Source organism: Scleropages formosus, chromosome 4, assembly GCF_900964775.1.
Source record: "Scleropages formosus chromosome 4, fSclFor1.1, whole genome shotgun sequence".
Taxonomy (NCBI): Eukaryota; Metazoa; Chordata; class Actinopteri; order Osteoglossiformes; family Osteoglossidae; genus Scleropages; species Scleropages formosus.
Window position 1 is genome coordinate 32,212,943 of NC_041809.1, and position 121,896 is coordinate 32,334,838.

The 121,896-nt window shown below is 42.8% G+C and overlaps 6 protein-coding genes across 10 annotated transcripts in view; 5 read left to right on the plus strand and 1 right to left on the minus strand.

Moving 5' to 3' along the window:
* LOC108934460 (PDZ and LIM domain protein 4-like) overlaps positions 1–24,504 on the minus strand; it is a 26,512-nt gene extending 2,008 nt beyond the window's left edge. The window contains exons 1-5 of the mRNA XM_018752322.2: positions 24,259–24,504; positions 17,542–17,693; positions 11,701–11,785; positions 3,684–3,871; positions 2,826–2,983 (exon numbers count right to left, since the gene is read on the minus strand). Of these exons, the coding sequence (XP_018607838.1) occupies positions 2,826–2,983; positions 3,684–3,871; positions 11,701–11,785; positions 17,542–17,693; positions 24,259–24,351 (676 nt within the window). The 5' untranslated portion in view covers positions 24,352–24,504. The remainder of the gene's footprint in view (positions 1–2,825; positions 2,984–3,683; positions 3,872–11,700; positions 11,786–17,541; positions 17,694–24,258) is intronic.
* A 20,231-nt stretch (positions 24,505–44,735) lies between these two features.
* Positions 44,736–55,380, plus strand: LOC108934421 (prolyl 4-hydroxylase subunit alpha-2-like). Of its 3 annotated transcripts, XM_018752223.2 has the most exons (15): positions 44,736–45,142; positions 46,655–46,751; positions 47,197–47,348; positions 47,878–48,015; positions 48,900–49,139; positions 49,877–50,076; positions 50,869–51,045; positions 51,196–51,266; positions 51,370–51,469; positions 51,631–51,684; positions 52,874–52,933; positions 53,007–53,072; positions 54,092–54,160; positions 54,402–54,498; positions 54,916–55,380. In XM_018752223.2, exons 1-15 carry the CDS (start codon positions 45,052–45,054, stop codon positions 54,984–54,986), a joined length of 1,683 nt encoding a protein of 560 aa, XP_018607739.1. In that variant the 5' UTR covers positions 44,736–45,051; the 3' UTR covers positions 54,987–55,380. The 3 variants fall into 3 exon arrangements, with proteins under 3 accessions (XP_018607739.1, XP_018607737.1, XP_018607736.1); XM_018752221.2 differs by lacking the exon at positions 53,007–53,072; XM_018752220.2 differs by lacking the exon at positions 52,874–52,933.
* Positions 55,381–60,401: 5,021 nt separating this feature from the next.
* LOC108934166 (prolyl 4-hydroxylase subunit alpha-1-like) lies at positions 60,402–63,331 on the plus strand. The gene is made up of 8 exons (XM_018751697.2): positions 60,402–60,632; positions 61,003–61,067; positions 61,893–61,992; positions 62,146–62,196; positions 62,289–62,330; positions 62,429–62,497; positions 62,869–62,965; positions 63,134–63,331. The coding sequence occupies exons 1-8, from the start codon at positions 60,402–60,404 to the stop codon at positions 63,202–63,204; spliced, it is 726 nt and encodes a 241-aa protein (XP_018607213.2). The 3' UTR covers positions 63,205–63,331.
* A 2,218-nt stretch (positions 63,332–65,549) lies between these two features.
* LOC108934273 (prolyl 4-hydroxylase subunit alpha-2-like) lies at positions 65,550–72,952 on the plus strand. 2 transcript variants are annotated; one of them, XM_018751857.1, is made up of 14 exons: positions 65,550–65,900; positions 66,423–66,519; positions 66,623–66,774; positions 68,039–68,176; positions 68,594–68,833; positions 69,279–69,451; positions 69,550–69,726; positions 70,394–70,464; positions 71,196–71,295; positions 71,419–71,469; positions 71,891–71,950; positions 72,063–72,131; positions 72,244–72,340; positions 72,806–72,952. In XM_018751857.1, the coding sequence occupies exons 1-14, from the start codon at positions 65,819–65,821 to the stop codon at positions 72,874–72,876; spliced, it is 1,578 nt and encodes a 525-aa protein (XP_018607373.1). In that variant the 5' UTR covers positions 65,550–65,818; the 3' UTR covers positions 72,877–72,952. The 2 variants fall into 2 exon arrangements, with proteins under 2 accessions (XP_018607373.1, XP_018607374.1); XM_018751858.1 differs by lacking the exon at positions 71,419–71,469.
* A 4,761-nt stretch (positions 72,953–77,713) lies between these two features.
* Positions 77,714–85,988, plus strand: LOC108934205 (sideroflexin-1). 2 transcript variants are annotated; one of them, XM_018751762.2, is made up of 11 exons: positions 77,714–77,791; positions 79,352–79,522; positions 79,684–79,854; positions 81,424–81,522; positions 81,633–81,708; positions 82,033–82,118; positions 82,287–82,414; positions 83,155–83,204; positions 83,590–83,639; positions 84,513–84,560; positions 85,824–85,988. In XM_018751762.2, exons 2-11 carry the CDS (start codon positions 79,359–79,361, stop codon positions 85,918–85,920), a joined length of 969 nt encoding a protein of 322 aa, XP_018607278.1. In that variant the 5' UTR covers positions 77,714–77,791; positions 79,352–79,358; the 3' UTR covers positions 85,921–85,988. The 2 variants fall into 2 exon arrangements, with proteins under 2 accessions (XP_018607278.1, XP_018607277.2); XM_018751761.2 differs by lacking the exon at positions 85,824–85,988 and having other exon boundaries at positions 84,513–84,945.
* Positions 85,989–88,003: 2,015 nt separating this feature from the next.
* Positions 88,004–121,680, plus strand: jakmip2 (janus kinase and microtubule interacting protein 2). Its single transcript, XM_018751552.2, has 22 exons — positions 88,004–90,193; positions 100,110–100,364; positions 101,422–101,919; positions 104,219–104,431; positions 104,846–104,944; positions 107,015–107,161; positions 107,794–107,934; positions 108,239–108,295; positions 108,602–108,724; positions 108,820–108,948; positions 109,395–109,478; positions 109,718–109,780; positions 109,871–109,969; positions 111,158–111,256; positions 113,043–113,096; positions 113,735–113,800; positions 114,042–114,110; positions 114,995–115,072; positions 116,608–116,811; positions 118,755–118,820; positions 120,117–120,198; positions 120,780–121,680. Exons 2-21 carry the CDS (start codon positions 100,236–100,238, stop codon positions 120,165–120,167), a joined length of 2,469 nt encoding a protein of 822 aa, XP_018607068.2. The 5' UTR covers positions 88,004–90,193; positions 100,110–100,235; the 3' UTR covers positions 120,168–120,198; positions 120,780–121,680.
* Positions 121,681–121,896: the final 216 nt, after the last annotated feature.

Sequence of the window (121,896 nt, forward strand, 5' to 3'; positions counted from 1 at the left end):
AGCGCCTGTTCACAGAGACATCCCTGGACATTGCGGGTGTGTGATAGTCTTGTCACAGGGCCAGAACATTTCTTCATTCGCATGTTAAAATGTTGCAGGCTTGCCAGCTCCAGCTCAGTGGGGGCTCATCAATTAAGGGTATAAACACAGCTTTTGGCAGCAAGAACATTCCACATAAAAGCCCAAACACTCACATATAAGTGATATGATTGTGTTCTTACCCATTGCTGTGCCAGTCGGCACAATTAACTCACTGTTTCAGCCTTCTAAAAGGACATTTCAAGTGGGAAGGGGTGTGCGAAGCTATGCAATACAATGCACCTGCACCCCCTCCCTCTTCCTTTAAAAAAAGGAACACACACACACACACACACACACACACACACACACACACACACACACACACACACACCTCTCTTTTTCAAGCTCCTTTTGTTTCCTAATCCTCCCTGTCTTTCTGCAGTCCCTGGCTGGTTGGAAGGTGAACGTTAATTTTACTGCCGGTGTCCTAAAATGGGAGGAATGCTTAAAGCAGGCTCGTAAATCCTATTTAAGGCATGCAGTATCCCCCCCCCCTCCCCAAAAACAGTCTGGGGACAAGAACTGGCCCCAGGGATTCTCCACTACTATAAAGTTCAGACCTGCAGCTAACAGTGAGCTTTAACAGAGGGTTCAATACGTGCAATTTGGTGGAATGTGTGTAGAATAAGATACTCAAGGTTTGTGTCCCCCTTTAATTACGTGCATCGTGTGTCCTGTTAACTCGTTAATTTAGAAGACTAACACACATCCATGCTATTTCAGTGTTCTACTACATGAGACCAATATCTCAATGGCCTTGCTTCTGCAGTCAGCATATACATAAAGTTTTTCTGGCATCGAACAAGAAAGGGTAAATTAAATGTTACTGAACTCTGTCCATACAAGCCAGCAGTATCATCTGGCTGCCTGTTTGTCCTCTTCAGAAGGAGCCAGAAGTCAATCATTCTCAGTCTTGGCCCTGATCTGGTGAAATGAACTCCCTCTATCCCTCACAACTGCTGAATCGCATCCAGCATTCACAAAGGGTCTCAAAGCTCATTTATTTTAGACATATTCCCTTCCCGAGCTCCAAAACAATTTGAAAGATAGTCCTTCACTGCCTGTTGAGTTTTAAATGTACCCATTTTCTTAATCATATGTCCCTTCAATAGATAACCATTGGAACATGTGTTCTATGACACCAGAGGTATTGCACAAGCCACGTTTCAATAATTGTGTGCATCAAAGCCCTGCGTGTTCTCGAACAAACTTGTTTACTCAGTTTTAAAATCCTTTGGAGAAAAGAATCTCCCAAATGCATACAAGCAAATGTACATCTTCCATCTCAGCCCATTTTAGCCTTTTGCAAAGCACTTATTCCCCCCCCATACTAACATCAGCTGGACAGAATGTTGGCAAGTTAAACAAGACCCACATACTAAACAGGCAGGCAGCTGAGAGTATAGTGGTTAAAGTGGTTGCCTTTGGACCCAAGGGCTGTAGGTCTGAATCCCACCTTTGGCTGTAGTACCCTTGAGCCAGGAACTTACCCTAAATTGCACCAGTAAAATTGTCTGCCTGTGTAAATGGCTAAATAATTCTAGGTACATTAACACTATGAGTTGCTTTGGAGAAAAGTGTCTGCTAATTGCCTAAATGTAAATAAAACTGTATTCCAGTCTCCAGTGACTTCTTTCATGCTGTTTTCATAAGAAACAGATGCTCATTACTCAACTTCATGATACTGGAAAAACACAAATATTCTGCAGTCCACTGGCCACAACTTTAGCAGAAATCACTTTCAAACCAGCATGGAACGACAAACTATTCTGTTAAATTGATGTTGTGGCTCAGCTACAACCAGTGCTTGAAAACACAAAGCGTTGTGCACGGCAAATGACATTTCTCCTCCAACTCTCAGCTTAATACACAAGAAAACATTTCCCAATATACATCTTTTCATGCGAAGTTCACCAGTGCCACTTGGTGTTATCTTTTAAGGAGGCTCACTTGCCGTTTCTTCTGTCCAAAATATGACATCACACATTGGGGGGGGGGGGGGCTGGAGTGTGGCATTAATGCACCCCCTCTAATTGCTGTGCCGACAGGTCGATAAGGTCCTGTTAAAAGCCGCTGTGACTTGACACCATTAATCTGTCTTAATGCCCGTTACCGTTTAACGTTAAATTCAAAGAATTACATGGACTGGAAAGACAGTTTGGACAGAGTCCAAATTTTGCTCAAGCACCTCAGACAATGCGTCTCATTTGTGGATTAATTTGTTTGCATTGTCATTCACATATAAGAAATACTATTAATAATTAGCAGGTAGGATGGTGTACAGCTCTCCATTCAAAGTATGTGCTAAATATAAAAGGACTGTTTCAGTGCACTATTAGAAGCTAAAAAAAAAAAAACCCACACGGTTCTTACAATTAAACCACAGTCCATTTGTTCTGAAACTGAGCTAAACAGACACTACAATACAATACTACTAATCAGCTCTAAATCCAACTAAATTAATATCATCTTAGCTAGAATATCACACTTATACAGGTAATGGACATCACTGAACTGTAGCACAAAGAAGGGACTTGGACCAGTTGCCGTTACACCACAATTGTGCATCATTTTGGTACCTTCTGCTCTCTCACACACACACACACACACACACACACACACACACACACACACACACACACACACACACACACAGTCATAACAGCAGATAAAAGCATTCTCACCTTTTCAGATGCACGATGCACATTGCATGAGCATGATGAAACGAGAGCTTATACCCTTACCTCCATCTTCAGCTTCCAGGATGCCCTGGAGATACCGGAAAGAGCCAGACTGCTTTGGGGCAGAGACTGGCTCCCCAGGGTCCTGCAGCATCTTGTAAACATCTGATTCCATGTCGAACCCATTTCGGCTGCTTGGGGAGTATACCGGTGGCTCTGGGCTGAAAACAGTGTCCCTTCTTAGATGCAACAAAAACACCGGGGTACTGTACAAATTTTAACACCCTGGGATTTTACTAGGGGGCTTTTATAATTGTTTGCCCTCAGTAATTCACACAGCATTTGTCCTAAACCAAAAGCTCAGAAAGTATTCACAACTCCCAGCATATCAGCTACATCCATTAAAGTCTGAAATTTCTTCACATGCAAAAAATTACTCGAAATACACACACACACACACACACACACACACACACACACACACACACACTTTTCATTCTGTAAATGCTGTACCCAAGCTTAGTAAAAATGTTTGCACTCAGAACTGGTTCTCACTTTCAGAAAGCAATGTTGATAGCACACAGTGCCAATATTTGGCTGTTTATGGCATGAAGGAAAATAGCACAAAATTTCCTACAATTTGTATGGGGGGGGGTGGTGATTACAGCAGTTAACATTTGTTTTGCGAGGCAAAAAATTAAAATATCCAAAACCCAGACATTTGCTGATCAGGGAAGGTCTGTATGCCATTTGACAAAACACCTGAGAGGGTGTGTCACTGGGTGCAGTGAGCAAGGGCAAACTCAGTGCTTGCTGAGCCATACAGCCTGAGCCCTGGGCGTGTGCACACACATTTATTAGGGACCTCCAGGAAGGGGCTAAACAATAAGCAGCTTTTCTGTGGCCCCCAGCTCTGTTTACCTGGGGGAGCCAAGGCTCAGGGCGCCCAGTTGCCTCGGCAAGGCCCGCTCGCCATTGTTGCTGCTCGCATAGAGCCCTGCTGGGGTATTATACTGTGGGTTGGGCCTCGGGCCGCCGTTCTTCAGGGGTACGTCGGGGGTGTGCTGCACTGGCTTTCCTCTGTAGCTGTTTCCGACGGTGTGGAAATCCTAGAATAAAAGGATGGGGCAGTGAAAGCCTTCTCTGGTTCATTCCCTGTATTCATGGAAATAGTCACCTGTGTTGCAGGTTTTCCCCCCCGAAAGGCATTAAATGACTTCATACTGCTCATAAATCAAATTCCATATTCAGTGTTGGTGCATGTACCAGGATGATCAGTGAGACTCAAAAGGCATCTCTCCCCCCCCCCCCCAAAAAACACCATCTGCTGTTATGGTCCCCTTTCCAAAAAGGGGAAGAAACGTGACCTTAAAATACTTAATCTGATAAGTTACACTGTCTGAAGAGATGAACAGCTAGACACTGTTTAAGTTGCAGATTTTTACCGGGCATATACCATACAGAATACTGTAGGATTTATTTAAAGTATGAGCAGGAAAGGCACCCGATGACCAACCCGACATGTGAAATATTTGCTTCTGTTAAAGGGTTAATGTTACATCTTCATTTTCTTGTAATACTTTAACAAAAAAAAAAAAAACCCCAACATGTCTAACTGAAAGATAATGAGTGGTGATCATTTATGATAAAAGGAAGAAGAAACAAAAGTACACACATGTGGAATTTTGACCCAAACACACTTTAGACCTTTAAAGAGCCAAGAAATTTAAGCTGCTAGATGAACTGAAAATGAGTTCAAGAGCCTACAGATTCTCTCTTTCACAGGTTCATTTCCCCAGCTGGTAACTGGATACATTTTAAAATACTGCTGTAAGGGCATATTTGTAAGAGACCTGGTACAAATCCCAAATTGCACATTTGGGCTCTACAGTAAATATTCTGTCCAGAATGGAATGACTCAGTGCAGTAAGACCTGTGTAGTTATGAAAGTCTTCCTCTGAGAGAATGAAGGATGAGCTACTACAAGCAACAAAGGTTCACAAGATCTCTACAGGACTTCAGTCACTGGCCTCCTCTGGACCTGCAGATGTGTTTCTTGCCCGTGACTCCAGGACCACACATGCTGCAGCCCCCCACCCCACCCCACCCACGTTCTTGCACTAAGCAGTCACAGTGGACCCCCTGTGCACTCCACTCCACCGCCAAGCCGGAGCCACTGGGTCTCAGACGGTGTGAGCAGACCAAACGCAACCACAAAGGACTTATTCTGCCTTACTCCTACCTTTTCACCCTGTTTACTACCAGTGACTGGATCAAGCATGTCTTTTCAGGTTTCAACATCTAGAGCATCACAAAGAAAGGTGGGGGTGGACCTCAATATTGTATTACTCTGTTCATGTCCCAGCATCTTTTCTCTTCCATAGATTCTTTTATCAATGCAAACTGAATTTGTGCATGGAATCTAACAAATAAAAAACATAATTTGTAAACTGATAGTGTTCCGCAGTTCAAGTTTCAACATCCATAAGTGATAAGCATTTAAAATTCCTCTATTCAGCTTTGATATGACTTTGAGGTACAGTACTTTCAAAAAAACATTTATATTAAAATTCATTCATACAGAACAGCATCATGCGCTCGTTTAAAATAAAAAGTAAACCATGAAACTATAGATACTTTAACAGTGAAAATGTGAGTCCACCTGCAAGAAACTAGTTTTTTTTTTTTTTTTTTTTAATATAAAAAAATAAATGAGCCATTCAGTTTACAAATGTGAGCAGAAAACAACCCGATGCATCTTGCCAACTCCTCTGCAGGAATTCCGGCGATGTTGCACACCTGCGCAATGCTTTGCTTTCATTCCTCCATCCAGTTCATTCCACATGTACGCAAACCTTTCGCTAGTACGGTATATATCAGCATTTGGTTTATTTTAAATCCCAAAACCCACATTGGGCCAAAAACAACAAAATCTGAGCTTGGCTGAACTCTACGACACCCTGTAAGACAATGCCAATTTTAAGGTCCATGTTCTGGAAACGGAGGGAACTAGTTCACAGCAGTAGTATTTATAATTTGTACTTCAGTGGTCTCATGTGCTCTCAACATAGATATTTTTTTACTGCACACAAGATTTACACGTTCAGAACATCTGGTATGCAGCTAATAAAAGTGTCAGTTTAGAAGTGCTCCCACCCCACCCCCCTTTTCTAATGTTCAAACTGTAGGCATTGCTTTCATTAAATTAATGGAGTTAATTTGGGAGTCTTACTGATTTATCGCTTCTGTTTTGTATGAAGCCAGCATATGGATAAAAGAGTTTAGTGTTCAGAAGCATGATCCACATTTAATATGCACCACTTTTATCTAGGTGAACAGCGTTAATCACCTGGCAACCTTATCTTGTTATTTTGTCAATACTCTTCAAATAGTCACTGTTGCTAGGAACAGCCCGCGTCTGTGGAGTTTTCCCCTCTGTGGTTTTCACAGCTATTGTATCGGTGGGAAAGGAAGAATTTAACAGCACTGGCATTGAATACAGATACATACATTTTTAGTATTCGTAGACTTTTCACATACCTAATTTGTTTCTGCTTTTTTTTGAGCAGAAACAGAAAGGTGGATTGTATTTACATTAAGGGGTTCCTTTGGCTTATGAATTAAGAGTCTTGGATTTCACCAACCTGTTTTACAATGGCAGTCAAGTACTACCTTTTAGTTCTGTGTGGCTGGAAGCAATGACTGCACCATTTGAGATCGTCATGGTGCTGCTAACAACTTTTGGGAGTGTAGACCCTTCTAGCCAAAGTGAAAACCACTTATCCCTTTATTTATATAAAAAAAAAAAAAAAAAAAAAAAGCCTCATTTACAGCCATTGCCTTAGCAAGTATGTATAACCATCCCCCCCATCAAAAGTAGCATAAAGGCAAACTCAAAATCCTCTTTCCCCCATATACCTGTCAATACACCTCCACTTCTGTGGAGTCTCCCCATTTTTCACAGCTGGATCTGGGAAACCAATCCTTTTACACTGTACTCAGTTACAGATGAAATACCACTACTGTAACTGCCATTGGCATTACTGGTCACACACCACAGCACAGGAAAACGAAGCAAAAGTTAAGAGTAAATGGAGATGCATCCTGTTTTCCCTACATTTTCCACAAAGAATTTTCCCCTCGCTCCAACACATACCAAGCAGGAAATTTTTCCAGAATGAATGCTTGATTAATAATCACTTTTGCTTATTACTAGCTCTTGTGGGGAATCAAAAAGCCGAGTAAACGGGGGTCATGAGTTTGTGACCCGAAGCAGCCTACGATTATGGTATCTTCAGATTGACCTCTGTAATACTGTGATGATTAACCATGTTGAGCAAGAGAGGGGAGGCAGAACTGAAACTCACCCGGAGAAGCCTCATAACACTGAGCCACATAACACTTAAACATACATGCCAGACTCAAAGTTTGTTAAATAAGATTGGTCAAAACCAGAATGATACGAAACATAACACTGAACGACAGATACTGTCTTGCCCGGACTTTGAGAAGTAACGAGAATCCCGAGTGATGAAAAAATTACGGTCTGAAGTCATGTATTGACCCCAACTGTCGGAACTGATAAATGCTTACTGAACAAATTCCACCAGCTCTGCCAGGCTTGGCTGAAGGTTGGAGAATACGGTCGCAGCGAAAGCTTTTGTGGCTTTCAAATTTTTGAGCACTGCACTTTCTGAGGCCACTGTAATTCCACCAAGGAGTTTCCATCTAGCATCAATAAAATCTCAACTGACCAAAACTGATTTAAATCGCATCCTGTTGGCAGATGCTGTAGCATATGATATTGCTTTCTGCCCATCAGGTACATCACAGTATTAAACAGACTAGGAGGAGGGGGCTGTCATTAAAAATGTACTGTCTTGAGAAAAGGTTTAAGCCATTGTCCAAGTTTATAGAAACACTTAAATGAGTAAGGCACTTTATTTATGGTAATCTGTTGTGTGTATAACACACACACACACACACACACACACACACACACACCATCAGAAGGTGGCCATTGATGTGGAAGACAGGTGTAATTGACTAATGGCAGTATACCACAGGAACTAATATACCAATGTGATTTTTAAACCTAGTAATGTTTCTAGCAACAATATTTCAAATGAACCTACCCCCTTGTTGTTCCGTCTTAGATCCTCTCACACACACACACACACACAGTCTGAAACCACTTGTCCCAAGCAGGGTGGCAGCAAACCAGAGCCTAACCCAGCAACACAGGGCACAAGGCTGGAAGGGGGGGGGGGACACCTTGGAAGGGACGCCAGTCTGCTTCAAGGCACCCCAAGCAGTACTTGAACCCCAGCCCCACCACACAGTGGGATGCGGCCAAACCTGCTGCGCCCCATTTGTTTTCATCCATTTTGAAATCAACACAGGTTGAATGAAAAGGGTCCGTGATGCCAAAATAAATAAATACTCACACCCCTGTTGGGAAGGAGAACACACTAGAGGTGGGTTACACTGACAAAATACCCAAAACACCTCTAAGTGTTTCCTGCCATCCTGTCCAGTTAGCTAGCTGGAATTTCCAAAACAGCTAATGTGATGGCGCTTCCTTTTTCCTCAACCTGAATAATAGTGCCAAAATGGATCCGAACTTAGCATTCCACCCTGAAACACTAATGAAAACTTACAATGGATACAAAAGCATTCCCTTGCATTTCACACATTTCACTTGAAATGTTGTACCACACTTTAAATAGCCAATGCCATTTTGAAATGGTAGCAACTCAGAATACTAATTAAATTTTAGTGCAATCCAGTCAACGTTATCATAAACGTGCCACAATGGGCAGTGTCTTAGCCTGGGGTACTTTGGGTAGGAAGGTCATGACATTGTATGGTACAGGGGTACCGTGTCAAAGTGTAGGCTGCCTTAATGCTCCAAGTATATTGGGACATGTCTCAAAGACCTGTCAATCTGACTGCCCTTCACATGAGGCTTCAGCTCTAAGGTTAAGGCAGTTTTGTCTCTACAGATTCATTGAGTAATGTCAAAAAAACCAGTACATGATCAAAAAAAAAAGTTAGCTGAACAAATAGCTATACATAGCATGAGGATGTTTGAACAAGTAATCATGGGCTTTTCGGAACATCTACATCAATGTTTACACAATAGCTCCTTTAAACATAATAAAAAGAATGACATAACTCATTCTTATGTTTGTATATGGATGGTTGGGTAGAATAATCAGACATTTAGAGCCCCCTGTGTATTTTACTGTCTTTTAATGGCCCAAAATGAATTGTTCTATATTGTTTCCTCCATCCACTTGACTCATGTCTTAATTACTAAATGCATTAGCAATGATGTTTGATCTCTCTGACCATCTACTTGGTCTATCAGATTTCAAGTAAGGTCAGGTATACTGTAAAACTAAGTGAAATCCAGTCATGTGGAATTCATTTGGCTTGATTGCTTGTACTGAAAGACAGCAAGCTGTACAGGTATTTTTATGAACACACAAAAAAGCCTCAGACCTTAAAGCTACATCTAAATTTGGGGCCAAATGGAGCTTTTTTTGTCAAAGTCACTTGTTTAAGGCCTGGACCATTTAAACAGTTGCAACACTGGCTTTCAAATAGAAGCATGAGGCTTTGATTAAAATTCAATGTATAATTCTCTAGCAAGCCTAGACCGAGATATTAAATAGAATAAGTTGTAACAATTCATGGTCTTTCATGAGAAAAGTATTTATGAAGCTGTGGATAATGACACTTTGTGGTCCTTAGGCAGTAAAAGTAATCACAGATGTGATGTTGCTAGACATCTTAGATGCATAACAGCAATGCTGTCATTGTATTTGGTTTCTCACACATTAGAACATTACACTATTAGCATACTTTTAATACATGTGTTTATGGTGGCAATGCAATGGTTACAACTAAACAGATAACTATCCCTTGTGGCTGTTTATCTGGAACAAATTTTTAAAAGATTACATTTCTTCAAACAACATGAATTCATAACTGAAACTATATTTAGGGCCATGTCATACTCTGGGACCTGAACATACAGGTTTAGAAGTGCTGACATTAAGAACAGTCAGACAAGGCTTCGGTTTATCAGGCAGTCGCACCCAGTTCTGGCCACAAGTGTTCAGGCCTTAACACGTATAACATTCATAAGACCGAGCCTTCCTGAGACTTTAATGGTAAAAGTTGATATCCATTCTAACTTTAACATGTTCTCAGTTAAATACGTTTTGATTCAAATTAGTTATCATGCATTATTCCACTTATTTCAGCTTTTGTACGACACGACCAAAAAAAAAAAAAGCAATGGTTAAAAAGACGTAAATGTTTAGAATTTCAGTATTGACTGTATAAGAGACTACATGGGTAAAGACTAAATTTCATAATGTAAGAGAAAAAAAATGAAGAGGGGGTCTTTTTTGGACTGTGGGAGTCATGACTATACAAATTCATTTGGCATTATACAAGGCATCACAAGATTTACAAACTCCATTTATCCAAAATATTGGCATAATGGCTTTTGATACTCAAGACAGAATTTATCCAAAGCCTGTCTAAAATAAGTCAAAAGTTGCATGTAATGTACTATAGTCAGCACCACATGTCTACTGAACATAAGGAAAATTTGTTTCTGAAACTTACACCCATTAACTACTTGATTCACTGTGATGATCATGAAATGGTTCACATGTCTGCATTTAGAGCTTTCCATCTACTGGTGTGTTAGGAATGTGAGAATGTTGCATTAGGGGAATTACAGGAAATTTCAAAGTAGTATCATATTGGGTATGTTATTTACATGTATTCATTTAAGTTGACCCTTTTACCCCAAACTTACAATGTTAAACTTCTTACAACTATTTACCCATTGATACAGGTGGGTCATTTTACTGGAGCAAATTAGGAAAAGTACCTTGCTCTTGCACACTACAAACTTAAGACATTAACTGGCAAGCTTTGGAGCCAAAGGCAGGAGCTGAAACCACTAGGGTAGAACCATTTAAGAGTGGACTTAGCTGGTGAATGTTTCTGTGAGGTGGACTAAAAAATAGCATCAACTGCCTTTTAATGGGATGATTGCAGAGACAGCAGCACTATTAGCAGGAAAAGTTGAGTTGGTGGGTTTTTTGATATATATGCAGTTTTACAAAGTTTTTCGAAATACATGTGACGTGTTTAGTGGATCCCTGCTTTATATTTCTCATCCTGTGGAGACGTGATCAATTCTTTCAACAGAAACCTCTGCTGGAGAGACAGAAAATTTCCCTGGGTTTTCCAACCATGGTCTAGAAACAGGGGAGAAAAGGGAACAGGTATAATGCAGTTTTGTATTCTTTTCTGAAATGTATGTTGCTTTGGAGAAAAGCATCCACTAAATTAAATGTAAATACAAGAAAACACTACTTGTTCCCAAAAATACTGTCTAGAAACATATCGATCAATAACCTCATTAAGGGCTTAATGACCATGAAGTGCTTCCTATCATGCTGAAATCATGATATGAAGCAATGAGGGGAACTGTAGCTCTCTCATAATGCAGTGCTGCCTCTGTGTATACATAGTTGAACAGGTAACCATTTCATGATGTTATGGGGAAGCTGTTGGCTTCAGTGTGGTTCTGTCTGTTCTAGAGTATTTGCTGGGGGTGTCTGCTTTTTCCATACTACCATTTAACGCTGTTGCAGGGACTGCCAATAGCAGTCAAGGTGGGTATTAGGGATTATACAGTGTGTTAGTGGTATTTGGGGAAATTGGGGTATTTTAATAGTCTGGGAATACATTATTCTCCCCCCCCACCCACATTTAAAATAATGGGAAATGCGCTCTTTGTATCCAACAAGTCAATATATATGCAACTTTTTGAAGCAGATTAGTTCTGTAAACCGAGGGATACCTGTATCTTATTTGCATGCACTACAGCCACTGTCACTCATACCTGAGATTCTTGCTCTGGAGTTGCTCTAAATGGGCTTGTTTTGCCATTATCTGAAACTGTTGGAGACAAGACCTTCCCGTCTGACCTGAAGAAAAAACAAAAAAAAAAAAAAAAAAACCCATCAAGAGTAGAAGTGAGAAAAATCTGCTGAATCAAGATTGTCACAGCAAGCCAATGTGAGATTTCTCATTGTGATGTCTGCCTGGTGTTTCTCCTCAAAAGTGCTGCAATTTCCTGGTCATACTATTATTAACTTCAGCAAATGATGTTATGGCTATAGTCTGTAGAATAGATAAACATTCAAAAAGTAAATAAATCCTTAGTACATATAGAGTGATATCAACTTGTACTGTTTAAAGCAAAACATCTTATAGAGCAGAGAGAAGTAATGAATTCAATCTGTGCAATGCATAAATAAATGGTCATCCAGAAGATTGGGAGACTCATTGAAATTCCTGGCAAGTTTATGAATCTTGTCAAAAAGCCTTTTGATAATCTGATGTTGCACAGATTGGCAGCTCTTGAAAGGTCAGTTCTATGACATCACCTCCCTCAAGCTGACCCGGTCAAAAAGCCACCGAGCAGTCCTTGAAGGCAGAACAGAGTTTTCCACAGCACCATCTGCCTCAGGCTGGTCCCCTACACCTACACAGTAGCCTGCATGTGGAGTTCCAGCATCAATGGGCCTTCTGTGATCACTCCATTGGTGGAAAATTCACATCTCTGATGAGCTCATCCCAGTTCAGCTGGTGAAACCACAGGATGGATGATGCAACAAAACAGAATTGAATGCAGGGGAATTCATGTCAAAGCCCCTGCATGTGCTTCAGCTTGCACGTTGATTCTGCCAACCTCCAAGACCAAATAATCTGTTCTGCATTCTCTTAACATAAATGTGACTTCACACCAAATGGGGAGTGGGGGGAAGATTCCAGTGCCTTGCATACATCTGTTATACACATTCTGGTGAACTTAAAATGGGGGGGAAGGGGGGGGAAAAAAAAGAAGAAAAAGAAAAAGAAAAAAAAAAGCACTAAATATATAGAAGAGTACAGGATGTAGAAAGCATGGAGGTATCTTCAGATATGTGCTACTGCCCTTGAACAACTTAATCCAAATTGCTTGCTTCCTAAATAGGAAGCACACTGTCAACCTGATAAAGCATGAAAAGGATTAAGTATAGAGTTCCACTCCAAAGCAGAGTATCTTCCACAACTGAGCCCAAGCCTGCAGCATTTGAAAGACTGAAATTCTAGAGAAACTGCAGAGAGCTTGAGGCAAATATTTTAACTGCTTTCAGTGCCATGGTTTCAATATGCAATGAGATTAGTAGAAAGGTATTTGCTGAAGCACAAATAGATAAAAGTGTGGGAAATGCTACGATTTATGTTATGTCACCTTTAATAAGAGGTGCCACTGAAACATGACTTACACAAACAATGCTTCAATGCAGTAGTTCTTGAAATCAGATCCACCACTACATTTTTAGAATCTTAATGTGTTGGCAATAGTTTTCTGACTTTTCCAAGATTATTTATCTTCTAATTCTGAAGCTGGGCTTAAGATCATATATAGTTTAATTTTGGCAGCACATGACTTCTTTGCATTAACTGCTTTTTCACTTAAAAAAAGGAAAAAAAAAAAAAAAAAAAACAAAACACCATTTTCATATGCAGGAGGCCCATTCATAAACCCATGCACTAACTCAATAGACTACTATATGGGCAGAGATGTCTGCTCATAGCCTCTGCAGAATATCTTCATGGTCCAAGTCTCATGACCCATTCAGCATGGACCTGCTGGCTCAGGAGAACCCTTTCTGGGAAAAACTGGCACAAATTAGCGGCTGTCATACATCTCTCAGCTCTATCCTAGCATGTACCAAGGGATATGTCAAACTTCATTTGTTTGCGATGACGTCTACTCCCGGTCACTCCTTGACCAGTTGTGGGTAGATCCAACAACAAAGGCAGGAGTTTACCAACTGAATCACTCAAGCCAGAGTCCCAGTTTTGCCAGATGGCCCATTTAAAATCAACTCCGCACTTCAGCTTTTCCCCTCCTACATGAGGTTGTGATGAAAACCTCAGTGCCTATGAAGGGAATCAGTTGAGAAAAGTCATTTCCTAGCAATTTGTCATTTGAATGTATTTAATCATTTCATTCACAGGCTCCACCATAGGAAACACTGCCTCTTTTAGGCCATTTGTTAAATAGCTGCACAATAAACCATCTGGTTTCTTTAGAGCTTCCTACTGTGAAAACATGAAACAATTCCCCTACTCATTCACACATTTTATCTCATACTTCACTCTTAAAACAGACTGAGTTGAAATATGATGCACATCATACATCTCCCTTTTCCCTCATTCCAACAGAAATACCCTCTCATGACTGAGGCAGCATGGATTCCAACAAAAATTCAAATCCAACAGCTACAGACCAACTAGTAGAGTTTTTTTTTTTGCAAAAGAACACCAGGCTCTTTCACCACAATGGGTGATTACATGACTTCCATTTTTTCAGGGGAGAGAAAAACATACCACACACACACACACACACACACACACACACACAAAAACTGCTAGCATTACTACAAATTTTGTTTTGTAAAAGCCACTGACATTGTTCACTTCTGTTCATGGTAGATGGGATTGCATGGATTTTACATTTATACAGCAACAGTAAATTACAGACCTCGATGTCTTTACTATTTAAGTCCCTTAACAATGTTATATAAGGATGACTACTGTAGGCCTGGAGTTCTCTACAGCAATGTTGCCTGTGTGTGTTCAGCTCGGTCTCCTTCTCCGTGCCTCTCCATATTGAATTAAAGGCCACTTGGAATAGTTGGATTATAATGTTTTCAGTAAACAGCACTCCCCTTCATCATCCTGACTTTAACAAGATATTTTATATTTAGTCCAAACCTCATTTTATAGTAACCGAATACAGAGCGCTATGGTCTTTCTGACGCTCACTCTGATTACATAGCTCCATTTCCTATGTGCCATCATACACCATAGTAATAAATCAAAGTGATGGTAATATACATAAAAGCAAACATAAGTGTCAAACTACCATCTGGGGGCGGGTGGAAATCCATGCAAATGCTAGCCTATATAACCATGCAATCACAAGTACAGCTACATTTAAGACAGCAAGCTTAAGACAGCAAACCACATATATTATTTTCTGCAGAAGCCTTTAGTAGTATGACTGCCTGTCCTTGGCTGCACCAGAGGCTGCTGTGCAGAGACCCAAGTACAGGGACCTTATGGCAACTTTACAGCAGACATTGCCTCCTCTCCTCCACCATTGCAAATGCCTGTAGTTACATTATCTCACTAAATCGTAAATATTGTCATCTTCCCTCTCTAGGTTTCCTGGCACCAGGGCTGATCCCAAACAGACCAGCAACATCAGATAATCTTCTTTCCTCTTCAGTCTATTCTCTTGTCTCCACTGATGACCTTTAGGACCATTTGCAGTCAGCTAAAACAGCTACATGCCTGCAGTATCAATTTCTGTCAACGTTCGTCCAAAGTATGTGTGCAGTTATCGATTTCTGTCCAAGTTTGTCTCCTCTTCACAACTCCACTCTTATCAGACTATAAAACGGCCACCCTTTCCTTAACAGCCCTCTTTTGATCTGTCATCCATACAGATGAACCATCCTCTTATTCTGCTCCTCTAATTATACATCTGGATTTCTCTGACTCTTTTGACATGACCCTCCACTGGCCTGTAGGAATATACTAAGCACAACTTCTGCTCCAGATCCACAGCACTCCTTAACACCAATATTTACACTAGTAAAACAAATTGATCTTTTTTCTTTGCAGATAGACAGGTCCCTTCAGCAATACCTAGAAGCTTGGCTAATAGCTCAAGAATGACTGCTCTTAAGTTTAGGCTTCATGTCAACTTAAACATGTTGGCAGTTCGAAGTTGAAGTCTATAATTTCAGAAATTCACCATTGTCTCAAGATTCACCTCATCTGCCAGATCCTGACATCCTCCATAGACAGAATCATTTCAAAATGCACAGCTGCTGGTATAGGGCATTATGCCCTTCTCTCTGAGCATTTCCTCATTCAACAAGAAATAATCTTTTCCTGCTGCTATCCAAACTCTTGGGGGGGGAGACTCAAAAGTTCACAACATAATCTCAGGTCACTCCCCCAACCTCTCAATGTCCTCAGGCTTTGCCCTGAAACAGTTTCTGCTTCCCTTAACCATGCAATGCTTTCACACCAAAACTTGTGTGTTCTGCCAGTTCACACAGATAAAGCATACCTTGTAAATAAAGGACTGATGACCTCTAATACACGAGCCAGAACCTGGCAACACCATTTGAAAGGATTTACACATTTTTCTGTAAATAGTAACATTCTAAATGCAAAACCCTGTTCTGTAATTAAAGGTCATCAAGTTTTTTTTAAAAAAAAAAAAAAAAAAAAACCCCACCATCTGTTCTGAAGTTGTGTCAGTCTGATGGCAATTATGTGTGGGCACTGACATAGGACAGCACAAAAGGTATAGTGAAAAACAGATGATTTTTCCTACTTATGGAAGTCTTACCCTTCCAAAGTTCCCAGCTGTACTTTCATTACTCTTAATCCTAATTTAAGAAAAAAAATTCAGAGCCATTATAGTTTTAATCAGTAAGAATTTATTTAGGACCTTGGTAAAAGTTGCAATAGGGAAAGGCTTGTGTATTAATGGCCATAAAAACAGGGTTTTCTTTCTGTGTCCATTTACATTAAATCCATTTCCAAATACATAATGCAGGTCATTTTTGGGACTAGTCAGATCAGACAGTAATTTAATTTTGTTTGTTTTTAGCCCAGTGCCTCCATACGGTATACTGGCCATCTTCAGCAGACTTGTTACATTCCCACCCATATTTGTCAAAAAGCAGAACTATTAATGCCAACACTTGCAGTCTCAAAACTGGCTAGCAAGTCGTTTTCTTTTTTCTTGTGGACTTCTGAAACCCACCATTACGGTAATTCAATCCCATGCTTTGCCTCCTGCCAAACCACCCCACATTCTGAGTAGTGATTAAGCAGATCATTTGTTTAGACTGGGCATGCCTGCTAGGCCACGGCATTCAAAGTTTTATCAAAGTATACTATGATAAATAATTATGGTCCTCCACCCAAGTGCCTAGCCACTATCAGGGGTGCTGTAGAACACCCAGCCCTGCACTGAAAGTGCAGAATACACAAGCCACTTCACTGCTTCAAATAAGCTGGTCAGCAATGAACCAGTGTGAACAATGTTCAACACCAATGAAAAGCACACCAGCATCAAAGGCTCTAAACATCAAGATCCAAATAAAAACTAATTCCTTCTGTCCAAACCAGGTAGCATAAGTGATTTATTCCAGTACAACTGTTAATATCACCATGGATGGCACAGCAAGTAGAGCTGCTGTCTTACAGCACCTGGATGGTGCAAAAGGATGTGGGTTCAATCCCCACTCAGTCTGGAGTTTGCATGTTCTCCCTGTGTCTATGTGGGTTTCCTCCCACAGTCCAAAGACATGCTGTTCAGGTTCCCCCATAGTGTGTGAGTGACAGAGAGTGTGTTCCACTGCTGTATGGATGAGTGACCCATAGTAAGCTGTGCATCTAACAGTGTAAGTCACCTTGGTGAAGGAGGTGTGTGGGCTGATAACACTACATAGAGTTCACTGGAAGTCACTTTGGGGGGGGAGAAGAAAAAAAAAAAAAAAAAGCATTTCCTAAATGAATAAATGTAAACATCAAAGAAGCCTGCTGTTATACCACACAGAAAAAGCAGAAATGACTGCTCTGTGGTCTGGCAGGATACCTGTTGATAGCCAGGATGAGCTGTTCAGTACAGGCCTTGATGCGGTTCTGCGCCTCCATGTGTGTCATACTCTCTGTCCTGTCTCCATTGATGGCCACAATGATGTCCCCAGGACACAGGTTACCCTGCTCCGCCTTGCTCCCTGGTGTTATCTAAAGCACAGCCAAAGGGAGAGAGACACAGAAAAGATGCTAGGTTAAGGAAAAGTAGTGCAATGGCGCATTGAGCAAGACTCACCACGTACTGAGCTTTGCTGCCTTGTTGTCTGAATGTGAGTGCTGGCAGCTGTCATTCCACTTCAAACACTCCGTGCTAAAGAAAAGCATTTAGTCGTTTAAAATTTTAACAGTTCAGAGTCATTGGCAAAATTAAATACGTGAAGTCAGAACCTGCACAATTCCTGTGCTCCATTCATCATAAGAAGCATATCATGTTCAGTTGCTTGAGATGATATTTTAGTAATCTAAACTTTATATGAGCAAAAAAGTTCAAAAGTCTGCCAACATTAAGGCTTTAAATTCAATTTGATTTATAATTATAAAATAACAGTGAATGTTATTCTAACAAAAACCAGCCTTAACCTAAACAAAGGAAATCTATCCTGCCAAATTTAGTACAGCCGAGTTATAAGCCTTAGAAAATCTAACACAAGAAAACACTTCATCCATTTCATTTGAAGCAACTGTTCACTTACTCTCCTCCACGCATGATTAGATTAGGATGACCACAGCTGTATAAACTGTACTCAAAAAATTAAATAGTATTAATCAGAACACACAGTAGGAAGACATATGGATAATTGCTTGCACATACCAATGCTTGTTTAGTGACTTTACTCTCTGGACTTAAAATTTTGTTTAAATATTGCACTACTTCTAGCAAATCACTCCAGATAGCAAAAACACAACAGGAATTAACCAGGTAAATCATGCAACTAAGAGACTACTAATCAATTTAACTGCAGTTTAGCAGCAATTTGTATTTCTGCAGACAAATCTGTGTCTTACTCACACAGAGAAACCCGGGTATATTTAAGGATGAAAAATTTAAAATTACCCGAAGTCCAATAAACATGTGTATCCCCAAAAAAATATATATATAAAAAAAATCCCACCTGTGTGCTTTTCAGTCCTCATGCGTTTTAGATTTTAGGAGGGAAGATTTGGAGCGAGGTAGTTCCCAGTGGAGGTGACACACCTTTAGGAACTGTGCTTGTGAACACATGAGAGCACTTTCCTGCTATTAACCTCCCAATCACCCAGGGGTCTCTACAGCAGGACACTTGGATGCTAAATGCATAAGGTTAAATAAAGCCACCAGCCTTCCCTTCTTCTGCCAGGTCTGTCAGTCTGCCCGTGTTTGCACTGTTACGCCTGCAAGAGACACTCTGTAGGACTGATATGAAACTGGAAACCCACCATACCGTCACTGCAGGAGGGAAGTGCATTGCTATAAAGCCTTCATTGTTGGAAAGAATGCATATTAACAAGTAAAATATTACCGATTTGAGACAAAATAAGGAATGCGGGCAGGAAACGGACTAATGCCCTAAAAGTGTTCAATCTCAGACTGAAGAAGGCTGAATCCTGAGCCTCTCTCACGAGCCGTTTTATCTCAGTACGCCTGGTAAGTGAAGTTGGACTGTCCCAGTAGACAGGCTGATGATTCATGATATTGGCAGACTAATGCACATGTAAACAAACTGATTGCCTTCAAAGAAATCTGCTCCACTCATAGCCACTGAGTTTCTAAAGTAAACACAGTTTTCAAATATATGTGCACACAGTTTCATTCAGTTCCATTTCGCTCAATTTCAAGCTATACTGTGTCAAAGCAGTTTAAGTGACAAATTCTCACCGAATTCCTACAAGTCCTTCCCTTGCGAATCGTTTCAAAATCCATCTGTTATCGATAGCCATTTCTCCAGTGCACGATCGAGGTGATCGAGTCTATGCCAAACGCAAAGAGCATGAGGCAGAGTCCAACCTGGATGGCACGCCAGTCCATCACAGGGGAAATCACTCCTAGACAATTCTATTCACAGAAAGATAAAGATCAACTTGGTACAAAAAGCTCTCATTTAGAGATTAAAACGGTACTGGAGCTTTAGCTAGCGAGGGAGAAGATGTGGATAAGTTTGGTGCTGTGTATGGAGCACACAGTGAGGTCTTCTGCTAATGGATATTATATTGTTGTGGGACACAGCACACCTCAGGAATAACAAGCCATCCATGACTCACTTTCCCAGCTGCCTCATAGAAAAGCCTTTAACAACAGGTACAAAATTCACATATGCAAACACATACCCCTGCAAAAGCATGCAGCCCTTGTATGGGTGGGGAGGTATTGAAGTTGATAAAATGGTTTTATGGCCTCTGCAGGACACATTATTGTACAACAAAAAGACCCATTTATGAGGAAAAATTCAAAAGTGATGAGTAACTTCAATCAAAACTCTGCACCTTCAGAACAACCAGTATGCAATTTGCGCACACACACACGCACTATAGTACTTGATTTGACATTCAAGTCTTTTAAATATGGGATATAAAAATACCATCTTAAACAGCAAATAATTGCATGACTATATAAAACACAAATCGGTGTCAGACATTTCTGGAATACCACAAGAAACTGAACCACAAAACCAAGAAGGCTGCCAGCCTGGTAACAAACACACACACACACACACACACACACACACACACACACACACACACTCTTTCGGAACCGCAGGGAACCAGAGCCCACCCGGCAACTCGGGGCGTAAGGCCGGAGGGGGAGGGGACACACCCAGGACGGGATGCCAGTCCGCTGCAAGGCACCCCAAGCGGGACTCGAACCCCAGACCCACCAGACAGGAGGACCCAGTCCAACCCACTGCGCCCCCAAGCAATAAACACTCGTCATCAAATCATGTGGGACAAGAAAAGTTTGGCCACGCGTGAAATTTCGCAGCGTCAAAGGATTTTGCTCAGCCACCACAGTACACAAAAGCTATTTGTTGGACAGTTTGCTTTGCAGTTCAGAGAGACCGCTGCATTGTTTGGATACTTATACTGAGCAGCAGAGAATAACGTTGACTATCCAGCAGTGCCGTTTGATAATGCTCCTTTTGTTTACTTTCTGAATGTCTGAAACTGGTTTTGGCTTCAAACCTTTTTTTGGACTAAACAGTCTTTCACTGACCTAATATTTAAACTGAACTGTAGATACCAACTCCAAAGCTCCAGAATATCACTAGGAATTATTACAATGGTAAACACTAGTCCTGGGAAAAGGAGGAAAGACATGATCAAAACAGCAGCAGACAAGAAGCCTACCACAAACAAGTGAGGCACTGCAAATGTGTTCTTTTCATATCTTGTATCATCTGAAACTGTTAAATCAGTTTTGGTGGGCTGAATGCCAAAGCTATGTCACCGGGTTAAAGTGTTTATAACAACTGGTAACATTTGGGGGGTGTTTCTGCAGTACAAGGAGTATAGACAATGGCCTTCTCTGTAGAGAGAGATGATCAGGTTATCCTTCACCACAAGACTTTACAGCAGATATGTGCATGTGTGACAACAGCAAAAGGCTGACATAACATAATGTCTAGCTCCATGATACCACGATATTCAGAAAATCTTTATGGAAGAAACACACCAGATCCCTGAAAAGTTCCAGGCCCCTTTCACACCATATTATATTTTTACCATGCAGGCTGCACATAGTGTTCCAAAACCCAAGTTTATATTTCCACATAACGTAAAATATAGTATTACGCTGAATATTTTACAACTATTACTTAATCTATTTCAGCCTTTAAAAAGAAATACTAGCCAAGGAATGTCACACAGAAACTGGTGAAACAGAGCATAAATTTGTAGTTGTTCAGCAGACACATAAGACATTACATTCATTATTTTAGGCAGTTTAGTCTGCTGAAATACAAAAATAGCTTTAAATACCATGTCCTGAACTATACTACATTACTTTAGATAGACTTTTAAAAATGAGGTTTAAACAATATACATACAGTACGGCAAAGCAGTGACAGAAGACACCATAGTTTTGTACTGACAGTTCAATACCACTAACAGTAAGAGGTCGGTACCCACCCAACAGTAGAAGGACTCAATGTAGAGCCTAACTGCTGCTGGCAGGGATGACCTCTTGCAGTGCTCCTTAGAACCATACAATTGAACCAGTCTGTTGCTAAAGGTGCTCTTCTGTGCAGACAGGGTGGCATGCAGAGGGTATGAGTCATATGCAAGACGGCTTGGAGTTTAAGTAATGGTTGATTTACGGTACACATTTCTAGAAAGAGCTCAGAGATCATTATTCCATACATCCACTGTCAACAACCGCTCGTTCCGAGCGGGGTCACGGCAAGCTGGAGCCTTACCTGGCGCCGCAGGGCGCAAGGAGGGGACACACCCAGGACGGGACGCCAGTCCACCACAAGGCACCCCAAGCAGGGCTCAAACCCCAGACCTTACACAGAGCAAGCACCACCATGCTCCTCTTCGAGATTATATATTGATTACAATAATTTTTTTTTTTTTTTTAAATAAGACTGAGCAGATGACTGTCACAATATCTGACATTTATTAACAATTTAACCAATACTGACCTCATGACTGCACATTTCTGCACAGCCCCACATTCTTTTACAATTAGATCATTACTTTTAACGGATCACCTCCCGACTCAAAAGTCAGGAAGTGAATTTGCCCAGACAATTGCTTATAAAGATGGTCTCTTTTTTTTTTGCAAAAAGCATTAAAGCCTTTGTTACAAACACCATTTTCCGGTACCTCCAAGGACTGCTAAATGTCTCTTGACTGAAAACGCAGGTGTTTTAGACCATTAGCTCAGAGAAATGCACTGGGAATCTCTTGGCCATGGAATAACATTGCTTAACATTTGGGGGGGGGGATACGGAAAATTCTCGCAGGCTTTCGCCATATAAATACGACTGGGATTGACTGCTCTGAATAGTCGAGGCTTCATTTGTTTATGAACTTCTGCATTACATCATGTGGCAGCGTCACATGCAGGCCCAACTCCTACGCGGCCCATCGAGAACACACTGTAGCAAACAATTGCATCGGCCGTGTTGAGGTAACCATCATGACCAAACCCTGTTTACATAAACAAGCCTATACCTGCACACACCTGTCCTTTCTGTCCTCGCCCCATTATCGCTGACATGAATTAATCATATCCATTACAGCTGCGCGATCTATCAGGTGAATCTTCAACACAATGACAGATTGTGTCTGACTTCTCTCCTTTTAATGCTGCAGGGAAATGTGTCAATGCCATTTCGACTACAGCAAGCTTTAAAAAAAAAAAAAAAACTGCAGGATGTTAAGAGATGGTGAATAACTAGGGGGGGGGAAGGCACTTCTGTTTGTCCAACTTTCCGAATATCGTCTCTCCACTTGCTTCCACGTAACTTTTCAAGCCTCTTTTCAGTTTCTCCTTACTTCCCCACCGTTTTTCACCCTTGACCGTTGTTTCTTTACAATAGCATGACACTGCCTCTTGCCTGATTAAGGTTAAGTTTTTTCAATTATTGTGTCTGATACAATCCGACATCGATTGATCTGTCTGATGCAACACCTGTCATCCTATGTTGTAATTACTACATTTATTCATCTAGCAGATGCTTTTCTCCAAAGTGATGTAATGCACTCTGTATTTTTCTGAGATGTACATGAACAGGAGGAGACGCTTGGCTGCAGACACGTGATTCTGAAGCAAACTGATTTGTCACAATGCGCATATGAACCAGTACATGATCACGCGAGTAGCTGCATAAAAGGTTTACCTTGTTTTACCTGGCTTGTTACGCTGTAACTACGTTTGCCTTGCACCAACTGAAGCAGTGCACGCCTCGGACAAGGACATGATGAGCGAAACGCAATTAACAGTAAAACGCGAGACAAAAAACTGTCGCGCCAGTGAGTCACGGAGCACGCGGACGGAGACGCGCGCGGCAGCAGCGAGATGATTCTGCTCGCGCAGGGGTGCATCATGCGAGTGGCTCGAGCGCAGCTGCCTGCACACCTGGACTCCGTCAACTGCACCGCAGCCTTTTTATTGCAAACAAAGTGTCAGCGGCGGTCGCGCCGCGAGCTGCGCCGGAGCGCGCGCCCCGCGCCAGCTCACGCCCCTGAACCTTTCGCCGCACTCACTGAGTAGCAGTTTAACGCAGCAAACTCGCTGAGGGGATTTTCGTGCGTCAGTATAATACATTTACCAATTTTAGGATGCCCGAAACTTTTTTTTTTTGCATTTTACTCTTGAACAACAACGCAAAAAAATTACTTCAAACTTCAAAGCGAAGAAAGGATGTAAACGTTTAAACTTTTCTCATATGAACATGTTCGAGAAACTTAGTTTGTTCACGAAAGGCAAAAAAGCAATGGAAACTACGAGCGCACGTCACTTAACTTCAAAACTCGGCTAAGCTCACACCAAGTCACATGTTGTGTATGGGCAATTATGGAGGAAAGTCGGAGAATGAAGTACGTGACGACCGTTAATTCATTCGCAGCAGTCCGCGCTCCCAGCGACATTTTCTCACGTTTGAAACGTGAAAGTGCTCACTATCAGCAACTACTAGTTTCTGCCCGTCGTTAGGAACAGGTTGCTGAGGAGTTTTTTTTTTTTTTTTTTTTTAATAAGAAAGTGTAAAATTGAGAAGGGGGGGCGTTCACGTACCCTGGAGATGGTTAGAGGTGTGCTGAAATCCCTTCCACCCACAAGTCGGAAGCCCCAGGGCGAGGGTCCGTTCAGAGTTACAATCTGGGCCATGATGATGATGTCTGCGCTGCGGAAGAACTCAGAATCCACAAAAAGAGGCGCTCGAGGCAAAGCGGTCCACTGACCACGAGCTGCTAAGCAACGCCGTCCCCTTCGAAAACTTTTACCCTCCCTGTGGTACAATGTTTAAATAATGAGAGCCGTCAGTGACGTGACAGAAGGGGTGTTGCCCCGGCGCGCGGCTCGCGCAGGACCGAACCGGTGGGGGGGGGAGGAGGAGGAGGAGGAGGAGGGGAACGCGCCAGAGCCATGGCAACGGACGGATCTCGTGGCGGAGGGTGGTAGCCGAACGCAGTGTAGCAAAGATCCTTTCACGCGCTGCATTTTTCCCGCACGTGTACTACAATTCCCAGGAAGCTGTGCGCGTCCACATGGCGTCTCCCAACGCTTCTGTCTTCCACATTAAGCTCTTAAATTCAGTAGTAATCCAGAGTTAAGTAGACTTTATAAAACAGTTCATCAGTGTGCGATGCTCTAATGTGGTTGGAATCATGGGTTGCGAATCCGGTGAATTGTGAATAGTCCTTGTGTCACAAAAAACCTGGTCTTTTTTTGACAAAACATAAGTAAAATACAGCTAATTTTCTTTTAAAAATTATTTGTCAGTGTTGTATTAATTGTTTTATTTAAATTTTTTTAAAAACTTTTCTTTAGGTGACACCTTGGTTCAGGGTATTGAACAATGTTAATAATCAAATCAATGACAATCAACTAATAAAAATTTACCCAAATTATGCTGCAGGCTGTTCTTACAGTATAAATTCATGGTAGGCAGCTTGACCAAAGGTACTACAGCAGTAGTGGCATTCAGGCTGTGAGAATGTAGTCCTAGCCACTATGCCACCTACTGTCCAATGTCTGAATACGCAGTAAATGTCACGCGGATTAATAATATGATCTACTCAGAGCTATGTTTCTTGACATTGAATTTGAACGTGTGCTGAATGCAATGAAATCAATCATAAACATAATTGTAAGTGTATTTTGTTCTCTGTATTTGCAAACTTGGAGGATCAGGTACATTTGAAGCATAACCCTTGTCAACAAGACACCTGCAATTTATATGATGTCTGCTTCATGGCTGAATGTACCAACAAACCAGAAGAGGTTTTATGTTAGCTTTTTATGTTTGTTTTCATTTTCAAGTTGAATTTTTGTTTTCTGTGCATGGCATTGTATGCTGACACCAGTATTAATACCATCAGCGTTGTGTATTGCCTGCAGATGTAAAAACGGGTAACTTTCAGTGCATAAATGGTGAGGCTGTATGGTTTGGCAGATGCCATGAGAGATTTATGGGCCTAAAAGAGCTGAAAATTATATGTCTTATCACTTATTGGAAACAGTGGTGGTACCGCAGGCTAAGGTCTCCTGAGAAAACAAAAACATTAATGAAAATTGTTTCCTTAGACGCATATGTTACAAGTACTGTACAAGAATAGTATATCAGTAGCAGATGTATCTGTAGAATGGAACCATTCTAAATGGAAACAGGTTATAAATTTAAGTTGCTCAAACTACTAAAGCACTCTCAAGAATTTTAAAATGTTTTGGTGACCTGTATGCGTACTTTTAAGAAAACAAAAATCTAGTGTCTTTATGTACACCAGGTGTTTTTAATTTAATATTTAACGATTACAAAGAAATATTTTAAACTTTAACAAAAACATGCATGTTCACAGTGCTGTCCGGTTTCACTTGTATTTGCGTAAAACTGCCTTGACAAGGTAATTTGATGATGATGTTTATCCACGGTCAACAGACCATTCATTCATCATTAGTTCAGTTAGTTTGTTCTCTAAGATATTGGGCTGTTTAAACTATTTTCTTGAGTTACACTCTAAGCTGTGGCAGAGCTTTGTTTCTCTTTCTTTTCAGGAAAACTGAAAAACACACACACACACACACACACACATTTTCAGAACCGCTTGTCCCATACGGGGTCACGGGGAACCGGAGCCAACCCGGTAACACAGGGCGTAAGGCCGGAGGGGGAGGGGACACACCCAGGACGGGACGCCAGTCCGTCGCAAGGCACCCCAAGCGGGACTCGAACCCCAGACCCACCGGAGAGCAGGACTGTGGTCCAACCCACTGCGCCACCGCACCCCCAAACTGAAAAACTAACTGAAAAATACTGTATGGTCTAACAATGATGGATTTATGAACAAAAGCAGACTGATCCTAGCTCAGAGAGTTGAATATCTAGGGTAGTAAAACTCATGAGGACAATAGTGCAACTGTGCCAAAAAACCTATGGAGTTCCAATTAAGAGAGAAACTCAAGCAGTGAAATAAACCCGTTGACACAGTCTAAATTTATGTCACCTTCCTTCACAGGGTTAGTGTCACAGAGCCTGCAGTTACCACTGTAGGCTTAAGAAGCAGCCAAGTAAAACTCTCAAGAATGACAAGGTGATCTGGCTTGATCTGCCACACTCCAGAATCTAGAGCATAACATTCTTGAAAAAACAAATAAAAAATAAATAGACAGCATATTCTCTCATTCATGATTCCAGTTATGGATGACATTAAACACTGGGAACAACATGTTGGACAGGACTGGACTGGACTGCAAGGGGTCCTTATCTCCCCGCAGAAGCCCAGAGATTAGCCTTAACCATGCCAGATCATCTCTGTCCTCCTCGGATGTGCTGTCCATATTGCGCAGCAGCAGGTGATTCCTCAGCCAATTACTTAAATATAGCACAGTTTGCTTTATTGCAGTTGTTTTTCTAAGATCTTTGTAGCACACACACATTGGCTGAAACCGCTTGTCCCAAGCGGGGTCGTAGCGAACCAGAGCTTAACCCGGCACCACAGGGCGCAAGGCTGGAGGGGGAGGGGACACACCCAGGACGGGACGCCAGTCCATTGCAAGACACCCCAAGCGGGGTTCGAACCCCAGACCTGCCAGAGAGCAGGACCCAGCCAGGCTTGCTACTCCATCACACTCCCCTCTATGTAGCCTATTGATTATTTTCATGTTAATTAATACACCAGCAGGGGGTGCGGTGGCGCAGTGGGTTGGACCGCAGTCCTGCTCTCCCGTGGGTCTGGGGTTCGAGTCCCGCTTGGGGTGCCTTGCGACGGACTGGCGTCCCGTCCTGGGTGTGTCCCCTTCCCCCTCCGGCCTTACGCCCTGTGTTGCCGGGTAGGCTCCGGTTCTCCGTGACCCCGTAAGGGACAAGCGGTTCTGAAAATGTGTGTGTGTGTGTGTGTTAATACACCATTAGCCAATTACTACCTAAGATGAGTACACACACACACACACACACACACACACACACACACACACACACACACACATTTTCAGAACCGCTTGTCCCATACGGGGTCGCGGGGAACCGGAGCCTACCCGGCAACACAGGGCGTAAGGCCGGAGGGGGAGGGGACACACCCAGGACGGGACGCCAGTCCGTCGCAAGGCACCCCAAGCGGGACTCGAACCCCAGACCCACGGGAGAGCAGGACTGCGGTCCAACCCACTGCGCCACCGCATCCCCCCCTAAGATGAGTATTAGGTAAAAATAGTAAAGATATTGTTCTTTATTTCAAAACAACAGTTAAGCAAAAAGAATGAATATTTGGGTTTGGCTGGGGCCTGCTCTGCGGTGAATCTTGGGTTTGAGCCCTGCTTGGGGTGTCCTGCGGTGGACCGGCATCCCATCCAGGGTGTTTCCGCTCCGCCGTCAGCCACGTGCCCTGCGTTGCCAGGTTAGGCTTCGGTTTGCCCCGACCCCGCTCGAGAAAAGTGGTTGTATGCATTGTGTGTGTGTCTGTGAATGAACATTTATCATATGCGTGCCAAGATTTAGAGTATCCAACTGTGGATACTGTACAAAAACAGATGGAGAAATTTGCATTGATGGTTACATTTTAAATTCCAGGGGCACTCACTCATTCACTTTGGTTAGCTGCTTATCCTTGTCAGGGTCACGGCAGTCCAGAGCCTATCCCAGAATCACTAGTCACCAGGCTAGGAGGGGTGTGCCCTGGACTGGACTCCAGTTCATCACAGGGTTGCCACACATATATTCAAACACCAGTGGCAGTTTAGCAATACTAATTCACTTGAAACACATGTGCCTGGACTCTGAGAGGAAACCAGAGCACCCAGAGGACACCCAAGTAGATCTCACACAGACTGAGGGGAATTCAAATGTGCACCTGAACAGCCCAGTAACTCTGAGACGGCAGCGTTACTTGCTGAGTTAAACAGTATAATTTTCTTTTTTATGCGGTGTGTAACATAATGGAAAAATGGAATCCTGCCTAACATACACATTTGTTATTTAATAAAAATACTTGGGTCATTTAATTGAAATCATTTGCATGTACAAATTAGTTTCAAATTTATCATGACAAATTTTCGGTAAGGATGGATAAAGTTTCTTCATTGCTAGGGCCGGCAGTTCGAGAAGCAGGGGGAGCCCTCTTGTTTAATTCTTCGCAAAGGTGCTGAACTGAAAAAGGCTTCACTACAGGTGAGCGTTGGCTCAGCAACAAAGTGTTTTGTGTGTCTCATCGCTCTGATCTTTATAAATAAGGTATGCCCACAAGCTGTCTGTTATGTATTTTCATAACTAGTTTTTAGCAATAAGAGTGGGAAAATTTTCCCAGCTGTGTCAGCATTTTGGAATGTGATTGCATGGTAACATTTGGTAGGAAACCTGAGCAAATTTTATAAATTAGCCCACTGGTCTGAATATACTCTTGTATGCCTTCCTCTTCCCTTCTTTTCTTTCCCTCTCTCTCTCCCCTCTCACACACACACACACACACACACACTTGCGAAGTACTCAGTGATTCTAGAGATACACTTAGCAATTTACAGCATTTTACTGACACATCACCATAAATACATCTGTTTAGGCCACCCCCGCACTACACTTGTAATTCACTTTTGGAAAATTTGAGGGCATTCTCCTGTGATGACGAACTGGACGTTTTGTGTAAACGCTTTGATTTCTGGTAATCTCATTTTCACTTTCATTTTTTTTCACTTATTTTCTGAGAATACGCTTCCAAGGTAGACTACTGTACTTTTTTAAAGGAATTGTCCTGTTGTACCAGTTAACATCGCTGAAATGTCAGTGCCTTTAGCCTCTCATGTAAATTGTATAGGGCTGTTACTGCTGATGATCCGCACCGAGAGGGCTTACCTGTACTCTCCAGGCTTCGTATTACCTTTGTGGAAATGCCATTTTGCTCGTATTTTTACTCACGTGTACGCTGGGAATGGGGTTCTGTTACTTTTGCTGTAAAAACAGAGTAAGTTTAAGAAAACCAAGTAAGCCTGTCATTGAAGCACATTTGTCATCATGAGTAGAAAACTAACTGTAGCAAAGTCCTTTGCCATTTGTCAGATTGCAGTAAGATGCCTACCGGTATTTGCATAACTACTTCCAGACTATTGTCTGTTTCACTCTCCTTTCACTGCATACCTCTAGAACATCAGACCTTCTTGTCTGGATATAAATCTCACTTCTGGATATAAACCTGTTCTTATCTGAAAATAAATAAACCAAAGTGAAATTGGATGGCTTGAAAAAACCTTTTGAGATATTTTTCCAACATGAGTGTAAAAGGTGGGGGGCGCAGTGGTTCAGTGGCGCTGTAGATTGGGGGTCTGGGGTTCAAGTTCTGCTGAGGGTGCCTTGTGACAGTCTGGTGTCTTGTCCTGGGTGTGTCCCCTCCCCCTCTGGCCCTAGGCCCTCTGTTGCCAGGTTAGGCTCCAGCTCCCTGTGACCCTGTATAGGACAAGTGGTTCAGACTGTATGTGTGTGTGTGTGTGTGTGTGTGTGTGTGTGTGTGTGTGTGTGTGTGTGTGTGTGTGTGATTGTAAAAGGTTGTTAAATATGGACAAATAAATAGTTTGTGTACACACACACAGTCTGAAACCACTTGTCCCAAGTGGGGTTGTGGTGATCTGGAGCCTAACCTGCCAACACATCGTGTAAAGCTGGAGGAGTGGGGACACACCCAGGATGGGATGCCAGTCCATCACAAGGCACTCCAAGCAGGAATTGAACTGCAGACCCACCCAAACCTGCTCTACCACCACGTCCCTCTCCAATTAATAGTGCTGTTAGAATTTTCTTTAATGACAGTAGTTTGCTTTGCTTTGCAAAACACCTGAACCCTGTGAAAACACCAACTGGACAACAAAATGATAGCTTGTAGATGTGTACTTTGTCCGGTTTATTGCAGAGATGTATGTGGAATATGTGACACAAACCTAAAATACACATTTATTTACCAATCTCTCCTGCAAATCTAATAATCACATCAATTTGCATATTGAAAGGTCCAGTGTCAATGATCCAAGATGACTTCAAGTTTTCTGTGGGTTTCTTTCAGCTAAAGGCTTGATGGACTTTTTATAAATGGCTGTTTTGGTTTTAAGCACTCAGTCATGATTTAGTGCAAAAAAAAGAGAGTAGATGTGGGGGTCAGAGATCTTTTTGAACGCTATACTTGTACTATTTCCATGCCAGAACTCCAGATTCCGCAAGAGGAAATATGTTCTCTTGTTGGACCCCATGGCATCGCAAGTAATTTTTTTTTCTCTCCAGAGTAGAGTAACTGATCTGTGTGGGATGACTTTGAACATCTAGAGCCAACTGTAAACCTAAACATTATAGGCAACATTTCTGCAGCAACATGATTGAAAACAGCGTTCCTGAATAAAACCTTCGCCCTACATCCTGAGCGGTAAGAAGTGGCTCAGTGAAACCTGTCAAGTATAATTTACAGTCTCCCTCAAGATTGTTTGCTTACATCTTTTTGGCAGCATCCATACAACATCACAAAGACCATCTCAGAGCGGTCTTATCTCTCTTTGAACTCTTCCAATGCGTTTCAGAAGAGCGGCGGCCACATGCTTTCGCTCGCCGAATCAAAGCCGCTCTCTCTCGATAAGAGCAAAACCACATCGAGTTGTCATATGAAATATTCTGATTTAGAACTCTTGCGGAAAAGATGTTGCTCAAAACAGACAACTTCTGCCAGCGGCACCAGATGTGGTGGCTCTTCAAGGAAATGTGACTGTGTAGGTGAAGGACTTCCTAAACCAACTTTCTTACATTGACCAGGCAAATGAGCCAAATGAGCAAAAGTAAATGGAGCAGTGGGCCACCGATCATTAGAAAAAGAGCGCAAATTCCACCTTGTCACTTTTTTCCCTGCAGGGCCTTGTCCTTGTTGACTGATGTTGTTTGAAACCCAGGACACCGTGCTGATGGATCACCTCCCCATGCAATACCTCGGAGGAAAGGAATTTTAATTCACTACCTATATCTCTCTGTTTTATTTATTCCTAGTCATGCCAAGAAGAAACAGTCAGAACTGAAAAAAAAAAAATCTACTTTTTTCCCCAAGTCTAGTTGAACAGATGAAAGAAAAACGACTAGTCCAAGTGCTGGCGTTTCGTACGACAGGATGCATGCGCGACCTTTCGCCCCACCAGAGCATGACTAACAAGGCAAACCCAAGAGCAGCGTAAACACGGGCGTCTGGAAAGGTTTCCACATCTGGAAAAACTTTTCCTAAATAAATGAGCGGGCTGCCAGCATGCTTGCTTTCGAGCAATTCTGGCACCGTTTTTAGAAAACACTGCTACCTGCAGTCACACAGCAATTCCCATCACTATCATTACAGCTTTGTCAAGATGAACTGCAGGCTGGGGTGACTGGTAGCGCCGTGGTTAAAGCTGCAGCCTTTGGACCTAAAGGTTGCAGATTGGAGTCTCCCCTCCAGCTGTAGTACCCCGGAGCAAGGTACTTACCCTAAATTGCTCTACTAAAAAAATGACTTAAATGGGTAAATAATTGTAAGTACTGTAACACACACACACACATTTTCTGAACCGCTTGTCCCATATGGGGTCACAGGGAACCGGAGCCTACCCGGCAACACAGGGCATAAGGCTGGAGGAGGAGGAGACACACCCAGGACGGGACGCCAGTCTGCCACAAGGCACCCCAAGTGGGACTTGAACCCCAGACCCACTGGAGAGCAGGACCCGGTCCAACCCACTGTGCCACCACGCCCCCCAGTACTGTAACACTTTGGAGAAAATTCTTAGCTAAATGAATAAATGTGATGCTGTGACACATGTTTAATGTATCTGACACATAAAGCAATTGCCCTGCTGCGGGGTATTTTGTATTCCAGGGTAGTATTCCTTATGTTACTCTATATAATACAAACATTTCGTATTATTGCAAAGCTCCTGCTGAATTTTAGATGCGGTCTCGGAGCCGTGCTGTTTCTCACAGCTACGGCAGAGAGCGGCCCCTTTTCCTGAGGATCGCATAACCGACTTGTGCGAAGACAAACAGTCGAAGAGTCAGAGCGTGGCAGCAGTGGGGAAGGTGAGAACACTCCCAGGCAGAATGACGTCCACGGGGCAAGAAGGCGCTGGATGGGACTCACACTGCGCATTCTGAAGTGTAAAAAAAAAACATTTGGCCATGCTCGAGACACTTGACACCTTTACAGACTTATGTATTTGGTCCTTAGCCTGGAAATGTTTGAAAAAAATGGCATGTCTGTTTATCACTCAGGGGGGCGTGGCGGCACTGCAGGTTCAGTCAGTGCCTGCTCCCTGGCGGGTCTGGGGTTTGAGTCCTGCTTGGGGTGCCTTGTGATGGACTGGCTTCCCGTCCTGGGTGTGTCCCCTCCCCCTTCGGCCTTGCACCCTGTGTTGCGGGGTTAGGCTCCGGCTCATCATGACCCCGCTCAGGACAAGCGGTTGTTGATGATGGATGGATCCACATTAGCTTTTAAATTACATATATTGTGTTAATAAAGGTGATACTAATGCTAATATTTTATTCTAATTCACACTTTACTCGGGGGTTGGTGATGCAGCGGATTTGGCTGGGTACTGCTCTCTGGTGGGTGTGGGGTTCGAGTCCCGCTTGGGGTGCCTTGCGATGGACTGGCATCCTCTCCTGGGTGTGTCCCCTCCCCCTCCAGCTCTTCTCCCTGTGTTGCTGGGTTAGGCTCTGGTTCACTGCGACCCCCACTTAGGACAAGCGGTTTCAGTCTGTGTGTGTGTGTGTGTTTGTGTGTGTATGTGTGTGTGCGCACTTTACTTTGGCTAAAACATAAGTAGGATAGTACAAGTGTGTTAATTTAAAGTTTAGCACCTTCCACAAACTAACAGATAAATCATTTATGCTTTTTTTCTAAAGCAACTTAGAACATTTTACCCATTGTTACAGTTGGGCAATTTTACCGGAGCAATTCAGGGTATGCACACTGCTCAGGATATTAGAGCTGGGATTCAAACTTGCAACCTTCAGATACAATAGCAGCATCTCTAACTACTACACTACCAGCTGCCCCTAAAAAGGAGTTATCGCTTGTTATTTTGCTGAGACATCTGTCCAAGTCAACTTACAGTGAAGTTTTATACAGCCGCAAGATCTTCACAATCATGTCCCCATTTACAGAGACAGTAAACCAGTCCACCATTTCATTTCTTAATGTGGTAGTTAGAAATGTAGTAGGTGTGTGAACACGAGAGGTATGTCACTGCATAATGTGAAGGTTTGGGTAAGTCACTAAGCAAATACCTACAGCATGTGGTCTTCCCATACAAACCTTTCTAGAATAAATGGGATCTACTCTTCATGATGCAGTTCGTTTAGTTCTTTTATTTGCAAGCAACCCTGGAGACATTCAGTTAATTCATACATATGCAAGACAAGGTACGACATATCACACCATTATTGTGATGCATTTTCAAAGCATGAAATGTAATGATGTCATTTAGGTGGTGGCACCTACAATTATTTACCCATTTATACAGCTGGGGAATTTTACAAGTGCAATTTAGGGTAAGTACCTTGCTCCAGGGTACTACATTTGGAAGTGGGATTCAAACCAACAACCTTTTGGGTGCAAAATCTGTAGCTCTAACTACTGAACTACCAGCTGCGGATGTTTTACTTTGTTTTCTATTTATATAGGTGCAGGGTAACATAGGGACTCAGCAGGTAGGGTTCTGCCTTCGGAGCTCCAGGTTTGCCTCGTGGCTTTGGTGGTATTTGTACTTTATTTCAATGTTTAAAAAGGATTTCCTCTAAATACGGTAGTTTTTAATAAACTTGTAACAAAATATACCCTATGTGGGTCTGAGAAAATTTTTGGAAAAACGAAACACAGGGTAAGAAAAGAGCATCACAACAAGTGAACTTTACAGTATAGGAAGGACAATTTACTACGAATTTTAACAAAATACTCATTATTCTTTCTAATACCTGTTAAGGATTCAAAGCATGATGCTAAATTATTGTTTAAAAGGTTCACTGGGATGGGGGTGCACTAATGTTTGTTTTACGCTGTCTTATGCTTCCATCTGGAGGAGAGAAGAAATGTCTGACTAATGGCCAGAAATGGGACAAGAAATGTCTATGGTGTCCTCTACTGGATAGTATGATATTTTATACAATTTTCCTCCACATTAGCTCTTAGGACTCGAAACTACATAACATGTTCTTATGCAACATTGTTCAAATAAAATACTAAAATAATGAGTACATGTATCTGTCTTCTGTATAAATTGTATATGAATTATAAAAATATTTATATACAGTCTTATATTGATTGTATATTTACACATACACATTGTCTGAACCGCTTGTCCCATACAGGGTCGTGGGGAGCTGGAGCTTAACCCAGCAACTCAGGGAGTATGGCTGGAGGAGGAGGGGACACATCCAGGACGGGACGCCAGTCCATCACAAGGCACCCCAAGCGGGACTCAAACCCTAGACCCACTGGAGAGCAGGACCTGGTCCAACCCACTGCGCCACTGCACCCCCACAAATTGTATATTTATTGTTTAATAAATATAGTTTGTATGTTTAGTAGTTTGATTGTATAATTGATCCTGTATAAATTGTTGTATAAATGAAAAGGAGGAAAAAAACATATATGGTTACATACAAGTATGACATTACTTGTTCAGGTGGAGCAAAAGAAAGATTTTGCCAGTTTATTGTTTATCATTTAAAATCGTCATGAGGTCTCTTAACGAATATTATTCATGCAAATTATTTCCCCGTCCTGGGTGTGTCCCCTCCCCCTCCGGCCTTACGCCCTGTGTTACCGGGTTAGGCTCCGGTTCCCCGTGACCCCGTATGGGACAAGCGGTTCTGAAAATGTGTGTGTGTGTGTGTATTTCAGTTATTTTAATGAAATGTTGGCGGTGATGATATTTACCTGTCACTGTAACCCATGGCAATACTTCCTATAGCTTCCCTTGAAGAATCCCAGCTGTGCAACATCGGTCCCTTTCCAGCAGAAACAGATGACTCAGCTAACCATTTATATCCCGCATCTCACGGTGCACTTGGACTCATCATCAGTGACATGACCTGAGGTCATGGGGTGTTTTGCGTTTTTCAGCATCAGACACTCTTGCTCAGATAAGCTGACCAGGGTAGATGAGACCCAAGCCTGTGTCCAGGTAGCGCTGCCTTGAACCCCTGGATTGCCTTTCCTATCTCCACCCCCCCTAGAGCTCTTTACCTCTTTCTTTGGACACCTGTGATACCCAACATACTGAAGGCCCTCTACAAAGTCTCCCACGGTGCCTCCCACCATGAAGGAACAAGGCCTAATTTTTCTGTGACACCTTCCCATCTTCTTGTCATCTCTTTTTTGCCACATGGCACCATATTTAAGAACATGTCATACAGTACCTGGTCATTTTTCTCATTTTACTAATTATTTCATCACAGTGTTCTCCTAAACATGATCCAACCACATCAATGAGCCATATTTGTATTGCAAAGGTTTCATGCTTCTTAAACTCCGGCAATTTTTTGTATTCCCCGAAATATTTAAACATATGTAAAAGCGTCACATGTTACTGCTTATTAGAGTTTTTAATTGACATCTGTGGTGTCTCCTCATTCCTCGTAGTGCCAGACTGGTCACATTAAACTCAACTGTCTCCTCCACTGAGATGACAAAAAATTTAAGCAAACCAGCTAATATGAAAAGTGCCACATCCTCTCGTCCTCCTCCTTCTCCTCATTCACCCTTGCATTCTAATGAGTTTAAGTCCTCGTTTGATCAAATCATAATTATTGAATGAAGATGCTGCTGTTTATTATTTATTAATGAAATTCCTCCATCTGCTGTCCTTTAGCCACATTCATACCTTTAACTCTTCACTCCTTTGCCTCATGAAGCTTTTTCATGGCCTGCAGGAAAGCCTGCGGTCTGGTTTCTCCTGGAAAAATTCCACCTCTGCCTGCTTGGTGGTCCCATGCACAAGAGTTCCAAAATAAAAAGCACAGAGGCTTTTGATTCTTGCTCCGATGTGCTGGAATGACCTCCCCCTCTCACTCAGAGCTGCTGAATCCCTCTCTACATTTAAGAAGGGTTTCAAAACTCAGCTCTTTCGGACTCACTTCTCCACTGGTCTTGTAAGTACATGATAAACGTGTACATGTTTTTTTAAAAATTTTTTAACAACAATCTAAAAAATAATTTTAAAAGCCTTAATATAGCTACTCGTGTCATGTACACTGGTTCATATAGCGGATTGTGACAAATTGACTGTACTCCAGAATCACGTGTCTACATCCAAATCTCTCTTTCTGTTTATTTAATACACTCATTGTATTTTTCTCTGAGATGTACATCACGTTGGAGAAAAGCATCTGCTAAATGAATAAATGTTCATGTGAAAACACCCAAAATGTCACCAGGTGTCTCTACTGACCCACTACATGTTTCTGGAGTTTATGCACCGCTGAATCCCAACTTAGGAATTTACATGAGCCTAAGAGTTGGTTCAGTTTCCTCTGAACCCTACTTTATAACCTAGTTGTTGCTAGTATGATAGTACAGTCATTGAGACTAAAAATGACATCTGCTCTGAATTTGCAACTATACTCACAGAGATGGTTATAAAACTGGGGCCATGTCCTTGGAACCTCTGTCACAGACTCTTTTTAATGTTAGGGGTTTAAAAAACCTTTTAATTAGAATGCTGAGTTCCCATGTGCAGCTACATCTGAAATTTAAGTTATGCTACAGGCTGTATTTGCTTTGTGTGTCATGTTGGGGGAATATTTCAGTACTTCACAAGAAAGTAGCAAATACACTATAAATTGTAGATGGAGCTTTAAATGTAACACAGTAAGCCTACTGCAATGCTTTTGTCCATTGATATTTTGTGAGTCATTTCTCAACATTTATGTCCGTATCATCATATGGCATATATTTCTATTATTTTGTGGAACATAGAGCCTTACAATACAAACATCTACATTATAAACATACACACACAGGAAGATTATATACACTCAGCCATCATATAACAGGGTCCAATACAATGAAAACCTGCAAAGGCTTATGGAAATGTACGTGTTTCCTTATTTAAGCAGCTTAATTTGTTCCTGACTATCCGCTCATTTAGTGAACTCTCTCTGAAAAAGGACCCTTTGTCACTACTGATTTAAGTGTTTGGTAAATATCCTTTTTATTTAGTGATCATTATTTCTATAAGAGGGGGTGTGGTGGCACAGTGGGTTGGACCGCAGTCCTGCTGTCCGGTGGGTCTGGGGTTCGAGTCCTGCTTGGGGTGCCTTGTGACGGACTGGCGTCCCGTCCTGGGTGTGTCCCCTTCCCCCTCCGGCCTTACGCCCTGTGCTGCCGGGTAGGCTCCGGTTCCCCGTGACCCCGTCTGGGACAAGCGGTTCTGAAAATGTGTGTGTGTGTGTGTGTGTGTGTGTGTGTATTTCTATAAGGAATAACTAATTCAACCCACTCGCAACAAAAATTTGCGAATGCGAGCGTAGGATTTCATTTTTTTATACAGTATAAACAGCACATTGAGCTGTGCTTGTCAAACAGGAGTCATTAGCATGCCACTTACACTGACTGTAGTCCTAGTTCTGGCCAAAAGTTGGCGTAGTGGTTAGAGCTGATGCAACTGAGGAACCAGGATTTGCTTCCCCACTTCTGCTGTGGTACCCAAAATACTTACATAACTTCATTTAGCTGATACTTTTCTCCAAAGCAACTTATAGTGCCAATCTACTTACAGTTAGTTAAGCATCGGGGGGGCGCGATGGCGTAGTGGGTTGGCCCTTGTCCTGCTTTCTGGTGGGTCTGGGGTTCAAGTCCCGCTTGGGGTGCCTTGCGACGGACTGGCATCCCATCCTGGGTGTGTCCCCTCCCCCTCCAGCCTGGTGCCCTGTGTTGCCGGATTAGGCTCCGGCTCCCCACGACCCTGTATGGAACAAGTGGTTCAGATGATGTGTGTGTAATCATCGATACATCTGGGTAATTTTTACTGGAGCGATTTTAGGACAGCTACTTTGATCAAGAGTATTACAGCAGGAAGTGAGACTTAAACCTACAACCCTTGAGTCCAAAGGCAGCAGGATTAACCACTACACTGCCAGCTGCCCCTGGTACTTACTCTGAACTGGTACCGTAAACAAAAAAGTAGTTTACGGTGTAAATGCCACATGGTTAAGACGATTTTGAGAAAAACAGCAGCTAAATAAACTTCAAATACACTGACAGATAAGTATTTTAATGTCAAAATATGGCTGTATGTATTACAAAAAGTTTTTAAAAGCAGCAGCACAGTTTGATATATCTCAACATATCCTGGCAAACATGTATGTACCCCAGGGACATGACATTTCAAGTTAAAGCAAGCTGAACTGAAGGCAGCCTTAACCCTTAGCTGACGCTTTTCTCCAAAGCAACTTACAATGTTAAGATACTTATGGTTATTTATGCATTTATATACCTCGGTAATTTTTACTGGAGTACCATGCTGAAGGGAAATACCTCTAGGGGGGGAATCAAACCTGTGACCATTGGATTCAAAGGCAGGCACTCCAACCACCACACTACTAGCTGCCCTCATCTTTTCCTCCTGTACCATAAATCCTCCATAAATCAAATCTCATCTTCTATAATATGGCCTTTACTTTATTTTACTTGTTTGGACTTCAACACTGATTAAATTGAATTCTTTGAAGTTATTAAAAGTTGTGGAGTCCCTTAACCAGTTAAACACTTGAGGTAACTATTAGTGTTATTCATTACAGGGAGTGAGGACCAATATGGGTATGGGTGTCTGCTTGCAGTGTGAAGGTCTCTGGTTCGAATCCCAATCCTGCCTTTGATCTAGGAACCCAGCTGACACCGACTCACAATGTTAGGCCATGAACCTCAAAATGATTTAGCCATTTTTACCTCAGGTTGTTCTTACCATGGCATATGATCATACAATGAGCCCATACACTGACTCACAATGTTAGGCCATGAACCTCAAAATGATTTAGGCATTTTTACCTCAGGTTGTTCTTACCATATGATCATACAATAAGCCCATACACTGACTCACAATATTAGGCCATTAACCTGAAAATGACCTAGCTATTTTTACCTCAGCCTCAACTTGTATGTTCTCAGACTCATCATCCCGTGTATCATGCAGTAAGAACAACCTCCTGAGGTAAAAATGGCTAAAATCATTTTGACGTTCATGACCTAACACTGCGAGTCACACCAGCAAAGGCGTCTGGTAAATAAAATGTTATTTATTTCATAAACATTATAGTTTTCGTTTTCTAACATTTGTTTGCCTACGACGTCTCTTTTTAATGTTCCCTTGAGGAACAAAATTACCGTAGGCGCTACGTGCACCGAGGCACTAGCGCAATGTCGCACGCCACGGGAGGCACGTCGCGTCAGAAGCTGCGCGTTTTGTCGGAGGTTTACGGCGCAGGCGTCACGTGACGGCCAGGATTGAGGGGCGGTTCTATACGTGGCAGCACTGAAATGTGTGCGAATCACGCTTCGCTGCGCTTAATCTGAGCTGCAGCGTCGGGGTGCTGTGTTTCCCGAGGAAAAGGAAAGGAAACGGGGGGAGGAAAGGTAAACCAAGCCTATTAACCGCATGTGAATCCATCTAACTCAGTACTGTACGGTCTCTGGCTTATCCATCAAGCACAGCCGACTTGTCTTGTGTTGAATAACTCAGTCTCAGAACTCAGTGTCACGCAAAAGAACCCTGCATGCTTGATGATGATGCTTAGTTTCTTTCTCCCTACTATTTATTTAATAAATTTTTATTTTTTAAAACGACTCACACTAGCATTTTTTATGAAGTGTTATTAAATAACGTATTAGGTTTGTTAAGCAGGCTTGCATGTTGTGAAAAAAAGCAAGTGTGGTAACTAACACAGAAGTAATTTACTAGTAAAGTTAAAAACATGAAATTAGAATTATTTATATATCGTGTTCGGCTACCCGTCAAGAAGACAAAGTTTCTGTATAATAATGTTTTTTCGTATTATTTATGTGTTTTAACAGTTTTTTAAAAAAAAAAACTGCTCATTTGTGTTGTGTAGAACAGTGGTTCTTCGCACCTCGGTCACCAGGCGTTGTGTCCAGTCCAGTCCGGTCTGGTCCGGTCCAATTGGGACGGTGAACATGATGATCATGGACACGGGTCGGACCCTGGCCTGAATCTCTCTGGTGGCAAACATGAGTCACGACAGGAAAACTGCCCGTTTTTCCTACTGCACAGCACTGCAGAAGATGTAGTCCGGTATTAGAACTTCTAAAAGAAGGTGACCGAGCAAAGAGTTGTCGTTTATCTCGAAGTTTCCTTCATCGTTCTGTACCGGTCAGACCACAGAAACGGGACTCCGGTGGGGCACTGGCCTGGGAGAAGCTCCGCGTTTTGTCACACGAGCCCTGTCTGATGATCGGAAGGCTGTCTGTTCGAATCCCACCTCTCCAGGCTGTTGCTGTTACTAATGCGGCAAAATAATATTCTTCTGTATGAATGGGTAAATCAGAGTAAACTTGTCATTGCAAGGAGACACTTTGGACAAAGCCGAAGGCTCATTATGATGATTACAAATATTGTTGGTCCTAGACAGGTAAAATGATGAGCAAATGATGTGAGATCCGAAGCAACGCTGCCAGTGGCTCCGAGAGAAGCACGTAGGCAAAAAAGTGGAAAAAGTGCACGTGCGCGTCGTACGGCTCTGGCGTTTGTCCAGGAGGGACGGGGGCGATGACGTCACACGCGTGTGAATCAGTGCAAAGACTGGGACTCTAGCAGTCGATCATGATATAATTTAAAAAAAAAAAAATTACAACAAAATTCCATCTTTACTATCAAATCACTGCGTGCCCCCCCCCCCCCCCCCCCCCCCCCCCAAAAAAAAAAAATCTAGCTTGTGGTTGATTGCAGCAATATCTGATGTTAGAATAAGGGTTTACTGTAAACTTGTTCCACTTTATTCCAAGTAATGTTGTGTGTAATATTGCAAGCGGTGCCTTTCCTCATCTGTTTGACGCTGAAGGCAGAGACTGACCCACAGCTGGTTTCGAGATATGTTGTGTTGAGGCTCTAAGCGATGTGTGTATATCAAGTTAGCGGTTTGGATATTTGTTTAGATCCACACATGGGTTACAGAAGGAAGCCAACATGCTGAGATCTGTAAACAAAGAGCCAAAGGAATGTACTTAGGCCTCACCAGTGAAGCCAGCTTTTGAAGCCTTTCGGTTAACGGCTTCTTAAGATGACACCTCTGTACTATTAAGCACATGAGGTGTTGAAATTAACTGCATATAATTTCCTCCTCCCTGCTGCATAGGCAAGGGAGGGTTGAATTCTGAAAAGACGTGTGTAAAAACAGACCCAAATCTCATGCTGTGCACTTTCATTATATGTATTTTATTAGTATCTCTTGGTCTGTTATTAACTTATCACAATTATTATTTTAGCTGTTTAGAGCCAACAGTATTATATAGTTTAGTTATCCAGAGCATTTTGTTTTCAAGGTTTTAAATTGTTGGATAATTAAAAAAAATATATAAATTTTCCCCCAGATGATTTTTACATACCCACTTAGGTTTTTTTTAATGTTAAGATTCTAATGCAGCAGTGTAATGCAGATGTCACCCAAGGCTGAGTGTGTATAGGTGTTTCAGCATCAACCACTATAGCTGATGTAAGCAAACTGTTTATTTGAAAAGCAGCTGAACTCAGTATTTCCAGCCTCACAGAAAGAGCTGAAGCCTTAGTTGAAAGAAAAGCACACGCATTGACTGAAACCGCTTGTCCCGAGCGGTGTCGCAGCGAGCCGGAGCCTAACCCGGCAACACAGGGCGGAGGGCTGGAGGGGGAGGGGACACACCCAGGATGGGATGCTAGTCTGCCACAAGGCACCCCAAGCAGGACTTCAGACCCACCAGAGAACAGGTACAGGCCAAACCTGCCGTGCCACCCCACCCCCGTGCCCCCAGAAGAAAAGCATTAACGTAGAAATAAGGAGTAGCGGTGAAAAGTTTGCGTGCGCTCAGGAACTACTACTTTGGGATGTGCTAGACAGAAGAGTTAAAGTAAAGTGATGCTCAGGTGTCCTACATTGCTGAGAGACGCTGCAGAGGAATTGGGAAACAATTCAGGTGATTTCTTGCTCAAACTTGTTAATCGAATGCATCATGGGGGGGGAAAAAAATTACAGCAAGGATAGTCAAATTTTTCATTGGTTCAATTTGAGTTTGTTAATTAAACAACTTGAAGTATGGATGTGTTGGTGGGAACAAGAAAAAAAAATAGCATCTTGGCAAATGTCTAGTAATGTTGATATAAAATATACATAACTTGGGCAGTTTCTCTCTTGGAGTCCTAGAAGAGGATTGGGGGAAGTGGACAGGAAGAGTTTACAATCATTTAACAAACTGGAAGAGTTTTAGATGATTGTCTTGTTGGCCGTTAGGTAAAACAAACTGAATTTACTTTTGTCAGATCACAAGAGCCACACAGCTGTGGCTCTGAATTATAGCAACACTGTCTGTGGGAATTCTTGGTTTGTATCCATTTGCTATAGTAGAAAATCAACTTCACTGTATATACTAAGTTGTCGAGATGTAAGTTTTAAAACATTTCCAACTGTGATATGAGTAGAGAGCAGCTCTGGGCTAATCTTTTACTGGACATTCTTTGTGCATGTGTAATGAGGCAGGGGGAGATTGACTTTTGTTCGCTGGAATCCAAATCCCTGCGATGCCGGCATTTGGACCAGTTGGCGGCAGGTGGGTGGGGCCTTTTTCAGCCGTAATGCCCCATGTAGGAGGCCTTGAAGTTTGTGAAATGTGTAATGAAGTATGGTTTCCTTTTTTTTGAAGACCTTTCCAAAATAAGCTTGTTTCCAGGGGCCCTTATTTCTCTCTCTCTCTCTCGCACACACACACAGCTGCTTAAGTGCAAAATGCAATGTAGGGCAAACAAGTGGTTTTAGCACCACCACCCCTGACATTGGCAGCTGCAGAATAACACTCGGTGTCTCACTTCGAGAGGTAGGCAATGGCAGTCATCTGAGAGGAATGCTGTGTATCAACTGGCTTCATTAACTCAGCAACTGCTTCGGTTGTTATACATTTATTCATTTAGCTGATGCTTTTCTCCAAATCACCTTACAATTATTTTTACCTGTTTATACAGCAAAGCAATTTTAGTACCTTGCTCAAGGGCACTGGAGCTGGAGGTGAGCTTCAAACTTGTGACCTTTGGGTCCAAAGGCAGCATCTCTAATGATATGCCTACCAGCTGCCTGCTTTGTAGAGTAAAATAAATGGTAAGTAAACGGCTCAAAAGGTGGTGTTTCAGTCCTAAGCCGGCACCCAGCCCGGTTGTTCATATTACCTGAACATCTCATCGAATTGAATGTATCCTGTGTTGGAAATGGAGTCAATCTGGGGAACGCATTAACTTGCAGGAAGAACAGGCTGTCTCGTTGCGGCCGGGTGCGTTTCCTTGGCGGGGAAAGCTATCTAGCACGATGACCTCAGCCGGAGTGTTTCCCCAGGCATGCGGTGGCTGGCTGTACACATGCCCGGAGGTCCGGGGCCCGATGTAGCTCTCGCGGCTTTTCCCCGGCCAAGGGAGCTCAGCTCAGCTGGAAATCGTGAACGAGGGCTGTTGCTGAACGGTTTGCATGTTAGCTAAAATTACAAATGTTTTTTTTTTTTCCCCTTCAAATATGGGTTTGTTTGTGGTTATTACCATTTTTTCCCTTTGCGTCAGTGTCGTGTCTGTTTTACACTACATTTACATTTATTTAGCAGATGCTTCTCTCCAAAGCGACATACATCTCAGAGAAAATACAATTTGTGCATTACATTAGGAGAAAGAGACTTAGTTACAGACATGTGATTCTTAAGTGAACTTAGTTTCTTTCCACTGCATGCACCAATGTTCATTGGACGAGTAGGTGCATAATTTTCAGAATAAACAACTCCTGATCACCTTTCCTACAAATTTTTTTTTTTTAATTTTTAATTAAAGGTACACAAACATTTATGTACAATACAGGAATAGCAGCTGTGTAAAGGCTCATCTGGGCATGATGAGAAAGTTATGCTGCATGAACATTTACACCTTATGTGAGCCTTAGAGATCATGGGCAAAGTGAGTCCATAAGAAATGAGTTTTCAGACCCTTTTTAAATGTGGACAGAGCTTCAGCAGTCCCGAGTGAGGGAGGAGGCCATTCCACCATAACAGAGCCAGTACTGACTTTTGTGGTGTGAGTTACAAATGTGTGTTGAGTTATATGAGCTGCAGAAGAATGTAACTTTTTTTTTTTAATTTAATTACAGGTTTTTCTACGCTTATGAGGATGATGAAGAGGAGGACTTTTTTGCTCATCTTTGGCCTGCTTTTGCTCATGTCCCCCTCGGAGGCAGAGGTGTTCACCTCAATTGGTAACGTTATCTCTCATAATGGAATGACTGAAACAACCTGATCATGTAAAAAGAAACATGCATTTCATACAAGCTTTTAAGAAGCTACCCAAAATACTATACTCCACAGTTAGACATAAGTCATACATTTAATACATTTTTCCTCAGTGTTTATGAAAACTTAGTTTCTTTTTTCTATGTGAAACCGTTGATTTGCCCTTTGGAGGCGAATTTCCCATGAAGACAAACTTGTCTGAAAGAGCAGTCTGTCAAGCCAGGTCTGCCCTTCCTGCTTGAGACAGCACAGCCCTTCTTTGAGAGAACCTCTGGAATGCTCACTGTGTGCCTTTAGAATGTGCCAGAAACATTGCAGCCAGTGGTCAAGCTGTTAGTGTTGCGCTTTCTTGAAGCAAATTGCACAGTAAGAGCATACAAACATCATTTAACTGCTCAGCAGTCTTCCTCTGTGCTCTTTCAAATAAACTCTTTACCAAATGTGTCACCTAGTAAATTCTTATTCTTGACTCTCTCATTCTGCTTTTTTTTTCTATATAATATAAATAAAAAAAAATTTTTGGCTATAATGACTTTCATAAAATGTATTCTTTCTCGTACTGTACGTTCAACTTGTTGTTGACTTACAGGAGGTTTTGCCAAGAAGTGAAGTGCATTCTTGGTGATGTATTGTTATGATTTATTGTGTTATGGTGTGTGTTAAAAGTTTTATTTGATTTTTGGAGGGACTCATTAAACTATGTCTTGTATAAAAGTTCTCTTTTTGGCATGGGGAAATCCTTCATTCCAGTCCATAGTTACAATTGCATTCTTTCCTGTTTCCTTTCTGTTTTCATTGCTCTTTACCTTCAGAGCTCATGGGTATTGTCAATAGCGGTGATGGCAGATTTAGTAGAAGATGGAGTGGACCACAACTCTTAATGTTCACTTTTACTGCATCACCGAGTCATGGATAAATTGAAATTTCCTCATGAAACACTGGAAACCAATGCATTTTTATTCTTGCACTAAAGTCTTAGATGGTAAATAAAAGATGGGAAATATTTTGTGTTTCATCTTGCCTGGCATTGTATAGTTGTTAAGCTACTTGTAACTGTGGGGACAGATGCTCACATAGTGGTTAGCGCTGTTGCCTTTGGACCCAAAGGTTCCAGGTTTGACTCCCATGTCTGGCTGTAGTACCCTTGAGCAAGGTACTTGCCCTGAAATTGCTCCACTAAAAAAAAAATTGCCCAGCTGTATAAATGGGTAAAAAATTGTTAGTAGGTTAACATTGCAAGTTGCTTTGGAGAAGAGCATCAGCTAAATGAATAATCTTGAGATTTTTACTTTTATTTATTTATTTATTTTAACTAGCCAACTCAAGTCGAACTCTATAAATGGGTGAAATTGTGGCTTTGGATAAAAGCATTGGATAATTAGTAATTTGTTACTCAAAGACCGAGAATCTGAAGACATCCCAATAAAACGACCGACATTTCCGTGATTCCCTGAGTAGCGTTATCTCTTTTATTTCAGGGCAAATGACGGACTTGATATACACCGAGAAGGAGCTGGTTCAGTCTCTCAAAGAGTATATCCAAGCAGAGGAGGCCAAGATAGCTGCGGTCAAAAGGTAGGTGTCATGTGTTCTCTTACATTCATAAAGCACATCTCAAGCTCTCGAACATGGGTTCAGTCGCCTTACGTGGGAGTCTGTACTGAAGTGGCCAGTTTCCATTGGAGCCGGAGATCATTAAGTCAGCCTCTGTGTCTTGGCTGACCGCTAGATCAGTCCCTCCAAGGAATGAGAAAATGTAAAAGTGTCATAAGAGGGGAGCCAAGGAGATGCAAAATGAGTGTAAGATATCGGAATGCTTTGTGAAGGAGTTTGATTTGAGGCCAGTGTGCTGTGTGCGTGTTTCAACCTGGCGTTTTTAAAGAAAACAAAAAAAACTTGTGTAGATTCCTTGCTGGAATGTTTTCCATGGATAAAGTCCAAGCTGAGAGAGTCTCTGCAGCTCCCGTCAAAGCGATTACCGTCACGGGTCGCTTCCTTGTCTCGCCCGTCTCTCGCTCAGCTGGGCAGACAAGCTGGACATGCTGACGCAAGCCTCCACGGCCGACCCCGAGGGCTACCTGGCCCACCCGGTCAACGCCTACAAGCTGGTCAAGCGCCTCAACACGGTCTGGTCCGAGTTGGAGAGTCTGGTGCTGCAGGACCCATCTGATGGTACTTTCTTTCTTTTTCTTCTTCGACGTGTCTCCTTGGTGGGAATGAGATGAGTCAGCAGCTGTTCAGTGTCCGAGGTCTGATGGTTTCAATCAGGCTGAAACTCTGAACAGCTAGTAACAGCTTTAGCTCATAGTTACTGGCTCCCTCTGGTCGTTGTGTGTGTGTGTGTGTGTGTGTGTGTGTGTTCCCTCAATTGTGTATTATCACTCAGCAGACTGGTCCACCTGGGCAGTACCTGCAATTTTATCTTCTGGTCTGGAGGGAGAAAAGAGTTTTTCTGCCTTCAAATCTGCTATTAGCGACCTTAGTATTTATTTTTCTCAGCTTCCAGTTATAAAGAAAGGCGTATCCACTAGTTTTACTACATTCAGTAAATGAAATGGATAAGATATATATGTATAAATACCTTATATGTAGGTATATGTAAATATATAAGGCCTAATTGAGTTTTTTTTTTTTTTTTTTTTTTTTTTTTTTTTTCTCCCCTCTTAATTTCAAAAACTCATGTTTCTCCTTTGTCCTACAGGGTTCATTTCCAACATCTCTGTTCACCGTCAGCATTTCCCCGATGAAGAAGATGAGAAGGGTGCAGCCAAGGCCCTGATGCGCCTGCAGGACACGTATAGACTGGACTCGGAGAGCTTCTCCAAGGGCAAACTGCCAGGTAGTTGCAAATTTGGAGGAGGGTGTGTGGTCTTGGCTTCAGCTGAGATGTGAAACAGGCTGTTCCACAGTTATCAACACTGATTTTCTGTAGTACTGTGGTTACAAAATTATGAACATGTAAAGTACACATAACTTTGTCTAAAAATGTGACACAATGTAACAATTTTATTTTGTTGATTTTAATAATAATAACAAAAGAATTAAAGATTTTTTTGCATTTTCCATTCAGTTTTGTTACTTCAAAGTTTTGCTCTTATTTAGTACTATATTTCACTTCTTAAAAAAAATATTCCACATTCTTGGAATTAGCAAATTTTGACACCGGGTCTCAAGCACTGAATATTCCAGTACCTTTTAGGATCTAAAGCTTTCTAGCTTTCTAGTTTTGGTACTGTACTAGAATGTTCTGCTGCCTTCTAGAATCTTCCAGTGGCTGTAAAGTATGAAACTAAAACTGAGTCTAGCGGTATTTTTGTCATCGTTGTCAACTTTAATCATAATCAGCGCAAAAATCAACAATACTAAGAACTTTGAAAAAATGTGTTGCATTGTGTAATAAGTATAAATGATTTTTTCTAAAATGGTAATTGGACCGTGCACTTCAGACTTCATGTTAAAGGGTGTCTGAGATTTGGATCGGAAAAGCGAACATGGGGTCCAGCATAAGAAATGTTTTTTTTTTTTTTTTTTTTTTTCTCCTTTAAATACAAAGTATAATCATTGTACTTAACTTTAACCCTGAGTTAACTCTTGAGTTGTAGGAGATCATTATACACGTTTAGGAAGTATAATAGTGCTGCCAGACTATTTCCAATGGGGTTAGTTACTGTAAGTGTAGTAACTCTAGGGCGTATGAGTAAAAGAGGTGCCTCGTCTCTACAGGTGTGCGGTACAGTGCCCTCCTGACTGTGGACGATTGCTTCGACATGGGTAAAACGGCGTACAATGACGCAGATTACTACCACGCGGTGCTGTGGATGCAGCAGGCCCTCCGGCAGCTGGACGCAGGCGAAGAGGCCATAGTCTCCAAGGTCGACTTGCTGGACTACCTCAGCTACTCCGTCTATCAGATGGGTGACCTTCCTCGAGCCATAGAACTCACAAGGCGCATGGTCGCCCTTGGTAAGGTGCTCATCAGACCTCCCGGTCTAGGGTTCGGGTGCAGTTGGTGGCTAAGTCACATCTTCTGTTACCTTCTGTGACCCTGTTCTGTTTTAGTAAGCCTTCATTGTCCTTCCACCGAAATGCATGCTCTGCCCTGTGAGTTATTCACTGTGGGTTTGCTGGGAAGCCATCAATTTACTTTTCCCGCACCATGTGTCCTCCGGTGTCTCTTTGACCCCTTGACTGTTTCCTGAGCTATAGGGCGTGTCCAGATGCTGCTGTAAATTTACAGCCTGCTGTTTTTAACACTCTTACACCAAGGGTGTAATCCTTGTTAGCAAGCAGGCTGCAATTACTGGGCTGCTATCTTTAAAATTTATTCTGAGGCTTTGCGCTATTGGTCGTTTTGAATGAGAATCGGGCAACTAAAACGGTGATCCCACAGTATGTCGGTTTTTGAATTTGTGTGCTCCGCGAAACTGCTGGAAGAGGCACGATTTACTTTAAAGCCATAAATTCTTGCTGCTTTTAAAGGAAACAAGGCGGAGTTGCATTCCATTGTAGCTGAATATTAAGGAAATGTCTGCACTAAAAATTGTCTCGTCTTTGGCTAAATTCCAACATTTTTGTACATCAAATGACCACAAGGGGATGCACTAACATTAGTTTAATTGTGAAGGTTTTCCCATCCTTTTAAGCTTGGATTCCTGCAGTTCACCTTCATGGTGATGGTTTATAAATGTGCGTTCGAATAGACCCAACCCATGAGAGGGCTGGAGGGAACCTGCGTTATTTCGAGAGGCTGCTGTCCAAAGAGCTGCGGGAGAGTGAGAAGAGCAAGCCTGAGCCGTCCATGGAGAAACCCATCGACTTGTCCACGTATGAGCGTCCGCGTGACTACCTGCCTGAGAGGGAGACCTACGAGGCCCTGTGTCGCGGAGAAGGAGTGAACCTGGTGAGTGTCCTGAACACCGGGTTCATGGGCTCCTCCTCTGCTTTGTGTTTGTAGTGATTTCTTAAACAGGTATTTCACACCCTGCTGTCCATAAACACGTTTGATTCACGGACTGCAAGAAAAAAAAGCCTCGTTCTTGAGTGTTCCTATGTTGTGCTTTTAGAGTACAAAATATTTATGAAATATTTTTTTAGTGCAGCCATGAGATGCCACTGTGTAGATTCTCGACACCTTTATTCACTTAGTGGACGATTCTCTCCAAACCTGTTTACAATTGCTTACCCCTTTATACGGCTGGGTAATTTTACTTGAGTAATTCAAGGTGGATGCCTTGCTCAAGGGTACTACAGCTTCAGGTGTGATTCAAACCTGCAACCTCTGGGTCCAAAGTGCTAACATTACGGTAGCAGTTGTCCCTTTCTGTAGACACGGAAATAGTCTTCCTTGAGCTCATCTGTAACGTCTAGTTTCCTCAGTAATGCTGTGGTTTCCTCCCACAGTCCAAAGAAATGCTGTTCAGGTGAACTGGTGACTCTAAGTCATCCATAGTGTGTGACACAGTGTGTTTTGCTTGTGTATGGATGAGTGACCCATTGTAAGTACTGCATCTAGCAGTAAGTCACCTTGGTGAATAAGGTGTGAGGGATGATAGAGTTCGTAGCAAGTCGCTTTGGGCAAAAGTGAAGTAACCTAAAGATACAATGAGACTGACTGTATGTAACAGAAGATTTGAAGGAAAAGTGAGTGAAGCTCTACACCAACTCCCCCCCCCCCACCTCTTTCCCACCACAGACCCCGAAGAGACGCAGCCGCCTCTTCTGCCGCTACCAGAATGGCAACAGGAATCCCCGGCTGCTCTTGGCGCCCATGATGGAGGAGGATGAGTGGGACAGCCCGCACATTGTCCGCTTCCTGGATGCCCTGTCTGATGCCGAGATGGAGAAGATCAAGGAGTTGGCAAAGCCTAGGGTGAGAAATGTGGCGGGGGCAGTGTGTCTTTTGTAGCCCAGACCAAAGTCCTCCTACGTTTTTATTCATTACATTTCACCTGTTAATATTTGACAAGCAACACTTTGACTTATTATGAATTTTTATTTGTTGACTCTTTCCTTTGTACAGCTGGCGAGGGCCACTGTGAGGGACCCAAAATCAGGTGTTTTGACTACAGCCAATTACAGAGTGTCTAAAAGGTAGGCAGTGACAGGCAGGTTACCGGTTTAGTTTTTTCTTTTTTTTTTTTTAAATATGGTTTACTGTTTTTCATTCGTTGGTTCATCTGCCTGTAACCCCCAGTGCCTGGCTGGAAGAGGACATCGACCCTGTTATCACTCGCGTCAGCCAGAGGATAGAGGATCTCACAGGCCTGACGGTGGACACAGCCGAGCTGCTCCAGGTGTCTGTCGGCAGTAACGTCAACTTGCAGAAGCAGCGGTGTCTAAGTTTCTGCTTGTCTGAGCTTTCATCACGTGGTACTATTATGTCATTCAACTAGATTGTACACAACTCAGTAGGGACCCAAAACTGCACATTCAGTATGTTCTTTCTGTCAAACAGGTTGCAAATTATGGTGTTGGAGGCCAATATGAACCACATTATGATTTTTCAAGGGTAAGCACATTGGATCTGAGACTTAGAGTACCCACAGTTGTGTTTGAAACAGACACAAGCTAATCAATATCCTATGTACTACTGGTATTTTTATGCTTGTTTTATAATCATGTTTGGGCATGAAATTAAGCCTTAACCATATATGGTTAAGTATATCATCCATATCCTGTGATGTCAGAAAAATTTAACTTTTGTTTTTACCAGCAGTCATGACCAGCAAGACCTACTTTGCTTAAACCTGACAGGTCTTGTTAGATTTGGAAGTCGCTTTCCAGATGAGTTTGCTGAAAATGCATTTTCACATACAACTTTGGGTACTCTTTAAATGTATTACGTTACATTTTGAATTGAACCGTAGTTCCCCCATTCCATAATGTATTCCGTAGCCTGTTCTTTTTAACTAGAATTTTACACCATCACATTTGTTAGTTAATAATGAAATGGCTTTGATTTTAGAAGTCAAGTGCTGCTTGGACATTATCGTAGTTGTTCCAATAAGCAGTTGTTCTGTGTTTCTCTTCCTTAGAAATCCCAAAAAAATGGGTTTTAGTCATAGTGAATATGTCCTGCTCATTATGTTGCTGAGTTGAGTACCCTTGCTGTTGCTTTTACTACTTTATATATAGCTGCTAACAACACAGATTTGTCAGTTTACCCCAGTGAGAGCACATGGACAATGACAACTGGAAATGTTATGTATCTCAGGTACAGAAGGCTGTTTTACATTTTTGATACCATGTAGGAAATAATGTCCATGTATATGGAACAGCTGGTAGTGTAGTGGTTAGAGCTGCCTTTGTACCCACAGGTCACAGGTTCAGATCTCACTTGGCTGTAGTACCCTTGAGCAAGGTACTTACCCTAAATTGGTCCAGTAAAATTATCCAGCTGTATAAATGGCTAAATAATTGTAAGTAGATTAACATTGTATGTTGCTTTAGGTAACGTGTGAAGTCCTCACACCACTACTACTCACATTACTTATTTATTTCCTGGCCAGTAACTAAAGCAGTGTGATAAAAGCTGCACATCTTGGATATGCACCTGCAAAATTTTCAGTTTTCCTCCAAACGAAACTGTCATTTTGCCCCAGTGTTCCTGTTCATTAAGTTACGCTCTTAGTCCCATGGTCCTAGTGCAGAACAGCCTACGGTCTGGTGTGGGATAAAGGTTTGATCATCTGTTGCAGCGTCCTTTTGACAGCAACCTCAAGACTGCTGGAAATAGGCTTGCCACTTATCTGAACTACGTAAGTACTCGCGTGCTCTCCAGCAACTGTCCTGGCGTCCTTTGGATTTATTCTCCAATTTTTATCTTCATAGAAAGATGAGCCTGATGCTTTCAAATCGTTAGGCACTGGAAATCGTGTGGCTACTTATTTAAACTACGTAAGTACTGTATGTCCACGGAAAGTGCTACAATGACTTGTCGTGGGAGGAAGCTGTATTTTCACAGCTCCTGCTCTTTTCAATATTGCACTTCAATTGACTGATCCCGTCCCGTGATTTTAATCACCTTATGACCAAAACTGTTATGGTAAATTTCAGTGGAACAAATATATCACAGCGACAGCACAGTATAAAGGGGGGGGGGGGAACTGTCCCAAAGTTCATCAGTCAATTTCAGTACATATTGAGATGTTTTGCCTAATGGTGTGCAACTTTAGCTCTTTTAATTTAATGACATCCATGCAATTTTTAAGAGTTTAAAAACACTGTGGAATTTTGCCCCAGTACAGAAAATGAACATTTTGGTAAAGGCTGTGCAGACAGAAATTTTAAGAAACCTTATGCCGAATTGTTCATTAGAAGAGCTGTTAAATTTTAAATACATCAAAAAATGAATTTGTGATCGTTCTTATATTTCTTGAAAATATTTCAGAACTCAAGAACCAAGAAGCCACAGAGCTGGATGTGCTTGCGTTATTGTGGCTAGCAATACTGAAAAAAATGTTTTAGTTTCAAAATAGAGACACTCCTTTTTATAGAACGTACACCAGGTTTTGGCAACTTTTCACTGTTTTTAAAACTGGCTTTTTTTTTTTTTTTACACCATCTCCTGTAATCTTTCCTTTGCTTATAGTAGATGTTGACAGTACATTTCGTGCTCATGTTCTTTGTCTTTGTCATTCAAATGGACTGCTAACCTTACACTAGTGAATTCTGTTTTCTAATAGTTTTTTTCTACTTGAATAAAAAATTATTAAATGTGTTAGCGTGCTCATTGTGAAATCTTTCCGGAATGAATTTTCAAGAAAGTGGGTGTTTGCCCGAAGACATTCTGTAGGAAATAAAATACTTATTTCCTTGAACATAAGCACATAGTTTTTCTTTCTAGAAAATTGTGACGACAAAATGTATTTATTTCTGATAAAGCAAAAAAACAGTAAGGTGGTGTTCCGTTGCAGATGAGTGATGTAGAAGCAGGAGGGGCGACGGTTTTCCCAGACTTTGGTGCTGCCATCTGGCCCAGAAAGGTGAGTTTGCGCATCGTTCGGATAATCGCCGCTTCAGTCACACAGCTGTCAGTGTAACAGTTCTCTTCCTTTCCCGAAAGTCTGTCCAGCCACCTTGTTCCTCCTCTTGTTTAATAGCACCATTTTTCTTACCCTGTTCTACTACAACAGCACTGCTCTGCCGCCGTGGTGCTTTGGAGGAGTACTGCACCAGACCAAAGGAGATGAGAGTTCACTTCCCCTCTTTGTCTTATGTCTGTAGGGAACAGCAGTCTTCTGGTACAACCTGTTCAGAAGTGGCGAGGGAGACTACAGGACGAGGCACGCAGCTTGTCCTGTACTTGTAGGGAGCAAATGGGGTATGTGAACTATGTTTCCCAAGCGCCTCATCAGAATTCTTCTTCCTCCGCCACTCCTTGTTGGTTTTTGTTTGCTTTCCCTTTTTTTTTTTTTTTTTTTGCACTGCGAGTTGGTAGATTAAATTCAGCCTTGGATTCATACACTTCTCTGATGCTCGGTTGCGGTGGTCTGGAGCAGGAGGCTGGGTGCACCTCAGAAAATTTCAGTAGAACAAAATGGACCTGTTCAAGCAGGAGAGTCCTGCTGTTGTACTGCTGTACCTGAACTGCTCCAGTATAACATCCAGTTGTAGAAATGGGTAAAAGTAGATGGCTTTCGACAAACTAAACAAAACCAAGATGGAATCGAAGAAAAGAAAACTCGCTGAGAAAAATTTAACTTTTTTATATATTTATTTATTTATCCATCCCCCCCAGTGGCAAACAAATGGATCCATGAGCGTGGACAGGAGTTCCGGAGACCGTGTGGTTTGACGGAGGTGGACTGAGCTTTACCTGTACGTGGCCACAGTCCATATCGTGTGCTCCTTCTGCATCGGACCGTGAGCTTTATGGCTGTACCCACCCATATTCCCCTTGAACTAGGGTGATGAACCGACGATTGAACCAGCAGAGCCAGAAGATTGAAATAAAGTCTTACCATCTTATTGTCTGATTTTGTCTTAACACTGGTGCTCCTATGATGGTACATTTTAAACATAAATCATGCCCATGAAAGTCAAATTAGATGCTTTTACATCTGGTTTTCCAGATGCTGTCAGAAAAGGTGCTCATTCCACTACCCATTGAGTTTTATTTATAACCAGTGTAAATTACTGTACAAATGTTTGTCGCAGTGTTGAAATGTTTAAAGGTAAATTTTAATAAATGTGTTTTGATACAATGCATTACGGTTATTTGTCATGTATTACTTTGTATATTTGAAGAATGTCGCTGATATTACACATCGGTGGGAGGTAATCAGGCAGTGGATTATATGTATTTATATCAATGTCTTTAGAGCATAAATGCTGTGACACTGTATATCCTTAGGACTGTTAAATCGCTCAACTTCCTTCACTGAATCTGATTATACCGAACGTGTCTGTCACCACCTTATATAAAGTCTATATAATTACTGCTTTAGGCTGATGTTTTTGCTGGAAAGCAGTTAAGATTTTTGAAAGGTTCAGTTGTTTTGAACAATCAACAGGAAGTGATGAATGCAAAACTCACCTGACACTAGCGTGCACCGGGTATAAAGAGTGGCCAGGCATGGTGCATTCAGACATGTACTTCCAGTTCCTTTCATTAACAGTTACCATACTTGCACCTCAGATGCAGAAAATTTTGAATCAAATAGACCAAACCAGAAAGGAGCTGCTTCTCAGCCTCAGTAGAAGAGGGGAAAAAAACTGAATCATAATTCAGATCTGCTTTGTTACTAATAATGTTGTACATTCAAACCAGCAAAAACCAACCACACAGCTATTTTAGCACTCTCTTCCTCCTGATGTCCAATTCAAAACATAAATAGCTTTCAAGGTTCTAACTAATACTTGAGTAAATTTCTGCACCTGGTGCTTGTCCCGCCAACATGCTGTCTATCTTGGGGACTGGGCATAACCAAGATAAAATAAATGTTAAAGTGAATTATCAATCATGAGAGAACAAAATTTCTCTAATCACCAAAACACGGCATGTTTTTAACAACTGGGTCGCAGCATAGAGAGCTGCAGTACAGTGAGAAAATTTAAATAAACACTAAGAAAACAACATTACAGGCAAGAGGTTAAGATATCGCGAGGGATAATCATGTAGCGCCGTCTTAAGTTCTGAAAGGGAACAAAATCTTCTGGAACTCATTAGAGTTATGAGGTTGCTCGACTATCACGGATGTAGCATAGTGCTTAGAGTCACTTGCCTTGGGATCCAGAGGTCACAGGTTTGCTTTCTACCTCCAGCTGTAATACCCTTGAGCAAGGTACTTACCCTAAATCACTGTGGTAAAAGATGTATAAATGAGTGAATAATTGTAAGTCACTTTGGAGAAAAGCATCAGGTAGATGAATGCAGACATTAAATTTTGAAATGTGAGTCAACTGTATATTTGAAGGTCTGGATGAGTGCAAATAATCTGTCCCTCAGTGCTGAGAAAACAGTGATTTTTCCTCTGGGACACAACATTCCAAATACTAGACCTTTATTCCAGAAGGGCAGAAGAAGAAATATTCCTATTCAAGAGACTGTAAATAAAAGTTGAAATAAATCATGTGATATTGTAGCTCATATTTCGTCAGGGCCTAAATTAGTTTGTAACGTCTGATAGAAATCTTGCTGCTACTTTTGACTCATTTCTATCTTTTAGACATCCTAACTGTGTCCCTAAACTCCACACAACCGATCCAAACCTATTCCCAATGAGACCAGGTGCTGTGACAGCAACGCTGCCCACCGTACCATCAAGTTCCTCATTTTCTTTTCGTATAATCAGCAGTAACAAGGGATATTATTGTCTAACTAGTTATATCACATCACAATGATCACACTGACAGTTCTGCTCTGGTATGGCTGTTATTTGAATATCGCTGCTCTATAAAGGTAAAACATGGTTTCACTTTCTCATTTTAAAGTGTGTTTAGACTTACACCAGCAACAGGTTGAGTTGAGCGCTCAAAGGACGCGAAAAAATACTTCAAGCTGATTTTGAAGGTTCTTAATATACAGTACTTGTTTTCCACGGGACGGAGACTTTGTTGCTAAGCAATGGGACAAAAGCACCTTTCAGTTTTATTTTTCTTTGTCACAGTAAACCTCTGTACTGAGAAACAAGAATATTATTCCTCCACAGGTAATGTGTGAAAATGACCTTTCATTAGTAATAAATAATTTGTCGCTTGGGAAATTTTGAATGTTTTATTTCACTGCTATTGTGATTGTTTTAGAACTGCAAAGGAGCACAAATTAATACCAGAAGCAGGAGTCGAGGTTTTACAGTCCTCGACCTTTGTTCCAGAAAGTCAGAAGAAGAAACATATGAATTTAAGATACCGAAAATAAAAGTTGGAATCATCTGATGATCTAGCTCATCTTCTGTTGTTTTTGTTGTGTTCATACCTTGAATTTATACTATAATCTTACTGTGGATATGTGTTTCTATGCAGTAAGTCATTAAACGGCTTTATGGTAGAATGCTGAAAAAAACAACTCAGAAAATAACTATGGGACTTACTGATGATACTATGAGTTTTGAAAGATGTCACATATATTTTGAGGCACGGTGAGATTTTGCCCCTGTCTTTGAATAAATAGCACATTTAATGGATTCATGATCTGGTGTTTCCATTTATTGGCAGATGAAATGATTAAACTAATTTTTCTGGGGAAACGCATCACCTCATATTTAAAGAACTACATCACAGAAGAGGAAAAGCACACTGGTGCATTAAAGAGGTGACAGAACTCGTTCTTTAGGAATAAATAAATAAAATGCTCAGTGCTCTGTGTTACTGAGAATATAAGAGTATTGCTGATGTGCAGAAAATAATTGCCGTTTACTGTCATGGTAGCGACTAAAGTAATGAATATTGTACCTTGATAAGTCAGAAACATTATTTCTTCTTCCGAATAGCTGAATTTTTGCATTCTTGCCAGTTTAAACCATCGCAATCCTGTTATCGGAGCACTAAAGCATTTTAACTCTCTTAACGTTTGTCTTAAGGTCTTGTAATTTTGTGTCTGTGCACCTCAGCTGTCTGCAAAGGTTGGAAGCTGTAACTGAAGGTACCCCCGAAGATCCTGTAAGGCACATTAGTGACCCCGTTACTGCTTATACATTTCTAAGAAACATGAGGATTGTGTTGAATGAACTGAAAGAAGCAGCTTCTATGAGTCCTTCAGCAGGTTTGACACTGTCGACTTTATCTGACATCACTTTTATTCAACATGATAAACTGATATATGGTGATAATAGAAACACACACACACAGACACACCAACCGCTTGTCCCGAGTAGGGTAGCGGGTTCGAGGTCAAGGGGGGAGGGGACACACCCAGGACGGGATGCCAGTCCATTGCAAGGCATCCCAAGTTGGACTCGAACCCCTGACCCGCCACGCAGCAGGCACTGGCTGAACCCCCCAGCCCGCCCCCACCATGATAACAGAAACACTACATACAATTGTTTACCACTTTATACAACTGGGTAATGTAAACTGGTGAAGTTGAGATTAAGTATGCTGCTCAACATGACACCGCAGAATTCAAACCTTGTTCCTTGGAGTCTCCAACCTCTACGTAACCTGTTGTTTTTAGTATTACTCACAGCTGTCATACTCCGCTGCATTACACGCATGGCACCTAATTGATTTGTGCTCTGCATGTTATCCCTTCCCGCCCCTGAGATGGGCTTTAGGATTCCAGAACTGGTTACTGAAAACATCAGATTTGTTCCCCAGCAATGACGATCTGGAGGGGGTGGCACTTGGTCTACTCCAAATAGTGGAAGTGTACAGGCTGCAGTCTGTCATCAGAGGATTGACAAGTAAGACTTTAGATGGGCTAAAGGGTGTAAAAGTTGCATTTGAGACGTTTCTGTCAATGCATGGGTAGAATATGAACCCTCCCCAAGATGCATCCTGACTTCTGATTCTAACAATATTTTACTTACTTACTTATGCCTACTACCCCTCTTGGGGCATAGGCCGTCAACGAGAGCTCTCCAGGCATCTCTGTCCTGGGCTAGTTTTTCCAGTTTTCCCCAGGTGTGGCCCATCCTCTTGGCTTCTGCATCCAGGTGGCGTCGCCATGTGTTTTTTGGCCGGCCTCGCTTCCTCTTGCCTTGGGGGTTCCACGTGAAGGCTTTTCTTGCAGTATTTGAAGCTGACTTTCGCAGGGTATGACCGATCCATCGCCAGAATCTTTGCAGATATCTTCTTCTACTGCTTGTTGTCCTGATCTCTGCCATAGCTCTTGGTTGCTGATGATCACGGGCCAGTGGATCCTGAGAATCTGTCGCAAACAGTTGTTGATGAATGTCTGTATCTTTTTTGCGGTGGTGACGGTGGTCCTCCAGGTCTCTGCTCCGTAAAGTAGGACTGACTTTACGTTGGAGTTGAAGATTCGGGTCTTGGTCTTGACTGTCAGAACTCTGGACCCCCACACGTTCTTCAGTTGCATAACAATATTTTACCGAATTAAAAAGTTTTCAGTAATTTATCTCTTTTGGCAAATGTCTACTCTTTACCATTCACTCTTTACCATTTAGCTGTGTTCAGCATTCTTTTACCTTTCATGTTCATTCGCAGATGTTTTTTGCTGTTTTCTAGAGCCGGATGAGTCCTTTCACATTGCAAACGTGGCTTATGAAAACCACAAGTACCACTTGGCCATGTTGTGGTTGGAAGATGCTGTGAAACAGCTGGATGCGGGAGAAGAAGCTCAAGTGACCAAGGAAGAGGTTCTACGCTTCCTCAGCTATAATGCCTTCCTGCATGGAGAACATCTATATGCACTTAAAATAACAATAGAGTTGCTGCAGCTGGGTTGGTATCTGCTTTTCAATCTCTGTTTAAACTCTAAATGTAAGGTGTGACATTGCCAAAGGTTCTTGGTCTTTCATTTATCTTCCTAGACCACAGCGATGTTGTTACCCTCCGTTTAACGCTTAACAATTAAGAGAACTGTTTATATTGTCATCACATGACTTCTTTGTTTTTCCGCAGAAATCAATGCTAAAAATATGCCATATGACTTAATGTACTACGAAAAACTGGGAACAATTCAAAGATTGATGAAGACTGGTTACTTTAATGACAACTTTTTTAGTCAAACACCAAAAGACGACAGAAATGAATACGAGCTCCTTTGCAGCGGCCAGGGCACACGAACGGCAGGTGTCTTTAGATATATTATTTATTATTGATATGCTTTGGTATAAAATTAAGCTCACGGTTTATCTAAATGTCAAAAACCAACAGGCACCAAGAAATCACAGGGTGCTATCCTGCAGGTACAGCACTGGAAGAGGGAACCCACGACTGATCTACTCCCCAGTTAAGGAGGAGGATGAGTGGGACCATCCACCGATCATCAGATACCATAACTTCTTATCTGACAAAGAGATTGAGACCCTAAAGAGACTGTCAAGGACAAAGGTTTGTTTGAGGGATTGTGTAGGACTAGGCAATTGCTACTTCATTACAGTAATACAAAAATTGTATTGCTGGACCTGCTGGGAGGCAGAGGATGTCGGCCTCAGGAAGACTGAGCTGTAGAAGGTTGTTTCATCATCCAAGCAGAGGAAAGTTGCAGTGTGAGAGGATATACAGTATCTGCACTGATTAGGGGAAAAGAGAGGAAGAGCTGAGTATCATCAGCTTAGCTATGAAGTAATAATGAGATGCATGGAAAACAAGCTCGTAATATTATTATTGTTAATGTTCTTGATTGTGTTTTTCTCATTAAAAGCATTTTGGGCTTGACTAGGTTGGATGTTTCTGTTAATGTTTGCTTTCTCCCCAAAAGCTGGAAAGATCTCAAGTTACAGACGAGTACGGAGATCATGCCACTGAAAACCGTGTTTCAAAAAGGTGAGCAGTAAAACACCGTTCCTCCAAGTTGGGTTTATCCATGCAGTGTATGCAGAGCATCCGGTATAACTATATTGCTCATCAAGCTCATATTAAAGTTTTATTTAACTGAAGTTCTCTGTTACACTGATATTTATAAACAAGATGCTCAATGAGTCATTGCACACTTTTCCTAGTCTGCTTGCATCCTATTCCTGGCAGAAAGGTGATGAGCTATGGAGCACAGTTGGATTTTTCACTATCAAGAATAAGAACATAAATAATAATTTTATTTTCATTATGGGGGGCATGGTGGTGCAGCAGGTTTGGCTGGTGCCTGCTGTGTGACAGGTCAAGGGTTCAAGCCCTGCCTGGGGTGCCTTGTGATGGACTGGCATCCTGTCCTGGGTGTGTCCTCTCAGCCTTGCACCCTGTGTTGGCAGGTTAGGCTGCGACTCCACCTGGGACAAGCAGTTATTGACAATGGATAGCTGGATATTCAGAACACACACACACACACACATTTCCTGAACCGCTTGACCCATACGGGGTCGCGGGGAACTGGAGCCTACCCGGTAACACAGGGCGTAAGGCCGGAGGGGGAGGGGACACACCCAGGACGGGACGCCAGTCCATCGCAAGGCACCCCAAGCGGGACTCGAACCCCAGACCCACTGGAGAGCAGGACCAGGTCCAACCCACTGCGCCATCGCACCCCAATATTCAGAATATAAACTTTTAAATGCAATCACGAATAAAATTCCCGAAATAAAATGTATTATTACTTTAAATATTGGGTTACTGCTCTGTTGCGCTGTTCATGTTGATCATCATTTCTCTTTAAAGCGCTTCGCTGTTTGAAGAGGAGGATCCTGTTGTTTCCCGCATCAGTCAACGAATAGCTGATGTCACTGGGTTGGATATGGAGACAGCAGAGATATTGCAGGTGTTCTGCTGACTTTGCAGAGATGGTTCAGATTTAGAGAGTGGATGTGTGCTTGACTGACTATGGAAAAGCAGAACAACCGGAAAGAATATTGGTGATGAATGTTTTTTTTGATATCTTGATGTTTCTGGACTGAAACTTTATTTTCTTCAGGTTACAAATTACAGTATTGGTGGTCATTTTAAGCCTCACTTTGATACACAGGTAACGAAAAATCTTTAGACCCGCAGTTTAATTTCTTGAGGAAACATGATGAAATGTTCTGAATTCTCATATTTTGATTACAGACAACTGAGAATTGGAATAATCACCAGAGGATTGCTACCTTCCTGACCTATGTAAGACGTCCCATTTTCACCTATGCGGCTGCTGTCATTTGATATAAAATCGAGAAAATGTTGTGAAACCATTGCCTTTTGATCCCTACTTATCCCAGATGACTGATGTTGAGTTCGGAGGAGCCACTGTGTTTCCCAACATTGGCGTTGCTTTACAACCACAGAAGGTAGTGTTGTAGACTTTCATTGTGACAGAAAATGCCATTACCCAAAAAAACTCATATTCCCACCTACCCTGTGAAAAGATCACGTCTTGAAACTTCAAATCGGCTGGTCTGACACATGACATGTTCATATTTGGAAACATCACAGTAAAAGTATGAAAAATCTGTATTTTGTGACTATTTCCCAGCACACTATAGAGAATGGAAAAATGAAAAATTCTTTTATGAAGACATCATTTAAGCCCCAGTATTAAAAATGATTTATTTCCTAAACATCATTTGCAGCAAACCTGGTGCTTTTTTATAGCAGCATGTGTGGCATTTAATAACAGCATTCCACTTAGTACACTATGTCCACGGTTGCGTTTCAACAGGGCTCGGCTGTGTTTTGGTACAACCTTTTACGAAATGGGCAGCTGGATGAGCGAACGCTCCATGCTGCATGTCCTGTGGTTGCGGGCAGCAAATGGGGTAAGGTGGCTGCAAACATAAACTGAATGGGATTTTACAGATATGGGAACAACAGGACCCCAGTTATATATTAAAAAAAATCTTCACTAAAAGAAAATAAAGTATGAAAATGTATAAGTTGTGCGTAACCTGTGTTCAGAAATGTATTTCTCTAAATTCTCATTTCAGTTGCAAACAAGTGGATCAGGGAACAAGGTCAAGAATTCAGGAGGCCTTGTGCTTTGTCTGAGTGGGTTTAAGAACCTTAAAGCAAAAGGATACCCTTCTGAGCCCAAAGAACATCTCCAGCCTGTCTCTCAGATGGGGTCGCAATGGACTGATGCTACATAATCGCATTGATTTTCAGAAATATTTCGGATTTGTCACCATCAGTATTTCACTTTGTGTGCTTTTTGACTTCTCTCTGTCTTAGATTAGAATTTACAATGTGTAAATGACTATAAGCCTGATACAACCTAACTCATGACAAGGATACACCGTTTAACCTTTTCCATGATTATGCATGAAAAAATACTGTTTTAGATGGGATAACTTTTGAATCATTTATATGGGAGTTTCAGTGATTATAGCCATTTCTGATTAGCCTGTAGAAAAAATAGACATACAGTATATTATATGTGTCAGACAAGAGAGCTGGACACAGACAAGCTTGTGGACCCAACTGCGGGTTGGACTTTAATCTCGTAGGTCGGGTTCAAGGAACAAGGCAAGATCAGGGTCAAGAACAGGCGTGGGTCAATCCGGGGACGAGCGTGGCAATACGGGCAATCCGAACTCTGTGGTCAAACAAAGAACGGGCAAGGGTCAAGACACGAGGGCAGGCTAGGTACAAATGCTGAGGAAAGACGCCGAAACTGCAATGGCACAGAGCAATTGCAAGAATCCGCGCCCGGGCGTGGACGCGGAGCTTCTTTTATCCCTGGTCTTCTTGAGTGGGTGCAGTTGTCTCTGTTTTGCTTGTTCCCGGGGGCGTGACAATATGTACGATTCTCTTTAGTTGGCCTATGATGGAACCATGCACATTTTACCAATGATACAAACTACATAGCAAGGGTAATCTGATTTCAGTTGTATATTTTTAAATATCTGTGTTTGTTTTACTGAGAACTGTGTTTTTTCCATTATTGCATCTTTGCTGTGTAATTAAAATGCAATGCATGGCAATATATTGCAATATATCCCACTAGTAGCGTGTCACCAACAGCCATTACAGCGGAACAATTTGTTAGGTGACGCTGATATCTCCTCTAAACCTTATAATAAAGTGGAAGATCAGCTTGGGATTCTCGGTATCTGAGAATTAATTTGGATCCTTGCTTCATTGAAAAGAAAAGTGTTTCTCATCACTAAAATTGAGTTACACTTCACCTAAGGTGTTAGAAATGGGTCTAAATGAACTGGCATTCATTTACATTTACATTTATTCATTTAGCGGACGCTTTTTTTCCAAAGCGACGCACATCTCATTTAAATAGTCGTCATCAAAAGGAGTTTAACAAAAGCAGTTGTAGTAAATATAGTAAACATTGCATACTTCATTCTTACATGTGTGTTAAAAATGTTTGCTTTCATACCAAAAGGCAACAAATGCACTCTTTAAAATTAAATGGAAATAAAAACAAACATTTACAGTTTGGCCTGGAGTGGTCCACCTCTGCTGTACTGCATGTTAAACGTTTTCTAATATGAACTGGAAACATTTTACAAATGAGTTTCCAAAGTAACTGATTTCCATTTACATTTATTCATTTAGCACACGCTTTTCTCCGAAGCGACATACATCTCACAGAAGATGATTCTACCGCAGGTCTGTTTCCATCATAACCTAGATTTAAAGACACTTTCTGGTAAAGGTGTGTGTGTTTGCTGAAATAATATAATGAATCTAAGACTGAATCAAATTTAAATTCAGTGCTCTGGTAAGGGGGTGTGATGGCATAGCGAGTTTGGCCGGGTCCTGCTCTCTGGTGGGTCTGGGGTTCAAGTCCTGCTTGGGGTGCCTTGTGATGGATTGGCGTCCCGTCCGGGGTGGGTCCCCTCGGGTGGGTCCCCTCGGGTGGGTCCCCTCCCCCTCTAGCCTTACACCCTGTGTTGTTGAGTAAGGCTCCGGTTTGCTGTGACCCTATTTGGGATAAGCAGCTTCAGCAAGTGTGTGTGTGTTATGGTAATAAATGTGCTGGTGAGAGCCCTGCATTTCATTTCAGATACTCTGACTGACAGGAGGTACCAGGGAAAGTGTATCAGATCTCACTAGCAATCCTCCCCAGGGCTGAACCCGGTCACTAGAGCACTGCAGCCACACGCTCATATTGCCTCTTGCTTCATCGGCTGCTCTCATTTCTTAAAGCCTGTCGCTTTGTGCTTCCATGCTCAGAGATCCCATCAGGCGTGGTTCAAGTTGCATAAGAAAATCACCTGTCTAACCGTGCGGGTAACACACAGCAAGAAGGTCGGCTTTGAGTTGTGGTGTTTGCCAGCGTTGTGCAACAGCGTTACCTCAGTTACACCATTGCTTCACTTCTCATTGGGAGGGCATATAAGACAAACCTTGTACTTACCTGACTGGATCAGGGTGGCGGTTGCTCGGTCTAGCGGTCTTTACAAGCTAAGCTACTGCATAACTCACACTATTGTGTCACTGCATGACTTTGCTGCATAATAGTGTTTGGCAGGTAGGAGAAAATTCTTGGTGGAGTCGGAAAGGCATCGCTAGTATCAGTTTTTGTCAGCGCTGTATAAAAGCTTATATCGCCGTCAGCCTGGAGGCTGTAAGGCAACGGAAAACTACGGGAAGTTGATGTAGAAAGCAAACCGGGCAGAATTTGATCCTCGACAAGGAATTGTTACTGAAGGATGGCGCAAACACCGTTGATTTCCTCTTTCTTCATCAGCATCATGACGTATGCCATAAATGCAGAGTTCTACTCCTCCATGGGTAAGATCATCGTACAGTTTTGCTTTAAATTGTCGTTGACTGAAGGGACACGTATGCAATGCTGTTGTAATCTGCAGAAAAAGGTTGTTATTTTTGATTTGGTCCTATATTGTTAAACTTCCCCAACACACACTGGCTTCACTGGCGGCAGATTTCGAATGTTGCATTACACCAAAATTGAACATTTTCTGCAGCAAAATGTTGTGCGTTCGTCACTGAAGAGTGTATAGGTGCTTTTTTAAAAGCCACTGACTAAGGGATCCTTCACCTGTCACGTGTGACCAACGAACAATAACTGGATTCATGGTTAAATAGAACCACATGGTTATTTTTTCCTTGATAAAGTGCTCTTTAAGAAGCAGATAATTTCTTTCGGACATCTTAAATGTAATTTCAATATTCCATTTTTTGATGTTTTAGTAAATTATAGTAGTTTTAATTGATCAATTCTATCTGAGTGTTTAACACAAGATAGTGAGTGAAATGTATTCTGTCTCATCACATTTTCCTCTGTATTGGTAGATCATATGACCGGGCTCATTTTTTCCAAAAGAGAATTCATCTCCTCCTTCAAACATTACATCCGAGCAGAGGAAACACATGTTGATAAATTGAAAAGGTAATATTGCTTGTTTTTATGGCAGCCCTCACAGTAAATACAATTTTTAAAACCGCGTATTCCAAAAAAAGAGAGCATAATGTTACATCTCCTCACATCACAGTTGTCTTCAAGTGTTTGAGAAGATATCAGGGGAAATCCCTGCAGATCCTGAAAAGCACATCAGTAACCCCTTGACAGCATACAAATTTGTAAGAAAACTGAGAAGTGCATGGAAGACACTGGAAGAAGTGGCACAGATGAGTCCTTCAAAAGGTATGCTTACAATAGCATCATCTAATGTGCGACAGATTTTAGGCAGAAGGTCATAAAAAACATGAGTGGGACAATAAATATGTTGCACTGCTGCCCCCCAAACACCTGGACAGCGTGGAGTTTGCATGTATTTGTCACTCACATTTGCGTTTCCGGTGAACTGGTGACTCTAAATTGCCCTTTGCCCTTTGTGTATATGCGTATATATATTATATATATATATACACACACACACACACACACACACACACACACACACACACACACACACACACACATTTTCAGAACCGCTTGTCCCATATGGGGTCGCGGGGAACCAGAGCCTACCTGGCAACATATATATATGGGGGCGCAGTGGGTTGGACCAGGGTCCTGCTCTCCAGTGGGTCTGGGGTTCGAGTCCCGCTTGGGGTGCCTTGCAATGGACTGGCATCCCGTCCTGGGTGTGACCCCTCCCTCTCCAGCCTTACGCCCTGTGTTGCCGGGTTAGGCTCCGGTTCTCCGTGACCCCGTATGGGGCAAGCGGTTCTGAAAATGTGTGTGTGTGTGTGTGTGTGTATATATATATATATATACACAAAATATATATGTATGTATATATATTTCAGAAGGGTCCGAAAAGTCACCTTTTCCAGACTCACTTCGCCCATAATCTCTTTAATGTAAGCTGTAAATGTTCATGCACCATAACTTTATGATCATCCTCAGATAAGCCTTTACAGCCGCTACTTCAGCATTGTACATAAATGTTTGTGTCCCTTAAAAAAATATTTGTAAGAAGGTGATCAGGAATCGTCCGTTCTGAGTTTCATGCACCTACTCGTGCGATGAACCTCGTTGCATATAGGGGAAGGAAGAAACTCGCTTTACTTAAGAATCACACGTCTGCAACTAGGTCTCTCTTTCTCCTGATGTAATGCACAAATTGTATTTCTCTGAGATGTACGTCGCTTTGGAGAAAAGCATCTGCTAAATGAATAAATGTAAATATAAATGTATATACTATATGTATTGCATTGCTGTGGTGTATAGATGGGTGAAGGACTGTAGAGGACTGCGGTGTATCAAACCCCTACAAATTGCCCTAAATAACAGTGTCAGTTAAATACTGCGCAGTAGTCACGATACATCACTCTGGAGAGAAGTCTCTGTTAAATGAATGAATGAACAATTGCATGGTAAAATTCTCAGTTACTTTCTCCAGGTCCTCATATATCGGCAGATATGCCTTGCAATTTTTCCATCTCTGTGGGCTGGGGTTTAGGTTTCCTAGATGCGTTACCTGAGAAGTCACAGCACTTCCCCGGTGACAAGGACATAGACGGCGTGGCCCTCGGCCTGCTGAGGCTACAGGAGACATACAGACTGAACCCAGAGAGAATGAGAGGAGGAGGACTGCCAAGTAAGGCTCTCAGAGCGCAGTAAGCACGGATGATTTGCAGCAGAGTACGAGGTGTCCCAATACGGCCGAATATTAAACCCCAAGGTCGTGTGGATGGTTTCTTCATAACAGTTGTGGTGTCACTTGCTCTACTATGAGTTAATTTGTGGAAAAGCTGAAAAGGGATTTTTGGATCTGAGCCTTTGATGAGTCCTTCACTAAAAAGTGACTTTGGCCTGGACTTTTACTGTTATGATTCACTCTTGACTCAGATTCAAGGCTTGAAGACTTATCAACAGGTGTGTAAATCTACTTGTTGTAGATCTAGTCCTGGAACTGTTTTGCAGATGTCGTCAGTGTTACAAACCGTAGTTGCTATTATTTTCACGAGTCACATTAATCAATTCTCAACTCATTTAGTTGTGTCTTGTTTCCTAGAACTTCGAACATTGGAACCGCCAGACCCGGACGAGTCCTTCCACATCGCCACCATGGCTCATCAAAAGCACAAGACTCTTTTAGCTTTCCTGTGGGGGCAAGATGCCCTCAAACAGCTGGACGAGGGCAAAACAGCTGTAGTTACAAAGAAGGAGGTTCTGTACTTCCTTTCCCCCCTTGCCTTTCAGATGGGAGAACTTCCACTTGCACTTCAGCTGACAGAAGAGCTACTGAAACTGGGTTGGTGTTCTGCTACTTCCAAACATTGTATATCAGCTACAGGGCAGAGATAAGCTGTGGAGTTTACTGTACATTTGTTTATTTAGCAGATACTTTTCTCTAAAGCGACTTCCAATGAACTCTATGTAGTGTTACCAGCCCACACACCTTATTCACTGCGGTGACTTACGCTGCTAGATACACTGCTTATAATGGGTCACTCATCCATACATGAGTGGAACAACCACACTCTCTCTGTCACTCACACACTAGGGGTGAACCTGACCAGCATGTCTGTGGAGTGTGGGAGGAAACCAGAGCTTCCACCCAGAGGAAACCCAGACAGACATGAGGAAAACATGCAAACTCCACACAGACTGAGCGGGGATCGAACCCATGTCCTCTCGCTACTCACTGTGCCACCATGCTGGCGTTAGTTTAAATGATTTGTTTAATTCCTCCGCAGATCCCTACGATTTCAGTGTGCTGCATTACCTGACATACTACCAGAAAGTGATGCAAAGCGTTCAAAGGTGGAACGAGACTCAACCCACTGCCAGGCTGGACACGGTTATGGCCGATGAGAACAGAAACACATACGAAGCGCTCTGTAGAGGGGAGGCAAATGGAATGCAAATGGAAAGTTTCTTTCATTAACCTTTACAGCTTATTCATTCCAATGTACTGGACTGTAACCTTGGGGTAACGTAACTCGTGAAAATACCTTTAACCAACAGACACCCAGAAGACAGAGGGCCCTGTCCTGCAGGTACAGCACGGGAGGGGGGAACCCACGTCTCCTCTACGGCCCGATTAAGGAGGAGGATGAGTGGGACCACCCACAAATTACCAGATACCATAACTTCCTATCTGATAAAGAGATCGACACAATAAAAAGACTGTCCAGGGCAAAGGTCAGCCTGAGGGATTGTATGGAAATCATAAAAATATAAGCAAAACTAATGCTTTTACTAGTACAGCTACTCCGAACACTATACTATGCATGCTACTAATAATCAATACTAATACTGAGAAATGTTGGTTTCAATATTCATAATAAGTAATAAATTATAATCAGAATGCTTGTCTAAGATATAAACTGCTGGCAACATGTCTTGAGTATTACATTATTGCTGTATACTTTTACATAATTTTAAATTGTTTTAAGATCATTTTTAATCGTTTTTCAATTTTGTTTTACTTTTTCTGACATACTAGATTGTTATTAAGGCCTATGTCATATATCAGTTTTTCTTTGGGTTATTTACTAAATGGATCTATTTACCCACCGAATTGAAATGTCGAAATGTTGCCGATGTAATTTAATGATGTAATGCGCCCATTGTATTTGTCTCTCAGACGTATGTTGCTTTGGAGAAAATGTATATGTAAAAAGACAAAACATGGCTGAGCTAAAATTGCACTGTTTAACGACAATTAACTGCATTAAATTGTTGAAACTTGTGATTTATGCTACATATGAACCAGCAGGAGAAAACATTCTAAGAATTATTGTAACAAACTGTACTATTCGTGTTGTCAAATATTGATATTTGTTCATCGTTTTTTTACTAAAAAAAGCTTAGAAGAGCTATGGTTTTGGACAAGGAAACTGGCCAAAAGCTTGCATCAGAAGACCGTGTTTCCAAAAGGTGAGAACTGATGATCGCCCTGTGCTTCTTTTTTCAGATCTTTTCTTTAATGTGCATCCAGTTCAATAATATTCACTAAGGCCATTATAGTTACTACGTTAGAAAACAACAAGCTGAAATATTGCGAGAATGGAACGGACACATGTCTCATGGGGTCTCAACCAAAATTGTACATAGTAAATGTCCCAGAGTTACTATTTATGGCAGGGCTGCTGTTTTGAAATCACTTGGATCCGATGTTTAAGTGCAAAAAATATATATTCAAAAGTAATAACCTGACACAGGATTAAATTGAAACATTGCAGTCACCACATTTAAACATTGTTGAATCTTTAGTGAGAAATTTTGAAGTACAGCATATGGTATAGATGTCCACTTTCTTCATTCCTCAAAGAAACGGAGGCTTCCTTTGAATGTTTCGATATTCTGCCACATTTTTCATATCTCATATGTCAACACTTCAGCTAGGACAGCTGTCCAAGAAGCTGCTCTGGAGCAAAAACATATTGATTGCTATTTCATCCATGGATTCATCCAAAGGTTTTATTTTCATCACATAAATTCCTTCAAGCACTTTGGCTCATATTAGCAATGGCAGGAAAAAATAACATTTTGAGAAGCTGTTTGACTGTTTTTTTAACCTTTTATAATTATTGTTCAAGACAAGCTTGGTAAAATATAGTGTCCTCAAGTGAAATATTAAATGTGCCTCCTTTCGTCCTTGTCTGCAGCGCTTGGCTCTCTGAAGAGGAAGACCCGGTCATTTCACGGGTCAATCAACGGATTGCAGACATCGTAGGGCTGGACATGCAGACGGCAGAGATGCTTCAGGTGTTGTCCCTGCAGAACATTGAGGGTTAAGAACTATGGATGGGATCTGTGGCTTATTCCACCAGAAACATTGCTAATAATGCAAAGAGCCTGTATGAGTTCTTTTTTAATTTTAACCATCAGATTGCAAACTATGGAATTGGAGGCCAGTATGAACCACACCATGATTCAAAGGTAAATGTAAAAACATCAGGTATTCTTCAGATACAGATTATAGCTAGTGTCTATAATAAAGTTATTAATCTAGCTATATTATAACATAGCTATTTATCCACGGGGGGGGAATGCAGTGGCAGAGCGGGTTTGGCCAGGTCCTGCTCTCTGGTGGGTCTGGGGTTCGAGTCCCGCTTGGGGTGCCTTGCGGCGGACTGGCGTCCTGCCCTGGGTGTGTCTCCTCCCCCTCCAACCTTGCGCCCTGTGTTTCCAGATTAGGCTCTGGCTCGCCGCAACCCTGCTCGGGACAAGCAGCTTTAGACAATGCGTGTGTGTGTGTGTGTGTGTGTGTGTGTGTGTGTATTTATCCATGGGATGATCAACGTTATTCCTCAGATAACCTGTCATTAATTTTAATATTTTATTTTCCTCTTCCCAATAGCTGGCTAATGACACAGAATTCGTAACAGTTGGTGGTAGGATTGCGACCACATTAATCTATGTAAGACATCCCATTTCAACACCTGAAGCTTTTGATCTGATGTCATCGCACATAATTTCGCAATGCTTTGCAAGGCAACCACCTCTCAGCTTCAATATCCATACTTTGCCAGATGACTGACGTAGAAGTGGGAGGAGCCACTGTGTTTCCCATCCTTGGTGCTGCGCTGAAACCACAGAAGGTAAGTTGTAAGTTCTGTGACAGGTCTTTCAGGTATTGTAGACAGGTATTGCAAAACCACGCTCCCATCCTTCATACAACAGCACATTAATAATATGGTTTTGTCTGAGTAGGGCTCTGCTGTGTTTTGGTACAACCTTCTAAAGAATGGGAAAGAGGACGACAGAACCCTACATGCGGCATGTCCCGTGTTTGTTGGGAGCAAATGGGGTGAGCGACTGCAGCGTTATTATACAACTGCTTAACTGACACTTTTATGAATAGCGATTAATAATTCTCTTTATTTAGAGCAAATTCTGAACATCTTGTTCAAATATTGAGCAGCTGCAGCAGATCCCATTTGGGGCTTGAAGTAGAAACCTTCAGATTACATGTCTCTGCTGTATAAATAGGTAAATAATTGTAAGTAGTTTCACAGTGTAAGTTGCTTTGAAGAAAAGCATCAGCTAAACGAATAAATGTAAATGTCGTTCACTAACATGCTACCAGCTGCACACTTATATGGCATGAATTTAATGTTTTACTGTTTTAAATTGTGAGGCTTTTCGTGTAAACCCTGAAATATGGGTGAACTGGGTACGGTAAACCACCAGCAATTTTTCAAGAAAATCGGCTTTCAGATTAAATGTTTAAGTCGTTATGTTTCTGACATTTTTTAACCTTAAATTATTTCAGTGGCCAACAAATGGATCCGGGCGCGAGGCCAAGAATTCAGGAGACCGTGTGCTTTGGCTGAGGTCGACTGACTACTTTAATCCATCAAAAGCCACTACTGTTTTATTTTGTCCCGTCACTCACCACACAAGCAGGTCTTGCAGCACTAACCACAACTGATAATTACACTGTTTTGCATTTCAGTAAAAGAGTTTCTGCTACTTCTCAATTGTGCTTTGCCTCAGACATTCTTTCGACAATATGATGGTGGGTTACGGAGATTTTTTTGAAAATGCATTCAAAACCTTACCTCTACCTTAAGGTGCGTCATCAGGAAATGTGTTTTTCAGTAACATGGCTGTGAAAATAGCATGTTTTATGCTCAATTTCACACACTCAATGTCTACAACCGCTTGTCCCGAGGAGAATCGGAGCCTAACCCAGCAACACAGGGCGGAGGGCTAGAGGGGGAGGAGAAACACCCAGGACGGGACGCCAGTCTGCTGCAAGGCACCCAAACAGCACTCGAACCCCCGACCCACCACGGAGCAGGCCCCGGCCAAACCCGCTGTGCCACTGTGGCCCCCATGCTCAATTTTTCATCAATTTAAATTTGCATTGTTCACATTCACATTATCACTAGCGGTGACTACAAAAACAAACACGCAACATTCAAGTCAAGAGGTCCTAGAAAATCTTCCAAACATGTCACAAAAGTACATTTTTGTCATGAGTCAATACTGTACATTGTACCATTACACTGATGTGTATTACATTTATTCATTTAGCAGACGCTTTTGCCCAAAGCGACGTACATCTCAGCAAAAGTACAATTTATGCATTACATTGAGAGAAGGAGACCTAGTTGCAGACATGAAAGTCTCAAGCAGACCTAGTTTGTTACCTACCACTTGCTGCACCGAGGTTCATCGATCGAGTAGGTGCATAAAACACAGGATAGACAAATCCCGATACCCTCCTACCATTTTTTTTTAAAAAAATATTATAAAATACACAAATAAGCACGTACAATGCCAGAGTAGTGGCTGAATAAAGGTTGTATCTGGGGATGCTCATGGAGTTACGATGCGTGAACAGTTACACCGTCAATGAAATGGAGAGATCTTGGGTGAAGTGGGTCTGGAAAAGGTTTATTAAAACATGTTAGGATGGCTGGCTAAAACACTGTCTGAACTGCTGAGTCTTGCACTAAAAAGCATGACAGTAAAAACAGTCACATCAGGGCACAACTGCATTTTTACATGAACATATTTTACTAACAACACAATTGCAACTGGATGTGCATTAATTAACATACAGGGAGAAAGAGGCAGTCATTCTGAAAGTCAGATGAGAAAGTTCTTGCCTTGAACCTGGTGATTTTCATTGTTTGGTTCAACAAGTCAACACTTTCTTCAACAACCTTGATAACTGTTCAAGCATTTCATGCTTCATTCACCACACCTGTGGATGGAGCTAGTTTCTTGTTGTCCACGAGATGAGTCATTTGATCACGTGATGACAAAACTTAATCGGCAAATTGACAGAAGAGGAAATCCAAGAGAAATCAGTCAGTATATTCGTTATTGTTAAGTGCTCATACCACAAATTAATAGGAAGTGAAACAATTAAAATACACTACAATCCAACAAAATATACTCCTGCAATATGAGTCTCTGCACAAGGAGAGAACCCAACTATGCTGTATCATCTGAGAACTTCTGCTGTAACTTCAGCAGCAAGGTAACCAAGACTGTCTCTTGATAGGCTACATGCTTTTCATACAACCCTGCAGCTGTACAAAATGTGGTCTAGCAGTGAAACAGTGCGTAATCGAGAAGATAATGCAAGTATTTACCTGTAGTGATCATACCTTCACTCCGTACAGCCCAGGGCGTGTGATGTTAAATGCATGGAGAAGTCAAAGACATGATCCTCACAGCACCATCTGAGACAGTTATAGTAATTTCATATTCTTTTGGCTTCAGCAGTCACTCCAGTAAGTGGGAGCATTGCCTGGTGCTTAAATTTATTTAGCAGACACTTTTGTCCAAAGCAACTTCCAATGAACTCTATGTAGTGTCATCAGCCCACATACCTTATTCACCGCAGTGACTTACACTGCTAGAGACACTACTTACAATGGGTCACTCATCCATACATCAGTGGAACACACTCTCTGTGTCACTCACACACTATGGGTGAACCTGGAAAGAATATCTTTGGACTGTGGGAGGAAACCAGAGCTTCCACACAGACACGGGGAGAAAATTCAAACTCCACGCAGACTGAGCAGAGATCAAATCCACATCCTCTCGCACCACCCAGGTGCTGTGAGATAGCAGCGCTACTCGCTGTGCCACCATGCTGCTTGGAACAGCTTACCTGCTGCTATTGATCAGAGAGAAGCCAAGAAGGTTTGCTGGCCACCTGATAATATGGAACACGAATGATGATAACTTCCATAAGCTATGAGAACCCAGTGAGTAACTATCATGTCAGATTTAGTTTTTCCATAACCAAAAACATTGGTGGAGACTATCTCAACAGACACGTGCAAACAAACCTTTTAATGAGTTCTTAGGTTAAGCAGAGGCAGCACTGTTCCAGTCTCAAATAGCAATCACACAGTCCACCTCCAACAACTGAATAGATCCCACATGTGTCTCCAGGTGGCCCATGGAACTGGAAGATCTCTAAACAGTAGGTTATGGGTGGGGAAGGATAAACATGGCCATTCTTGTCACAAATGCTGTATTCTAGAAGTCAGTTCCACACAGTCTGGGTCAAACTTCATAAAAGATCACTTGTGACATCTGACTTGTTTCACTGTGATAATAAATAAAAATTTTAATAATCAACATATTATTCTATTTTTGGAGACTGCTGAACTCTGCGTTCTAGATATAGTTTTACAAAAAGAGTTTTTAGGTACTCCACGGCTGCCATCGCTAGATACGCCTACGGAGCTGTTGTCTTTATATATACAGTATATTTTTAGTTTGGTTCAAATCCCAACCAGGGGTGTATAATTACCCTTCATTGAACTCCTCTGTAACTACTTGCATTTTCTTACTTTTTAGGTACAGGAAATTAGAACAGAAATGTAGGATTTTATATAAAGTGCACAGCAGCAATGAGAATGTAGCTTTCAATACCATCTTCCTTCTTTTGTAGAAGCAGGTGAGCTGGAGCTTTGTGGGGGCATCTCAACACATATTGTATCCAAAATACAAATGTAGTCCCATCTTAAAACACTGAACAAAGTGGTTCATGTCTACAATATATCCATTTAAATTATTAACTCAATGCTACTAACCCAGTCCAAGCAACCTTCTGGAGCAAAATACACCCAACCTTAAATCCATGGATTAATTATGGTTCATAAGAGACTTTGTGGGTTTTTTTTAATTATTATTTTCAGATGTTTGTCTTACTAGCTAATTGTCAAAAGGAAACCTAGAGAGATCCTATTGGACAGATGGACTTTTGTAGCTGTATCTATACCCTGAAGGACATCCCTATATTGATCACATATTATCTGCAATCCAGTAATTTGTTTAGGGCAGGACTTCTCATCTCCAGGCTCTGGAGGTCAGAATCCAAAATGTTCATTAACTCACTTCTCCCCATTAACAGCTGATAGATGGAGTGGAGTCACAGTGGAATGAATTAGGTTGTTCACTGACAAACGCAAGCCAAAACCTCCTGGTGCTGGAACTCCAGGGCCACAGACCAGAGGGTTTTCTTGCTGTAGATGGTGGTGCCACAGCAGTTTCCAGTCCAGGAAGGAACTTTCATGCTCATGGGACAGAGTGATGGACTGGAAGGCATCTGGCTTGCAGCTATGTCGGTGAGTGAGCCGCCCATCCCGAGTGGGGTCGCGGCAAGCTGGGGCCTAACCCAGCAACACAGGGCGGAAGGCTGGAGGGGGAGGGGACACACCCGGGACGGGATGCCAGTCCGCCGGAAGGGACCCCAAGCAGGACTCGAACCCCTGACCTGCCAGAGAGCAGGACCCAGCCAAACTTGCTGCACCATACCAGTGTCCACGTGAAAAATGTCAAGGCCATATTTTGGTGTTCGCAGGCCCAATGTGCTTTTTATTCTGGCATTTGCAAAAAGACTGGTAAATGCCAATTGAATTACATTGATTGGCATGATGCGCTTTAAACAATTATAATGCTAAACCACGTGATTGACGGAACTCTTTCGGTCACGCGGTTTCTCTTTTTTTTTTTTTCCCCAAAGAAAGAAACTTTCTTAGGAAATGGCCAGGAATTCTGGAACTACATTTCTGAAATGTAATGTTGAAGTTGTACTTGCATTCAGTTTCTGCCTCACAATCTTTTCTTCCATTTTTCCTTATGTTTGCGTTAGTGCTTAATGAGAAGTCGGAGACAAACAAAAGTGAATTATATTGTGACCTAAAGGCCGAAAAAATTACTTGGGAGCACTTTTTATGCAAGTTTTCAGTCCCCCGCAGAGGGGATACTCAGTTGCAGAGTTGAGTTTTTGCAGTTAAACCACGGGAGCGGAAAGTTGAAGCCCTGTAATCGAGGAAATATACTTTTAAGTGAGTGTAAAACAAGCAAATGCCCTGCGCTTAACTAATATTACTATACTGAGGAAGGCAGGGTGTGTAGTTTCAAATACTCTTCACATAGTGCCTCATAACTTCATTATTAATGCACTGAAAGTTCTCCAGTACACTTTCATTCCAAGTCTTATAAAAAGTGGCCACATTTAGGACAGGCAATCATGAAAATTACTGTATGTAGGTTGTGCATATTTACTATAGCTACATTTGGGCGCGTTATGAAGTCGGTCCGCGAGGACTTTAACCGCGCGCTGCGCCCGTACGGACTGTTATTTTGAAATAATCGGAGCATGAAACCGGAAGTCAGTCTCGAGCCGTGTCAGCACGAGAGGTTGGTAGCCTCGCGAAGCGCGCGGAGGGTTCGCTGCTGAGCCGAGAAGCGGGGAACAGCGGACGGGATCGGTGCAGTAAGTCGCCTTTTAACGCTGTGGGTCGAGTCCTCTTGGCGCCCCGTGCTCTTTCTTTATGTCGATAAGTGGTGTATTTTTTTTCCGGTACCGGCACGTTAGAAAGCTTACTGCGAGTTTTCTGACTTGTGTGACTCACACTGGTGTGGTGGTGTGGCCGCGTCTGAGACACGTCAGGAAATATTAACGTTTCACGCAAATACGTTTTAGGCAGTTAGATAACATGATTAACTGGAGAATATCAATGTTACACTCTGTTCAGAGATTTTTTTTTTTTCCTTCCTAGATTCTAGTGTTCGACCTGAGGAAATCGGCACTTATCGTGGCCACTGCAGTGTGTCTAACGGGGAAATGATGTGGTGTTCCGTGAAATCGCTGGTTGATGATTGCCAGTGCGGCGAATCAATAACAGATCAATCGACTCGAGGGATTTGATTTCGCATAGTAGTGACTAGTAGACTAGTGCACCCATCCCCACCTGTTCGTGTTAATTATCGTGCTAATTAGCTATGCAATTAATTCAGACCGCTTTTTTAAAAACAAAATGACGGAATTTCACTTTTTAAACTCTATATTTTGGTTTGGCGTGCGATTTTTTTCGACAGATCAGAATATTATTCTGTCATCAGATGCAATGCGGAGTGCGGGTGTCCTCTGCACGCAGCTGTGTGTGTCAGTTTTACAGATATTTGGACGTTATTTGTAAGATTTCTGAGGGAGATGTGCGGAGCGGACGACGTGGCGCGCGGGAATACTGTGTGGGCAAGAGACGAGCGCCGCGCGTCCCAAGCCAAGGAGCGCGTGTCCGCCGCCGATCGACTCGCGCCGAACCGAACGCGTCTGAGGTGGCCGCGCGCGCGTCCAGCGGTGACTCCCCGTTCCGTCGTTACAGTAAAGATGGCTGCGGGAGGAACATGGGAGCCGGAGCTCCGCTCCCACAGCAGCCAGGCAGTGTCGTGTGACACCGTTAACAGCCAAGGGTTTCAATACACACACACACACAAATGAAATGAATTCACAAATACGATACGGCCGAACGCGTTCAAATCCGTTGTGAACACTTGCCTCACAAGTGTTCAGTTATTTCCGTGAGGTTCGCTTATTACTTACTCTCGATGAATTTGTCTCCTCAGAGAAGAGACAGATTTATTTTGATGATGGGGGTATAAATAATCCACACTGGTGAAATATTCAATATTATATTGTTACTTACCCGCCATTATTCAATATCACCGGGACCTTCACTGCTTCAGTTCAAGTATCGTTTCCCTCCCTTTTTTCCTGCATACAGTAGTTCAGGTAACTAGTTGTTTCTTTAAGTGGAAATGATACTTGGCTTTTCCCCCGACACACAATACAAGATTAAAATTTATCTCTTCCAGGTATACATCACTACGAAACATTTTATTAAGAATAATTCCATCTTCATTTTATGCAGACAGTAATAGTCAGGTATTAAGAAGGCTGTCGGTTTTCCTGAACTGGCTCCTTGATGCCATTATGGTTGCTGTGTTGGATTGTGGATTTTGCCATTTTCAATATGACTCTTCATCCCCACAGATACACCATGTCTTCGGAGCTTGACACCAACATTAATATCAAGGAGCCGAGATGGGATCAGGGGACGTTCATGGGAAGAGCCAAACACTTTTTTACAGTCACAGACCCCAGGAATATACTTTTGTCCAAGGAGCAACTGGAGACTGCCAGGCAGATTATTCAGGATTACAGGTATGAATCTGAAATTGAATTCCACCACAACATCGATACCGCCGAAGGTTCTCATGCTTAAATTTTCACAGAAGACCTTTCATTTTGTCATTTATTCTGGAGCTTCCATTTTCTTGTAGGCATTCATACTGGTTTCTCCCCTCATTCCTTTTAATTTGAAGGCAAGGAATTGTGTCCCCAGGCCTAACTGAAGATGAGTTGTGGAGGGCAAAGTACATCTACGACTCTGCATTTCACCCAGATACCGGGGAGAAAATGATTGTGATCGGGCGGATGTCTGCCCAGGTCCCCATGAACATGACCATCACAGGATGCATGATGACATTCTACAAGTAATTATTTCATTGTACATACTTACTGAAAAACTAAAATTACTTGAGGATATACACTGAAAAATCTGTTTCCTTTTGTCATTTTTTCACAAGCCAACAATCTGGCTCTGTTTTGAATATTTGTTTTAGTTAACCACAGTGTAGCTGCTCAGCACCTTTTAAAGAAGATTCTGCATCCTGGAGTACACCAAGGAAATGCATCTGTCATCAATTTGAAATGGGTGGTTTCAGGTGCATGATGTGGTTTACTGCAGGTGAAAAAGCGAAATTGCAACACTGGACATTGGCTGTATACTAAGGATGTTCATTTAGCGTTAAAGACAGAGCTTCACCACCTGTTTTCAACAAAATCCTTGAATGGTTGCATACAGTGTTGCGTCCAGTGATTAATATCTACAGTTATTCCAAGTGTTTGAAATGCTCTCCGTGATGTAAAATAACAGTTTAGTCAATCTGCTCGGGGAACAGTAGAATCTTTAATGATAACAGTGCCTGTAACTAGTAACTAATTTCTGCTGTGAGGGAAATGAATTAATATTATTTATTTAGGGGCAAAAAGTATAATCGGTACTTCCTAAAATTTAGTGGTTAGGGTTAAACCCTAACTCATACCAAAATAAAGGGTATTTTATGGATAACAATGATAGCACGTCAAATGTTATGTTTGTAAGAAAAATATAATTTTGATCATTTTTGTGATATTTTCATTCACTCAGTCATTACCAATAACCACTTGCCCACTGCAGTATTGCAGTGGTCCAGAGTCTACCTCTAAAGCACAAGGTTTGATAAACAGTACACTGCATGGAGACAATTTCATAATTTGCCTCATGGATGTTTATGAAATAAGATCTCTGCTTATGTCTTTCTGCAAAGCACACAAACACATCTGTTGGGTAATGTTAACAAATGTTTAACATTATATTATCAACATTTGATCAAGAAAATGAAGCTTTATTTACATTGACGTTAAGGATATTCATGTCATTAAATCTGTTTGTTTGACTGGCATGTGCCATCACGCTTCATTTAAACATTTTGGGCAGTAGGAGGATGCACAACCCTGCCAGAGAGAATCCAGCTATTTGGAGAAAACCACCAGATAAATGCTTAACAATAATGATTTCCTGGTGATTTTAAACAGACCTAAATCGATGTTGACACTTTCAATATGACAATATGATGCTCTTCCATATTTCCTTATGCTAAGCATAATTAAGTTTCTGTACACAGTGAATTTAATTTTTTGTGTTCATTCATTTTCTTAAATGTTCCCTAATGATCAGTATGTATTCAGTATGGTGTAGATGGTGTTTTTTTCTGAAATACTATAAGCCCATTGTAAGAAGAAGAAAGAACATTTTTACAAGTTGTTGTCATGGGTTTTAATTATACAGGACCCCATTCCATGAGTGATTAGTTTTAAATCACCCTGGAAAACTGACTTTATCTTCTTCAAGGGAAAGAATGTTAACAAGGATTCCTTACTGTTAATCTCTTCTCAGTTTTTTGCTCAGTCTTTGTAGGATCCTATTGCTGGTAACTTCTGTGCAACTTTGTCTTTCACAGGACAACTCCTGCTGTTGTGTTCTGGCAGTGGATCAACCAGTCCTTTAATGCCATAGTAAATTACACCAACAGGAGTGGCGATGCACCCATCACTGTCAGGTACAAAACACTATCCTTTACTGCTTCCTACAGCTCCATTTCTGGATAACCTTCAGATCTGAAGTTTCATGTGCTGCATGTCAGAGTTAATCTCAGTCTCTCGTTTTCAGTCAGCTTGGTACTGCGTATGTGTCCGCCACCACGGGTGCCGTCGCCACCGCTTTAGGGCTAAACGCACTAACCAAGGTATTCACGCACTTAACGCCATCTTTGTGTGCATCACTTGGCCTACTTCATCTTCCTAAGCAATGCCCATGCGTAACCCATCACTTCCACTGGGCTTGTATTGTCTCAGGTTCTTCCTGGATGGTGCATTTTTTTTTTTTTTTTTTAAGTATGTGTATTTATTATCAGCTAGAGTAAATGAAGTTGAAATTGGATATGAGATGGATATGTTATCTGGGAATTGGTGATACTTTTTTAATGTAAAACAGGAGAAGCCATACTGATATGGTTGTTTGGGATGTGGCCTTTTGTATTGTAATTTAATCTCTCTCTTTCCTTATGCAGCATGTCTCACCACTTATAGGCAGATTTGTTCCCTTTGCTGCTGTAGCTGCTGCCAACTGCATCAATATCCCCCTGATGAGACAAAGGTAAGCTTGACGAAAGCAGAAAAAACACTTGCATCTGTTATTTCTTTCAAAATAATTGTACACATTTTTTTATGTGCACTTGAATTTATGTGATCATAAAGTACAGCTTTGGCTGGTATACCTGCATAATTGTGAATTTTCTGTTTACTCATCCTTTGCGTTTTATAGAGAGTTGAAGTACGGCATTCCGATAACAGACGACAATGACAACCGGTTAGGGGAATCTAAACACGCGGCCCAGCAGGCCATAACACAGGTGGTTGTGTCCAGAATTCTCATGGCTGCCCCTGGCATGGGTTAGTGCACATTTACAGTCCTGTTTTCCTATCACGAAGAAAATCATGTTTGTAAGAAATTAGAATCTAATTGACATTATAAACCTTGTTTTTATTTTACCCTGGAATTCAAAGTGTATGTCCTATATTTGTAACTTGAGTATATTTGTAAAGCCAAGGAATATGTAGATATCAGATTAGGAAAGATTGAAAAAAAGAAACTATTTCGGCACCTTATTTCTGTTTTACTTCAATAACAGTATATTTTTCTTTTGCTCTGTTCTTTAGGTAGCATGATTGTTCAGAACATTTACTTGTCAGTTGTTGGTTTGAGTCCCACTCCCTTCTAATGCTGTAGTACCTTTCAGCAAAGTTCTCGCCATGAACTGTTCAGTAAAAATATCCAGCTGTATAACTAGGTCAAATGGTGAAAGTTGCAAGAAGGCATCAACTGAGCAATGACTGAATAATTAATAACTTTGAGCAGATTACGCTTGATTATTTTCATAATAATATTCCGTACAAGTATAAAGTTCCAATACTATACGAGTGGCTGAGAGAGTGTGTGCTTTTTTTTTTTGTTTTCAGCTGTTCTTGGTATAATGGAATCTTATTAAAATAAGTCATGCTATATAGATGTGCATCAAGATGTAAACCACAGAGAAGGATGTCATGGTCATCTTTGCTCTTTAAGAGTTCTTGAATTGAGTCAGTCTTTGTATTATTAACATTGTTGCATTGTATTTTCCTAATTTCTTCAGCTATTCCACCCTTCTTAATGAACACACTGGAAAAGAAAGCCTTTCTGAAGGTGATTGTAATATTTGCAGTTTTTTTTTTTTCTTTCTTCAATATGTATCTTAACTGAAAAATATGTGAACAGGTGACTTTCTCAGTAACCCAGCTTTTAAAGATGTGTACTTGAAGTATGTGAGAACTGGGTTTGGTTTTATGCAGAGCAGTGGCTTCCTATAGACATCAGTGCATTGATGGGAACTAAAATGGTTTGACTTTTTAGTGTCAGGATGGTGTGGCTTTTGACTAGTGCAATCATTGGAGTTTTCAGGGATGGTGAACCAGAATAAACCTTGGAGAGAACTCCCTTAGATACAGAAACACTTTTTTTAATTCCCTCTTGCTAAGCACAAAGAAAAATGCCTAGTACCTCACAAGATAACTGTGTTCTTTATTTCCAGAAATTTCCATGGATGAGTGCACCCATTCAGGTTGGATTGGTAGGATTCTGGTGAGTAATCATATAGGTTTCGGTTTTTATTCATTGTACATAAAATAACCACTTTCTCAGTCTGTTTGAAAAGAGTAATTTGGAGAAACACACTTTGAGCATTTATATAAGGTCTTTCAAGTGTTTTCTACAGCAGAAGTTAGTTGAGAACTTCACTCAACTCTGTTGCCCTGAATCTGGAAATACGGAGTTACCGGAAATTCTCAATTTAACAGATTTTGGGTTATGCCAGTATTTCTGTGCTTCCCCATAATAGTTTAATATGATGTCTGTCGCTTTGGAGAAAAACGTCTGGTAAATGAATAAATGTAAATGTAATATGTCAGTATCTCTGTAGTTTGTGAGTTGTGCTACAAATGCAACGGGTAACTAGTACATATGTACATTTATTATTTATCATTTTCTAATCAATGATCTATAACAATTTGAAATTTGACATGTCAATTAAAAATAGGTGGCGTGCTTAAAAATATATCTATTATTTAGCAGGCTTCTGTTTCCATGTAGGCACTGTTTATGGCATTTGGATTTAACAGGCATTAAGCAATATTGGACGGACACCCCCCCCGAGTTGGTCCATTAAATTGAAAATTTACAAGCTGGAGTGATCATATACAACTAGTACCATCAAAGAAGTTCGAAGTACAAAGTAAATTTAGTTTTAAACTTAAACACATTTATACTGAAGGATGCCTAGAATAATACTGCAAGTCTGAAAACATAAACGTTTTGAATCCAAGTGCAATGTCCGTTACACCTCCTCCTGCTTCAGCTACAAAATCTTATAGCAATGGGCAGCTTGGCTGGATTGGGACAGCTTTTAATTTTTGTTGACAGCCTTGTCATTTTCATTTTGTACATTTACGCTTTCAGCTTGGTGTTTGCCACACCGCTCTGCTGTGCACTGTTTCCACAGAAGAGGTGGGTAATTTCTGACCATCACCTTTATTGTAAAGGAAAGTGTATTTGTCTGACATTTGCGACATCAAAACCAGACAAGCACCTACAGCATCCAAAACATTGTCCCAACATATATACAGTCTGCCATCCACATTCACGGAGGTTAAGGGCATAGAACCCACCCACATAAGTGGAGAAATTGCAAATATCTCTAGGCCCCCCAAACCTTAACTCTTAATACTGCTGACCATATTTAACACACAAAAAAGAAAAACAATACACTGTACTGCAACAGTATGTTTTATATTTTAGGCGTCCCAGAGTGCGTAATCCGCAGTTCTTTAGCGCACTGAAACTCTTTACAAAATTTAACTTTTTGTAATAAATGTGTGTGTATATACTTTTGACAGTAAATAATAAAATAGATTAATAATGCATATATTTTATGCATTTATGACTTACTAAACTTTTTTACATTTCTTTACATTTTCTAGTCTATGTGCATAGTCTGCATTTTACCCCACTAGCCCACAAAACTCCAAAAAATTCCCATTTAATTATTGATGGTACAAATAATCAAATCCACCAAAGTTAAACTTGTGAAAGTCAATGTTAGACTGTATGTATGATGTATAGGTGTATATGTATACACTATATTTATATATTTTCAAGTGTACAACTTAGTATTTTCATTGTTTTAAAATAAATAATAGAAATAATTGCTGTAGACAAAGATTTAGAAAGTATCACTGAATTGGTGCAATCATTTAATGCAAGACAGAACCCCTCCTCCTGTTTCTTATACAGTATCATAAATGTGCAACTTTGTATAACACTTAGGAAATTTGACAGAATTTTTGCTAAACATAACAGAAGATAATTCTGAGGAGATAGGATAATATATCAGTTTTTGGTTTTCCTGTAGCAGGCACTGATTTTTAGAAGTTATGCTCATACAATTAAAAAAAACTTGCTAATTTCATATTAAGTACAGCTGGTAGCCTATAAAATTATATTTACTTCATAAGTTTGATTGTCACTGTCATTAGGAAGGTATAAACATGTTGAAAGGAATTAAACTTCACTCTCAGAAAATGCTATTCACTTCATTAAAATAGCAGTTAGTGTTTCTGTGATCCTAAACCATAAGACTGAGCCATAGAGCTCATCACTTTTTATGGACTTTGATTGTTAACATAAAGGTAATTTCATGTATTGAAATAATGCCATAACCCTAACAATAATTTGCATAGTAAGGAGAATGGATTTTTGTGGCATTTCCAGCTCCATGTCAGTGAGTCGCTTGGAACCAGAGCTACAGGAGAAGATCAAGGCGAGTCACCCAGGGTTGGAGAGGGTGTACTTCAACAAGGGGCTGTGATGCCCACGCTCCTCTGTCACTGTCCGTTTGCTGTTTGAAAATATGGTTAAACATGACCCCTCACTCTGTGCCAAAGTTCTTTTCTTTTACTTATATATTCAGGATTATGTTTTTCCTGATTTTTTTCACTTTCTTGATACTTTTAATGTTTGTTTGAACATGTTTTTAATAATGTAGTTTCTTTAAAAAAAATGTTGTGTGCAACAATTCACTTTGTGTTGTTTCATATACTAGAAGGGGAATCTAATGATTTTCCCCTTAATTTTTTTTTGCCTTTAATGTTGGTATGCAAATGTCTGACATTAGTATTGAGTATTGGTATGTTATTGGAGATATTGCCAAACCAAAAAGGCTGCTGCACATGTGTATTTCTGTGAGACAGTACTTTGTCTTTCTATATTCAGTTTTACTGCAATTTCAACATCACAAGATGATTCAGTTTTACTTCAATTCAACATCACGTTATAAGAATCTAGTATGACAGTTTTAAATTTTTTTTTTTTTCTCTGCCAAAATTAGTCATGCCTCTTGCTTTGGAAAACTTTTGTGTGGGTCAGTTCTGTAGCGAGGAAGCAACAGAAACTAGAATTGTAAAATTGTTAGTGTATTTCCTCACCTTGTGTCACCTGCCAGTGACCCTCTTCATAAAGGGAGTGCAAGTGAATAATGAGTATGTGTTGCATACTGTAAAACTGAGCTGTATGTGCCCATATAGGGGGTAGGTTGCATTGAGCACATGGTGTTGCAATCTGATGGTTGTCAAAAGTCTCAGAGTGGGCCCTGCTGTGGTACCACTGAGCATGGTGCTTATCCTAAATTGTTCTGGTTATACAGTACATCTTGTCATATAAAATGATCACTTTAGGTTTAGTTTTTTTTTTGTAGTATGTGTATATAGCCATCATGAACGAAATTCAGTGTTAAAACTGGGGGATAAGTGTGAGTGTTTGATATACTCTAGAAGCATCTCATCTGCTTCAGCAGTAATCAATGACATTTTTTGTCACTGGGAATATATTATTGCACTGTATTCCCCATGTTTTTATTTGCCTTTGTCCAGGCTGATGTATAATTTCCAAACACGTTAATTGATAATCAGATCATACAATTTTGAGGGCAAACGCAGCATGCAGCACAAATATCACTGGGAATAATTCCCAGTGCCGTCACATACCAGAAGGTCTTTACCTTATTCAGCATACTGCACTAATAACTGCATTATCTCTTGAATTTATACCTGAAGCATTGGTACATTTGACTGTTCATGGATGCAGAAATATACTCTTTTGACATGTAAGTGCAACAGACTAAGGTGATGGAGGCCTTGATGCCAACCAGATGGACATAAAATTTGATTATGAAGAAGGTAGAACTGTAAACAACAATCTGCAAGTATAATATTGCACTATATTTCCCATGTTTTTATTTGCCTTTGTCCAGGCTGATGTATAATTTCCAAACATGTTAGTTAATTGATGATCAGATCATGCAATGTTGAGGGCAAGCACAGCATGCAGCACAAATATTACAGTGCAGGAATCATTTGTGCTGTAATCTTATTTCATATGGCTCACTGAAGTCTCAATTTGAACCTTTGAGTTTTACTAATTTTACATAGGATTAAAGTACATTTTATGCCTTGATTTCTTGCATGTTTTCATTCAGTTCTGTGACCAACAAAAAAGTTGCACAAGCTTTGCATAGTTTTTTTTATTATTATTTTATAAATTCAAGTAAAAAGCACAAAGCCAATGCAGGGCAGTTCGACTCAGAAATTCTTGTTGTATCGGATTTATTTTTCTATACATTTGTTGATGTTCTTTGTTGGAAATACAAGCAGCAGATCTTTTTGAGTTGCATGTAAACTGTAGCATCCAGTTTGTGGATGTTCTAGTATGGCTGAAGTCACGATGTCTTATTAATTCAGAGCACACATTTCATTCGACTTCATTGTTTTGCTTTTGATGATGTTAGCATTTCATTTAATTGAAACTGTTTTGAAATGGAAATGTATTTTATATATATATACACACAATACATATATATAAAATACATAATATGTAATATGTATGTGTATATAAAATATTGCATATATTAACTTAAATTTAATTGGTGAGGATAAAAATATAAGCATTTACAAGATGTTATAATGTTCTGGTTATGCTGTCATTAGTGGTATTTGAATCCAGAAGATATTTAGGTTTTAAGGATGTTGTTACAATATTGGTCTGAAGGTTATCTGTGATATATTACCAGGCTGTTTTAGAAGTTATTTAAAAGAGGTTCTTTATCCCATTCTAATAGTTTCTCACCACATCATGTATATTGGAATATATACTGTACTGTATAAATGAATGATGATTGAGAAGGAGCTGTGTAAGGCTTAAGCAGGAGGAAGTACATTTTCAAATAATTCTGATATGTGAGCTCAGAGGAGAGAATTTGTGAACCTGTTACAATCTCAGGATGTCTTTCAGCCTCACAACACTCTATGTACAACAACCTGACAAATATGTTCTTTTAAAGCAAGGGAAAAAACAGGTATGAACTGTAGTTGAAGAAATTGTTTTGCAATTGTGTAATACTCTTATTAGCACAAAGAGATTTTATTGTCAGCAGTGTGCAATAATATATTTAAGAACTAAAAAGATCACAAAAGAAAGAAATGGCCATTTGAACAAATATTTAATGTAATGTTTTGACAGTGTTTTCAGTGAATGGGTTTCCTCCTATTGTTTGGATTGACAAGATGAAATAAAGATAAATTCTGTACTAAGGAGACATGTAACCTTTAAGTAAAGGAGTGCGTTAAGGAATATGTATGAAAAAATACAATTCAACGTGGCTAAAACTCCTTTGATTCTGCTAAACTTAAGGGGATGAAATGTGTTTTTGCTGTGTCTGCATGACATTTCAACTGTTAACTTTGTTGAGAGGAGCTGAGGTCATTGTGCTAAAATCAGTGCCGCTTTTGAGGGGAAACCGAGTTGTACTTCAATTTCACCACTAGGCGGCGCTGAATGTTCCGAGTATATATGAATACAGTACTGCCTGTATGGGTGTATCGTCACATATCCATTATAAGACACTAACAAAAACCCCCGGATTTTATTGTAAATGTGAATTTACAAAAAGCCATGCTTTATGATTTATTTTCAAGCTGTTTTTTGTTATTGTAAAACAGCTAATGATTACAGCCTTTCAGTTGAAGGAAGTTTCGAATCCCACTGCTGCTGTAGTACCCTTGATCCGTGTACTAACGTTGAATTTATACAGTAAAACAAGGGCAGCGGCTGGATTATTAAAAGTAAAGGCTTTTATAAGAAATGCTGTACCAGTAGAGAAACCTAGCAATAGAAAGAGAGAGGGCGCGCGCAGGGCTCATTTAAAGTGACAGTGCACCTTTAATAGAAAAGTCTATGACTTTAAGAAAAAACACAACCCCTAAAAATAATGTAAAAAATAATGTAGCCGATTTTACAGCAATAAAAAATGAGTCTTATGGACTTTGCTAGAATTACGTATGCACGGCATCCTACGTATTTTTCACTATAATTTAAATAAATGACGTTTAAAAGAACTTGGCTAAAATTGTTCAGTTTACAAAATGAAAATTACAGGTTGCAAGTACGGAGTGATAAGGTGATTGACCCACGATCGCGAAAATGAGCGACGCTCGTCCCGCGAAACAGGTTCCATAATTTTTATGGGAATAAAATAATAATTATAACCCCGCTACGTACGAGCCGCTTCGCTGTAACGCGCATTTTTGGTCCATGATGATGATGAACGCAGTAGGCGAGCAGTCCGTGTAAAACACAATTTCGGGGCGAACAGGTGATTCTGTGAATGAGAATACAGTCCGAAGGGCGGCAGGGCAGGCGGAGCGGGTCGAGCGCCGCGCTGTCACACACACTTCTTCGCAGGAGCGACGCCGGAAGCCGCGCTTTTTTGTGTCGGACAGGCCGCGGTCCCCATCATCACCATCCCGTCCATCCCATTCATTCCCACGGGGACCCGGTGGACAACGTGGAGCTCGTCGAGACGGCGGGTGTGCGGATTTCTGCGCATCCACCGAGCTCCCCTCTACATACACACCCACACACACACACACACACACCCCCAGGAGGGCGGGGTCTCTGCCTCCCGTCGCTTTGTGCGGCTGCTGATGCTGATGCTGTGCTGCAGGAGGGAGCGGAGCCGCGCCGCGCCGCGCTATGGACACACTGTCCTCCACCGCAGGCCTTCACACACCGCGCACGCTAAACACACGGTAAGAACCGCTCCCGATTTCTACCCTTTGTCCTTAAAGCCTGGTGCTGCGTGACTGTTTTTCCCCCACATTGCCGCGACTCGCTGGCTGGAACAACGCGTGGTGGAAATTAATTTAACGACACGGACGGAGCACCAGCAGCAGAATCAAATGACAGCCGAGCCGTCACGTCAGTGTCACCCTGTTGTTTCCGTGACTTCAAACGGTCCATCTTAAAACCAGGGGTTCTGTAGTGCAACTCCGAGTCCGAGCCAAGAAGAAGCGGCGCAGGGCTGCTCGGTCGCGCTGTCTGTGCGGTTCGGCCCGGGCGGGACCGCTGTTCCGGAGCTCGGCAGTCCGCTGCGATGATGACGGGGCGTCAGTGAGCGGCGTCTTCGCACATCATCATCATCATCATCATCAGCTTCCCGCCCGCCGGGCCTCCGCGCGCTTCGCTTTGTTTCCCTCGTGACCTCTGAATAACATTGAGCGACGACATCCGTTCCTCTGTGCCGTTATTAATTATAATAACGAGAGTAACAATAATAGCAACATTGTATCAACAGAGCCGCGGCAGTGAGTGTTTGCGCGCGGCCCGGGCCTAAGACACACACATCTGTATCGTGTGTTCGCACCTCATCCTCATCATCATCATCATCATCATCATCAGTATCCGATGCTCCGTTCAGTGATTATAACAAAAACACACACACAAGCTGTGTTTAATTGTTTCGTATGTAAGACTGAGGCTGTTGAAACGGTTGCCATTTGCCAAGTGTGTGTATGTGTGTGTGTGTGTGTGTGTGTGTGTGTGTGTCCTCGGAGTCGGTACAGCAGGCCTCACAATCCGACAACACTCACTCAACTCACAGTGGTTTCGGCTCTTTTCACAGTTTTTGCAGGCCACCGGTATTTAGTTAAACACATATTTTGTTCTCTTTTTGTTTCCTTCATAATTCTTAGTGGACGAGATGTCATGCAAAGATGAATATTGAAATATTATATACACAACACAACACTTAAGACAATGAACTAGACAAAACATGTCACATATTTTGTTATTGTGCTCTGTTTTTTTTTTTTGGTATTGTTTTATAGTGCTATTATGTTGTGCTCCTAAAAGAAAATAAGCACATTCTGAAATGACAACCCCCCCCGAAGAAAACAAGCACTTTAGGCTTATTAATGGTATCTGAATTTCTTTATGTGCCACAGCCGGGCCTCATGCACTCACACACAGGATTTATGCGACGGCGATGCAATGAAAGTACAACTCTGCTCTTGAAACATATTGGAATAATTTGTGTTAATTTGCGTTAATAACTGGAATAATTTGCGTTAAGACAGGTTCTAGTGTAACTGCTCAACTCCTCTCCTCCTCAGCGACAGCAATAGAGCCTCATTTATTCTTTATTACGTTATTTGTTGGTATGAAGTCTCCTCACCGGGTGTTTCAGTTTTCACTTCAACATCCTCTTGTTTGTTTAAGAAGCTAGAAAGAATAATCATATCATCACTATTACCATCAATATCATTAGTGTCATACATTTATACCAGTGAACATTTTACAGGAGCAGCTGAGGTTTGGTACCATGTTCAAGGTACAAGAGCACATGGCTCTTCCTGGTACATAAAACAGTTTACGGTTTGGTTGCAGCCTTTTACTGAGATGTTAGGTGAGAGTCTTCAAGCTGGGACCTCAACTCCGACTCACGAGTTGTGAGCACAGACACACACTTCTTTCCAAACTTTGTTTTCCTGGGCCTCCTCACCACAAGTGGAGACGTTGTACATCAGGGCCACAACCCTGCATCTCCACAACAGGCCACAGAGCAATACACTGGGCCCCATGATTAATTTTTGATACGCTCTGTGACATTGCCCCATGACAGATTTATTATCCACGAAGGGCATGGTGGCACAGTGAGTGGCGCTGCTGTCTCACAGCACCTGGGTGGTGCGAGAGGACATGGGTTCGATGTCTGTGTGGAGTTTGCATCTTCTCCCCATGTCTGCATGTTTCCTCTGGGTGCTCTGGTTTCCTCACACAGTCCAAAGACATGCTGTTCAGGTTCACCCATAGTGTGTGAGTGTCAGAGAGAGTGTGTTCCACTGATGGGTAACCCAGTGTAAGTAGTGTATCTAGCACTGTAAGTCACCTTGGTGAATAAGAAGTGTGAGCTGATAACACTACATAGGGTTCATTGGAAGCTTTGGAGAAAAGCACCTGCTAAATAAATAGATGTTAATGTATGAGGGCCGACACACTAATAGCCCTGTGTGGAGCGTTGGAAGTCATGTCCAAATCTGTACCCGAGACCAACAGACCGAAGTAAAATCGTAGTCAACGTCTAGCTGTAACCCCTGGGGGTTGGGTGTGTAGTTGCTTTTAAATCCATCATGATTGTGAAACACAGAGACATAAAACTTAATCTCATTCTCAGATACTCTTAGATACTCTTTGGCTTGACATGCTGGCATTTTCGCCCTATATATGGGCCTCTTTTACCATGATACCAAATTCCGCCTACGCAAATCAGTGTGGGAAATGCAGAAAACCATCCGATTTTGTAGGTTACTGCTAATACAGATATTGTGCAAGTGATATGCTTTGAATTTTCTAGTAAATTGCAGAACTATTTTGTGTTTTATGCCGCTACCATGTACATCGAAAGTCGAGAAAGTCCTCACGCTCTGCCCTCACTCGTCATGGTGATGTAAAATACTTATTAGGGTAAATAAGATTGGACGTGCAGTGTATTACGTACAGTATTATCACAGTCATAATGAGGGACAGTGATTAGGGTGCTGCCTTGATAGTCGCAGGCCAGGGGTGTGTATATTTCTGACCCCTGGCCTGCGGCTATCAAGGCAGATGTAATACTGTCAATCCATCCATCCATCCATCCATCCATCCATCCATCGTCAACAACCGCTTGTCCCGAGGGTCCATTGAACCAGTAAATGACCCTCGTGCCAGGAAGTTGTGTGAGATGTTGAGGGCTACCTGGAGGCGCTGGTTCCTCCAATTATACAGGGTCTCTTGTAGAGGTGTGACAGCCCACATCTGTCCACCAGGTTCTGAGATTTATGTCAATTCCCATCATGGCATAAATAGCCAAGAGGACGTTTAGGACGTAGGACGTTTTCTTCGGTTTGATTGTCACCTCCTCAATGGTGTAGAAATGCCGTTGTCGCACGAACGGCGCGAAGACGTGCCATTATCTTCCCACGTATCTCATCCGAACCATCCGGGATAGAAAGAGCTCGCGGAAAGTGTAACATTTTGTTCCTTTTCAGTATTTGATTTTCTGATGTTCTGCAATTTTTATTGTGGTTGGATAAACTCAATACTCTGCGTCAAACCGCCTTCCTATTCCTGACTCAACAACAAGATGATTTTGTCCATATAGGACCAAAACTATTATCTACAATGACCTTGTTTTACATACAAATATACTGTATATCTTTTGAGATTCTCTCTGAGTTATAATAAATTCAGAAATGCAATGCATAATATACGTGTATAGGAGAGACAGATAAGATACCTGTATTAATGTGGTGGGATTAACTTGTAGCAACTGTACCTTTTTTGATTTAGTTTGAAACTCACATTCGATGTTCACCTCCATTGGAGATGATTCCTCTCTGCGATTTCTGGTGGACGAAGCGCAGGGCAGTGAGCGTTCGTCAGACGCTGTGTATCGCTGGTCATCTTTTGAGTTGAATGTAGTGTCTTGAGTAAACGGTGGAGACGCTCCCACCTGGGGCGACAAAAACCGGGCCACGGTGCTGGGCCTGTTGCTCTGGCATCCGCATCCACACACACAGAGCAGTACTTGCTCTATGGATTATTATATTCTCTCTGTACTGTACAGTAGGGGATGGACCTGTGCTTTACCTGCCTGGGGTTTGACCCTCATTTATTGCTCATTGCCAGCATGCTGCTCCTCCCACCTGTGTTCCGGGATCCACCTGCAGACACTTAAAGGGATTAAGCAAATAGCTGCAACAGGATTAAAAAAAAATAAAAAAACAGCATGACTCCTCGACGTCTACAGATGTGCTAATATTTCCGCATCTGTAAAGGCCTTTAACAGGTGTAGCTCTAGAAAAGTAAATGATGAAAATGTATTAATTGCCACTGCTAAGTGAGAGCGACAGTGTGTTTGTTCGCATTGAACGCCGGGTTCAATTACGATTAGAGTATGAGTGTTAACGTTGTGGGGGCAGGGTGATGCAGGGGTTTGGCCTGTCCCTGGTCTCTGGTGGGTCTGGGGTTCGAGTCCCGCTCGGAGCGCCTTGTGATGGACTGGCGTCCCGTCCTGGGTGTGTCCCCCCCCACCTTGTGCCCTGTGTTGCCGGGTTAGGCTCCGGTTTGCTGTGACCCTGCCTGGGACAAGCGGTTTCAGCCACTGTGTGTGTTAACGTTGTGTAATTTGTACGCTGGGCCGACACTTGAATGAGAGCCATGAGCTTGACATCGAAGCGCCTCTTAATGTGAGTCCTTGAATGTGACAGTTAGGTGCTGATGGACGTGTGGCCTGTGCCCTCGACTCGGCTGGTCTATGTGGCGGCCAGTGCGTAAATGTCCCAGTTAAACAAGCGCCTTGGTTTATTTCCATTGCAGAAGTTGTGTTTTTATATACGTGTGTGTGTGTGTGTGTGTGTGTGTGTGCTTTCTGGGTTAATCAGGCATTAGCAGCTGTGTGCCGTGTGCCACGTTTAGGCTGGGCCCTGATCCAGATGTGGGTCTGTGCGCGCTTTCAGCTTCAGCGTTTGACGCTCTGGCTTGTCCCAGTTTTTGGCTCTGACACGGTAAATAATCCTCAGCAGCAGGGTCACCGCTGCTGTCCTCGTGTACACCCTCGCGGTCAGATTGTGGTAAATCTAATCGAAGGCATCCTGAAAAAGTTAGGTAGTACCTTTTAAGGAGAAGTTAACGTGGGAAATCCTGAGGAGAGATGGTTTATTCTCCCGTCTTCCCTCCCCTCTCAGTTATAACCCTTTCATTTCAGGGTAGGCTGGATTGGCATATTAGGAAATAACTAAGAAATAGAACTAATTAATAAATTAATAGGGGAATAATAGTGTAGATTCAATACTCATCAATTCTGTTTTGGAATCTGTTAAAATATTTTGAATTTTTTTGTAATTCTGAACAATGTATGTTGTATTGCAGTGTAACACAAACGCTGAGCAGGAGTTTGTTTACCTAATTAAATATTAAGTCCCCAAAACATACTTGTGTTTCTCAGCCCTGCTGATAATAAGGAATAAGAAATGAGGTTGCATGCATGGCTAACACCTGTTTTTTCATGGTGGGCATGGGTATGGTTGTGCTCCGGACAATCTGGAAACCTCCTGGTTATCCATCCAGGTTCTGAGCCAAAAGGGCTTGGGTTCAAAACCCAGCTGGCCTTTCTGTGCTGCACAAGTCAGATGAACTGATTTATAAAAAGCAGCTGCTGTGTGCATCTATAGATGTGCATAAGATGCAGGAAAATACTATGTTCTTAGCTAGTCTTGAAGACCATAGAATAACATGTTGAATGAAACTCCAGAAATCCATTTTTTTGCACCCTTTTAATTATAATATTTAATATTTCCTCTGAACCCATCAGTGTTTTCTTTTGAACAACTGCAGTCTGGGTTACATTCTTTCCTGTATTGTGACATTCTGTTACAGAGAAAATTTCACAGTTGTGGAATTTCATGAAGCAGGTAAAATTCTGCCAAAACCACACCCCCCCCCCCCGCCTAAAAAAAAAAAAAGGAAAAACACTGAGTTGCAGGTCAACATTGTTTCATAACAATATAGGTGTAATTTATGCAAGGAAATGGCAGGAACCGTGCAGCGGAGAAATGGAGACGAACATTTCCGTCTGATATGAAATGCTAGTTGTTTCCAATTATCTACACAGCATCGCATTACAAATTAAGGCAAAGGCCAGATGTCAAGCTGGGAATCAGATTTCAATGCGTTCTTTCGGTGGGCGCGATCCGCACGTGCGTTAGCCCCACTCTGACTGTTATCGCACCATGTTCTTCGGTGCTGCTGAAAGGATTTGCTTCTTTTTTTTCGCCGCCCCCCCGTGAAGAGCTTTCTTTATCAAGGGCACCCATGCGTTGCTCCGCCGCCTGCTCTCCGCTCCCTTTCTGTCGGAGGGGTGCGGGAGGGAGCTGGGTATTGGCCTCCGGCACCCTAGAGCATAGTGGAAAAATGTCTGGGTTTTACATCATAATTACTGCGTTGCACCTGGGGGGGTCAAGCTCGAGAAGTCGGTGAAATCGAGAGCCGCCACATCAGGCCTCCTCGTGAGGCGCGATAGACCGGTCACGGCCCAGGGAAGGGAAGGAATTCATCACCTTGGGTGTCTGAGTTCACAGGCATGTAGACAGACATACAGATATTTTGATTTTTTTGACTGATTTTTCGCTCTTTTTTTATTTATTAGCAGACGGTCCTTCGACTCTGAGAATAACTGTTTAAATATAGATCTCGCCGTGATGTTTTCAACATAATTTTCTCCTTTCGCCAAGAAGAGTTTTGCTCATCTTGGTGTTAAAAACTAACATGACCTTAATCGTCGAGACTGAATTTTCGTAGTTGACGGTTGGAGTCGGAGCCCGACAGTTTACGTGTAAGCGTATGCAATTCTTTTTTCTTTTTTTTTTTTTCGGTAACAGGGATTTTCGCAGCTCTTCAGGTCGTCCCTGTAATAAAAATAGCTGCAAGATGTGTGCAGTTTCACCATTTCGTTCCCTGCCGGCAGCGATCGGGTCAATCAAGTGCGTGGCGCTCACATACTGCTCTCTGCAGAGTGTGTAATTTTTATTTTTATATCGTGTAATTCATATATGAATATACCTTATCTGCCATTGCATTCAGATTAATATTTGTTTTGTGACACATTTTTCTAGTACTTTATAAGAACCACGTGCCTTCAAACAGCAAATCTATGCCTATTTCATGCCTGGTTTGTTATGTTGAAATATGAAAAATAATCATGTATATAGTGCTGAACAAGAATACTGTAATAAACAGTGCTGTACTATAATAATTTATACCAGCATAAACATGTCGTCTTTGAAAAGGAAGCATTTTATTCAGTGGCCGTCTGTCCAGATGTGCTTTTTAACCCATTTACATCAGCAAATATGATTTCCCAGATTTATGTCAGCGAAGGGACCTATTAACTGGCTCATATTTGTTCTTTGATTACTAGGGGTTGAAATGCTGATTGATTTTTTTTTTTTTTTCCTATCTGCAGTGACCTAAATGCATAGAAATGATTTCCGTGATTTTGGATGCAGGCCTGTTCCGTGCAGCTCGTAGTTCCTGCACATGCCCGAGCTGTTATTAAATACTAAACAACATCTGGTGCTTTTTATATGCCGCCATGGAGTATAATCGTTCAGGCGCTATTCCGTTTCTGTGGTTTGCCATGTAAGAATTATGCACTCGGTTCTAGGGATCATTTTGTACCAGGGAGTAAAGTGCATTGCTGCTTTTACGGTGGTGCCGCCGCGGTACCGTCCACGGTCGAGCGAAATGGCCGGTTGAGTCGTGCGCCTGTCTCCATCGCCTCCTGCTCAAGCGAGGGCTGCGTTGTGTTGGGAATGCTGCAGTGCACAGGTTGCCATGGAGACGTCCAGCCATATTGTCGGTTGTGTTCCTTGAAAGCGCATCCTGTCACCGGCGTCACGGCCATCCCATTAGCCGCAGCCAATCAGAGGCGCCCGGGCTCCTATCTCCCCATGCGTGCGTGCGGCTCCTGTGGCGGAGCTCCTCCCTCCGCTGGCTCCCCTGCATTATTCTTCCAGTGTGACCCCACCCCCTCTCCCAGAGGGTACGAGGGGTTTCCAGAGAGGGCCGTAGCTGTAGCTTGGTTTTGACAGAGCTTGGCTTTGGACCAGGAAGCAGAATTATAAAAGCTCACAGCATGTGAGAGATCACTAGTCCTTAATAAGCAGTTGTGTGAGCATGAGGAACCCAGCTGAGACAGGTAGAGGTGTGAATTAGGGACCAGTGTAGAAAAATCTGAGCTGATCACTTGGTGCAGCTGGTAGCGTAGTGGTTAAAGCTGCTGCTTTTGGGTCCAGATGGCACAGGTTCAAAACCCACCTTTAGTTGTGGTACCCTTGACCGAGATACTTGCCATAAATCGATCCAGTAATGATGCGCAGCTCTATAAATGGGTAAATAATTATAAGCAGCTTAATGTAATGTGTTGCTTTGGAGAAAATTGTCAGCTGAGTGAGTAACTGTCAATTATGACATCACCATAATTAAATGAGACATTGCACAACATGGGGAATATATAATGTATAAATCGGCCATGGTCGTAGTTGGATGAGTCACGTTGCTCATCAAATGCCTGATACGAAGAGTTTGGGATTACGACAGTCTATTTAAGGGTATCAGACAAACACATTTTGACAGTCATGTGTTTGAAAGTGAGGGGGGGTGTGGTGGTGCAGTGGGTTGTACCGGGTCTTGCTCTCTGGTAGGTCTGGGGTTCGAGTCCCTCTTGGGGTGCCTTGCGAGAGGCTGGTGTTCTGTCCTGGCTGTGTCCCCTCCCCTTCTAGCTTTATGCCCTGTGTTGCCGGGTTAGGCTCCAGTTCCCCGCGGCCCCATATGGGACAAGCGGGTTGGAAAGCGTGTGTTTGAAAGCTGGTTGTACCTTTGTATAGCCTGAACTGTATGGTAGGGAAAAGGGTCTGTTCAATGAATAAGAGTCAACGATGGCATTGTTGTCATGACAACATGTGCGTATTGGATTTTTTAATGTTTTTACTGGGAGGTGACACATTTTGGGGGCACAGTGGGTTTGGCTGGATCCTGCTCTCTGGCGGGTCTGGGGTTCAAGCCCCGCATGGGGTGCCTTGTGATGGACTGCTGTCCTGTCCTGGGGGTGTCCCCTCCCCCTCCAGCCTTACGCCCTGCGTTGCCAGCGTAGGCTCCAGCTTGCTATGACCCCCACTTGGGACATGCAGCTTCAGCCAATGTGTGTGTGTGATTACAAATTAGTAATTTGACCAAAGGTTATTTAGACACTGGTAAATTCTAGTGACATACTTACCAAGAATGTTGGCCATCAGTAGGACTTAGATTTGTCCTCGACTTCCTGCCGTTGGCGGTCTGTCGCATCCGTCAATCTGCTCACCTCACAGAGCTCCAGATATGATCGAAGCGGACTGGCTGCGATTGTGAGGGGAAGAGGGGCCGTGTCACGTTGGCACAGCACAAGGAAACCAATATTCCCAGTGATGAAGGCTCTAATCAAAGGTTCCTATATATGTCTGAGCTGAGAATCTGGATCCCTTTGTGGAAGGTGGCAAAAATTTCCCCAAATATTACAGCATCATCAGCAATGGGTGACTTTCTGAAATTGTGGAGAGATGTGTGCTAAACTCAGGATTATTTCATTCACAGCTATGATGATACTAACATCCAAAGGAAATATATAAGCAATTTTTTTTGGATTTTTCCACTTTTATGCTTCAAGGTGTGACATATAATAATAAAAAAAATGAAATATCACACTGAATAAATGGCTAATTATACATGGTCCACTCCCTCACTTTTGCCAAACTAACTACTTGTCCTGGTCATGGTTGGAGAGGTCAGGTTTATATATATATACATATATACTGTAAATATATATATATGATCCCGCTGGAGTATTTGTATTAAAATATAATTTTAGAATAATTTTACATGTATAGATATATAATTATTCTAAAATGATATTTTAACAAAAATAGAGTAGTGGGATCATATATACCATCAACTATAAAGTCATAATTCCAAATTAAATATAAATTATTCTGAAATTATTTAAAAATGACATTTTAACACGAATACCGCAGTGGACTCGTAGAATTCCCACCACCAAGTTATCAAATATTTTTGACTTTGTTTTGCTTCCAGGTCTTTTGAATACTAGGAGAATGAGGAAGAGGAGGGATTGGAAGCATTGGAGGACCTTAGTGCATTTCTACGAGGCGATGGACATTTCAGCACTGAAGCATTTTAAGAGCTTTAGTTTTTGACCCGATGGCGAAAAAGGGCCGATCCAAGGGTGAGAAGCCCGAAGCGATCATATCTGCCTTACAGGCAGCCAACGAAGATCTCCGGTCCAAATTGACGGATATTCAGATCGAGCTGCATCAGGAGAAATGCAAGGTAAGGGACTCAGGGTTGGATCCTGCAGACGTACTCATGTGTCAGTGGTCAGTACTGCAACACACTCAAAAAGTGTTTACTGCAGGACGAGGAGGGAAATTTCTATGAATATTTACGTGCGCGCCCGAATATTTTCTTACGTTAAAAATGGACATAATAACAAAAATGTCCTTATGTCCATTTTTTGCATTTTCCATTCAGTAATGTTACATAAAGCATAATTTTGACATTAATTTCTACTGGATGTTAGTTTTTAGAAAATATTCCACATTTTTGTCATTGGAAATTTTGGCACCGCGTTTCAAGCGCCGAATATTCTGATACCTTTTAGGATGTGATGCGTTCTAGAATGTTCTGGTCCCTTCTAGAATCTTCAAATGACTGCGAAGTACCAAACTAAATCTGACACTCTACAAGAACTAGTGGTGTTTTTGTAATCAGTCAACTTTAACTAATCATAATCAACGCAAAAATCGACATAGCTAACTTTGAGAAGTTTTGTTATGTTGTGTAATGAATGAACTGAATGAATGAAAAATATTGACATATATGTAAATACTATGTATAATGTAGTTACATATGCATATGTATGGGATATGGTTACATACGGGACAGCTCGTAGTGTAGGGGTTAGAGTCAGTACCTTTGGCTCTCAGTGTTGCAGGTTTGATCTCCATTTCTGGCTGTAGTACCCTTGAGCATGGAACTTACCCTAAGTTACTCCGGTAAAATTACCCAGCTGTATAAATGGGTAAATAATTGTAACCTTAATACCATAAGTTGCTTTGGAGAAAAGTGTTGCGTAAATGTGTGTATATATTTTCATATGCTCAGAATGTAAAATTTGCAATACGTTTCAAATGCAATCTTATCACAGTTGACCACTATGGACAGCTGGACAACAGGCAGTAATTGATGTGTAAGTCTGATGGGTTTGTGTTCAGAACATGCTGCCTTCTGAGCCGTCAGTCCGCTTTGTCCTTCTCGAGATGCGGGAAGGCTGTTTTTCACGTCCAATAACGTTTCTCAGCTTTCTGCTCTGTTGCGCCTCCCCCAGGTGAACAAGCTGGAGCGCGAGAAGGTGCAGGAGGGCAAGCGGATTCGCGAGCAGGAGCAGCACCGGCACACGGCGGCGCTGACGGAGCTGCGCGCTCGCTGGCACGAGGAGAAGCAGAGGGAGCTGCAGGCGCTGCGCGAGTCGCTGGGGCGCCAGCACGAGCAGGAACTGGCGCGAGCCGCCAAGCTCAAGGATGGAGAGAACCAGCGGCTGAAGGCGGCGCTGGGCGCCCTGCGGGATGGCAGCGGGGAGAAGGTGCGCACCACCCTGGTGCTTGAGGCCCGCGAGGAGGCCCGCCGCTTCTTCGACCAGGAGCGCGTGCGGCTCCTGCAGGAGATCGCCGAGCTCAAAGCGTCCAAGAAGCAGACGGACGAGGCGCTCAGCAACATGATCCAGGCCGATAAGATGAAGGCCGAGGACCTGCGCACTGAGCACCAGCTGCACCAGGAGCAGATCTCCAAGATTAAGTGGGACTGTGAGCGCGACATTCGGAGACTGGTAAATCTGCGCTGACGCAAACCGGTAAACGCTGTATGGATACACACTGGTAGATACTGCACTGTAGACAGTGTACAGACACACACACGGCATTGATTCATACACACACATTGCTGGAAACCACATGTCCCAAGCAGGGTCACGGCGAGCGGGAGCCTAACCCCGCAACACAGGGTGCAAGGCTGGAGCGGGAGGGGACACACCCAGGACGGGACGCCAGTCCATCGCAAGGCACCCCAAGCGGGACTCGAACCCCAGACTCACCATTGCGCAGGACCCGGCTAAACCCGCTGCACCATCGTGCCCCCTAGCGTTGATTCAGAAGCATCCGGGAGCGCAGCAAGGTCAATGGTGAAAAATCAAGGTCATCAGCAAACAGTCATCCAATCACAACCGCCGACCTTTCGGGGTCACCTGACAGCACATATAAATACATCGCTTAGGCCACCCCCCTCTTCCCCCTCTTCTCGCCTCCTCTGCGTCAATAAAGGCGTCTCCACTGGTGTCGAAACAAGTGCAAATAAAGTCATCAGTTTACCAGCAAATCACACACACACACACCTCAGAGCTGTGCAGAAGCTACCTGGTGAAGAAGGAAGCTGTCAGACAACTCAAACTAACAACATGGGTGTAAAATATGGTCAATTATGAAAAAAACACTTTCCAGCAAGTACTGTAAATATGGCTGTTCTGAATAGTAGTAATTACTGATGAATGTTGAATAATGTACTGGTTGAACTTGTAATACTGTACCGATAGACTGGTCAGTAACTGCTCTGCCACGCTCTGCACCGAGCAGTAAATGCTGTCCCGACGCACACCGGTAGGCGCCTTCCAGACGCACTGGTAATGCGGTAACGACACAGAGCAGTAAATGCTCTACTGGGAATAAACGCTTATAAAACACAGTAAATATTCTCTCTGCAGAGCCGAACAAGAAAATAGTTCTGGGATAAAAGAGCCCCCCTGTATCTCAAAGCACACTGTTCAGTGTATACTGTGCCGAGACAATATTACGTGGAATTAATTTTAGTGTCCGGCTTTCGTGTTTACTGAGAATGGAGTAAACACATTGTCTGCCTGAACCGCTTCTCCCATACGGGGTCGCGGGGAGCCGGAGCCTAACCCGGCAACGCAGGACATAAGGCCGGAGGGGGAGGGGACGCACCCAGGACGGAACGCCGGTCCGTCGCAAGGCACCCCAAGCGGGATCCGAACCCCAGACCCACCGGAGAGCAGGACCCCGGGCCAACCCACCGCACCCCCCTATGGAGTAAACACTCAGATATAGTTGGTATTATTAGTTGTAAATTAACTTAATATCTTTTTTTAATCTAGAATGGCCAGGAGGGCTGGGAAGCCACTAGCACTTGGTCCCCACAAATTTTCTTTCCTCCCTTGACTTTCAGTTGGGAATTTTTTGCTTCCTTTCCTCCACGGCCAGTAGACAGACACAGACGCTCGCACGCTTGCCCCGAGCGGGGTCGGGGTGAACCGGAGCCTGACCCAGCAACACAGGGCACAAGGCTGGAGGGGGGGAGGGGACACACCCAGGACAGGACGCCGGTCCACCGCACGGCACCCCGAGCGGGACTCGAACCCCAGACCCACCAGAGAGCAAGCGCAGGTCAAACCCGCTGCACCACCACACCCCCCACCAGTAGACACACTTATAGCTTTAATAACTAATAAAAGGGACAGCTGGTGGCTTGTGGTTAGACTTACTTTCTCTGGGTCCAGAAATTGCACATTTGAGCCCCACTTCTGGCTGTAATATAGCTGAACAAGGTCCTTACCTTGAATAGCTCCAGTTAAATTTTCTGGCTGTATTAATGGGTAAATAACTGTAAGCTTGTGACCTTAACATTGTTAGTTGCTCTGGAGAAAAGCATCAGCTAAATGAATGAATGTAACTGGATGGATAGTTTAGTGTATAGCCAAATATCTATTTGTCTGGCGTCTTGCAGCTTTATTCAGCGCTCTGCCACTGTGTGAAAAGAGAGCTCTGTAAAATTAATAGAATTGAACTGTTTAAAAAAAAAAAAAAAATTTAAAAAGTTACTATAGAGAGAAAATTCCAAAATCTGACCGCCGGTATTAAAACAAACCAGTAAACAATTGTATCTGTGCTGATAAACAGTCCCTAAACACCGACGGAAAGGGACTTTGAGATGTTTTCGGTGTTCGCGACAGAGCTGGACGCCACTTTCTGCAGGGCGGACGCAACTAACGCTCCGCAGGTCGTGAGCGCCGTGTGAGGTGAGCCTCCTCTGCTCACCCCTGTGACCCCTGTGGACAGGTGGATGAGATCAAGGCCAAGGATCGCACCATCTTCTCGCTGGAGAAGGAGCTGGAGTCGGCCACTGGCTTCCTGCAGAAGCTGCAGCTCCAGAAGGACGCGCTGGACGAGCAGCTTTTCCTGGCCAAGGAGGCCGAGTGCAACCTGGGGAGCCCCAAGCGGGAGGTGCCGGGGCGTGCCGGGGCAGATGGAGCAGAGCACTGTGGGAGCCCGGTATGGAGACATGGGGGGTGCGGTTGGGGGGGGGGTCTTAGCGGAGACCACATTCAGAAGTAAATTAGGTGTCTCCAGCGACACAATCTCCTCTTTATTTTATATGTGTGTTTGATTTGTTTGTTTGGCATCAGTGGTTCTCAACCCTCCTTGTGGCGACTGTGGATTTTCTGGCGCTGTTTAAAGGGCCAGTAAATACCAGCGCCGTTTCGTTAAAAAAAAATCGGCTTCTGAGACATCTCGAGGTGAAGCTACGGGCACCTTTGATGCTTGGCGTGCTGCAAGAAATACACCGTCAAAGGTCGCACACGCTGTTGCTCTCACTGTTTACTTACCCATGCGAGCAGCCCCTGATCCCCGCTGCCGTGGTGCTCGCTCACACACCTGCCCCCCGTCTCCCTGTGCGTTTCCCAGGACATGCGTAGGAACCAGAGGCGCTTAGCGGAGCTCAACGCCACCATCCGGAAGCTGGAGGACCGGAACACGCTGCTGGTGGACGAGCGGAACGAGCTGGTGAGAGCCCGGCCTGTCCTCCGTCTCCAGACCCTCATTGGTTCCGCGTCCAGTTAGTGGCTTCACTTCTGCTGGATTCTCTCTAGCCTCGAACTCACTTCCAGGGTTTGATCATCCTGAGCGTGTTGGATACATACCGGGTCACTTTAGAGCTCTGAATTGATCGCACGAGCACAGCTAGGTGTGTCTGTACATTCGCTGGGGGGTGATCACACTGGATAGATTTTTGGGTGCAAAAGATCATTGCTGTTCTTCTGCTTGGATTTTCTTTAATAATCTGCGTATAGACTGTTCCTTATGATAGCTGGTTAACTTGGATGTAATTTCCTTTGGCTACACTGTCCAGGGATGACTTGAGCACATCTGTGTTCTGAGCGTTATAAAACAGCAGTTCGAACCGCACTGACGTATGGCTGTCTGCACGTTAAACTGTGTTGGTTAAAATCATTGCGATGAAGTGATGATGATGATGTGTTTTTAAAGCCCTTTTGTGAGCTGGGCGCAGTCCGCTTGCGGTAATTCCGTAATCACAGTGGTATGTGGCTTAGAAACCTCCAGAGTCCCTGAAGTAGTGTTTTAATCACAGTTTTTCATTCCTTTAAATGAAATTGTTTACTTAATTTTAAGTAATGCCGTTTGTTTAAGAGCAGTTCACACACACACACACACACACACACACACACACACACACACACACACACACACACACACACACACACACACACACACACACACACACACATTTTCAGAACCGCTTGTCCCATACGGGGTCACGGGGAACCGGAGCCTACCCGGGAACACAGGGGCGTAAGGCCAGAGGGGGAGGGGACACACCCAGGACGGGACGCCAGTCCGTCGCAAGGCACCCCAAGCGGGACTCGAACCCCAGACCCACGGGAGAGCAGGACTGCGGTCCAACCCACTGCGCCACCGCACCCCGCTAAGAGCAGTTCAGTGGCTATTTATTTAAACTGGGCAGAAATATGAAAATACTGTATCTCTTGCTAGTACTTGTTATTACTTTGTTTGTGTGGATGAGAAATTAATTCAAGCACAAATGAGGTATCTATGTGTGCTTGAATTAATTTCTCATCCTAGACTTAAACATGAGTACCTGAAACTAATAGGAGTGCTTTTGTTTGACAGTGGGAGTGCATCTTGTTGCTTGTCTACCAATATTGAGTAATGCCCCAAAAAGTATTTTTCAATTCACTGTTCGGTGAAATTTGGATCATATACTTATGATCTAAATGTTCATGATGTGTGAATGATGTCATATCGTGTGTGTCTTTGTATGTGTGATCACGTGTGTGAATGATGTCATATTATGAGTGATATGAATACGCATCTTATCAACATAGTGCATTTTCATGTTTTTACCTGTACGCAACACCGTGGTTTTACAGAGCAAAGGTCAGTTAGTGGGATCTCCGGTAGCGGAAAGTCTGAGCCGTGGTGCTGCAGAGCTGTGATTATGAACCAGATGAATTTAATAGCTACATTTCAATTAACAGATATGTCAGTAGACCTATCAAAGTAGTAATATTATATGAATGGAAGAAATTATTACTTTTGCCCTAAAGAACAGGTTTCTATTAGTTGTTTAATACTACCCATTGCTTTTTAAACATTGTACCCATTCAGCAAAAAAATTTTTTTCCTTTTATTATTAACTTTTTTCCTGCTGACTGGGGACGGCTGGTAACATAGTGGTTAGAGCTGCTGCCTTTGTATTTGAAGGTTGTCAGTTTGAATTCCGCCTGCTGTTGTACCATTGAGCAAGGTACTTGCACTAAAATTGCTCCAGTAAAAGTTACCCAGCTGTATGAATGGGCAAGTAATCGTAGGTAGCCTAACACTGTCAGTTGCTTTGGAGAGGAGTGTCAACTAAGTAAATAAATGTAACTGAAGTCATAACTAACAAATTACTTACCATAGTCAATCAGAGCAAAACGTCATTTTTCTCTCAACCCTGTGCTTTGAAACTTAAATCGAGTCCCTCGTCCTGTAGAGGCAGAGTGTGCGCAGAGTCCTTGCGTTTGAGTAATGGAGGGTTGTCTCGCTCCCCAGCTGAAACGTGTGCGGGAATCTGAGCGGCAGTGCAAGCCCCTGCTGGAGAAGAACAAGCTCCTCAACAAGAGGAACGAGGAGCTGACCCAATCCCTGCAGCGCCAGGAGGAGAAGCTCAAGGCCCTGACCAAGGAGAATGCGGAAATGGTGGGCCAACTTTGGTGATTTGCGTAGTGCTCACATGCGCCCCAGGTTGGGTGGCATGGCGGCACAGTGACTAGTGCTGCTATCTCACAGCACGTGGGTGGTGTGAGAGGGTGTGGGTTCGATCCCCATTCAGTCTGTGTGCGGTTTGCATGTTCTCCCTGTGTCTGTGTGGGTTTCCTTTGGGTGCTCTGGTTTCCGCACACAGTCCAAAGACATGCTGTTCCACCCGTAGTGTGTGAGTGACAGAGAGAGTGTGTTCCATTGATATATGGGTGCGTGACCTAGTGTATGTAGCAGTGTAAGTCACCGTGGTGAATAAGGTGTGTGGGTTGATAACACTACACAGAGTTCATTGGAAGTGGCTTTGGAAAAAGCATCTGCTGAATAAATGTAAATGAATTGTGCTTAAAATCTATAGACAAAGAGCTGGGGCGTCCACACAACATCCAGGTTTGTGGCACGATACACTGAAATCTTCTTCAGTAACCCAATGATGTAGCTACATGGTACCACAGCATATCACATAGTGTATTTTATGAACTATGCCTGGAAATGTGAATTATGCATCGGGGAAGTAGAAAAGCCTCTGGCTACGAAACGCTGACCTCTGCTCACTGTTCTTCTGCGCACAGAAGGAAAAAATGAGCTCTCACCCACCTCTTAAGAAGCTCCGGTCCCTGAATGACCTGGACCAGGCGCAGGACGAGCAGGAGATAGAGTTCTTGAAGTTGCAGGTCCTCGAACAGCAGAACATGATCGACGACTTGACCAGGGTGAGTTCATACAGCCATAGCGGGGGTCCGTTCCCATCAGCGGTAAAAATATAGCTCTGTTTCAACAAAACAGAAATACAGTTTTCATTACCAAAAGTCTATCCTACACGAGCACCCTTATTTCGAAACCTTACAAATAGAGTTTTTAAAATAATTTAATAACCGGTGCCTGTTGCGGAAATTGATTTTGCTCAGGTCGGTAAATTTACTGGATTTTGGAACAGACACGTACAGTACGACATTCCGCGAGGCATTTATACATTTTACACCTTAGTATTGATGCTCACTTTGATGCTGTGTCCAGGACAGAGAAAAACTTTTGCGGAAGAAGAGGCATAAAAGAAGCTCCAGGCCTATAAAGGTGGGCAAATGTGACCATTTACACACACACACACACACACAATGTCTGAAACTACCTGCCCCAAGTGGGGTCGCGGCAAGCCGGGGCCTAACCCGGCAACACAGGGCGCAAGGCTGGAGGAGGAGGGGACACACCCAGGACGGGACGCCAGTCCATCGCAAGGCACCCCAATCAGGACTCGAACCCCGGATCCACCGGCCAAACCCGCTGCACCGCCACACCCTCCTTGTGACCATTTAATGCACACACATTTTTTTTAGCCTTTCTTGTGAAGGCTTCTAACCAGCCTTATGGTCCTCATGGCAGCGACACATTGTGGTGGACACCTTTTTCGGGTACGACGAAGAGTCGATGGACTCCGAAACGTCTTCGGTGGCCTCCTTCCGAATGGACCGCACGCCTGCAACTCCCGACGAGGACCTAGATGAGGTGAAGTTGAGTAAAACAAACTCGAAGAGTGATTTATAGACCATTTTGGGAAGACACGAGGGCTAGTAGCTCACTCCCGCACCCTACCACCCCAGGGTCTGGCTGCGGAGGAGTCAGAGCTACGCTTCCGGCAGCTGACGCGGGAGTACCAGGCCCTGCAGCGAGCCTACGCCCTGCTCCAGGAGCAGAAGGGAGGCATCCTCGATGCAGAGATAGAGTCAAAGGTGACACGGCGCTACTCCGTTCGTGCTGGTATTACATTATTGAGGCATTTATAGTCGACAGTTTCAGGTAAACCAGTTGAAGTTAAGTACAGTACACTAAGCAAAGAACGTGATGCTTCCTGATATTGAACCATCAACTTTTTGGCTCTCATTGTGGTAACTTCTCCATTTAGGCAGACGTTCTGAAACCTTGGCTGTAGGAATAACAGTAGATGACAGCATACCAATCTCTGCAAACACCCTCTTTAGAAGTGTAAAAGTGTGATTTTGTACTGTGCACCATGGGGTTTTACACTAGCAAGAGTGCCGGTCGATATTTAATGACTGAAACGCAAAATAGCGCCACGTACGAATCTGTGTGACTTTCTCCAGTGCGGAATAACCCTGCAGACCGTGGGCTCATGTGTCTCCTTTCTGCAAAATGATTTCGGTGGTCTCTCTTACAGGCTCACGAGAAGCTGCAAGCAGATGTTCTCAGGTACAAAGCCAAGATTGAAGATCTCGAGAACGAGCTCAATCAGAAGGGACAGGTAACAACGGGCAAACATACTCCATTTCAAATCGAGCCACTACGTTTTTCACTACGTCAGACTGGTAGAGCAGAAATGCGTTGTTTTGTGCTGCTCGTTTTCAAAAACTCCAGTGGCTCCCGACTGGAGTTTGCCCTCCGTGCTTCGTGCTTTGCGCTCGGTTGTCGATAAAATGTTAATTCAGCCGCACGCTGTTTTTCGCATTCAGGTCATAGAAAAAAACTCTTCTTTTGTCTCAGGACTCCAAGTGGGTGGAAGAAAAGCAGTCGTTCCTAAGGAGAAACCAGGAGCTTCTCGAAAAGGTCTCCAGTACAACTGTTGAACGCTCTTTAAAGCACAGTTAGCACCTCAGCAGGGCATGGCATCAAGACATATCTTACCTGGTCTCGCAGGTCGAGAAGCTTGAAGTGGATATGCGTCGCCTTCAGCAGGAGTTACAGGACTCCAGGGACCAGAACGAGTTACTGGAGTTTCGAATCCTCGAGCTGGAGGTGACCTTTACTTTCCGAACTCTTTAGAAAACTCAGCTTAACTTTGGCCTGATGATGATGTATGATGTGTTTTTCAAAGTTACACCGCGGTGGAAGGAATCCATCAAAAACGAACGATGAGCTACGTATCTGTGTTTGATACCTTGCGTGGCGTGTCTAGTCAGTGGACCCTTCGCTCACAGACCCGGGTCTGTTCGGAAAGTTGCTGGACGCAGATCAAGCACAGAACAATCAGAGACCGCAAAGGACTTCCGGTACAGAAACTCTGAAAAACGAGGCTCAAGTGCAGAGTTTAAATCACACACATTTCAGAGCCGCTTGTCCCATACGGGCTTACGCCCTGTGTTGCCGGGTAGGCTCCGGTTCCCCGTGACCCCGAGTTTAAATCAATTAAATTTATTTCCAGAGGGCGCTCTTCTCATCGGAGTAACACAGAGCATTGAACAGGAGATAAAGCAGGACAGTTCCAGAACTGTGACAATGTACGGCTGAGATGACCAAGCAATCCGGTCGGCAGCTGAGGAGAGGAAAACAAAAAAACTCCCAGTCACGACAAAGGGGAGAAAAATAAACCTCTGGGGGTCCAAGTGCCAGTGGCAGCCTACCCCTCTTGGGCATTCTTATGTGGTAATAGAAGACCTACGTATACCAGAAGTAATAGTCCAGGCCCGGCTGGTTGATCCGGTGGTGGTAGTGAGTGGTCGTCCCTTCCCGGCTTCCGGTGGCATCTGGAAGGCACCGGTACTCTGGTTTCACTGCCGGTATCAGAGCTGTTTCTAAAGGTGCCATGACTCTGCCAAACCCCCTTTACCTTTCACTTTCTCTGCTGGTTTATGTTGGTCCTGCCCTGGGGACACACAGCCAGCTGCAGAGCTGTCCCAGGACTGCTAAATGGTAGCCAGGCTGCAGCCCACGTATACACAGTCCCAGGATTTCTGCACAGCAGGGCGACTACATGACTGACATACAGATCCGCATTCCGCATTCCAGCCGGTCAAGATGAGCGCAGAAATAGGTCACGCCGCCTCACCAGCACCTCGCTGTGTTTGTCTCCCCATCCGTTCGTGGACACGGAAAAGGGATCTGTCACAGGATGTTCTGTCGAGATGGGTGCCTGTGTTATTGGAGCACGAACGCGAATGGACTCGTAACATCACCACGTACTTGTTTCTTCCTCCCGTCGTGCAGGAGCGGGAACGGCGGTCTCCTCCGTTCAACCTGCAGATCCACCCGTTCACGGAGGGGGTCAGCGCCCTGCAGATTTACTGCATGAAAGAGGGAGTGAAGGTAGGACAGATAGGTGAAGTCAAGCGCCGGAGGGCTCCTGGACTGGTGTTTTTGCCAATGATCAATTATGAGTTAGGTTTAAGGTCAGAGTTAGGGTTGTGGAGGGCAGGAGAAGTGTTTACTGGATCCAGTTTGAATGTAGAATCTAACAGCAGAACTTTGCACTACATTTATTTATTTAGAAAACAGTTTTGTCCAAAGCAACTTCCAATGAACTCTATGTGGTGTTATCAGCCCACACACCTTATTCACCATGGTGACTTACACTGCTGGGTACGCTGCTTACACTGGGTCACTCATCCATACATCAGTGGAACACACTCTCTCTTTCTGTGTATCGCTCACACACTATGGGTGAACCTGAACAGCATGTCTTTGGAGTGTGGGAGGAAACCAGAGCACCCAGAAGAAACCCTCAAAGAGGCAGGGAGAACATGCAAAGTCCACACAGACTGACCGGGGATTGAACCTATGTCCTTTCACACCCTCCAGGCACACCACACACTCCAGACACACTCTGTCACTCACACACTATGGGTGAACCTGAACAGCATGTTTTTGGACTATGGGAGGAAACCAGAGCACCTAAAGGGAACCCACACAGACAGAGTGTGGCTCAAACCCATGTCCTCTCACACCACCCAGGCACTGTGAGAAAGCAGCGCTACTTGCTGTGCCACCATGCTGCCTTTTCTTTCAGAGGGTGTTCTTCTCAACGGAGTAACGCAGAGCGCTGAACAAGAGCTAACTTGTAACTTTATAAAGTGCATTGCTGGGGCAGGGAGACACAGCGGGTAGTGCTGCTGCCTCACAGTGCCTAGGCTGTGTGTTTGGATGTGGCTTTGATTCCTGCTCAGTGTGTCTGGAGTCTCAATCTTCTCCTTGTGTTTGCTTGGGTTTTCTCCAGGTGCTCTTGTTTCCTCCCACAGTCCAATGACATGCAGTGCCGGTTCACTGGTGACTCTAAATGACCCGTAGTGTGTGAAAGTGTCTGTGATTGCTCTGCAAAAGGTGTCCCCTCCAAGGTGTACCTTACTTCACACCCTAGTGCTGTCGAGACCACCGTCACACTACACTGAACTAGTGCTTATTGGTAATGGATGATTTCTGATGATTTCTATCTAATGTAAAAATATTGCTAATTAATTTTAAAGAGGTAATTTTTAAAAAATAAATTAAAATAGATGATAAATTTATAACAATACGTTTTCTGAACCGCTTGTCCCATACGGGGTCGCGGGGAACCGGAGCCTACCCGGCAACGCAGGGCGTAAGGCCGGAGGGGGAGGGGACACACCAAGAACGGGACGCCAGTCCGTCGCAAGGCACCCCAAGCGGGATTAGAACCCCAGACCCACCGGACAGCAGGACCCGGTCCAACCCACTGCGCCACGGCACCCCCCGTTTATAATAATACACACACACACACACACATTTTCAGAACCGCTTGTCCCAGACGGGGTCACGGGGAACCGGAGCCTACCCGGTAACACAGGGCGTAAGGCCAGAGGGGGAAGGGGACACACCCAGGACGGGACGCCAGTCCGCCACAAGGCACCCCAAGCGGGATTCGAACCCCAGACCCACTGGAGAGCAGGACTGTGGTCCAACCCACTGCACCATCGCACCCCCCACAAATATCGTTTATAATAATAAATGAATAATTTTTCTTCAATGGATTTTCGACATTAAGTTAGGGTTAGGGTTGGGGTTAGGGCAGCATTGCACTGTGGGCTCAGTGATGCTTCTTTTGAAAAATGATTTTTTTTTTGTTCCTCTTTACCAGGATGTCTGTATTCCTGATCTCATCAAGCTCCTCGATATTCTTGGTGATAATGGGGTAGGTTCATTTCCTCATGTGATTATTTGTACAGAAAGGCCTTTTCTTTACATTAACTGTTACGTCTCCACCATACTAGGTGTACAGCAAAAACTTTTTGATGGGTTTTGGAAGAAATAGGTGCGCCGTGCTACGTTTTGTTGAGTTGCAAGGTAAAAAGCTATGGAACGATGAATCGCTCAGAGAGGATAAAGACAGAAATTACCAACATGATGGAAATTCAGCAGTTTTCACCAACTCTGCATGAGTGCAGGTGTTGCAAAGCAGGATGTAAAAGATACAGACAGATGCGAACATACAGAGCACCATTATTATTGTCTTTAAACTGAACACTAAATGTGGAGCTGCTAATGTGTTGGAATGGAAGCTGGAGGCCTCAATAGTAAATGTAATATTTATAAAATTATAATTATAATTTATAGTAATAATATAATTTATTAATTGTGAAGTAATAATAAAATAATTATTATTATTATGGCAAAAACTGAGTAGCAGATAGTTTGAAGGAGCTCATGCTGGTAAAAATCAAAGGAAAAAATCTGCGATTGGCCGTGGATTTATTTGCGTATCCTTTCAGTTTTGTGAATTTACACTTCCTGTGTTGTTTTCGTTGTGGGTTTTCTGGAACCTACCTGCAGAACCTGAGAAATGAAGAACAAGTAGCCATTATTCAAGCCAGTACTGTCCTGTCTTTGGCAGAAAAGGTAAATACACAAGATGCTTTTCAATGGGTTCCGTGTGATCCAGCTTGATTTTTAGGGTTCGAAAGGGCAAATATTCATATCTTTTTGCGCGTGTTTGTACTAACAGCGGGGTAAGTTTACTGAAATAATAGCCCACCTTTCTTGCTGAAGGTCTTTTAGCTAAAATTGTGCAGAACATCTGTCCTCTTAGCCACTGAGGTCTATGACCTTCTCCTTCACCCTGTGTGTGTCGCCCCCCTAGTGGATCCAGCAGATTGAAGGCACAGAGGCAGCGCTGCACCAAAAGATGATGGACCTGGAGCTTGAGATGGTTAGTGAGCAGCCGTAACTAATCTAATTTAATGATCGTACCGATGAATAATTAACAGCTAGTCATTTACAGCTGATTGCTGCAGCAGCGGCCTGAATTTTGAGCTGGATTGATGATGACGGACGTGAAAGGTGAACAGGAGGTCGTACTTTTATCTCGCTTTCGGAGAAACGATTATAACGCGACTAAATATGTCTAAAGGTATCGGCAGAAAAGGATGCGTGTAATTCTGATACCGCTGTACATGTTGATCATAGCAGTATGTGGCCTCACTACTGTGCAGTGATGTAATGATCCTTCACACTTATACAGTATTTGCCTCTCACATTAACTTTAACTCATTTTCTTAACTCAGTCGCCAGATTTTTTACCCTTGATGTGGACTGGTTTGGACAGGTGTTTTTGCCAAAATAGATGTTAATGCAAATGCAGATAGATGCAACGGAACGAATATTTACCCGGCGGACTTTTCGGTTTCCCCGGCTTTTCAGTCGCCGCGACTCCTGCCACGCGTCCGAGAGCGATCGTCCAGGAGTCGACTCGTTTTTCTCCGGACGTAATTCATAGAGGCTCTGGCCCACGCCAGCCCAAAAACATGACAATGTGGTAGAGAAGTTAGCTTGAAGTGCGTTGCGCCGGCGGGTCTGCGAAAGCGGCGCGTGTCTCTGTGGACCGGGAAGCATTTTTTACGTGGAACGAAAGACTGGGCCACCTGCGACTTCAGAGTCTGGACATCGGTGTCCCGAAGTCGGGCTTTTCCGAGGTCCGGATTTTCCGGCGAAGGGCTTCGTTCACGGTGACCTGAAAGAAACGAGGTGGCGAAAGTGTTTTTTTATGGCCGATCCCTGGAGCTAGGCTCCTCAGAAGGATGCTCTTGTTCACAGGAGATGTTCCGCAAGCAGAAGGGCTACCTGGAGGAAGAGCTGGACTACAGGAAACAGGCCCTCGACCAAGCGTACATGGTGAGCCGTTTCTCCGTTTCGCCATTATTTCTCTGCCCTTGGTCCTCAGAGGAATGAAAAAGGTGACGGGGCTTTCACAAACAGTACTGCAGATACATTTAGAGTTGCACACCGGTATCCGGTATTAGCACCATATCGTTTACCTTTTTATTCGATACCACTGAATATCCATTTCACGAATTTCCGGTACCATTGTTGGTATTTTAGCTCAACAAAGGCTTTATTTCCTCTAATATTCTTCCAAAAAAAATATTTAACAATAATTGAGGATATTTGTTGAAAATTTTACAAATTCGTGCTTTTTTGAGAAAGACGGTGATCTACAATCACGTGACCAAAACGACACCAGTGTGATTTGACTGCGGTGTAATCCACACTTGTCTCTTTGTGTGGCCTAAACCTTCAACCCTCCATCGCATAACAAAATCTTGCAGATGATACTCTTTTGATTCACCCACTATTTATACCCAACTTTGGTTTGTGCAGCAGGCAGTGTGGTCAGCTGAGGGAGAGGTTTCGCATGGATGGATCAGAAGTGTAGTGGCATGATGGCACAGTGGGTGGTGTGAGGGGTGTGGGTTCAATTCCTGTTCAGTCTGTGTGGAAATTGCATGTTCCCCTGTGTCTGTGTGGGTTTCCTCTGGGTGCTCTGGTTTCTTCCTATAGTCCCAAGGCATGATGTTCAGGTTCATCTGCAGTGTGTGAGAGAGAGAGTGTGTTCCACTGATGTATGGATGTGTGACCCTGTGTATGTATTGTATCTAGCAGTAAAACTCTCTGTGGTGAATAAGGTGTGTGGGCTGATAACACTATGTAGAGTTTGTTAGAAGTTGCTTTAGACAAAAGTGTCTGTTAAGTAAATTAATGTGAGTCAGTGTATGTTGATTATGATTAAAGTTTACTGATAACAAAAACATAACTGTTTCTTCTAGATTGTCAGTTTTAGTTTACCATTTTACAGCAACTGGAAGATTGTAGAAAGCACCAGAACATTATAGAAAGCATCAGATCCTAAAAGGTACTGGAATATTTGGTGCTTGGAATCCGGTGCCAAAATTCATCGAAATTGGCTAATTTCAAGAATGTGGAAAACCTGACATATAGTACAAACTTAGGCCAAAAGTGTAATAAATCTAACAAAACTGAATGGAAAATGCAAAAAAAAAAATACTGAAATAAAATTTTTGTTACATTTTGTTACATTGTGCTGTGCGACATTGATACTGTACCATATCGCTTAATCTTTAACGGTGTCCAACCCTAGATACTATACACCACTTTAATCAAAATGGGAAGTGAAGGCAGAAGGGCTCTTGCAAAGCACAAGTCAGTGGTCTCATCTAGCGGAGGGTCAGAAGCCATGTGATGCTGAGTTATACAAGCAGTTCGCGAAAATAAAAAACTGTCGAAAACTACCAGGCGGGGCCTCTAGGTGTCGCTGCTGTGCTGCTTCGATAAATACTGAATATAGTGCGTACCCCAAACTGCACTGCTGGAGAGCCTGATCGCTCACAACTAATCCTGTAACCCACCAGCAAATCCAGGAGCTCGAGGCCACGCTGTACAACGCCCTGCAGCACGACTCGGCCGTCAAGTACGGCGAACCGCTGAGCGACGGGCAGAAGGACGAGCTGCGCATGGCGGTGGAGAAGCTGCGCAGGCAGATGTTGAGGAAGAGCCGGGAGTACGACTGTCAGGTGCTGCAAGAGCGCATGGAGCTGCTGCACCAGGCCTACCAGGTACTGCACCGATAAACACCAGGTGCACCGGTACCCGTGTGTGTTCATCAGCTGGCTAGATATTTAGAGGATTGCGCAAACCCATGAGGGATTAACACCTGCGCAAAAGCACCACGTCGAACCGGATCACCTATGAGGAGTAACCTTTACACGCATTCACACATCAGTGTTGATTGGTGCACTTTACATGTATACATTGGTATACCTCAAATTCACACCAACATACCTGGTATGGCCACACTATCCACACCAACATGCCAGTTCTTATTTCTAGAAAAATTGCAAACTGGTACAAATTCACCTGCACTCATCGGTCGGTCCCATGCCCTTCGGCACGTCGTACACGCGAGACCCCTAGGCACCCCTAGGCACCCCTAGGTACTGGTGTGCTCAGCTTTTGGCACATGGTGGCCCTGATGGGGCTCACACTGGTCATCAGTATTCCCGTTGTGTCATGACGGAGCATTTTTCCCCGTAGTTAATTCTCGTATCTGTTGTGAGAGAATCGTGTAAATAAAGTTTGAGGTGAAAATTTCACTTGCTTGATAATGCTAATTCTTGCAAACTCACAGGTCACATGAACCAGTTAACATTGACAGTAGTGTATAATAATTATAATAATATTGTATATAATATATATTTTATATAATATATATTATAATAGACATTGCTGCAGTGGTTCAACACTGACACATGTGAATGTGGTGGTAAAATTAATTTGATGTCAACCCGTCCAGTGGTAGGGTCAAGACGTACACACACACACACACACACACACACACACACACGCACTCTTCCAAAACCCATAACTTTGCAATTCTGTGTTTACTTCTTCACTAATTAATTCATGAAGGTGCACCGCAGCAAGTCCATCTAGAGGGGTTGCGTGAGGTACGATCACAGAAAGCTCTGCTCGTTGGAATCGCATAAGGATTTTCATTATAACTCTGCCTTTTGTGAAAACACATGTGGTTTAAATAGGGGGATGGGGCTACTGTAATGTAAAGCAAGATTTGGGGCAAATACAGAAATACTATGATTTATGTGGAGGAATATTGTAGAAAAGGTCAAAGTCAAATGCCATGCGCTTTTGATGGCGCTGGTGAGGTCGGCTGCTGTCACGACTGCTCCGACCTAACTTTCCTTTACTCATTTTTACTTAGTATGCCACATAAATTTTTATAATTCATTGCACACCTGTTTATAGATATTTATATGTTTTGCTCTACATCTGCATAAATAGATTGTATATGCATTTTTAGATTTTGGTACCTGTTATTTATTTTTTTAGATTGTTATGTCGGACAGCTGTATAAAGCATTTCACTGCACGTTGTACTGTGTATGGTTGTGTTTGTGACAAATAAAATTTGAATTTGAATTTGAATTTTTACTTCACTACTTCTTAATGTGCAACTGGCCCCATGGCGGCTATAGCTACTCCCTTTGGATTCGGAGTTTGCAGGTTCAAATCCACTTCCAGCTGTTGAGCAAGGTACTTACCCTGAATTTCTCCAGTGGAAAAAATGCTCAGCTCTTTAAAAAGGTGAATGATTTTAAGTAGAAATGTGACTTTGATCAATTTTGAACTTGGGCAGTTGCAGTTCACCAGCCGCACAATAGGGGGCAGTAGTGTGTTGGAGTGTCCTGGGTGGGGACACTGGGCATCATCTTGTCTTTCAGGCTTCATATCTGTAGCTCATTTGACCGCATGTAATTCGTCACTGTGATTTACTGAAAAAATGCCCTGGGGAATTAGCAAAGTAACATTTCCTGTTGCTGTGTCACATGTCTCTCTGAAAGAGCCAGTATGACAAATATTTTGGACAGAATACTGCAAAGCACCTCCAGCTGGCTTCCATCCTGCAGGATTTATTGCTGCTGCTATTAAAATAAATTTGAACGCAGAAAAGAAGTACACTGATGTGCCTTGTTTCCTTGTAGAGAATCCGAGACCTAGAGGATAAAACGGATATTCAAAAGAGACAAATCAAGGACTTGGAAGAGAAGGTGAGTTTGTGCCGTGGTTAAGGGCACGGACATGTGAGCTCAGTACTTAATTTCATTTGCTTCTGTGTTATTTCCTGCTGTGTAAGTGCGTAAAACTGTGAACAGATTTTGTAGGAAAGCTATATAATAATAGTAATAGCAATAATAATTGCGTGTGCATGGGTTTCCTCTGAGTGCTCTGGTTTCTTCCCACAGTGCAAGGCCATGTGTTTCAGATGCACTGGTGACTGTAAATTGCCCTTTGTGAGTGCGTGTTTGTAATTGCCGTGCGACGGACTAGGGTCCCATGCAAGGTGTACTTTTTATCACGTCCTATGGATCTTGAACCGCAGAGAGTAACTGGAAGCGTAGTGGTGAAAGCTGTTCTCTTTGAACCCAAAGGCTGCAGGTTCAAAGCCCACCTCCAGCTGTAGTACCCTTGAGCAAGATGTTTACCTTGGATTGCTCCAGTAAAAATTACACAGTTGTATAAATGGGTAAATAACTGTAAGTTGTTTAATACTGAAAGTCACTTTGGAGACACACGCACACACTGCATGAAACCACTGGTCCTGAGTGGGGCAAACTGGAGCCTAAGCCAGGCTGTAGGGGGAGGGGACGCACCCAGGACGGGATGCCAGTCCGTCGCAAGGCACCCCAAGCAGGACTCGAACCCTAGACCCGCCAGAGAGCGGAACCCGGCCAAACTTGACGCTGAATGAGTAAATGAATAGACTCTGGACCTGGACTTGGTTAAGCAGTTATTCACGAAGGAGTGATGACCATAGATCCTAGTTTATGATGCTTCTCCCCGGTCGGTGTCGTAGACGTGAGTAAAATCCGTACGGCACCAGATCACCTCTGCCGGTCTCACTGGACCTCGTCCTCGATCGCTTTAAACCCGCCAGCAGCACGCAATCGCGCAGCGAGGAGGTCCCTGTGGCCCGGCAACAGACCTCGTATCAGTAAACACAGGCTGCTTTTTGCATTACACAAAGAGGTAGGACCGTGGCGTTCAGCCCGCTGTGCGGAAGAAAAAAAAACGCGTCAGTCTTTTCCTTCCCCGCATTTATTCAACGCTGAGTTACAACAGCGCTGCTCGGGAGTAACGAACAGCGTTTTACCCCACGAGTTTAAACTGTCGTGTAAAAGTCAATGCTTTCAATGTGTGGATGTGCAGCTTTTTTATTGAGATGCTTTTCAAAGATCTGCCCAAGGATAAGACTTCTTTTTTTAAAAAAAAAAATTTTAAATCAAGGCTCCCTTTAAAGTTCCTCCCCTGACTAACACATGCTGTCTGTTTTCCTGTTCCCACAGTTTCTGTTTCTCTTCTTGTTCTTCTCTCTCGCCTTCATCCTTTGGCCTTGATGTGTCGTGACACATCCTCCCCCCCGCAGAGGTGAGTTGTTCCCTGCGGGTTATTGACAAGGCGACTCGACTTCCTGTTGGTCGGAGAAGCTGCGTGTTAAAAACACACACACACACACACACACACACACACACACACACACACACACACACACACACACACAGAGTGCTGTTGCCTTTGGCTCGAAAGTCACGGGTTCGACTGTCCCCTCTACCTGTAGCACCCTTGAGCAAGGATCCTACCCTAAATTGCTCCAGTAAAAATACCCAGCTGTGTAAATGGATCAACACATTAACATTCTAAGTCACTTTGGCAAAAAGCATCAGGTCGGTGTCCAGTAACATTGTATTATTGAGTGAATCCATCTGCTTTTATGGGATGGAAATAAATTCCAGGTATGTTGAACGAGGCCCTCGAATACATAGACTGCGGCAGCTCTTGTTCGGATTTCGTTCCCCGTTCGGCCATTTGCACGTCCCCTGCGTTAAGATCTTGTCTTCTTTGTTTTTCTCTTTGCCCTTCGCTGTCCTCCCTTTGTTTTTATTCCCACCGGAGTCCCTTCCACACGCGTGACGACTAGGCTGTAACTCTGTCCGCCTCTCTTCCCGCAGATGCGCCAGCAGAGCGGGGTGTTTTCCAGAGTACAGCCGTCCGTCTCGCGTCTCCCGATGACTCCAGGCTCATTGGATGTTCCAGGCTCCCGATGTTCTCACGGCTCACGTCCTCTGTAGGAACGGCCACTTTTCCCAGAGTGCATCCGAAATGGGCAGGGCTCCGGAGGCGTTTCGTACGTTCCTTCGAAGGCCCGGGCCACAGTCACGCGCGATGCCGTTTTGGACCGAAATCTCTTTAGTGGGAAACTTGAGCTGCGGTGCCACGGTTTGGACGGGAAGCTCCCGGCGGCCCACGAGGGAAGCTTGTCTCTTGACTTTGAATCGAAACCAAAGTGAGGAAGACCTTATCTCTGCCATGCAGGGGAACGCCATGCCACGCGTCGGATGACTCCGAGAAGAGGAACGGCAGGCCCTGTCGGCAGGGCTGCTCTCGCCCCATCGCCGGACCCCCCATTAGGGCAGCTTGCAGCAGACGCTCCAGTCCCACACTCCCTATTCTCTCTCTCTCTCTCTCTCTCTCTCTCTGTTTCCATGCGTCTCTCTTTGGACCTGATCGCACACGCTGGGATAAGAGGTTCTCACTCAGGACCCATAGATGAGTTTATGAACATATTGGCCAATGGTCACCTGACATCAATAGAGTATTGTAACGTCTCCCGCCCTCTCGGCGCGGGCAGGCTTGGTGTAGAGCGAGCGAGAGCGAGAGAGACAGATGAGGAGTGAAGAGGGGATGGAGGGACTCTCCCCGGTTTCCTCACCTCCTCTTGTTTCGTTCCATCCGTTAACCTTTTCGGAAGCAAACCCAGAGGTCCTCAAGCACTGCGATGTTCTCGCAATGAAGAACGAGGACCGAGTGGACCGTTCTGTTGCCGTATTTCTTTAATTCCCTGCACTAAGCCACCCCTCCCCCCCCCACCATACAGTTGTGTAAAATACATTGGTTCACGTGCATTTCTGGACTTACGCCGTGTTTGCGTATAACTCGGAGACTTCCGCCTGCCTTTGTGTGAATAACCCCCTTTGCGTGCAGCTTGAACAGTAATGGCCCACGGCAGTCTTTCACTACGGTAAAGAGGCGAACTGCTGTGTATTGTGATGACAGCTGCCAAACGAA

Excerpts from the sequence above, each read along its gene's own strand:
- LOC108934166 (XM_018751697.2), top strand. The coding sequence starts at position 60,402 with ATGCTTTGGTATAAAATTAAGCTCACGGTTTATCTAAATGTCAAAAAC. Across the intron at positions 62,331-62,428 it reads TTGCTACCTTCCTGACCTAT|ATGACTGATGTTGAGTTCGG; the intron begins GTAAGACGTCCC and ends TACTTATCCCAG. Across the intron at positions 62,966-63,133 it reads GGTTGCGGGCAGCAAATGGG|TTGCAAACAAGTGGATCAGG; the intron begins GTAAGGTGGCTG and ends TTCTCATTTCAG.
- LOC108934273 (XM_018751857.1), top strand. The coding sequence starts at position 65,819 with ATGGCGCAAACACCGTTGATTTCCTCTTTCTTCATCAGCATCATGACG. Across the intron at positions 69,452-69,549 it reads AGGCAAATGGAATGCAAATG|ACACCCAGAAGACAGAGGGC; the intron begins GAAAGTTTCTTT and ends TTTAACCAACAG. Across the intron at positions 70,465-71,195 it reads GAAGACCGTGTTTCCAAAAG|CGCTTGGCTCTCTGAAGAGG; the intron begins GTGAGAACTGAT and ends CCTTGTCTGCAG.
- LOC108934421 (XM_018752223.2), top strand. The coding sequence starts at position 45,052 with ATGAGGATGATGAAGAGGAGGACTTTTTTGCTCATCTTTGGCCTGCTT. Across the intron at positions 45,143-46,654 it reads AGAGGTGTTCACCTCAATTG|GGCAAATGACGGACTTGATA; the intron begins GTAACGTTATCT and ends CTTTTATTTCAG. Across the intron at positions 51,267-51,369 it reads AATTACAGAGTGTCTAAAAG|TGCCTGGCTGGAAGAGGACA; the intron begins GTAGGCAGTGAC and ends TGTAACCCCCAG.
- LOC108934205 (XM_018751761.2), top strand. The coding sequence starts at position 79,359 with ATGTCTTCGGAGCTTGACACCAACATTAATATCAAGGAGCCGAGATGG. Across the intron at positions 81,709-82,032 it reads GGCTAAACGCACTAACCAAG|CATGTCTCACCACTTATAGG; the intron begins GTATTCACGCAC and ends TTCCTTATGCAG. Across the intron at positions 83,205-83,589 it reads AAAAGAAAGCCTTTCTGAAG|AAATTTCCATGGATGAGTGC; the intron begins GTGATTGTAATA and ends CTTTATTTCCAG.
- jakmip2 (XM_018751552.2), top strand. The coding sequence starts at position 100,236 with ATGGCGAAAAAGGGCCGATCCAAGGGTGAGAAGCCCGAAGCGATCATA. Across the intron at positions 108,725-108,819 it reads CCGACGAGGACCTAGATGAG|GGTCTGGCTGCGGAGGAGTC; the intron begins GTGAAGTTGAGT and ends CTACCACCCCAG. Across the intron at positions 109,781-109,870 it reads ACCAGGAGCTTCTCGAAAAG|GTCGAGAAGCTTGAAGTGGA; the intron begins GTCTCCAGTACA and ends CTGGTCTCGCAG.